At 36.2% G+C, this 135,487-nt stretch overlaps 9 protein-coding genes and 1 pseudogene across 9 annotated transcripts; 5 read left to right on the plus strand and 5 right to left on the minus strand.

The window, feature by feature from the left end:
• The first annotated feature begins 24,584 nt into the window (after positions 1-24,584).
• LOC143625029 (uncharacterized) lies at positions 24,585-25,427 on the plus strand. The gene has a single exon (XM_077095496.1). It carries the CDS (start codon positions 24,585-24,587, stop codon positions 25,425-25,427), a length of 843 nt encoding a protein of 280 aa, XP_076951611.1.
• A 6,141-nt stretch (positions 25,428-31,568) lies between these two features.
• Positions 31,569-34,157, minus strand: LOC143625030 (uncharacterized). The gene is made up of 3 exons (XM_077095497.1): positions 33,160-34,157; positions 31,982-32,243; positions 31,569-31,914 (listed from the first exon to the last, which is right to left on the minus strand). The coding sequence occupies exons 1-3, from the start codon at positions 34,155-34,157 to the stop codon at positions 31,699-31,701; spliced, it is 1,476 nt and encodes a 491-aa protein (XP_076951612.1). The 3' UTR covers positions 31,569-31,698.
• Positions 34,158-49,393: 15,236 nt separating this feature from the next.
• On the minus strand, positions 49,394-50,980 carry LOC143625031 (uncharacterized). The gene is made up of 2 exons (XM_077095498.1): positions 50,536-50,980; positions 49,394-49,956 (listed from the first exon to the last, which is right to left on the minus strand). The coding sequence occupies exons 1-2, from the start codon at positions 50,978-50,980 to the stop codon at positions 49,394-49,396; spliced, it is 1,008 nt and encodes a 335-aa protein (XP_076951613.1).
• A 6,352-nt stretch (positions 50,981-57,332) lies between these two features.
• LOC143625179 (uncharacterized) lies at positions 57,333-58,902 on the plus strand. The gene is made up of 3 exons (XM_077095609.1): positions 57,333-57,410; positions 57,671-57,708; positions 58,574-58,902. Exons 1-3 carry the CDS (start codon positions 57,335-57,337, stop codon positions 58,685-58,687), a joined length of 228 nt encoding a protein of 75 aa, XP_076951724.1. The 5' UTR covers positions 57,333-57,334; the 3' UTR covers positions 58,688-58,902.
• A 2,873-nt stretch (positions 58,903-61,775) lies between these two features.
• LOC143625033 (casein kinase II subunit beta-2) lies at positions 61,776-63,099 on the plus strand. The gene is made up of 4 exons (XM_077095499.1): positions 61,776-62,010; positions 62,088-62,197; positions 62,293-62,458; positions 62,587-63,099. Exons 1-4 carry the CDS (start codon positions 61,776-61,778, stop codon positions 62,715-62,717), a joined length of 642 nt encoding a protein of 213 aa, XP_076951614.1. The 3' UTR covers positions 62,718-63,099.
• Positions 63,100-68,265: 5,166 nt separating this feature from the next.
• Positions 68,266-69,232, minus strand: LOC143624997 (uncharacterized). The gene has a single exon (XM_077095474.1). It carries the CDS (start codon positions 69,230-69,232, stop codon positions 68,294-68,296), a length of 939 nt encoding a protein of 312 aa, XP_076951589.1. The 3' UTR covers positions 68,266-68,293.
• A 2,675-nt stretch (positions 69,233-71,907) lies between these two features.
• LOC143624998 (casein kinase II subunit beta-1-like) lies at positions 71,908-73,121 on the plus strand (the record flags this gene model as incomplete). The annotated part of the gene is made up of 4 exons (XM_077095475.1): positions 71,908-72,136; positions 72,214-72,323; positions 72,421-72,586; positions 72,715-73,121. Coding segments are annotated over 4 exons (636 nt in total), but the record flags the coding sequence as incomplete, so codon positions are not given.
• A 4,673-nt stretch (positions 73,122-77,794) lies between these two features.
• LOC143625034 (uncharacterized) lies at positions 77,795-78,403 on the minus strand (annotated as a pseudogene).
• A 4,335-nt stretch (positions 78,404-82,738) lies between these two features.
• LOC143625110 (transcription factor bHLH91-like) lies at positions 82,739-84,526 on the minus strand. Its single transcript, XM_077095559.1, has 3 exons — positions 83,811-84,526; positions 82,912-83,346; positions 82,739-82,846 (listed from the first exon to the last, which is right to left on the minus strand). Exons 1-3 carry the CDS (start codon positions 84,510-84,512, stop codon positions 82,745-82,747), a joined length of 1,239 nt encoding a protein of 412 aa, XP_076951674.1. The 5' UTR covers positions 84,513-84,526; the 3' UTR covers positions 82,739-82,744.
• A 44,801-nt stretch (positions 84,527-129,327) lies between these two features.
• On the plus strand, positions 129,328-132,543 carry LOC143625111 (chromo domain-containing protein LHP1-like). The gene is made up of 6 exons (XM_077095560.1): positions 129,328-129,489; positions 129,617-129,642; positions 130,419-130,502; positions 131,091-131,630; positions 131,718-131,778; positions 132,399-132,543. The coding sequence occupies exons 1-6, from the start codon at positions 129,328-129,330 to the stop codon at positions 132,447-132,449; spliced, it is 924 nt and encodes a 307-aa protein (XP_076951675.1). The 3' UTR covers positions 132,450-132,543.
• The last annotated feature ends 2,944 nt before the right edge of the window (positions 132,544-135,487 follow it).

Below are 135,487 nucleotides of genomic sequence, written 5' to 3' on the forward strand. Positions count from 1 at the left end.
CCAATGTCCGGTCTCCCCACAACCAAAACAAGGATCATCCTTATGACCCCTCGGTTCCACAACCTTTTGTTTCTTTGCCATAACCGGTGATTTGCCCTTACCCTTAAGATGCACAGGAGGACCCTTTCTTTTTGCTACCTTAGCCTTAGAATTGGGTTGAGATCGATTCTTGGATTTACCTTCATTGATCGCAAACACGGGTAAAACCTTTTTACCCATGCTCTCCTCGGCTGTTTTAAGCATTGAGTGAAGTTCTCCAATGTTTTTGTCCCACCCATTCATGTTATAATTTAACACGAAAGTGTCAAACCTTTTCGACAGGGAGTTAAGGATCAAATCCGTTGCTAACTCTTTTGAGATGGGACAATTGAGCTTGGCGAGGCGATCAATGTAACTTTTCATCTTAAGTACATAAGTTGAAACTGGTTGATTATCATCCATTCTACATGCATGCAAGGCTCGAACCATTTCGAACCTCTCAACCCTCGATTGCTTAAGGAACATTTCCTTAAGTTGAGTAATCATGTCGTACGCATTATGGTTTTCGAAATCCTTTTGGATTTCGGGAACCATAGTCGCCAACATGAGGCATGACACTTGAATGGAATCTTCCGTGTGTTTGACCCAATTCATGTATTCGACCTCACTTCCCTCTTCCGGTTCATTGGGGATAGGTGTTTCCAAAACATGATATAATTTTTCTTGTTTTAGAACAATCCTTAAATTTCGGAACCAATCCGAAAAGTTATTGTGGTTAAGACGGTCTTTAGCGAGAATAGATCGGAGAGATACATTTTGGACGTTAGGGATTATGTTGTCGTCGACGTGTGCGGCCATCTGCAGAATTTTAATTAAGTTCATTTTAGTGTTTTACATATTTTAATTATTAATACCCTTTTATATATACCAAATATAATTAATAATTAAAATCTAGAATCCAACGATAAGCACGACTCCGGTTAGGTGACCTTTTTCCCATTGTCGGTTTATCAAGGTAGTTATTCATAACAATTGCAAACCCTTTTGCAACTTCTAGAGTTTATGGGACCGGTTTGAAATCATATTTCGTGTCGGCATGTTTATCCCATCAACACCTATTAGACCCCATGCTTGGGTGACCCTCTTCACATGGTTCTAATTTAAGTCGTCCTACTTGTATCAACTTGTAATATCAACATACAAACGGTTAGGTGACCTTTTTCCCATTTATATGCCAATATTACCTCAACATATTAATTTACTCTACGCGGTTAGGTGACCTTTTTCCCACTAAGAGCTTACTAATATGTTAAGCGTTATACAAAAGGATGGTGTTTAACTTGTTATCCTTAATTTTAAAAGGGATTTTTAGTTTTAATAATTCTAGTTGTAAAACTTTAAATCATGTTCTAACATGCATTAAGTAACATGATAATTTTGAAACCATTTTCAAAATTCTAATTTATAATAAAACCATTTTATTATGGGCGTGAGACGGCTAGTTAATAAATCCATTTTATTAAACTACGTGTCACGTAATTACCGATAATTATTAGAACCCGTTTTATGCTTTGTTAATTAATTCTATGTGACGAAGTTGATATCCTAATATCTAGCAACCACATAATCAAACAATCAATTAACAAGCATACACAATTATACTAGACACGAGCCACTAAGTTAGACCACACTTGTTAGCCGAAACAAGTGTGTGTCTTAGGTCCGATCCTAAGGGACACATGACACATGGATGTTGTAGCTCCCACTCGATCCCGCATCAAAAAACGTCGAGCATCTTCTTCAACCCCTTTTGTGATCCAATGGGCTTGTAATTTGGACCTTAGCTTCCAATTTTGCAACCTTCTTTAATTTTACAAAACAAATGTCCTAATACATTTTTCTATAAAATAAAGATATTGCAAATAATATATTTATTACATATCCATATGAATAAATAATTACAAAATTGCCCCTAATTAATTATTACAAACCGAAACTTTGAATAATTAATCACAATCACAACAAACATCCATTTGGTCTACGGCTCGGTCTAGTTTTAACAAACATAACCCGTTATGTCTTAGGAACCCGTTCCAAAACCCCTTGACTTTATCGAGCCTAGCCCAACCCATTTTGGGCTTGACCCAATAACTTGATTATGAGCTTCGGCCCACATGTCCAAAACACATGGGCTTCGGCCCAATGAAAGGTCTCATGGGCTTCGGCCCATTCAACCAAAATGGGCTTCGGCCCATTTCACTTTCTCCCCTTTTTTTTTCGGTTAGCCCAATAACCAAAACAAGTGGGCTTCGGCCCAATATCATCCGAATTGGGCTTCGGCCCATTTACTCGGTTTTATATTTATTATTATTATTTTTTTTGAACAAAGCCAAAAAATATAACAAGATTAAATACAAAAAATTTTGCATGTTAATTTTTTGTATAAAATCTTTCAATGGGAAAATATAAAACCGAAAACCCGAAGCTTAGTTTCCCGTATCCCGGCTCTTGATGCCAATTGTTGGGTTTCTATGGATATTTTAAACTTAGTTAACCATTTAACTAGTCACAATTAAGGCGGAAGCGTGATATAAACAAACTAAACATATGTATCCATGTGTATATATATGTATATATATTACAAGTTTATAGGAAATGTGTACATGAACAACCTAATTTATTCATGTTATAAGATTACCAATAATCTATATATTAGAAACCCGAAGCAAGGATCAAATGATACGGGAAAACTAAACTATCAAAAGCTATAAACACTTACATTCTTAACCTTTTAAGAGTGTAGTTGATGTTGAAGAAGATGATGATGTTGATGCTAGACTTTCAAAGGGAAAATCCTCAAACGGAAGATACCCCGAGCCTCCAACACACACCGAACTTTGTTAGGGAGCTTGAACACGAATAATCGAGACCCGAGCCTCTTCCTTATGATCTTGGCCGAAAATCAAAACCAAGAAAGAAAGAAAGAGTTGTTCTTGCTTACTTGAAAGACTTAATTGTTACTTGTTTGAATATATATAATCTCATTAAAAAACAATCAAATCTTTTCATGTCATGTGTTAGGTTTTATTTTGGTCAAGTGAAGATTACTCAACCTCCACTACATCCATGACAAAATATTGACCAAAATTTTGGGGTGTGGGGCCCACCCAAAACCGGCCCCAAAAATATATATATTTATTTTTTTTTATTTTTTTTTTATTTATTTTATACTTTATAAAATATATAAACACCCCATCTTTTATAAACCATTTTATAAAAGAACACATAGTTAAATAATCATTCCAATAATAATTATTTGAATAAATAAATTAACCAATTAATTTATTTAACACTTTCAAGTAAGTATTCAGAAACCCGATTTTCTGAATGTATCGTGTTCTGTATTTGTCTCATAGATCTTATCTTAACAAATACATAATTGGTGTGTGTCTAACTCGTTATTGGGTATGACCCGACTTGGATCAAACACAACTAGCCACATTAACCTAATTATGTGTCTCGGGCATACGGTATTCCAACAGTTTTAACCCGAAATCTGTTCTGACTTGACCCCTTTCGACCCGAACCCGTCCCAACCTGACCCAACCAAAATTAACCTTTTTTGTATCGACCCATTCTAACCTTAACTTTTTCGACCCATGACCCAAATGGTTGAACCCGCCCAACCCGTTTGACGGTCCCTAATGGTAATCACGTAACACATTAAGTTTTTAAAATGAGAAAAGTATAGCAATACCATACTCAAATTAAAGAGAATAAAATACTCGTTTTTATAGTATAATGTTTTTAAAAAATGTTAACGTGTGAAAAAGTTATAAACGTTTAAATGTCGTGGGGGTAGTTAGTTTAAAATAAAAGGTATATATATAACTATTTTATAATTTAACAAAATGTTATTAAAGCTAAAGGAACAAACTTGTAATTATTTTTTAATAAATTAAAATCAATGTATATGATGTTGCTAAAGACAAAAATGTTAAAAGACAAAATTGATCCTAAAATGTTTTAGGGTATGTTTGGCAAAACTAGCTGGAAGCTGGTAGCTGTTAGCTGTAGCTTTTTAGATATATTTAGGTGTTTGACAAAGTAGCTGGAGTTTTTTAGATATATTTAGGTATTTGGCAGAGTAGCTGGAGCTTTTAATAAAATTAATTGGGTGCCAGCGCGGTGCGGCGGAGTGCGCGCGCAACCTGAGATCAACCGCATAATCAGGGTCAGTACGTGATTCACTTGATATTAGTGCACGCATAACCCGAATGCAGACGTGTACTTCGTGCAAAGTCAGCAAGCGTGTAATCGTGGCGAAAATCAAGAAACAAAACTAAAATATACAGTAATTTCAAATAGATAGTTTTTTAAAACAACCTCTTTTGATTTGAAACCCTTTCCGACCCGACACCGTTTTTAATCTGAAACATGTTCTGGCCTGGCCCCTTTTGACCCAAAACCGTACCGACACGAACTAAACTAAATTAAACCCTTTTTATCGACTTGTTCCGACCCTAATTTGGTCTTACACATGACCCGAGCTCTTCTGACTCGACTTGTTGCCAATCGTAACCGGTAAAGAAGTAAATTAAAGAGAATAAAATGCCCTTTTTTATGATGTAATGTGTTTAAAAAAATATTAACGTGTGAAAAAGTTATGGACTTTTAAAGAGTCATGGGGTAGTTAGTTTTAAATAAGGGTAAAATATGTAACTATTATATAAATTAACAAAAGTTGATGAAAGTTCAAGTACCAAAATTGTAAATTGATATAACGTTTAATATATATATATCCCGTGTACATTTTATTTAATATTTAATAGTTTTATTTAGTTTATTAGTAAGAAAGTGGGTACTTTAAGCATGCTTTGAATTTCAGGTTATGGTGCATTAAAGATACATAATGGAAGCTTAATGTTGTAACGCCTCTTATACGTCGTTGTTCAGTGCGCGTATTAAAGTGGTCATACAAAACTATTAATAGAAATTACTTTGAAAACCAAATAAATATGAAAGAAAACATGGAGGGGCTATTATGAAAATGTGAAATTAATTCACTTTCTTAAGGAATATATTCATGGAGGGTTTATTAGCAAAGTCTATGTGATCAGATTGTTAGGCCCGTATTTTAACCGCCTCAAACAATGTATAAATTAATGATTATGTGGGATTCACAAAGGAGAGCCGTGAAGAAAGATATATCGACAGGCAGACGGCAGCAAACCAAAAGTCATAATTTGAGAGGGGAATCGAGCAACACAGAGCAGCCGTAAAGCAAGAAAAGAAAGAAAAGAAAGAGAAAGAAGCAACAATACTTTTGTGTTCGGGTTCAACACCGATTCATCTAAACATCCTTGTTAGTCGGTTTGAATTTAATATTTTTGTCACGAATTTGTTTTTTGAACCTACTTACTTTCTTTTGTTCTTGAGTATGATTGTTGGCTAAACCCTTAGACTGTCTAGGTTATGATGAACCTACTTTGATGTTTTGTTTAGACATGGGATTATTTATTGTTATGGTTTTTTATGATTTAGTAAAGATTTAAATATATTAAATTGATGCATATGGATATTCAGGATTGTTTGATGAGTTTTATTCCATAGCTTTCCTTGATTATTGTTTGTCATATGATAGGTTGCTATTTGATCAATTACTTTGTGTTATTGATTATTTTATGATTGATGTCATGATAAGATCATAGGAATAATATTGTCAAATAAACCTAAGCGTGCTGCTAACCTAAATCTGTAAAGTGCTAGGTTATTGATAAATCTTTATTATTTAATCTTGCTAGATTTAGTTATTCGTAAGAAGTCCGTCTAGGGTTGATTATTTATTATTGTCTATTAAATCAATTAAATATTTTGAATTGCCTTTGATTTATGCGCTGTAAGGTAGGATTTCATTATAAATGAACTAGATCATAATTAATTAGGTGACTGTAAGAAAACTTGATTTTTAATACTGGTGTGCGTTAAAACTTGTTAGAAACCCATAGGTGTCTCTTGAGAAGGGTCAGGGGTCCTGTTCGGGTTTTCTTTTAAGTGTCTATTTTACGATCCCAGTCCATAACTAAATATTTTCCCGGTTAATTCATAACTGAAATTTAGGGGATTCTAGCCTAGGTAGTTTTCTTATCACCATATTATTTAAATCAAACTTTTGCTTTTGTTGAAATTACTTGTTTTCTTAATTAGTTTTTAATTATAGTATTAAATTAGTATTTTAAATAAAACCCCCCTAAACAAATATAATTAATAAGTCGTGTTTTCTAGTCGAGTCTAATTAGTTAATAAACGTAATTTAAAGAGTCTCGTGGGTTCGATATACGGACTTACTTAGCTTTACTAGAGTCGATAGGTTCACTTACCGGTTAGTAGTTTAGTCGAGTTTTAGAGAGTTTAGAGTATTACTTAGTGTTTATTTTTAGTTAATTTAGTTAATAAATATTAAACTACTTTTAGCACATCATAAATTCAATTGTAAAAGTTTGTAGCTTTTTCTCAAACGCTAGTAGTAGTAGCGTTTAGAAAAAGAGTTTTTTCTCCTAATACAAAAGCTTCAAGCCCATTGAACCAAACAAGGCTTTTTGTTAGGTAAGAGTTTTTTCTTAAAAGCTTGAAACTTGAAGCCACTAAAAGCTCATAAAAGCTTCTTGCCAAACACACCCTTAATCTTATAAATTATGATTTGTATTTAAAGCAATAAGTTTGATGCCATTCCCAACTTTCACTATTATTATTTACTCATTTCGTCACTACATTCTATTCTATACTTTATATTTTCCTATAGTATAGTTGTTCAAAATTTATAAAAAACTAGCTATCAAGGTAAGCTATCCGATCCAAGTTCTACCGGATACGTTGAAGAGTTCCTTTATGGCTAGTTGATAGGTTTGGACTCGACCAGTTTGGTGTTTTGCTATAATATCTCTTCAGGTTTCAAGTAACAAAAAAAAAATATTATATAAATCATCCAGGATTTTCTAAATTATTACGATATTGATCATTTTTCCAAACTTATAATGATATAAAAGTTCTTTTTGGTGTGTGTGTGTTGGGTGCGGTGGGGGCTTAAGATGATCAAATGGAAGTCAATACTTGATATTAAATTATTAATTAAATGGGGTTGAATTAGTCAGGTTAATGGAAGTCAATTATTTACATACTTATTAAAATTGGAACGTACCACATGTGTTGGAAGTCCAAGACCGATGATTTCTAATGTGAGCTATTGAAATATCTCTATATCGTGACGTGACCTGAGACAACTACGTGATCAACTCGCGCACAGAAAGATTTATGCCATAACAAAAAAATTGGTAGGGTCCTAAAACTCATTCAAAAATATCCTCACAAAAACTCGCCTGACTATAAGTTAATGAAATATTATTTTTTTTAAAGGCAACTTAATGAAATATTATAACTAGACTCTTTTTGTTGTAGGAATATCGAGAATGGCGTTCTATATAAATATATGCATTTTCCAAAATTTGTGGAGTAAGTTTGTTGCGTTCTATTCATATTACATCCAAAGTTTGTTAAAGATCAAATATCATTACATTTTAGGTTTGTTTTTCTTTATTCATGGTTTATTATTGTGTTTTGTCACGTATGTTAGACAATGGTTACATTAATTGTTTGTTTCTTTTGATGAATTCTTGTGTTTACTTTAGTATTATACTAAATTGCTCTCTAATTAGGGGTGAGCAATTCGCGGTTCCGAACCGCGAGAACCGGGGAACCGGAACCGAATCGCTAGATCCGAACCGTATTACTCTATTTCGAGTCCGGTTCCGGTTCTTAAACTTGGACGAAAACGGATCCTGGTTCGGTTCCGGTTAGAACCGACGGTTTCAATTAAGAACCGCTAGAACTGAGTTAGGTTTGAACTTTGAAGATTACATTTGAAATCCTATTTAGTTAGTTGGCTTTCTTACTTCCATGTACAAGCAACCATCCACGTTCTCACTTTTCCGGTTATATTTAACCCCTTACAATATCATAAACGATAATCATCTTCTACGGCCCTAAATATGTTTTAAAAAATAATTGTTTTCTGAAATATTTTGAGCCATTCTAATCTATTCTCAATCCCCTTATTAAAATATAATATGTTGATATGATAATGCTTTATTTTACGGGATGTCGCTTGTTTCTTTCACCTTCTAATATTTCATATTTAGAATTTTAATTGAAAATCGGTTATGGCAAGAACCGTTTATACAAGAACCGTTTACACAAGAACCGTTTAGCGTGGTTCCGAACTGAACCGGAACCATTAAAATACGGTTCGGTTCTGGTTCTTATATTTAGCATTTAACGGTTCCGGTTCCAGTTCGGTTCTTGCGGTTCCGAACCGTTTCACAGTCCTATCTCTAATCCCTCCTCTAATGATGATTAATCAAAAAAAAACACGTGATTGACCAGGAAAATGATCTTCAAAAGTTAGTTAAGTGGGATTATAATCTATAAACTTAGTTAAGCTGTAGCTACTTTGTTTATCGATAACAAATTAACTGAGATGCTGAAGGAAACGAAAGGAAAGGAAAACATTTTCATTCATTTCCTTTCTTTTTATTTTCCTTTCCTTTCATTCATTTTTCGTTCCTTTCCTTCAATCACATTCCTTCAAAAATGGAAAGAAAGAATTTGCACTACAAAAGTCTCCATTTCCTTTACTTTCTTCCTTTAAATGAAACTTGGGAACACAATGGTTATTCTTTCCTTCCTTAAATGAAACCGGGAACACAAGTCTCCCTTTCTTTCCATATATTTCCTTCCTTAAGTTGAACTCGGGAACAGAGTGTGAGTTTTCTACGGGATGGAATTCCTGAGATAATTTGCTACTCGTGTACTATAGTGCTTACACCGTAACTATTTATGAAATGTTGTCACGTCTCACCGCAACCATTGTGTTGGTTCGACGCCTATATAATGAAATCATATGGTCTAGTTTTTAATCACCGAATTGACACTTTGTATTTCACAAAGAGAACTCCTTTTGTAGAAACTTTTTGCATGACGTGTCATTGATTTTAATCTAAAAGCGTTGCGGTTTAAAAAGTTGTTCATGATACTATTTGAAAACACAAAACATGTATAAATCACTTGTAATCTATTCTATTAGCTTTCAACCATTCAATTATTTCATCTTTAGTAATCTGAGCAAATATGCGAATCATATTCAACTATCTACTTTTTATAGTCTCGTAGCTCACTTTCTATGTACTAACACCAAACTAAAGAACAATACGCAAGACCAAGTTATACATTTAAATTTGTTGTTGCTTGACTATAAAAATATCTCACATCTAAAATGATTATTTTCACATTTTATACATCTATATATACATATATAAAAGTTTATATATGGTATAATAGGACAAACACATAACAATCACCATTGTAATTTCGATCTTCTGTTAGGTTCTTTTCCTTCTTGAATGGAACACATCATGTTAATTAGGAAAATACGTATCAAAAAGGGATTTGAATTTAAGAATGTTGACAAAGTGGTTGATAGGATATTAACTAACATCCTTTCGTTTTTTATGTTGTTGGGTTGACGTGTGGACGATGATCATGTTCGGGCGGCACTGATTCGGAAATAGTAGGTTTCTGATCGGAGTGTTGCAAAGGTTTGTTCGAACCGTTTGGGTCCGCGCAACAGTTTGCTTGTCAATCGGTTTGTTCGAACCATTACTCAATAATTTTTATTTATTTATTATTTTTTTTTATCAATTTGCAAGATGAATATAATACTTTGAACGCCGTTTCAAGCCATACATTATCATTTTTTTTATTGTTAACATTCTTTAATTCCTAATCTATCAATCCAAACACGCCCATTAGTTGCATATTGGTAATTTTTAACCCCAAATTAGAACTAGTCTTCAAGTAATGGTTGATTGGGTCTTTTACTTTATTGTCAATTTGGAGGGTATCTTAGTAAACTTTTGTTAGATTATGGGTACGTTTTATTGACTGAAAAAAGATAAAATAACTCTAATTAGTAAAAAAAGTGGCATTTATTTTCAAAAGAGTTAGAATAGACTTGATCAGCTATTTTAAAAAAGCCAATATAGACTTGATCAGCTATTTTAAAAAATCAATAATAATAATAATAATAAAATACAGACTTGATCAGCTATTTTAAAAAATCAATAATAATAATAATAATAATAATAATAATAATAATAAATACCTCTACAATATTCAATGTTTAATTTCTAGCAAATTACGTCCTCTGTTTGACAAAATAAAAACATGATTTTTTTCATATTAGTTGACAAATTCAATACTTTAGGATACTTTTCATAAAAAAAAAAAAGAAAATCTTTAAAATTTATCCGGACCGTTTCATTGTTTTTGGTTTTAAAAAAAATCCTAATTTAGTGGTTTCATACTTGAAACCCGTCGTTTATTTTTATTGTTTAAAACTTCATTTAGTTTTTGTAACATCCATATTTTTTAGATTAATAAAAAAAAAAAAAATTATTATTACGTGTGTGTCGTTAATTTGATTGTGTATGTAAATGTTTGAATAATATTTGGATTTGGAATTGTGAGTAGGTTATGAGGCCTATAACCCCCTATATAAACCCAACCCCTCCACCTTTCACCATTTTCTTTCCTTTCACAACACACACACTCAAGCACACACACACGTCCTCTCTACAACCCGAATCCAAATCCGAGCTAAAGAAGGATGAATCTAGTGTATAAACGCCATCCAACAACAAGAAACACCATTAGATCCTCGGGTTGTCCAGATCCGAACCAGACCGAGAGCAAAGAGGTGAGTTTTGGGTTAAAAGGTTAAGTTTTGTGGTTGAGTTCGACATGCAAACTGATAGAACGATAGATCGGATTGTAAGATGTAAGAAAAACATAACTTGGTGAGTTATAACCTCATGGGTATGTTATAGGACAAAAAGGTGATGTTCGGACCTCTTGAAACATGGGTATACAAAGTTGGTACAACCCAAAACCCATAAAAAAAGTAGAATCGGGTCCTAAGGAAGAGTCTCGGAGGAAAATGGCCTTAAAATGGTAAAAATGAAGTAAAAATGGGTTTTTTCGCATGAAAAAGGGCTTCGCATCACATGCCATGCGAAATCCAAGAATTTCGCATCGCACGCCATACGAAGCAAAATAAGCATGCGAAGTGAAACAACCCATGCGAAGCAAAATTCCATGCGAAATGGCCATGCGGAATTTCATGCGATTCAATTTTCTGATACGTTTTTGATAAAGGACTCTTAATGAAAATAAAATTTTTCCGAGTCCCGTTAGTTGAGGGTTTCATTAAATTAGATGTAAGAAGTAGTTGTAATGGAAAATTGACACGCGTAATGTATTGTACAGTTAGCCGTGCACAACTAAGGAAGGGCATTACCATTAACGGCGAGAGAAACCGGCGTCAGGTGAGCTCTGGCCCCATTTCTCTCTGAAATGTTTTCGGGGCTGTGTACATACTTGTAAGACTAGTAATAAATACGTGTATGACAAATGCAAATTATTGATGCCAGACTGAAAGAAAGTTGTAAGAATTTGTATGTGCCTAGTTGTTAACTTAACCTGATTGTAAGAGTTAAGAAAGAAAGTGATATAAGAGTTAGGGTGGCAGGCCCTTATAATACCTAGGCAAGAATAGTAAGAGTCTAATGTAAGAGTCAGGGTGACATGCCCTTATAATATGTCACACCCCGCCTTCGGGTCTAGGCGTGTGACTCACAGTTGGTATCACTTTTGTCAATTTATCAAAGTTTGCAGCGGAAAATGTTATTTTAAAATATTTACTTTCATAATATAGGGAATTAAACACCCTTGTATGTTTTACAAAATTACTTATTTAAAAACAAGTTTAATATATATGCTTCATTACAAAATTAGCTGAGCCACTAGCTGCATTCTATGCCTAGTGATCTTCTATCTCCACTGGCATGTTCTTCTCTATACCTTACTCATGGTTACCTGAAAACAGTTTGAAAATACGTCAGCTATATGCTGGTGAATACGCTGACTTAATAAAACATTTTCACAATTCGTAATGACACAACACCAATAGTGTTCAATGACTCCGTGGGTCTCAATCCCATCTCATCGGAACTAACATACGCACAAACCACATAATCGGAATTCACTCGCCCTAGAGACAGTCACTTGCCTCATGGTTAGTATGTCTGTAGTGTGCCCACTACAGTACATATATGTAAGGATCCAGACACATGTGTATTTTAGCCTGAGTGCTTAGTACTACCTTGTATCAAAACGTTTTAGAGGATTTGAACCAACCCTCATGCAAACATTTCCATAACTCTTTTACATATGGATAACAGTCCATAGTTTTAAAGAGTAAATATCTTTTCAAAAATACAGTACATAGACGTATTCACGTCATAAAACATTTCACACTATAAAAAGGTTTGGACGTATTCACCTTTTGTTGATTTCAAGATTTCTCACCAACAGATGTCTGATCTTTATTTCGGACCTATAGTACGAGAATAACGTTCTATAAATAACTAGATCTATGATATAGCTTTAGACCTTAAGTCTATTTGCATAACCTTTACCTTGATATTCATTTCATTTTATAAAACATTTATATACTACGTTTATTTATCATGAAGAAACGTATATATATTTTTCATTTCTTCATCCATAAGATATATCTATATAATATAAAGAATAATATTTTATTCATAATCTTATCTTATGAAAGCTACATTTCACTTATTATTTGATCAAGGTATAGATTATACCCCCGACTAGGGTCTAAGCCATATATAATAAAATAATCGGGCAGAACCCCTACCTTGTATGGCTTATCTATGAAATGCTTAAACTTCACGTGGGTAGCGCTCCTACTTGCACGTACTTCTAGACAACGAGCGTATTGGAAATGACGGGATTTTGGCATGAAAACCAGGTAAAGTGTGGGTGATGTGATGGAGACTTCATCCCCATGGTTGCCTATTTATAGCCTGAATCTATGCATCTTCGCGTATCGCGAAGGTGCACTAGCCTAGGCGAGTCATCACGTAGGCTTGCCTCGTGTCGCTCTAGTCTGCCACGTGTCCTGTGACGTGTCCTGTGTCACACCCCGGCCAGAGGCGGAATGCCAAGGGCGTGGACGAAGTCTCAGATTGAATAAGCCATAACACAGGTTAAGAGTCTAAATGAAATGCATACATAGATAATCAAGTTACATTGTTCAAAAGATACAAATAAAACCACAATAGTCCAACAGATACTAAGTCTAGTACTACGCCTTCAGTCATCTCCTAAGGCCATCTAGAAATCCCTGTTCTTCATCTATTAGCATTACCTGAAAAAAATATGCAAGAAAGCGTCAACTACAAAAATAGTTGAGTGAGAACATAAGTTTGTTGTAAAAGGAAAAGGCTTCATACACAAGCATGTTAGACCAAGTTGTAGGGGTTTATATATAGGGTGTACCAGCGGCTAACCCACCACTCCTACAACTTGTTCTACCATGTTTGGGTATGATCCCGGCTATTAGAAAAATAGTTTGAAAGAGAACAAGCGCACCAAAATAGGTTGTTGGGGTTTATATATAGGGTGTACCAGCGGCTAACCCACCACTCCTACAACATATTTTGCTGTGCTTATTGTTTTATGAGTTTCAAAGTGAGAAGACAGTTCAAGTAAAAGCGTAGTGTATAATACATGGTTCGGTACAGTTCATAATAGTGTGTGAAAAGCGTGTACGTGGATCATTGAGTTACAACGTGTATAAGGCAATACAATAGTTCACAATTCTTGAGATAAATGCACATAACAGATAGACCAAAGAGCAAATAATAACACATAGTACACATAGAGGTCACGCGAGTGTGAGGCGAGACTTACATGGATTCACACAGAATCCAAGGCCGTCGAGTATGCGAGACTTACATGGATGCCGCAGTATCCAAAGCAGTCGAGTGTGCGAGACTTACATGGGTGCCGCAGTACCCAAAGCAGTCGAGATAGTGACCGTGGTTCATAGAGCAACAGTTCATAGAGCATATAGTTCATAGTGCAACGGTTCATAGTACAATGGTTCATAGTGTAACAGTTCATAAAGTGATACAAATTTATAGAGTAAGTAAAGTAATTGTGATGGTGTTTACATTACGTTAAGTTATAAGTGAAAGCGAGTAAAAGCAGAGTAAAACAGTGTATAAAGGTTTGAAGTAAAGTGTTTTGCATATTTCCACCCCGTGGTTTGATAAAGTAAAAACAGTTGAAAAGGGGTTTATGAACTCACCTTGATCTCGGGTTAGGATGGTGCTACAGAAGATCTCCTTAGCCTAGAGTTGGACATACGTATAAGGTTAACAACGTGCTATAAGTCTAAGAAAACGAGTTTACGCGACCTCGAGCAAAAACTGGGTTTTTAAAGATGAAAACAGCTTGGTTCTGGCTTGATTCGATCGAATAAGAATACATTCGATCGAATTAGAATACATTCGATCGAATAGGAACACGTTCGGTCGAATAGGCACACATTCGATCGAATAGACACACATTCGATCGAATCTGAGGCACACTCGATCGAACCAGAAACACATTCGGTCGAACCAGTTTGGGAAAACTCGTTCGGTCGGACATGGAACTTGTTCGATCGAATAGACACTCGTTCGATCGAATACGAAGCTCATTCGATCGAATGAGTTGGAGACCATTCGGTTGCTTTCCTATTCGGTTGACTGGACTGGTTCGATCGACTCCTTCGATCGAATGAACTGGTTCGATCGACTGGTTCGATCGAATGAGTCTGATTCGACTCCTTCAAGCTGGGCGACGGAGAAACCTACGGGTTTTCCAGATTTTCCAGATTTTTGACCCAAAATCGAAGTTTTTGACATGGAAATGCTCGGGATTGAAAGGGATATCGATTCCTAGTACTTTTAAACACAAAAGCTTGCATTTTGACACCAAAACAAGTCGGTTTTTGACCCGAAAACTCAAGTTACGAAAATGGGAGTTTTTGCTCGATTTGAGGCCGAAAATGGTTATGAAAACGGATGATTTTCGAAAGGGACTTACCAAAAACGATTAGGAACAAGATTCCGGGCTCGGATTTGTGATTTGAGGACTTTCTCTCTCTAGCTTCTCTCTCTAGAAATGAGAGAGTTTGGGTGGGTGCAAGTGAAAGAGTTGGGTGAAAATGGTGGAAGTGTCAAGAACTTTCGTTTATATACTACGGGTTTGGTTAGGCGCGGGTTGGCTACCTACGGGTCGAGATTAGCCGAGTCCATAAATTTTGTAAAACGAAACATTTTTCTATAAACTTTTATGAAATAACTTTGAATAAAATATCTGAAATCTTTTAAAATAATGAAAATATCATTTATTTACAAAAGATAGATTTTTGGTCACCGGGTTAAATTTCGGGATGTTACAGTCTCCCCTACTTTAGGAAATTTCGTCCCGAAATTCAAGCACACGGTCCAACTTATGAAATAGATTCTACCAAATCAATACAGGTTATTCGTTTGATGTGCACTTCCAGGGATTCGCAAATTAACGAGGAGGGGGGCTTATATATAGGGGGTACCATCGGCTAACCCACCACTCCCTCATCGTAATTTGAGAATTTCCCTTTCCATGCATAACGTCCAAATGGCCTATATTAACTTTTAAATATTATGAAATTTTGAGCATGAGATAACTTAGTTCGAGATAGAGTAATCAATCCAAGAGAGAAAACAAATTGCGCATAGTGGTTCTAATAGTGAGTTCATAAGCACAAATAGTTCATTCGCGATTCTAGTGATTAGAGCAACTTAGTTCATTCAAACACAAAGCTATGAGCATTCACCCAAGACTTGCTTCGGGCGCATTCATGTACTGCTGAAGGGGTTTATATATAGGGTGTACCAGCGGCTAACCCACCACCCCTTCAACTTTACCCGAATGCTCCTTTCCGCTGATCTTGGACTAGGGCTCACAGTGACACTCCTATCCCCTCACAAGCCCTAAATTCCAATTTTTCGTATTCGATCATATTCAATTCCAGTTGTAGGAGTTTATATATAGGGTGTACCATCGGCTAACCCACCACTCCTACAACTTTCCTTGAATACTCTCTCAACTGCCATTGGGTTCAAGACTTGCGACACACTTTACTACCACAAGTCCCTACCTCCAATACCCGCTTCAGAACTACACACGCCCTGCCGAAGAGGTTTATATATAGGGTGTACCAGCGGCTAACCCACCACCCCTCCGACATTCTTTGAGTAGCCCTTACTCCACGAATATTGGGCTCAGGACTCATAGTACCATGATGGAACATTTGCATACGTACGCACCTGTGACTTAACAATTATATTCCGGACTATAATTGTTATTTCACCTTGCGTCGTCCTTGCAATTGTCACCCCATCGCGTAAGTGCTTAAGGGAAAACTCTACACATAATCACATAATCAGGCAATCACATAAGTAGCAAATGTATAAATGCGTAAATAGTTCAATCGGTCGTGAAACACATTTGTTCGTTGGTCGTTGCGTAAGGGATACAAGAGCATTGCGTTTGTGCGTGGTTCGTGTAATAGTGCTTAGTGTACAAAGTGTAATAGTGATAATAATAGTGGAAAGTGTGTTGATCATAAGTGGTGTTGTCAAGAATTCGAGTTGAACTAGTCGTGCGGGCGTGTAGAGGTTAAAGGCGAGCAGTTCCGGCGAGGGTTAAAGTCGTAAGAAGAGAGTAAGGAGAAAAGGGTTAGAATCGTGACGAAAGGAAAGGAAAAGAACATACCTGGAGCGGCGTCTTGATCTAGCTGGGCTGCGGCGGCTCCGATCCTGTAAACGCGTCCTGTTGCAGGAGGAATCTCGACGGTGATGCGGGGGCAGCGATTTCTGAGGTGATCGGTGGCTCCACACTCGTAACATGCTCTCGCGTTGGGGGCGGCGTTGTTGGCGACGGCAGGTGCAGATCTGCAGGTATTAGCTAGGTGGCCGAGTCGTCCACAATTGGTGCATCTGTAGCATTGGACTCCCTGGGGGTGATGTCGTTGGCACGTGTGGCATTTGGGATGGGCACCGGCGTATCCCGCTCGGGGTCTGTTGGAGGCATCAGGAGCAACTGCGTTCAAGGGAACAGCTTGAGTGGCAGTAGTGGTGGCGGCAAGGACCTTCTGCTTCTTGCGATTCGGCTCGTCAGATAGTTGACCGGCTTTGATTAGGCTTTGGGCCACAAGAGCGGTGAGGTGAACAGCGGCTTGGACCGTCTGGGGATCAGCTGCGATGAGGATAGCGCGCATGCAATCGGGAAGGCCACGGAGGTAAGCTTCAACAGCACGTTCTGCGGGAGTAACCATATGTGGTACCAAAAGGGCGAGCTCGTGGTAACGCTCAGTGTATTCTTGGTAATCAGCTCCTTCCATCTTATGTTCCCAAAACTCGGCTTCAAGCTTCTGCTGCTCGCTACGGGGTACGAACTCTCGAGTGACGACTTCCCTGAATTCGGTCCAGGACAAAGCGTTGGCAGCTTCACGGCCACGAGTTCTGACTTCGTTGTTCCACCAGTTCAGGGCGCGCTTGAGAAACATACTTGCAGCAAAACGGACTTGCAGATTTTCCGGGCAAGCAACGATATCGAACGTAACTTCCATCTTTTCGAACCATTGAAGAAGACCAGCAGCGCCTTCGAATCCTTCGAAGTTCGTCGGTCGGGCACTTTGGAAGGCCTTGTAGTGTCGATCGGTTGCATTAACGTTCGGGTTCGGGTCTTGGTTTGCAGCGGGTTGAACTCCCTCTCGCATGGTCTGAGCGATTTGAGTCACCATTCCAGGAAGAACAGCAGCTATCTGTTGTGCGATAATGTTGGCTAGCTCGGCAGAGTCAGAGTTATCAGCGCGTCGGGGAGGCATTCTGGGAATAGACAAAATGAGAGACAAGTGCAAAGGAGATACATCGAGGATATAGCAATAGAGTAAGGCGATCACAAGATAAGCGAACAATGTGTAGGTGTGATACAAGAGGCGATATAGTGATATGTGGCATCATGCTCGAACATAGATCAGGGTGGAGAGACAAGCGTTAATTAAACAGATAAACAGGTAAGCAAGTAACACGTAAATATTTGGTAAGTAAGCAAGTAGTACGTAAACAGTTAACAAGTATGCGAGTGTGATATGTGCAAGTGATGCATGATACTATCCAGAGTATGGTCCCTAAGTTATAGTCTAGGTCATACCTAATTCTCTATAACCTTGGGCTCTGATACCAATCTGTCACACCCCGGCCAGAGGCGGAATGCCAAGGGCGTGGACGAAGTCTCAGATTGAATAAGCCATAACACAGGTTAAGAGTCTAAATGAAATGCATACATAGATAATCAAGTTACATTGTTCAAAAGATACAAATAAAACCACAATAGTCCAACAGATACTAAGTCTAGTACTACGCCTTCAGTCATCTCCTAAGGCCATCTAGAAATCCCTGTTCTTCATCTATTAGCATTACCTGAAAAAAATATGCAAGAAAGCGTCAACTACAAAAATAGTTGAGTGAGAACATAAGTTTGTTGTAAAAGGAAAAGGCTTCATACACAAGCATGTTAGACCAAGTTGTAGGGGTTTATATATAGGGTGTACCAGCGGCTAACCCACCACTCCTACAACTTGTTCTACCATGTTTGGGTATGATCCCGGCTATTAGAAAAATAGTTTGAAAGAGAACAAGCGCACCAAAATAGGTTGTTGGGGTTTATATATAGGGTGTACCAGCGGCTAACCCACCACTCCTACAACATATTTTGCTGTGCTTATTGTTTTATGAGTTTCAAAGTGAGAAGACAGTTCAAGTAAAAGCGTAGTGTATAATACATGGTTCGGTACAGTTCATAATAGTGTGTGAAAAGCGTGTACGTGGATCATTGAGTTACAACGTGTATAAGGCAATACAATAGTTCACAATTCTTGAGATAAATGCACATAACAGATAGACCAAAGAGCAAATAATAACACATAGTACACATAGAGGTCACGCGAGTGTGAGGCGAGACTTACATGGATTCACACAGAATCCAAGGCCGTCGAGTATGCGAGACTTACATGGATGCCGCAGTATCCAAAGCAGTCGAGTGTGCGAGACTTACATGGGTGCCGCAGTACCCAAAGCAGTCGAGATAGTGACCGTGGTTCATAGAGCAACAGTTCATAGAGCATATAGTTCATAGTGCAACGGTTCATAGTACAATGGTTCATAGTGTAACAGTTCATAAAGTGATACAAATTTATAGAGTAAGTAAAGTAATTGTGATGGTGTTTACATTACGTTAAGTTATAAGTGAAAGCGAGTAAAAGCAGAGTAAAACAGTGTATAAAGGTTTGAAGTAAAGTGTTTTGCATATTTCCACCCCGTGGTTTGATAAAGTAAAAACAGTTGAAAAGGGGTTTATGAACTCACCTTGATCTCGGGTTAGGATGGTGCTACAGAAGATCTCCTTAGCCTAGAGTTGGACATACGTATAAGGTTAACAACGTGCTATAAGTCTAAGAAAACGAGTTTACGCGACCTCGAGCAAAAACTGGGTTTTTAAAGATGAAAACAGCTTGGTTCTGGCTTGATTCGATCGAATAAGAATACATTCGATCGAATTAGAATACATTCGATCGAATAGGAACACGTTCGGTCGAATAGGCACACATTCGATCGAATAGACACACATTCGATCGAATCTGAGGCACACTCGATCGAACCAGAAACACATTCGGTCGAACCAGTTTGGGAAAACTCGTTCGGTCGGACATGGAACTTGTTCGATCGAATAGACACTCGTTCGATCGAATACGAAGCTCATTCGATCGAATGAGTTGGAGACCATTCGGTTGCTTTCCTATTCGGTTGACTGGACTGGTTCGATCGACTCCTTCGATCGAATGAACTGGTTCGATCGACTGGTTCGATCGAATGAGTCTGATTCGACTCCTTCAAGCTGGGCGACGGAGAAACCTACGGGTTTTCCAGATTTTCCAGATTTTTGACCCAAAATCGAAGTTTTTGACATGGAAATGCTCGGGATTGAAAGGGATATCGATTCCTAGTACTTTTAAACACAAAAGCTTGCATTTTGACACCAAAACAAGTCGGTTTTTGACCCGAAAACTCAAGTTACGAAAATGGGAGTTTTTGCTCGATTTGAGGCCGAAAATGGTTATGAAAACGGATGATTTTCGAAAGGGACTTACCAAAAACGATTAGGAACAAGATTCCGGGCTCGGATTTGTGATTTGAGGACTTTCTCTCTCTAGCTTCTCTCTCTAGAAATGAGAGAGTTTGGGTGGGTGCAAGTGAAAGAGTTGGGTGAAAATGGTGGAAGTGTCAAGAACTTTCGTTTATATACTACGGGTTTGGTTAGGCGCGGGTTGGCTACCTACGGGTCGAGATTAGCCGAGTCCATAAATTTTGTAAAACGAAACATTTTTCTATAAACTTTTATGAAATAACTTTGAATAAAATATCTGAAATCTTTTAAAATAATGAAAATATCATTTATTTACAAAAGATAGATTTTTGGTCACCGGGTTAAATTTCGGGATGTTACATCCTGCATCTTCGCGTATCGCGAAATTGTCTTTCTTGTCATCTTCGCGTATCGCAAAGATGCTAAAATTTCATTTTCAGTCCCTGGTCTTTGGTAGTTTGTCACATCTTGATCATAGCTCAAAAATACTAAAGCGGCCCTTATGCAGCTCGCGGCGATGCGAGCGTGCGAAGTGCAAAGTGCGCCATCAAAACGCCACATTTCGCCCATCGCCCCGAGTCCGAGTCCGTGTCCGTGCGCGTCGGGTGCTTTGCACCCTCTGCTAGGACTAGTGAGAGTGGTTGGCCATACAAGAACATTACCATGGATAACTCCTTCCTTATAAAGTGATTTTAATTCTTTCCCACTTTCCATGCGGGATAGAGTTTCCTTACTTATTCTTTTAGCATAAGAATGCTTTTTTTTCTTTATCATACTTTTCCCATTACTTACCTCATGAATATTTTAGTCCTTTAACTTTATAAACTTGTCAAATTTGACCCAAAATTTTATGAGTGTTGGATAATACCTGGGCAAAAATAAAGTGGCCGACTCTATGATATCGGTGCAAGAGGTCGGGTGGCAGACCCTTATAATATCTGTGCAAGAGGTCGGGTGGTAGACCCTTATAATATCTGTGCAAGAATGTAAGAATAGTTGTACGTTTGTAAGAAAGTGTAAGAATAATACAAGTAATGTTTGTTGGTAAATAAAAGAACGTGTAAGAATAATCCTGTAACTTGTTAAACTAGAACTCACTCAGCGTAGCTGACTTTTAGTATGCACGCATGTGATTAGGATGAGACAGATTGCTTAAGGAGAGATACGTGGCAATTGGATGAAGACTGGAATCAAAGACGGAAGATCCACGTGTTGTTATGTTATCATTAAAGACTTAATGTATTTTGTTCAAAACAAGTATTTATGTTTTGTAAGAATGTTTAATATTAAGTATTCCGCGAAAAGTTTTAATCAACTCTGATTTTAGAACTATGTTTATAAGTAAATCCAACACCAAAGTAGGGTTACTGGGAACGGGGCCTTACAGTTTTAGAATAAACAGTTAATACAATTTTTTAGTTATTATTTATATAAACATGATCAAATACATTTTATTCTTAACATGAAAACAATGAGAACCAATTTGCTGTTATTATTAGGTTTATTTTTATAAATGTTTCTTGTTATTTTTTGTTCGTATTTGCTAATTTTCGATTATGAGGCGTTATAAGTATTTGCTTATTTTTATTTTGTTGTTATTATTAGTTTTTTTTTTGCTGATATAAGTATTTGCTGGTATATGCTGTTATTATTTTGTTCTTGATTTTGATTCTTTTGTTGTAATTTTTAGGTTTTTTTCTTTGTTATTATAAATAATTGTTTATGTAGATTGGTATTGTAGTTTGGTATTGTTTCTTACGTTCTCATTTTTTTATAAATTGGTATTATTTTCTACGTTCTCATGTTGAGACTAAAATACACATGAACATTCTCATATATATTATCATTTCTAAAAAAAACTATATAAATTATCGTTTTTAAATTTAAAAGGCCGATCTAAATCGTTAAAACCAAATTATTATGGTAGACTATCTAGATGACCCAAACAACCAGGATGGTGGATTGATTTGTAGCTTTTGAAGACCGTATTTCCTAGCTCATAAATTTTATATTTTATTTTAAATGAATGTAAACAACCTAATTATTCGTTTTGATTATAATAGTATAATATGATTTAAAGATTCTTTTATTTTATTGTTGGAAAACATGTTCCAACATCTCCAAATTTGTCTTTATAAAGTTATACATTAAATGATAATATATATATATATATATATATATATATATATATATAATGAGTGAGAGATGGATAAATTAAGACATATGGTTTTAAGTAAAATACAAAATATAATACATAAGTTATAACTTAACAAAGCATATAGAAAAAGACAATATAGTCTTTTGAATGATAAACATCACGTGCACTTTTAATTCATTAAATATAGTTACAATTTAATCTCTTAATTTCTATCATCTTTTGTAAATTTAAACAATATTTACAACTATGATCCTTAATCTTTTACCTATATACTCTTTTTATTTTCACTTTTAATCCAATTTCCCCTACGAAATTTGAACGATCATAACTTTTTTGTACATTAAATTTTTTTATAAAACATTGCACCATAAAAACGAACATTTTATTATCTTTAATTTGAGTATCGTATTGTTATAATTTTTTCATTTAAAAAAAAACTACATTTTACGTATGGGCATTTGCGGTTTTTTTTATAGTTTTTAAATTAAATCGTGAGCCAAACAAACCGTTAGTAATGGATTTTTTGTCGTCGAAAACCGAAACCACCCCGTTGAAAATTTTAAAGAAAAAAAATCATGAAATCAAACCAATGACCGGTTTGAACGGTTTCACGATTTCAAACCGAACAATAAACACACATAAGTCCGCGTTTTCCGCTACATCGCGCGGGCACCCGCCTAGTGTGTATATATATATATGTATATATATGTATATATATATATATTCTTGTAAAAGGAAGAATATTATTTGTATTGTTATAGTACGTGTAAAATTTGTGTACACCACGCTGTCAGGTTATCGTTTTCCTAACCGATCAATTATTCCTTATACGCCCGTCATGTTACCTTAGTTACATGTTTGACCCATCCAGTTTATATTTACACATTTTGAATATCTGAGTTTCAAAATTGTAGATGTTTACCTGCAAGCTTATTTGTCTTACATTTGGATAAGAGTAAAAGTCTTAATTAGGAAAATGGATATAAAGGTACAAGTTTTAATAAAAAGATTGCAAAATATATATTTGCTTTAGGTGTTTTATATTTTAAGGTATCGAATTAAACCACATTAATGACTTCAACAATCAATGAACAAGACATGTATTATATGAGTCATGTCATCTTTGTGCAGTGAGTTGTGTATCGCTTATGTTCGTCATTCGTCAATCATGTTTGTGGTGATGTTCATAATGATCTATAATATTCCAAAATCCAATGATTTTTCATATCTGAAGCGTTAGAGATGAGCCAACTCTTGTAGCATGTACAAATATTTTTATTTACTATTTAATACTATTCCGAATACATTATAATAAAAAAAACATAATAATTGGACTACATGGGCGTACCAAATATAAGTAAGAGTAAGCGAATTAGAGGGTGAACTTGCAAAAACCCACTACCACGTGACAGTGCTATGAGACAACGTTATGCAATTTTTTTATTCTTTCTTTTTTGGTTTAATCGCCCCCTGTTGCCAATCAACTTTGCCCTTTCACTAGAGGTGGGCAGTTAAACCGGTTAACCGAACGGACCCGAAAATCAAATCGAAACCGAACTGGTTTGCAACCGATTATGTAAAAATTGTTTTGGAACCAATTGAAACCATAGGTTTGAAACCGGTTTGCAATTTTCTCCACCGAAATTGGCATTAATCGAGCAAAAACTGGTCAAAACCTGAACTGAAACCAGTTTAAACCCGAACCAAAACAAATCATAAACTGGTTTTGACTTTTGTTAACCAAATTGAATCGATTTTAACCCAAACCGGTTTTAAGTTTTAAACCGTTTTGTGCACCTCTACCTTCCACTTATAAGTTACAACTCTTCCTTACCATTTTTAGTAAAAGTAGTTTTAAGTACGAGTATAAATAAGTATAATATGAAATGAATAAAATACTAGATATTTAAAATTCAAATTAAAATCACAAGGAGGTAAAATGTAAATTCAACACGACAACACAAACTCACACACACACTAATTTGTATTTGTATAAACAATAACGAAGCGAAGTAATAGACATTCTTCCCATTTGCTAGCGTTTCATCGTTTCTCTTTCTTCCTCACAACCTGAAACACTTGAATTCATCATCAATTTGAATAATTAATTCACAAGCGTTACACCTATTGAATCCAATCCACAAGCTAATTCACAAGCTTCTGTTGAATCCATTGCAAATTATAACATCATATCCATAGACAGATACAGATTTGTATATATCTATAGATGAGGTGTAAGAAGCATTACACCGATCTCGGTAGTACCGTCGGCGTATGCGCGTGTTGTCTCCGTGAACGTCTATTATCTGTTATTGCTGCTCAACAACAATTAGAAGCTCAAGCTCAAGCTCAGGCTCAGATTCAGCCTCGCTCGGTTTCTCCGTACATCCATAGCCGGACATGGAATCAGTCCGATAACATATGCCGTAACGATCGGCCACGTCATCGTCACACCGTCTCCGAACAACTGTTTTATAAAACGCCGGAAATTGAACCGGATTCAACTTCCGGCGTTGAACCGACTAAGAAACGGAGTTTCATTAGGTTTCTATCGTTTCAATATATTTTCAGATCTAGAAACCGGAAAACAGTTGATTCCGTTGACGCCACGTTATCACCGTCGTGGTTCTCGACCGTCGTACGCGGTCGTCGCCGGAGAAAACAGCCGGTTTGTGTTGACAAATCCACGGTAACCACCGGAGGTCCGGTCCGGCGGCCGTACTGCCGAGATCGAGGAATGTCACCGGTGAGAAACTCCGATGCAGCTGACGTGGATGAGGATGTAGATGAATTCGAGTCTGCCGGATCGTGGAAGAACACGCCGCGGCGGACTCCGGCGCGTGGCGGTGGCGGACACCGGAGGAATCTGTCTGGTTTTAAATACTGTTTGAGTCCGTTGGTTCGTGCGAGTCCTAACCGGCAATGGAACCAGAAAGGAATGCAGCCGGACGGTGTTTTATCCGGCGAAATTAGGGTTCCGGTGAAGCCTCATTTATCCGTTACTAAAGCATACTGTGCTAACAGATCCCGAAAAATTGCTGATTTTGGGAGGCCTAATCAGAACCGTTGATTTAGATGACTATTGTCATTGACTCGGTCAAACACTCTAGTTGACTGCGCTTCAAAGTACACGATTTTGCCTTTCATGCTTATATTATATCAATAATTACTTTTGTTTTATATTAATTCTCTTTTTACTTGTAATTATGAAATTCTTATAGTGTATATATATGGTTTAAGTTACAAAGTTGAGCTCATGTTTGGTTACATAAGTTAATTCAAATATGGTAATAAAGTCCTTTTAAGTTTTAACATGTCCTTTTTATTTTAAAGGGTTGAATACTTGAATTTGTAATTACATTAAAATATTATTAAAATTACATTTTAAAAAAGGGACTACTAAGTCAAATCTTATATAAAAATGATTAAAATCTAAATTTACTAAATAAAGAAATAGTTTTGATTCCCGTCAAGGTTTTTAAATAATTTGTTGCTCTTGTCTATCTTGATTTTTATTCTTTTATTACTTCTTTCCTTTTTAACATTAGATTATAACATGTTATACAAGCAACGCACGGGTTTAAGAGTTTCGGATGAGTTAACCGGCGACCGCATTAGAGTTTCTTTGTGAATAATGGGGTATCCAACTTGTTAAGTTAGATAGAAAAGGTATAAAATCATGTTATAAAAGTTTTAACGTGGAAGGTTTTTTTCTTCTTCTGAAAAGCATTAATGTGGACGTTTAATCAAAAAGAGTTGACGACTTTTAAAAATAAAAGATTTGACTTCTTCATTTTGTCGGTTGCTTGGTATGAAAGTCTAGGCAAGATTAATAGTGGAGAGAAAAAAGTGTGATTAATGATTGTATCCCTTTTTGTTATGAGGTCAAGCCAGGCTTTGAGTATTTTAATTTGTTTAAATATTAGTTTTAACAAAATGATTTAAAGACTGGTTATTTTCATGTAACTTTGTTAGTCTCTATTTCACTAGTTGGATATGACACACTTCTTTGTGTGTTTCACGCTTAGACACAGGTTATCTATGCTATTCAGGATTAAAAGAAAACTTTCCAAGTATAAATGTAATGAGTTAGCTAGGCTATGTATTTTCTATCAAGTTGTTAAGGTTGTAACGTTTTAAGTATTCATTAGGTTATGTTTGAGACCCGACTTGCGTAAAGATGACACGACAACTCTCTAGCTGGGACATGAGTATGTGAAGAGGTAGGTCCCAGCAGAGCCCAGTTGGACCCGTAAGACTCACCTTGAACGGGGACGTCTGCGCAACGACCAACTGCTCCCGCAGGACCCACCATGCTCAAAGAACCTTACGCGCAGTACGCCGGCTGTACCCGCAGGGAAAGCCTCCCAATGGTGAAGTACCCCGCCTGTTCCCGCAGTTGCGGATACAAGCCATCAGGGAAGGCTACCCGCACTAACAGCAAGGCTACACGCACAAGGCACTAGCTACTTCAGTAGTCACATGAAGGAATGAGCAAGGCGGGAATTCTCCCACCTAAATGAGCCAGTCCGTATGCTTCTGGAATATCTTTTGTACTATACCTACTAAGGTATGGGCAGAAGACGATTTGACCAGAACAGCCCGTGAACCAATCACAGGGTGACAGCTCACCGACAACAGTACGAGGAGGAGCACCCTCTAGTACTGTTTGTCACTATTAGCCGCTGCCTACTCACCAACCCTTACAATGGGACGTGCGCAGCCTACAGTTGGTGGAACAGTGCGTAGCCGGCAGTAAAGGAACAGTGTACAGCCGACCTTGTTACTGTTGGCCGTAGCCTATCCACCAACCAGCATGGCCTGTGCGTAGTCCACTGTTGGTGGAACAGGAATACTATTCAGCCGGCTGTAACTTCTAGGAAACCTACCTTCGGCTATAAATACTCCAACACCTTGGAATGGTAAGGACATCATCTGATATCTCAATCTTATCTAGCAATCTCTTAATATACACTTATATTCAGAGCAATCTAGTCTGATTCTCACGCCGGAGGGTGGTCACAAGGAGGAACCCCCCCCCCCTTCTCAGTGACGAGCTTACGGTGTCTGTTTTGCAGGTCCCCTGAAGAACAACCTTCTCTGCTGGACCTCATCCTCATGGGAAACATTACTTAACCCCCAGATTATCTATAATCTGCCCGTTGGTTCACTTAGTGTTTCTTCAGTATGTTATTATCGTTTCCCTAATAGGCCAATAATAAAATCTGAAAAACGATTAATGCAACTAGGTGGAGTTTCGGATTTTATAGTTAATTTAATCTACATGTTTGAGTGGATTGAATATATTAATATTGTGATTAAAGTAAAAGCTGATTAATCTTTTACTTTTATTAAGTTTATGACAAATCTTGTTCGGATTGGTCATTCTGAGAACGGTGGGAATTCATTTCACATATTGTTCACACTTTCTATTTTTAAAGCCATTTTCTTCCCTTACTTTTATTTACTTCAAATTTCTCCTTAGTTTACCGATAAAAGGTTAATAATTTGAACTTTACATTGTTACGTGAGTTCGACTAATACAAGTTACAATATGACTACACCATTTTATCGGTAGAATTATCATTATTAACTATTATTAATTTATTACTATTATTATCTACCTATTCTAATAAAGTAAAATAACTGTGGACACGTGTCAGTTTGTGGTTAACCCTCATAACTTTTTTCTCTTCAAACTAATAACTACGTCATAGATCAATAATTATTCACTTTTCTTTTTACACTCTATTTATAACATATTTATAAGATGACTAAATAATTCACTTTCCTTTAAACTCTATTTTATTATATATACTATACATTTTTATAAAAATAAATATTCTTATAAATTTTAAATATATGCTTTAAATCTATTCATTTATTTTTCAGTTAATTTACTAAACTATATATATGTTGAAATGTAATAATATATACCATTCACTTTCATATATAATAAAGTTTATCATAGTCAGTTTTTCGGTTTTTTTATTTTTATCAACGATTGTTTCAGGTTTTTTATGGAACTTAAATTTGATTGTTACGGGTCAAAAGTTGGTAAATAAATTGTGTGGTACAAGTTAACTACATTTGGCTCAAAATTTGTTACGGGCAAAAAAGAGGTAATATAAGTATTTTTAAAAGTTTGAGAATGCAAGTAGAATTATCATCAAATTTGTTACGGGTTCAAAGTTTTGATTTAAAAATGTCAAACAAAATAAACTTAGAATTTTAAACGTGATTTAGGTTTCGAATTTATTTTTAATAACATTTTTTGAAATAATGAAAAGATTCGAGATTTGGCTAATTGACTATATTTTTCCCACAACTATTAAAATTTAAGAAAAGACAGCGAATACTTTCGTCATGCTACCTCCAGACCTATCAATGCTTATATTAAAATTTAAAATCGGTTCGGTTATGTCGGTTATGGTTTGGTTAAACGGTTATGGCGGTTAAGTTGTTCACCCCTAGATATTACTATTAAAAGTCTCTGGATACGGATATGATATTAGGTGATATCTAGTCTAATTACCCAAAATATACATATGTACTTATTCGAATCGTACCCTAAAATATTTGCCTTTCATTTTCTTTTGTCATTGGTTAATAGAGTATTCCACTAATCCATTGATTTTTTTAGTTTTTATATTGCTGATTTCGTTGGGTAATAAAGTTATATAAAACTATAATAGTATAAATTTTACTTGATAATTCTTGCAGGTATTTTTTTTTTACAAATAACGAGCATAGCCGACACCTGATAAGTATTGATTAATCAGGTACTTGCCGGATATGAGACTATCATTACTAATACATGTCTAATACGCGTTCCGCTGTTATCTAACTTATTCAAGATTTTTTTTTATTTTATTTTTGTTATTATTATTTTTTTTGGATGGTTCCATACTTTAAATCTATAAATGTCTAAGTATTAAAAATATGAAAGTAACACAATTCATAAAGAATTATTCCATCTAGCATTTTTATTTTGTTAAGTACTTGCTTTTATCTTAAATTACACGGAAGGTACTCGTAATTTAAACCAAATTTTAATTTTTGTCTATATAGTTTAAGAATTTTATTAGGATTACAAATTTAAGAAAACACAATTATCCTCATGTGAATCACACATTATATAATGTGCAACCCTTTCATAAATGTTTGGACTGAATTCACAATTTAAAAAATTTGGAAACCAAAATTATCAACGTGGTTTATTTTACCTAATAAATATTACCATTGCTTTGTACAATGTTTGAATCATTGACTTTTTATTTCACACCTTAACTATCTTATATCATACCGAAGTAAGAATGACAACAATATACTTAAACCACATGAAGTATTTGTGCAATTTCTCTAATTAAAATGTATAGCAACATAATTTAGCCTTGATTTTTTTATTTTTTATTATTTTTTTTCCTGTTGTTGCATTTCAGTAGTTTATATACAACTAACAACCTTTTGGATTTGATTTCACAATTAAGTATTTTAAAAGAAATAGTGCATTAGAATCCAAATTATATTTAATAATATGACATTAATTAACTATTCATATTATTGTTACTAGTGCAGATAAATTTACTGACGTAAAATTTCTAAAGTTTCAGATTAAAAATAAATAATATCATAAAAATTAATATTATGCTAATTAAAAGACGACACAAAACAATAACCTAATTACTAATATAACTAAAAATTATTTACAAATGAATGTCAACGTATCTTCGTCATCATTAAGATCATCAATGGCAACTTCTAGAAGTATAACTTTCAAAGTATATAAATGTTTTTGGATTCTTAAGTTAAAATAATAAAACATGAAACTTCGCTAAAAACAATAACTACCAGTGTATATATTTAAATATTCGAATAATTAACTTAAATACAGTGCATCTTATCATCGATACCTTTTCAAATCTCCTTTTTTTTACTGAACAATAGCTACCAGTGTATGTATTTACATATTTGAACTAAATACTTTTGTAAATCTGCACCAAAAAAACAAACAAGCTCCCTCCACAACCCGCAGGAAAGCCACCAACAAGACCAAAAAAGAAATTACATGAAAGTAAAAGTAAACCAATTTAACCATCTATGCATTTATATTTCAAATATAGTTTGTTGAATTATCTATTATTCATTAAACTTGTTGAAAAATCCAAGCGATGGGTGGTCTACACAACTATTCAAAAAGTTCGTTTCTTGTTTAAAAGTGTATCCAAAATATTAATGTTTATAAGTTATATCTCAATTCCATTTATATATAAGTTTATATAATATATAATATGGTTCATCTGTCCACAAGAGACCACACTATAATAGTAATTTTAACTTACGTATTATATATTAATTTTGGTTTAAACGAACTGGCTTGTCCGAACTTGAGATTTTTACAAGTTGTGCTCAAAACTTGAATTTCAATTCACGGCCATTTAACGTTGAACTCAAGCCCAAACTGAAAATGACTCAACTTACTCGTTAAGCAGCCCTAGTAGTAGTCATGAACTCTTGAAGTGATCTTGATCCACAATGGGATAGGTGTAATTGGTTATGTGATCATAGATTTCGGAATTTGTTAATGAAGAGCTTTATATTGTGGTTTTCTCAAAAAAATGTTTTTATGGTACACCAAGTCACCAAGAATTAATAAAATGACCAACGTATAGTGCCGCCTTAACTTTATCAGGAAAAGAAAACAGTTGTTTATGGTTAGAACTTAAAATTTAGAGACGGGGGTATCTAAAATGGCAAAACGTAATATGATAAAAGTAAATTGAAGCCATAATAAAATTAAGTATCTTTTAACAATAAGAAGCAAAATAATTATGAAAACTATTCTACTACTGTGTAACGATGAATTTGAGAGTAAGCACTAAACAACTTCCAAGATTTGGAAACGAAAGTTTTGAATACGATGACAAAATAAAATGATAAAAATTTCAGAAGATGATTGATTAGGCTAGTTTACTCTTATACAATAATAAGTTACACTCTAGAAAATGTCTTGGGGCTTTGATTCAAATACTGTATCAAAGTTTTTGGTTGGATTCCAGGTTTAGTTATTTAAAGCTTCACTTCAACTTTGACAAATATATATCTAAACATTAAAATATTTGGATATATTCTAACAATATCTTTAAACTAAGAACCTTGTTTTGTTGTTTCAAAACACATCTAATTACATCTCAACATGAACACATATAATATACATATTACTACACCCCTACCAAAATTCAAGAAATATCAATCAGATTTGGACTTATATTAACATCAGTAGTTGTTATTTGTTAAACTTTACAAGTAAAAACAAAACTCGAAAACTCAATGGGATAAACTCAGACCGATAACCGGGTTGATAGATTATGGAAGTTTTGAACCATTGGGAAAGGAAGCCCGTCACGGTTAGGCACGTGGTACATCTGTTTCTGCACCGCCTTTATGGCGGCTGCTCTGGCGGCATTGGCGGCTCTATTAGCGGCTGCAACAGCCCTGTTAACTCTTTCATCAACTTTGGCTACATCATATGCTTTCTCAGCAGCTCTTCGCGCTTCCTGTTCATTCACATAATCAAATAGCTATTCACAAATTATATTAAAATATATGGAAGATTATAAATACCTGAATTGCATTAAGGACTTTGGAATGGTAAACCGCAACAGGGGATACAGGGTGCATGGCACTTTGTGAGCTTGGTACAATGAGGGCGCCGTTCTGCCAGTGGCCCGATTGGGTCTCTCGATTTCTGAAAGTGTACATACCAAGTCCATGCCTTTTTCCTTCTTGCCATGAACCTTCATATCTATGACCGTTTGCAAATCTATATACTCCAAAACCATGCATCTTGTCTGCAAAATATTCGCCTGCATATGTATCACCATTCCTATAAAACAAAGAATAAGATTTAAATACTTTTATATGAAATACATAATAAGTTAAGGGAATTGGTGACTTAAAAGCTGGAAAAGATTCCGACTTAACTATCATAGACCGTTTTATGACAACTTTATGACAATCTGAAGAGGAGCTGATCCTAGAGTTAGTACTTAGTAGACTCTCAGTTGGACCAGTTGGATAGATGGAAACATTGTAGAAAAGGGCCAAACTTCAAACGAGCATAACCTGGGCCACAAGTGGAGTTACAAAGCCTAAAAGCATCAAACAGAAAGGTCGAGACGAACCGAATCATGTGGCGAACTGACGTCAGACAAATCCATAATGGCAACATCTGAGCCCTGATTTCGTCAATAAAGATATTCCTTGTTTTTTAGCCCTTTCTGAATTCTTTCCTTTCTAGTGTAAAATTTGTACATCACTAATTGCGGTGATTTACACGCCTATTTAAGTCATTAATTTCAACATTTATTTACGGATTTACCAGCTTCTAAATGCGAAAATTTGAAAATACCTACCAAGTTTATAATTCACTGTATGAGGACACCTCATGTAATGGTAAGTATATTCAGTTTTACATCACCCTTTTGTGAGAATTCTTCTTTTCTTGTTTTTCTTGCTTCCGACTCATTTAATAAGTTGATTTTACTAACTCATTTCCTAAGTTTACACTAATTGGCTTGTTGTAACCAAGATCTTCACATGCAATTGGAACAAATTACTACACTAAATGTACCAAGCAAGATTAATATGTTTATCTAACATCTTATCCAAGCATATGCACTTATGATCTACACATCTACTGATCTACACCAATTCACCATCAAGAACAATCACAGCAAACACTAAGGCAACATAACAAAGCAACCAATTCCAAGAACGACGAAACAAAGTAAAAAATTTACCTAAAATGGTAGTGACCAAGACCATGTTTAACGCCCCACTCGAACTCTCCAACATAACGACTCCCATCCTCGCAAGTATGAACTCCACACCCATGACTCTGACCATTCACCCACTCACCCGCATAAACATCACCCGTGTAAAACCTATACACACCAAACCCATGCCTCAAACCTTGCACATACTGCCCCCTATACCGACTACCCCGCGCCCACGTCTCCACACCGTAACCATCATACTTCCCGTCAACCCAATCACCCTCGTACCTCCCACTCATGTAATAATAATACACACCACAACCAGAACACTTCCCCTTGTGAAACTCCCCTTCATACACATCACCATTGTTGTACACTTCCACTGTACTATTAACACTATGATGATGATTATTATTATTCCCTTTTCGCCTTGACCCGATTGACCGAAGCACCGAAAGGTACCGTCTTGACAAAGGGTATGGCGGGTACAACTTAACAGGAAAAGACCTAGCAAGTTTTAGGGAAAACAACCCAACTGAGGGCAATTTGGGAATACCAAGATTTAGTGAAACCAACAGTGCAGTAGAGAAAGCAAAAGCAGATAAGAAATCAAGCATAAAAGATTCACTAGGCTGTGAAACCAAGAAGAAGAAAAACGGTAAAGAGAGTAACACAATTAACCGGAGGTGGGTCCGGCGGCGGCGGACTCGCCAGAGCCGGCGAATGAGGTTAAAGGCGGCGGCTTTCGTGCTGCAAAGCCGCTTAGAGTAATGGGTTTTGGTTGAATTGGAGAAAACGGGTGGTTTTGTAAACGGGTTTGACGTGATTTGGGAGAAAAGAGGTCGTTTGTGGGGTGTTGATTTGGGGGTTTCAGCATCGTCTATTTGAATCAGGGTGAAATTAGGGTTTGGTGGTGACGTCACCTCACTGCGATTATCAATATTAATCGGATTAGGGTTAAAATCGGAAGAGAAACCGGTGCTATCTTTTCCGATCTGGAGGTCTGATTTCTTCTGATGCATTACATACGTGAATTGAAGGTGTGTGTGTGTCTTGAGATTATTATTATTGTTATGATTTGGTTTGCGGAGAAACCAATTTGGAAACCAGAGGCGCCGGCCAAGACTTTTTATGATTTGGTCTTTATTACGGAAATGCCACTGTCTTATCCATTTATCATCTTTTTATTTATTGTTTCTATAAATATAAATATTTTCGTTGGGAATAGACATGTGTTTTAGTTTCTTTTTCAATTAAAGTGTACGGGATTTCCGTTATTTTCAGTTTAATACGGCAATTATTGTTTTAGATCTTTATGAGAAGATTTTTTAAAGTTGATTTTAAATCTTTGTAATTTTAGGTTCTAGGTTATGTTTTGGGATGCGTAAAATCAGTATCGTTACGGTACCAATATTTTCCGAATTATATTTTAAATATCAGTATCCAGTGGCGGAGCCAAAAACTTTTTTTTATGGGTTCGGAATTTTTTTATGCTTGATTTTTTTCCAGTGTCAAAGTTTTCGGGCCCGAATGAGTCGGGTCGGGTCGTCATTCAGTTAGATAAATAAAATTCAATATTACTATTATAACAAATATATATATCGTTAGCATTTTGATACTATACAAAGTCATTAAATAAAAAGATATTGCATATTATAATTGTTCCTTACGTGCTTTCATGTTTTGAAAATATCTTCAATAGCGACTTGAAAAAGAACTTATTCCCGATATAACAAATACAAGCATCATTCACATAATCGTCACCCAAATGATTACGTAAATCCGATGTCACACCCCAACCTAAGGCGGAAATGCAGGGACGTGATCCGATTGCTCACAGCTCGAAGATACTTTCGTAAATATAAATGACAATATCGAATTAATTATTTTGTTCAAATAATACACACAATAATCAAATACAACCAAACAATTCAATTAAACAAATACAACAAGTCTAAATCCTTGTATGTCTTCATTATAATCCTAATTTCTTTCTAAGTGTTCATTCTTTAACTCAGGCAACCTGCATATGCGTAGAAAATGGAGTTTTGTCAACAAACATGTTGAGTGAGTTTACCACCAAGTTTTGACACCAAAATATTGTTAATATGATAAATAAGCAAAACGTAATAAATACGGCAATGAAACCAAACCATAAGCAAGTAAGTTGTCGATTAAACCATTGCCAAGCGAATCGGGCGCCGGTAATCAAACATGAGCAAATAAGAATAAGATCGTTGCCAAGCGAATCGAGCGGTGGTCAATAGAATGAGAACCCTCTCCAAGGGGATATGTCAAGCGAATCAACACAATAACACATAAGCACAAAACAAGTAGATTTTATTAATCACACACACTTACACGTTTGCTATTTTTGATATGTGTGTAAATATAGATATGTATGTATGGTATTATATATGCATATATCCTCAAAACTTTTATGAAAATCGAGTAAAATAGGGGAATGATAAAACTCACCTTAGACGGAAGACAAATGATTAATAAATTTGACAAACGAACTAATGATTTAAGCGAGTCGTCCAATACGTGTCCAACAAGATTAATGATTAGAATCTGAAACTTTGTGATATGAAACTATAAATAAAAACGAACTTAATGCCCCTGGAATCAATCTAAACGGATGAGTAGAACTCTAGTTATGTTGATTTTAATGTTTAAACGAGTCGAGTCTGACCAGAATTCGAACTTCGAGTCGGGAGTCGGGTTTTGGTCAAAACCCTTAAAATTTAATTACGAAAAGAAAAATCTTCTGGACCGAACATTGAATCCGACCAGAAGTATGAGAAAACGAGAAGTCAAAGTTGTTGACGGTTTTACCCTTCATCGGGTTTTAAGCGAATTGACAAGTCAATACCCTTCAATCACCGAAATTGATTGAAGGTTATTGACTAGGGAATATGTATGAACGATTTTACAGTTTACAGCAGGGAATACAACAGGGAATTAGCTTGAAAGTGAAAGGATCAAGAGATATAACGAGTCAAAGATCAACGTATAAGCAAAGTCAAACGTCAAGGCTTGTGTCTTTAACGAATATGCAAAAACCGAAAGGTTTGAGAATGAGCAGAGGTAGGTGACGGCTGGAGGAGATGTAGTAGAGTTAGGTTAAGGTTTACCGCAGGGAATTATGATGTGTTTATATAAGAATAGCTAAAATGAACCAAATATAGGCTTTTTGGCCCATTTAAGCAAGTATATGCGATTTAAGGAAAGAATCTTCGATTTATTCACAAAGATCTGATCTTGGTCAAGGGAAAACGAATTATGAATGGTATTTTAGTTGTATGATGTTTACTTGGACCTTAATTCACTCTAACATGCCTAAAATAAACGATTTTATATCTTAAACGAACTAGAAAACAAACTAAGGCTTAAACGATCTGTGCAGGTACCCCGTTGCTCCGCGCGGCCACCTAGGGTGGTCCCATCGCGCAGCGCCCCGGGCCACAATGGGGAAGTTTCATTTTTGCATTTTTAGTCCATGTAGTTTGATATTTGGTCAATTGTTGAACTTTTTATGTTTTAAATAAGGATTTAGACATTATATAAAGTATGAGGGGTATAAATTGAACATTAGAAACTTAAATATATTATTTTTGTTTAATAATGAAAATCTAAATTATTCCCGGTCGGTTTAAACGTAAACGAAAAATGCGAGATGTTACATCCGACTTCACATGCTTCGCTGAAGAAAAACATTTTTCAAACGATAGACCAACATATATTGGTTGTTGGTGATGGTTGAAACCTTGAGGAGAACGGCGAAGGCGATGAGGCAATAGTCATCTGTTCGATAGAAAGAAGATGATCGGTTGTTGAATCGATGGATGATGTTTTTATTTGTTTATTTATTGTTTTTATTTAGCTATTATGTTTAAGAACAGGGTTGGGTTTGTTGACCTGTTCTATGAGTGTTTTGGGATATATATATATATATATATATATATATATATATATATATATATATATATAGGGAGAGGATCAAGAGAGAACTTCTTCTTAAAAAGAGAGCTAGAGAACTAATAAGGAAATATTTTTAATTTAATTAAAAAAACTATTTTTAAATTTCCGTTTTTGCCATTATTTTTATATTATGTTACCATTTACTCGAAAAATATATAAAAAAAACTCGTTGTAGTGCATATGTGCACTCAACGAGTTTTTTTTTATTACATATGTGCACTAGTGTGTATTTTGATATGTGCAATAATGTTGAATAGCATATATGCAATTTTTTGTATTGTATTAGTTCAATAGTGTTATATTATATATAAAAATACCAAAAAAACAATATAGTGCATATGTGCATTAGTATTGTATTACGTATATGTGATAGTTTGTTTCGAGTACATATATTCAATAGTGTGTATTGTATAATGCAATTATGTTGTATAATGCAATTGTGTTATATTATATGCAATAAAACACTATCGTATATATGCAATACACATTAGTGCACATATGCACTACATCGCTTGTTTTTTTTAGAAACAATATCATCTTATTAGAAGGAGGAAAGAAAAAAAATCACAAAATATTTTTTTTTAAAAAGTTAAAAATAGTTTTTATTAGTTCTCTAGTTCTCTCTTTAAGAGAAGTTATCTCTAGATCTCGCCCCTATATTTATATATATAGGCTAAGTATAAAATGAAAACTCCCTTGAGTTGTGAAAACTCTAGAAACCATTCTCAACCACATGTTTTTAATTAATGTTTAAATCTTGTGGTCCACAATTAAAGTGAATTAAAAATATAAATATAAATATAATTTTTTCTCTCTCCTGACAACATATATAAAAATTAGTAAAAAAATGTTAAAAAATAGCAAAACATTTTTTTTTATGTTACAACATATATTACATGTAACAAAAAAAAAAACTGATATTACATAGGGTTTCCGTAGGTTTTCACAACTTAAGTGGGTTTTTATTTTAACCTTACCCTATATATATATAGGGGCCAAGAGGAGTTCCTAGAGTTCTTAACTAAATATTGGGTTCTTAATTGATACTAACCATATATATATATATATATATATATAGGGGAGGGTTCAAATGAAAACCACTCTCCAACATAAAAACTATAAGAACCACTATTAACCAATCATAAAATTTAGTTTTTTTTTTCTTTTATTTATTTATAAAGGGTAACAAAGTAAATTGTTGCCCCTTAATTTTAGGAATGGTTAAATCTCTCTTCAAATTTAAAAATTAGTCACCAGTTTAATCTGTTAAAGAATATTAATAAATGAAAACTTAATGTAAATAGTATATCAGTAGTAAATGTATTGCAAAGAGATTCTAGAAAGAAAGAAAAAAGAAAGATACTCCATATGTAATAAGTTTCAAAAAGATGATATGTAATAAGTGTCGATCAAGGTTTGTTTTTAGCATTAGAATTTTTTCTTGGAAAAAAAAAGAAATTATTTAATTCCCGTACACAGTTATTAGAATCAATCAAGAACATATATATCATTAAAATCAAATAATTGTTTTTAAACCTTAGTGGTGCACACCTGCTCTATCTCACTACTTTTTTTTTGTTTAATTGGTTGTAAATTTTTTGATTTCGTTGGGTTCATAATTTTAGGATTCTTATTTTAATTTACCGAATAATAAACGATGGAATGATTACATGGTTAGATGAATTAGTAACGCTAATTAAGGAAGTTAATAGTATACATATATGTATACATGTAGGATACGTATGTGTTCGAATGATATATACCTACTAACACGTTTTAATTCTTGGATCATTAAGTATATGAGCAACCTACACATAATACATGTATGTATCCTACTAATATATACCTAAGTTAAAGATTTTTTTCCCTTTTCTTGTATTAATTCTTTAAAAACATATCTAGCAAAATACATACATGTATCCTTGTAAAATACATATATATATCTGAGTTAGATACATATGTGTAACATTAAAACTCCAATATCCTTAATGAATTTTTAGGTCATTTATAATTGTGTAAGATAACAAGTTTATTTAATTTTGGTCCTATGTTGAGAAATAGAAAATGTGATGGAAAAAAGGCTGAGTAAATGTAGGAATTAGTTAATAAAAAGTGGTGATTTCCAAATTCATTTTTTTCCACTTTACCCTTTTCACCTTATTAAAAACATAAAATCTTTTATTTAATTACTAAAATGTCATTTTTAATATCCATCATTGTTAAGTAATATCAATGGTCGTGATGAGTTTTTTTAGTTTTCAAAAAAACATTGGTTCTCAATTGAACCATCCCCTATATATATATAGGGTTAGGTTCAAATAAGAAGTTTGATTTTTCTAAGAAGGCTAGGAAGGAGGGTATTTTAGTCTATACTTTAATCTCAAAACCCACTTAAATTAATTTTAAAAACCCATTTACATAAAACCCAATTACATCTTCACTCATCTCTTACAACCACCACCACTCCACCGCCCCCCGCCACCACAACCGTCACCCACCGCCACCACCTCGCCGGAAAAGTCCGTAAAAACACAAATGAAAAACACAATGAAAATAGCACAATGGAAAAATACAATATGAAAAAAAAAACACAATGATAAAAACACAATAAAAAACACAATTGTATGACACAATGTAAATAACACAATGAAAAAAACACAATGAAAAATACTATTGTATAACACAATTTTGTAAAACACAATTCGGTAAAACACAATTTGTAAAAAACCTACTAATTTTTTTTAATTTTTATATTACAATATGGTACTAATATAAAAGATAAAAAGACACTCGTTATTATGGTGAATTTGTTTTTCAATAAAAACGTCATAAAAAAATTATGGACGTTTTAAAATGATGGGGAAATTTGACATGTGTCTTGCATATGGAGAGAGAAAATCAACAAATGTGTTATTCCTTTTATGCCCTTTACCTTGTGTTCACACTTGATTTCCTTCTAAACTAATCTCAACCCTCCATATTTAAAATCAATGGACAATATTACTTCTTATCCTTATTACAAAAAGTATATTTCATATTATAACCTAACCCTATATATATATATATATATACACATATGGGGTAATAGAGTATTATTGGCCTATAAATAATGTTTGTTAATAATTTTTATATTCTTTTAAAAGCTTTTTATATTTTATAAAAAGAATATTCTTTACTAAAAAAGTATAACTAAACTTTTTTATAATCAATGGGTTTGAATATATACTTTTTTAAAATGATATTGGGTTCCCTCGCCGAAAAAGAATGAATTCGCCAGTTAATTCAACACTATAGGTTATATATAAAACCAAAAAAGAACCGGGTTCGGCCAAACCTGGTGGTGGTCAATCACTAGGTTGGTCAAAAGAACCGACCAGAAATTACGGCTTTTTGAAAACAACTTTTTAACTCATACCAAAAGGCAAAACCGAAAAGCACTTTTATTAATACCCCAATAGCTTATTGGGCCTATTGATTGTTTGAAAACACTTTTTAAAAGCTCAACCAAACAATCTCTTACGATTATCTAGCTATTTTCATTTATTTTGCTAGATTTTCATTTGTTCTATTTGATGTGTCTACAATGATGGACTCGTATTTACAAGCACCCGTGTGATAGTTTTATAAGGTAACTTAACTCCTTTTCTTACAAGATTAATGAGAAATTATACTTTGATGACTCTAATAGAAAATGTAACAGAAAAAACATAAACGACACCATCATACATTATACAAAGGGAAGGAGAATGACCTACTTATGCTTAAAACCCTCCTGCCAAAATATTTGTTTTCTTTGTAATCTTTAACGTATAATATCTATAATTTAACTTTTCATCAGCTTTCTAGATGTTTCCAACTGCATTTACAATCTTAAATCTTTCGTGTTTTTTCCATTCGTCATCTAAAAGAGTCTGGAATATTTCTCTTGCGTTATATAGAAGATGCTTTCATATTCTTGACATAACTTTTAACAATTATGTCTTAAACTGTGCAGTTGTACGTTTAAGATCCTTACAAAAGTACACAAGTTATGTTTAGTTTAAACTTTAAATTACACGATTGAGAATTTCCTAATTTACATAATATTGTGTTTGAAAACATGTACGATTCTCAAGATATCAAATCATCTAAATTGAATACGTGTATCGTTTTTTTTCCCCTTCCTTTGTTAGCTTGAATTTCCCAAAATTACATCACTTAATTTTAAATATTTCAAATTTCAAGGAAAAAATATTTTACTTTATGTTTGTTTTGTAATAAAAATTAATAAAAGTTAAGGTCAATCACTAATTCACTATAGATGGTTGATTTGTTTTTTAGACAACTTATTTAAACGCATGTTAAGTTATGTGTTTCATTGTTTAAAGTTGAAAGCAATAACAAAGTGAAACTACTAATTTTGATATGACGTTTAAAATTATAAATAAAATTACAAATATTGTATACAAAAAAATATTTACAGATTTATGAATTTTCAACAACCTTTTATTTCTATATTGTGTAATGTCATATATTATATCTTATTTCTTTTGAACATAATTTTTATATTTCACATGTGTTATAATTCAAATAAATTTATTTATTCAAATCTGTATTCTGCATGTAACAACCTACTTTTGTAAATTATTGTTTAATTGTGTTGAAAAATAATAAGTTGGGTATGGACTTGGAAATGGGTTAAGGGATGGTTATGGGCCTTAAGGCCCATAGGCTTGGAGTATATGAAATCTATAAACATCTCCAAAGACGGAACACCCTCATTTCCATCACTTTATCTCCATACACACACAAATACACTCTCCTTCAAAACCCGGATCCAAATCCGAGCTAAATGAGGGCAGATTTCGTGTTCAAGCGTCATCAAACAAAGAAACACCTCTAGATCACGTACTAACACATATCCGAACCAAATCGGGACCCGTAAGGTATGCTTTTGATTAAAGGGCAAGTTTTAGACCACGGTTGGTCTTAAGATTTGATGTGAAGGCAAATAGGACCATGTATTGGTAGAAAAACATAAACTTTATGGTAAATGGCTTAACGGGTGCGATATGGGATGAACGAGTAAGTTCGAACCATGTAGTAGACAAAAAGATGAAATGGTCGTGACCCAGGAACTCATTAAAATGGTAAAACTAGTCCTAAAGATGGGCCAAGAAGGAAAATAGCTGAAAGTACGGTAAAATGAAGACAACAACAAAATTCGAATCGCAAGGAACAGAATCGCATCGCATAGAAATGCGATGGGATTCGTTTAAAGAATGCAATGCGATTCATTTGGTATGCGTTGCGATTTCTTGCATCCATGTGATGTGATTGGTTGAGCCATGTAACACCCCGGCTTAAAGCGGAATGCGCCCGGGTGTAACGTACAGATCACTCATAAGCTCGTAACGCTATTAAAATGACAATAATTACATCATTTCATTTCATTATATCACAAATACACAATACAATAACTTTGAATTATGACATGTTTCTAATAACCTAATAGTCCAACTAATCTAGTCTTCAATCCTTAAACTTCAACATGCAGCACGTTTAAAATAATATAGTTTTGTCAACAATAATGTTGGTGAGAATTTATAAAGTTTTGCATGTATATAATACGAAAGTGTAAAATTCACAAGTCAAGATATATAGTCTCAATCATAAAATAAAAGAAAAGTAGATACATGATATTCCCGTTCGCTTGACATAAGTCAAATCTATTAAGGAATCCCTGTTCGCCGAGCTACTTGGAGTATAGAATATGATAATGATGCCGCCATTTATTAACAATGGACGGCGCAGGTACGTCTCGTCGGACTCTCCCACTTTGAGTATGTGTATGAGTCTCCACCATCATAACAATAAACAACTAGCACATAATCACATAATTTACAAGCAATATGATGCGACACAAATACATACAAGACACGCATGTGAATTTTAGTTTGAAACACGAAACAAAGTTTGGAACGTGCTACACCCCAAAACGTGTAAAAATAAAAAGGGGTTATGAAAACTCACATCGAATGCGGAGATAAACTTGTAATAAAAGCCGATAGCACAATAACGAAACAGAAGCAATCGAAAATGTGTTTAAAGAATCCGAAACATTTAAACTCCTGAACTATAAATAAATACGAATATTTAAAGACTAACTAACGGAATTGATGAAAACAATAATTTAGATAAAGGGATTTTAATATATTTGTATTAGCTTTTTATGGAAAATTCATATATGATATTATATTTGAGTTTAACGAAATTTTAGCGATCTTTATTATTTAAGTTATAATTTTAACACTAAATGAGAGTTACGATATTATAATGTACGTTTTAAATGGGGATTATATCTTGAAGACTAATTATGTTAACGAATTAAAAATAACGAACTATTTAATATTTTATTATTATTTCTACTCGTTTCATTTTAATAATACTTTACGTTTTAACGAAATTTTGGGTTATTATTATTTGATTACTATTTTAACGGGAAAATATACAAGACATGATATTCGTAAAACTTGGACTAACGTTTACGATGTAACACCCCGACCGATGGCGGATTATACATCGGGGCGCCACGTATTGTTTCATTACTCGCGACACTATTTGGGTGTCAATATTTAATAAATACATTTTCATTGCGCATGCGCAGAACATGAATCGTAAAGTAACATAAATCATATCATAACTTAAAATATTCAAATAACATAATTTGTCTGGTTACATTTTAATCTAGGTCCAAACAAAAAGAAAACATCCTACGTGTCCTTGAGATTCCCAAAAGCGGCTACAGCAAACCTGAACATGTGTTAAAATAAAACGTCAACACTTGCGTGTCGGTGAGAAATCAAGTTTAATAGATATAAATAGATAATAACAAACACTGCGCGCAAACATGTGCTTAACTGGGGTTTAACATAGGGTGTAATCAGATTGTGATCAAGCCTTAGATCATAGCTCATAGTTCAATCCGTGCTCCCAATTGAGCACAAAAACGATAAATCATACGTGCATGTGTAACAAAACAAGAAAACCGTAAACGATAGGTCTCCCGTGTTCATCTAATGGATCCATGAAAACTTCGGAATAGGCCGTCAAAGCGGTTAATGATTCACACATACAAATAAACAGCCAAGTAAACGTCCATAACACATGGGGTTTTGCGCACATAAATTTCATAAACAAGTTTAAGACTCAAGTTGTACGAACACATGAACATCCCAAAACGTTAAAAATAAAAGGGGATTAAGTACGAGATTACTCACTTGCAAACGGCGCGAAGAAAGATAATGCAAGAATCAACTTTTAAACAAGCACAACTTAACCTATAAATAAGAGGTTACTGGTTTAACGATTGGTTTTATGCCTTGAATATAAGCAGTAAGTATCGATTTTTGTTAGTTAAACAAATTAAGACAGAATATATATATTTATATTTACCGAGATTCTGGGCAGAACAGAAGAGAAGACGGAGGCAAGGAGAGGAGGGAGGATCTTCGGCAGAGAGCAAAGGGAGAAAGGTTTGGGGAGAGTGTTTAAGTGTAGTGTGTGTAGTGTTAAGAAATTAGCTTAATTTATAGGAAAACCCTAGGGAACACAATCCCTTGAAAAGGGGAAAAGATCTCAACAAATCAAGCAAAAGATACTAAAAAGCACAAGAAAACAAAAGCAAAAGATATCAAAAGATATGCCGGCAGCTGCAGGGGATGGGGAAAAGCTGACAGGTTATAGGTCAAAGCATGGGAGGTGTCAGATAAAACACTGTTCAAGACATGCAAAAGAAGATTTCAAAAGATTATGTCAGTCACTTTTTCTGTCAACCAATAGGATTGGTGCGCATGCTGCGCCGAAAGTGGCTTTTCGGACAGATGTCGGAACTGACCTACAGTGCTCAAACAAAAGATAAGATATTTCAAAAGCATACAGGCTGACCTAAACTGAAGAAAAGACTTAAGGTCTAGCGCGAGAAGACTCGAGCGCACGCGCGAGGGCGAAGGCGGACAGAACAAACCTTAGCGCGCCGCGGGAAGAACTACAATCCTTAGCGCGTCGCGGGAAGAACTACAATTCTTAGCGCGCCGCGGGAAGAACTATAATCCTTAGCGCGTCGCGGGAAGAACTACAAATCCTTAGCGCGCCGCGGGAAGAACAACAATCCTTAGCGCGTCGCGGGAAGAACTACAAATCCTTAGCGCGTCGCGGGAAGAACTACCATTCTTAGCGCGCTGTGGGAACAGTTCGCCTCGCGTACTGCAGGAACAGCTGGTCATCACGCAGGCTTCCTTGTAAGGAGTCTGGCGCGTGGAGCTGCGCAGACATCCTTAGGCGGGAAGAACCAAAGGACAAGCAAAGAGTTAAGAGAAAAAGGGGGTTCAGGCTTAAGGGTTAAGCAGAGGGGCGGGACGGCGACAAGAGAGAAAAAGAGGCGGGACGGCGACAAGAGAGAGAAAGAGGCGGGACGGCGACAAGAGAGAGAAAGAGGCGGGACGGCGGGAAGGAAATTATTATTATTAGTAAGTAATATAAAATATATATATATATATATATATATATATAATTTATTTAATGTTAAATTTACAAAGATTAATAAACAAATTTTAAATCATAAAAAGAATTGGATTCGAAAACGGGTACCTGGGTCGGGTCGGATTGGGCAGTTGTCACATACTAGTCAAAATTGAATTCAAAGGTTTTATTGCAATACTCTAATTAATTAAAGTTTACGTTTTATGTTAACGAAGGAATTAAAGTTAGTGGGTTACGAAAATGAAAGTTTGGTTTTTTTTAAGCGGAGAAGTGATGAATCTCAATTTATATTTATTTTATAAAAAAAATTTATTTAGTTTTAAAATAACTTCATTGATTTATTATGATTTTTTAAATAATACAAAAATGGTTTACAAAAATAAAAACAAAATGTGGCCTGACCCGGGTTCGAACCCGGGTCTTCCAGTTAATTAACCAGTTGCTCTAACTTGATGGTGTTTTCGATACTAGAAACGAAAATAAATATATTACATTGAAACTTCTTCTTTCTAAAAAAACCCTAGGTTACCAATTCATAAATTCGTCCAAGGTTTGTCGAAATCGTGATAGGATTAGTCGCTTCAAAACAATGAAAAACCATATAAAATTTACCTGGAAAAGTGATGGTTTGATGATGAACACAAGCTCGCCGGAAAACTAACTTTAATGATTAATTGATGATGACAGAGGATATGTGAGTGTATTATAAGATTGTGAATGAGTTTAGTTCGATGTTAGGACCGTATTTATACATGTGATTGGAGCATAAGCTCGTTAATGGTCATTAACGAGTTTCTCATAAAATCCGGTGGTTCATCGGGGATTATTTCAAGGATTCAAGCCGTTATAACTTAATTAACCTGTTAATTAATGTTTCTAATCAAGGTCTACAGTTGTTATAATATTTATTCGGGTCAAAGGACGAGGATTAAGGCTATTTATTAAGTTCCACCGGAAATCCGGTGTCGCCGACGGCCATCAGCCGGAAAAACGCGAATTGGATGGGGGGAGGGTTGAGGGTTTATTTTAATATTATATTATAATTTAATTCAAATTTACAGTTTAGCCCTTGAAGTTTAAGATTACTTTAAAATCTATATTAAACTATAATTACACAATGATCCTTGAACTTTTGAATGTTTTAAATCTTGTTAAAGATGTATATAATTCGTATTATTTTCGAATTATACCCGATAGCTTGTGAATCGATTTACGTTAAATTTGGTGTTTCAATGATTGTTCGAGGGTATTATAAAACGAAAATTAAGATATATATTTATATATAAATCTATAAACAAATAAGAAAATTTAAACGGGTCGGGTTTTCAGGTTTGAAAAGTAACAAATGTTACAAGCCATGCGATGCGATTGGTTGCATTCATGCGATGTGATTCGTTAAGCCATGCTGTAAGGCCCCCGACCCGGGTGCCCTACTTTCTCGCTGGTTGGATTTACTCATTCACATAATTCGTAAAATCAGAGTTAATTAAAACATTTCGTGGAATTAAAAATCATTCATTCAAACATATCATAAACATCTTGTCTTAAAATAACATAACATAAGTTTGAAACATAAAAACGTAAACGACACGGGTGTCTTCTTCATAGCGATGCCAGTCTTCCTCTTATTGCCATGTGTCCTCATCAAGCAACTTGTCTCATTCTACTTGCCTGCGTGCATACTAAAAGTCAGCTACGCTGAGTGAGTTCTAGTTAATTAACATACAATACATTCACTTGCTTACCAATACGCGTCCGAAGATACGTATTAATACTTACCTGTTCGTCTATCATTTAATCATACACATGTACATACATTTATACATTCATACTTCTTACCGACAACATACCTAGGATACTATAAAGATCCGGTCCTCACTTACCTTGGATATTATAAGGGTCCAGTGCCCTACATACCTCGGAATTTATAAGGATCTGGTGTCCTTCATACCTTGGATCTCCTCATAGTCCAGTCCCTACTTAACTTGGATATTATAAGGGTCCAGTGTCCTACATACCTCGGTTATTATTAGGGCCTGGTGCCCTCTAACATATCATACCATTCTAACTCCATTACATTTCCTTTCTAATTCCTTCAATCATAACTAATATACATTACGTGCACACTAGTTAATCAATCCATAACATTCACATTCATACACAAACATATATCTAATATACACTTACCATTTAAATTAAGTGTATAAATCTAAACACATTGTAGTATGCACACAGCCCCGAAAACATACACATAAAAGGGGCTAGAACTCACCTGGATCCTGTTACGTTCACCGTTTATAGTGATGCCCTTCCTGAGTTGTGCGCGACTAACTGTTTAACATGTATATTCATTAATTAACCATGTACTAACATAATTAATTAAATTTGTATTTATTAATCTAGCGTACTTGATAAGCTAGGCTCGTTTGTTTGGGCTAACAAATCTAACGAAATAACTTTATTTAACGACGGTCTCTATTTCGCGTTCATATCCTCCCATTATTATATATATATATCATCTTTATTAATAATATGTTCATTTCCTTTAATTAAATCTTATATATATATAAATATATTTCTTTGCTCTAACGAATTATTTATCTTAAAAATATATCGGGTTATACGGGGGTGACGAGGTTGATTGGTTTGGTTCATTTTGTTGGATTAACCAGGAATAGCCCAGTTCGCTTCGCTTGGCTTGGACTTTTTTTTTTCGCTTGGATTAACCAGGAATAGCCCAGTTCGCTTCGCTTGGCTTGGACTTTTTTTTTTTCGCTTTACCCAACTTCTCATCGCATGGTCCAACTTCGCATAGCCCATATTCACTAAAATTAATTCGAGCGAGAGCCGGGATTCGAACCCGGATACCTCCGCCCACAGCTCCCTGTCTTAACCACCCCAACATTCCATTAATTTGTGATCCATCTCATTCTTATTATGTTATTTTATGGGTCCATTAGTGATATTATTATAGAACATGACGAAGTGCTGTACATTCATTCTTATTTTTATGCGATTCTAGTTATATTACTATTATATTATTGCTATTTGTTTATTATTATTATTAATATCTCTACTTACGTTGCTACTTGCTACTGTAGCATTACAACAATAATAACAATAGCTGCTGCTGCTGCTACTATTATTATTATTATTATTATTATTATTATTTCCTCATCTCACTCAACCAAGATTTAACTCGTTTATGATAAAGTTCGAACCTTTATTGATTTTAAAGCCCAGTTTTAACTAGATCTAGAGATATTAAACGAGCCGAGCCTAAATCAACAAGCTTTCGCTACGAAGCATACCTTAGACGAACCAGTTTGAATCAGTTTCTCGTATACGGTCGGATCTTGGTGTATTTCTTGCTTACTACGATGCTCTAACACCAACGACTTCTTTCTTTCTTGGATTTGGAGCCAAAATGAAGAGAGTATTTATGTGTGTGTTTTAGAGTATGTTGGTAAAAACGGAAAGGTGTGGAATTATGAGATCTAGAGTTTTAGGAAAGGTTTAAGGGGTACTTATACCCTTACCTCATGGACCTTAGGCCCATTAATTTACTATGTCCATGATTTATTGTTAAGTCCATATCCATTTAAGCCTACATTCTCAAATTTTAATTTATTTACTTATTATACAGAATTTAAATAACAACGTTCATTTAAATATTACTTTATTTATTATTTCTGAAAGTCGAACGTTACAAGTCTCCCCCCCTTAAAAAGGTTTTGTCCCCGAAACCTATCTATTACATAAACAACTGCGGGTAGAACTTACGCATCTCCTCCTCTGGTTCCCACGACGCATCGGATCCCTTGCGATGTTTCCAGATTACCTTAACCAAGGGGATAACCTTTTGACGAAGTTGCTTATCCTTACGGTCAACAATCTCGACTGGCTGCTCGACATAATTTAATTGCTCATCAACTTCTATGTCCATTAATGGTACGAGAGACGTGTCGTCAGCGAGACATTTCCTCAAGTGAGAAACGTGAAAGGTAGAGTGAATCCCTTCCAGTTCTACAGGTAAGTCGAGCTTATACGCCACCTCTCCTACACGAGCGATAATCTCAAACGGTCCAATATACCTTGGACTCAACTTTCCTCCCTTTGTAAAACGAATGGTGCCTTTCCACGGCGAGACCTTAAGCAACACGTTGTCGCCAACGTTAAACACGATCGGTCGTTGTCGTTTATCGGCATAAGACTTTTGATGATCTTGAGCAGCTTTCATCCTTGCCTTGATTTGATCAAACTTCGAGGAGGTTTCATGCACAACTTCTAGACTACCAATCTCCTTATGACCAATCTCTCCCCAGCATACAGGAGTTCTACAACGTCTACCATACAACATTTCGAAATGAGGCATTCCAATGCTAGAATGATAGCTGTTATTGTATGAGAACTCTGCTAGATGAAGATGATCATCACAATTTCCACCAAAATCTAACACGCATGCACGTAGCATATCCTCAAGGGTTTGGATAGTCCGCTCAGACTGCCCATCTGTTTGAGGATGGTACGCCGTGCTAATGTTCAATCTAGTTCCCATTGCTTCATGGAACCTCTTCCAAAATCGGGAAGTGAAACGTGTATCTCTGTCGGATAGAATCGACAAAGGCACTCCATGATTCGCCGCTACTTCTTTAATAAACACATTCGCTAACGTTTCTGACGAGATGGCCTCTCGTATAGGCAGAAAGTGAGCACTCTTAGTCAAACGGTCCACAATCACCCAGATAGTATCATGATTCTTAGCTGTTCGCGGTAGCTTAGTTATGAAATCCATAGTGATGTGTTCCCATTTCCACTCAGGTATTTCTAGAGGCTGTAGCTTCCCATACGGTTTCAGATGTTCTGCTTTGACTTGCAAGAAAGTCACGCAGTTACTGATATAATCAACCACTTCATTCTTCATACCGGGCCACAAATAGTCCTTCTTCAAGTCTTTATACATCTTGTTAGATCCTGGATGAATCGAATATCGAGATTTATGAGCCTCGTCTAGGATTCGACTTCTGAGATTCCCGTGGCGCGGAATCCACATTCGATCGAATCTGATCTTTACGCCTAGCGTATTATCAATCAAATCAGTCTGTTGCCCATAAATCCTTTCTTTCTTCATTAATCCTTCGTCTGCAAGTACTTCCGTCTGAACTTTGCTGATTTCTGTAAAGAGATCTGTGTTAACAATCAGTTTGTAAGACCTTATAGTAGCTAACACTTCCTCATTCTTCCGGCTTAAGGCGTCAGCAACTACATTAGTCCTTCCCGGGTAATATTTGATTTCACAGTCATAGTCTTTGATCAACTCTAGCCACCTTCTCTGTCTCATATTCAATTCCTTCTGCTGAAAGAAGTATTTCAAACTCTTGTGATCCGTATAGATAGTACACTTAGTACCATACAAGTAGTGTCTCCAGATCTTAAGAGCATGTACTACAGCTGCTAACTCTAAGTCATGCGTCGGGTAGGTACATTCGTGAACCTTCAGTTGTCTGGACGCATAAGCTATGACCTTTCCTCGTTGCATCAACACGCAACCTAACCCTTGGTATGAAGCGTCAGCATAAACTTCTAAATCCTCATTACCGTCGGGTAAAACAAGAATCGGAGCTTGCGTGAGCCTTTTCTTTAATTCTTCAAACGCCTCTTCCTGGAATCTACCCCAACTGAACACCACAGTCTTTCAGGCCATACTGGTCAACGGTGCGGATATCTTAGAGAAACCTTGAATGAATCTCCGATAATAACCAGCCAACCCTAAGAAACTGCGTATCTCCGTCGGATTTTGCGGCGTCTTCCAATTCTTTATTGCCTCAATCTTAGCTGGGTCCATAGTAATCCCTTCAGGAGTGATTATGTGACCTAGAAACTGCACTTCACGCAACCAGAACGCGCACTTCGAGAACTTGGCATACAGTTTCTCGTCTTTCAAAACTTCCAATACTTCTCGTAGATGCTTAGTGGGGCGGTACCGGTATAGGGTTTTCGGGTTTGGGGTGGAGTTTGGGTTTGTTGTTGAGGTTGGGGTTGGATAACGGCATAGTTTCGGTAGTTGGTTTTGGGTTTCTTGTTGTTGTTGTTATTGTTGTGACATGAAGAGTTGGAGTAGTTAATGGCTTGGGGTGCGGGTTCAACCTTGGCTTGTGGTGCGGGCTCGGGTTTGGCCTTTTTCGTTTGGTTTCTTGAGGGTTAGGGTACCCGCTTTCACATGATTCTCCAATAGCGCACCGGCTAGAGTAATGGCATCCTCAAGATTCACGGGTTTGCTACTCATGACTGAGTCCCGGATTTGCATAGGTAAACCCCCAATGTATTTGTCAAGCTCACGCTCAGCCGGGGTAACCAAATGAGGGACGAGAATGCTCAACTCGTGGAAACAGAGTGAGTAAGCTGCGTTATCACCACTATCTTGCTTGAGGTTCCAAAATTCCTCCTCAAGCTTTTGAAGTTTGTGTTTGGGACAAAACTTCTTCATCATGAGTGCCTTGAGGCCGGACCATGGAAGAGCCATAGCCGTTTCCGACCCTTGGAGATGCATGACACTACCCCACCATGTTAAAGCGGTTTTTCTAAACATGCTTGAAGCGAAATTTGTCTTTTTCGCTTCGGGGCACTCGCTATATCTAAACACATTCTCCATAGACTCGAACCATTGCAACAAGGTAGTCGCACAGTTCGTACCCCAGAATTCGGTTGGGTTGGCACTAGTAAATTGCTTCTATGGGTAGGATACGGGTTTGGGTTCAACGGGTGCAACAACGGGTGGAGGAGGTTGGGTAGCTTGGATTTGAGTTACAAGTTCGGGAATCACAGCGGCCATTTGCTTGACGATAAAAGCAGCCATACGTCGGTTGGTGCTCTTGCGCGGTCTTAGTGGAGGCATGCTAAAAGATTATAAAGAAATGGAATAAGTTTTAGGTAAAAAGAAATGGATATGAGAGTGTATAAAATAAGAATAAGGTGAAGTTAGATTTTCTTTTTGATTGTAAATCCTAAAGTTAGTGAGGAGTAGATGTTAGTGTTAGATAAAATATAAATCTTTGTATATAAACAACAAACCGGAAACAATCGTAAATGATTTTGAGATTTTGAGGGGTTAAAGCTTAAAAATTTGAGATTTTGAGGTTTATAGAGTCGAAAAAAATCGTACATGAACCACCATGATTTGATATTCCAACTCAAAAAAAAAAATTTATAAAACACAACGTTGGAGTCTAAACATGTGCACGAATCACCGCAACTTTTTCATGTTTTTGACTCAAATAACGATAATAACACCATAAATCGGGATACAACGTCATGTCAAAGCACTAGTCCACGAATCACCGTAGTTCTATTGTTTTGACACCGAAAAATTAGGATGGCGACCAGAACGCTCGCATTCGACTACTTAAAGTATTGACATGTATAACATGGTTTGTGGCCTAGAAAACGAGCACTATAATCCCACCATTCCAGGTAAGTAAATCACCTTCGATTCTTGGAATCTTTTTGTCAAATGGTCGTTTATAATGTCTCGCTTCCTATGAGGGCTACGAACCCGATATAAATGCAACCTTTAAGGGATTATAAACAACGGGATCCAAGTTAATCTTGTAATCCATAAAACACAATGAAAATCTACTTTTTGCGTTTTAAGGTAAGGATACCTTGGAAATACTATGAAAGTGTGTGTATGTGAACATTTGGGATATTGGTGAATTTTAAACAAGTTTATAAGTAATATGCGATATGAACAATCAAAATAGAGTAAACACGTATGAGCACACGTATAGGACCCTAAGCATAACAATACTAGGTCGTTACGTCTAACCACCTATCCTATTGTCATGGCTCTGATACCAATCTGTCACACCCCGACCAAAGGCGGCGGAACATGCCGAGGTGTAACGATTGTCCATAAGCACATGACACTAATTAAAGTGACAGTATTTAAAATGATTTTAGATACTTAGATCTAACAATAAGTATGTTTAAACAATTATTTAACAAAACTAGTAACAAAGTTCGGTTTACGGTTTAGAGCTATTTACGGTTAAACCGAAGCATAGACTCTTAAAAACCCATAACCATGGAACTTGTAAACATGACCAACAAACTAAAATAAGCAAGATTAATATGTATGAACAAGTTATATAGATGTATATATATCAAGGACACGAAGTCCTCCATGAAGCCTTACCTTATGAGGTCCGAAACCTCACCGACCGGAATCGGAGAAGTAACTACCAAAGGTAAACGAGGGGTGTATATTATATTAATGTTGCACAACCATAAACAAGTATTAATAAGGCTACATAAACTAATTAAGATGAAAGACTAAAAACCTTCAAGAACACTTAAGAAGATAACCTTGAATCTTTGATGTTTGAGAGAGTTTTTTTTTTTTTTTTGAGTTGTAGCAAGGGAAAATGAAGAGGAAAGGTGGTGTATATATAGGGTAATGTTGGTGGTCAAATATAGGTGTGAGGCACAAGAGTTTTCATGCAAAATGGATCAAGACAAAAACACAAAACAACAAAAAAAAATAATAAAAATAAATAAATAAATAAATAAAAATAAAAACAAAGGTAGGATGTTTTCAAGACCCAACAAGTGTGAAACAATATTGTAACATAAATCTATCATTTTGATTATAACATAAGCTTCGGTTTACAAGTCGGGTCAGTTTACATAATAAACAAATACAAAAACGAATACAAACAAGACCCAAAATTGACAAATGTCACATTTGGGATATCTGAATAGTTTGTTAACAAAATCTCATTCCTATACTCGTTTTTGGCACAAAATCGTGTATTTTCGGTATGTTTGAGAGAAGTAAGGACCAAGAAATAATCGTATAACTGAAATATATGTACAAAACCGTTTCTTAATGATCAAAAGAGGATCTTTGTGATTATATTCAATGATTTATTCATAAAACTCATATTTACTTGCTTAAAACGAGTAAAAGCCCATAATTAGTTCGGTTTATGCTTTTCCTATATAAACAACACCTAAACATCTGCCACAAACCTTTACATAAACCCTAAATATCATCCCTCAGCCGTCACTTTCATCTACCATCTCATATTCTCTTCGGTTTTTGGTGTTTTGTTGAAGAACCGTTCATAAACCGGTTGACTTTGCAAGTCTAAGGACCTTTGACTCGATATATCTCCTTGTTCGTCACTTTCTGGGTAAGTTGTAAACTGAGTTTTTGTTCATAAGTATTCTCTAGTCGATAACCTTCAATTAATTTCTGATATTGAAGGGTATTGGTTGGTCAATTGCTTTAAACCCCGATAAAGGGGCAAAATAGTTAATCTGTTTGACTTATCGTTTTCTCATACTTCTGGTCGGATTCAACGTTCGGTCCAGAAAACTTTTATTCTCATAATAAAATTTTAAGGGTTCTGACCAAAACCCGACTTCCGACTCGAGGTTCGTATTCTGGTCAAACTCGACTCGTTTAAACAATAAAATTAACATAACTCGAGTTCTACTCATCCGTTTGGATTGATTCTAGCGGCATTAAGTTCGTTTTTACTTATACTTTCATATCGCTAAGTTTCAGGTCCTGTTGATTATCTTTGTTCGGCGCGTTAATCGGAAGACTCTTTATTCTATTCTTAATATCGTATTGACTCGCTTATTATTAAGGTGAGTTTTGTCATTCCCCCGTTTTACTTATTTTCAAACGATTTGGGGGCGTATGCGTACTTATATTATTTCATATTATATATATCTCAACTTTAGCAAACGTTGTATTGTGTGTGAATTGCTGAACATATTTGCTATTTGCTTACTTGGTTATTTTGCGCATTCGGTGAGGTCCACCATATTCTCATATAGTATGATCATACAACCGTCTTGTAAAACCGACGCCCGATTCGCTTGGTAATGGTTCACATGACACTTATTTGCTCATTGGTTTGGTTATATTTACCGCTTTACTTACGTTTTGCTATATTTCATATTATATATATCATTGCAAAACTAATAACTTGCTCACTCAACATTATTGTTGACAAAACTATTATATTTTCTACGCATATGCAGGTTCTCGCTTGAACTAAGGATGAAGTATTGGATTGCTAGATGAGACCATAGGCTTTATTATCAATAACAATTTAATTTAAGTTATTTGGATTATTTCTATTTTTATGAGATATTGTTATGGATTATTTGCCTATTTATGGATATTGTGATTGGAATTTATTAAATAAATTATTAGATATTGTCACCATTATTGTATGATAGTTAACTCGAGCTATGAGCAACCATGCTCACGCCCCGACATTTCCACCTTAGATTGGGGTGTGACAGGTGAGTTTTAGCCCATTTCTCTGTTATGTTTTTCGAGGCTGTGTGCATACTCCTATGTGTTTAGTTAATACTCTTACCTTAAGTGGTAAGTGTATGCTATATGAATGTCTATGAACGATATGGGAAGAGTTAATAGTATGTACGTGGATGGGTATGATTATGTATATAAATATATAACAACAGATAAGTACGCATGTATGGTTATCCGTGAAGAAGGGACCAGACCTTAATAATATCTGAGATATAATGGACCAGACCCTAATAATATCTGAGATGGAAGGGCCAGATGTAATAATATTTGAGATGGAAGGGACCAAACCCTAATAATATCTAGATGGTAGAGATAGTTACGTATGTAGTATGAGAGTATGTATGTATGTATGTATGAAGGAAAGGTAAGCAGGTTACGTATGTAATATGTATCTTTGGATGCGTATACGTAAGTATGTGAATGTATTGTATGTTGCCTGATTAACTAGAACTTATTTAGCGTAGCTGACTTTTAGTATATACGCAGGCAAATAGGTTAAAGCAGCTGGCTTGAGGGATACACATGGCATTGAACTGAAGAAGGTGGCATCTTGAGAAGAATGTTATGATGTTATGTTGGGTTATGTTGTATTTTTAAAAACAAATTTGAATGATGTTAAGACAAGATTTAAAATTTTATTTAATGAATGGTTGATGTTTTATATTAAGCCAAAAGTTTTAATTCACTTTGATATTTGAACCGTGTTTATGAGTAAGTTCAACCAAAGTAGAGCACCCAGGACCGAGGCCTTACACTACATGTTTACCCAACGTAGTTTCAATAATAAAGAGTGAAATTACCTCTATGTGTTTGGCGGTGGCACGTGACATGAGTTAACCGAGCGCGTTACTCAAAATGACTAGAAACGAGTGTAGCATTGAGAGAGCAACAAATAAAGTAAAATAAAAGTTAATAATATTTGAAAGAAGCCTAGCTTATTATGCTTTAAGGACAAAATTATAACTCTCTCCCCCGATGATAAATGTAAATAGATATTTTGGGTTTTGGGATTCCTTATTTTCTCTCTTTATGACTTATCAATAAGTTAATAAGTTACAAACGTGTAACTTATGTAACTTTTCCTCTCATAGTAGTATAAGCAATCTTTAACACCTTATTACTTTTCAAAAAGTTACTAAGATATAAGACGGTAAAAATAAGCAATCCCAAACACCCCCGAAACTCTAAATTCTTTTACAAGAAAAAATCCCTTCTCTTTCTCTTTCTCTTTCTCTTTCTCTTTCTCTTCTCGGTATTTAGCAGCCGACGCACCCACCCACCCACCCTTGGTCGTTAAACCTAGCCCTTGATACCTTAATCGAAGCAAAGCGAAGAGAAGACATGGCAAGAGAAAACAATTGTCTGGCCAAAATAACCGCGGGAGTCGCTATCGGCGGTGCTGTTGGAGGTGCTGTCGGTAATTAAATTTTCTAAACCCTCCCTCACTCCTAATTACTATACTTTTACTTTCAATTCACCAGATTGATTCTGTCCTCAATCATCAAAACCCCTAATTAATTATTTGTCCTGTCATTAAATTCTTCTTTCTTTGTTTGACATTTTTTTAATTATTATGCTTTGTTTTGTTGTCCATTTCTATCAATTGGAGACCTTATAATTGCTTGCATCATATGGCCTGATTTATGTTTCATCTGTGTTGTATGGTATGATACATAGGTGCTGTCTATGGAACTTATGAGGCTGTTCGCTTCAAGGTACCATCTTTCTTTGTTTCTCTATTATTATTATTATAAACTTAATAATAATGGCTTTTACTAGTATCTCTCGAAAGAGGAGACTTATTGAAAAGAAATAAACGCAAACTACAATTTTATAAACCAATGCAGTGTAGTATGGTTTTCTGAAACTTAATCCCCGACTCTCCTAAATTCCGATACTTAAAAACGTTTCGGTAGGGGTATAGTTGTAAATAGCGCTCATAGCACTCGATATAGCGTTAAGCGTAGCATATCATCACCTTCCTGCTAAATTGATATAGCGACGCAGGAAATATCGGTACTGTTTTTTTTTTACATAAATATGGATAGTGATTGAAAAGGGTGCCTTTTTAGCGTTTTTAATTTCAGGATTGAGAAAGATCGTATTTCCATATTTAAAAGGAAACTTCTTTAGATAGGTTGTCGCTATCGTCCGCTATTCACTACGCAGCGTATAGATAGGTTATTGCTATAGTCCGCTATTCGCTATTGACAACTATTTATAAGGGTTGTGCTTTTTTTTCAAACGGGTTGAAAGGGTATATTTAAAAAAGTTGTGTGGGATCAAACAGGCCAAAAGTAGCGCAAAGTATATGTTAATGCGTATAACCTATGAAATTTAGTTTATTTAAAAAGTTAGATTAATATGATAAAGATATTTTCGCAAAATATGTTATAAAGTTAGATGAAAAATATGGTGATGATATATTTGGAAAAAATATTGTCGTCACTCGTATCATCAATGATCTGTTGCCTAACCTGCTCATTATGCCACACCCAATATATCCTTTAAGTTGTTTTGTATTATGCATATACATATACCTATATCTGTATTTGTTTTATAATTGAAATTGAAATGTAGGTTCCTGGACTTATGAAGATCAGATATATTGGGCAAACAACACTTGGCAGTGCTGCAATTTTTGGTCTTTTTCTTGGTGCTGGGAGCTTGATACACTGTGGGAAGTCCTACTAAGAGAGTCGTTTGGATATTTGAAACAATAAAAAGTAAGCGTAGGTGAATTTTAAGTTTTTGTTTGGGATACAGAATGGTGTGGTGCAGTCATTTTATTATTTAATATTTGGTATGTGTTACTCTTTGCTGGCCTGATCTTTTATCATTTAAAACACTCTTTTGCATGATTTTGAATATCCTAGTTAGTAAGTAACAAGGGAAGGGGTTGAGTTATATTTTTCATGTAAAAGGCGTCAAACTTAGCCCGAAGATCATGCAACTGATTTATCTAAAATGAGTTGTAGAGGGTTACTAGCTTTAGAAGCCGTGTAATATACGGGTGTTCTTGTATGAAATGGGTTAAAGGGTATGATTGGAGTTACTGAATAGAAAAATGTAGATGGTTCTTAGTTCTTTTCGTGGGAGTAACTGATCAAGTTGATTTTTTTTTGTTAATGTTGACCTTTTTGCCAAAATTGTATGCATTTTCCATCATTCTGGTTTTCGGCTCCTTGTAGTATGGGGTTCAAATCTATCTGCTTTTTTGCTAGTCATATCAGATTGGCTGGAAAAACCAGAGGTATTGGTGTCACCTTTTTTGGGCTCTTGAACTACTGCAAATTCTAACAAATCATCACATTGTTTCAGATCTTTTACCTGCAAGTATTAACATATAGGCACTTTACAACAGACAAAACATTTTTCAAAATTATTTGTCACCAAGGTAACTGCAGCTCATGTTCATGCCCGAGAAACTGGAAGAAGGTGCCAAGGGAATTTGTAGATGTTGACACCAATTCCATGTTTTTTATTATCAGTCTCGAACTGGAAGAAAGTGCCAAGGAACCTTGTTCTCGCCTGCTCTTTTTACGCGAACCTTGTCTCGCCCTGGTCTTTTTACGCGAACCTTGTTCTCGCCCTGGTCTTTTTACGCGAACCTTGTCTCGCCCTGGTCTTTTTACGCAAACCTTGTTCTCGTCCTGGTCTTTTGACGCCAACTTTGTCTCACCCTGGTCTTTTTATGCGAACCTTGTTCTCGCCGTGGTCTTCGTACACCGTTTGTTGTTTGTGTTCATGTCGCGTTCTTGTGTATCCTGTTTAATTAACCACATTGTTAGCAAGCCAATGTTTCTGCAACATACCACACACAAGAAAGGACCCAAAAATTACTGCAACGGCTTGAGACCTTGTGAACTCAACATCTAGACCTGTACAATACATGCAAGATGAATATGGTGACAAAAGATGAATACATTGACAATCCGCGGCTAACAGAATCCTAACGCCGTTAGTTTCAGGTCGTCGGAAAAACGTTTTTGGCCGGAAAATTCAAATTTGTTGCCGGAAAACACCACTTGAACACCACGGCCAATTGACTCATCGCTAACCAACTACCACCACTTGAGCACCATCAACCGATTCCGACGATGGTTCTAAGGTTTCCGGCGACCTCAATAATTGAGGCTTTTACTAGAAAAAGGCTCCTAAATGTCCGATACGAAGTTACCAAGATGTTTGGGACGGAAATGTCGAGTTTTCTGTAATAAAAATTGAGTTTTTCGGCGACCTGAAAGCAACGACGTTAGGATTCTGTTAGTCGCGGACAGTTAGGAACAAATACTTTAAAAGTTGGAACCATTAGTAGCCAATTTATTAGTTGGGACCAGCAATGACCAAAAGACAATGGTTGGGATCATTAAAAACCAATATACCTATAGAAAATGTTATAATATAACAATGACTAACACATGATTAGTGTTATTTCTTAAGAGCTTTTAGAAATAGTTGTAAGAGAAGTAGAAAAATATCTATATATCTTTGAAAGAGTATATATGATGGTGCATCTCTCCCTTTACATTAGTGTAGTATTTATACTACAAAAGAAGTAGACAAATATTACTATTAAGGAGACAACTAGGTAAGTAAAGTTAATCTTATACTTTGAAAATGCATCCATCCATTTATTGTAGATTTTACAATAATTATTTACAATAGAATAGATATAGATAGAAAAATTTGATGCTGGAAAACACCACACCCACTGCCAATTGACTCACCGTTAACCAACTACCACCACCTGAGCACCATCAACCGATTCTGACCATGGTTCTAGGGTTTCCGGTGACCTGAAACTAACGCGTTAGGATTCTGCTAGTTGGACCGTTAGAAACAAATACTTTAAAAGTCGAGGCTATGAATAACTAATTCATTAGTTACGACTAGCAGTGATAAAAGAGAGAGAATTAAAAACCAATATACTAAGAAAAAAAGAAGAATTTCCTTCCCCCAAAATATCAAGACAGGGAGGAGAGAGAGAGTCTCTCTCTCTCTACATATACACACACCAACCAACCAACCCTAATTTTCGCCATCATCAATTTCCTTTTCAATCCATTCTTCTATTAATTAGGTACAAATTCCTCCTCCATTTAAATTAAATTAGAATAGAAATATACAGGAACCCGATGCCAGGAGGAGATCGGAAACGAATCAATGAAGACAAAACTCTCAGGGGGGTTTTCAATAACAAGGACAGAGACAAAGACAAGCACCTGTCTCTACCTTCTACCTCCACCGCCGGTGCCAAATCCTCCTTCCAACAGGATCATGGTCTGTTATTTCCCCCTATATTTCATTATTATTATTATTATGCTTTAGCCAATGGTTTATTTATGTTGGCACGCCTACAAATGTTAGCTAATCATACGGCCTGTATAATGTCATATGAACCTTTGATATCCTCAAATAACTTTACTTCAACTGACTAATGCTGTGTTGTCTCACAAGTCCCCGTATAATGTAAAACTTTGCTTTTTATGACCTGTATGATATGACAGTGGTGTGGAGTGCATAAATCACATGGGCCGTATAACCTCATACGGCCCGTATGATGTGACAATGACGTGTTGTGTTAGAAGTCATATGGGCTATATGATGTAAACGTTTGCTTTATATGTATAGCGTGACATGTCCGTGGTTTATGAAAGTCATATGCATGATAAATTAATAACCATGGTAGTGCACAGATTTGGGGTGGTGTATGCATAATGACGCATGGTAGTATCATTTGTAAGTTATGATTGGCTTGCAACAAGTATGACCATGACGCATGGTTTGTGTTGCAGAGGAATCTGAAACAGACAGCGAGGAGTCTGATGTTAGTGGTTCTGATGAGGATGACACTTCTTGGATTTCATGGTTTTGCAACTTACGAGGAAATGAATTCTTTTGTGAGGTTGATGATGACTACATTCAAGACGATTTTAATCTGTGTGGATTAAGCAGTCAAGTTCCCTACTTTGATTACGCACTCGATCTTATTCTAGATGTAGAGTCCTCTCATGGTAACCTATATGCACATCGTTATTTTACATTTCTTATTGTGGTCAATTGCTGGTTTGACTTATGTGTATACGAACAGCAGATATGTTTACCGAAGAACAGAATGAACTTGTTGAGTCCGCAGCAGAGATGTTGTATGGTTTGATACACGTTCGTTACATATTAACTACCAAGGGAATATCTGCAATGGTATAATAATTAATAACTGTTTGCCTTTTCCGTTTATCTTGTTTCACGCTTTACAAGTTTGTTATTTATTTGTTTATCTTTATGTTATTTTGTAGTTGGAAAAATACAAAAACTATGACTTTGGACGTTGCCCAAGAGTTTACTGCTCCGGTCAGCCTTGTCTTCCCGTTGGTCAATCAGACATACCGCGATCTAGCACCGTGAAAATATACTGTCCCAAATGTGAGGACATCCACTACCCGCGTTCCAAATACCAAGGCAGTATCCTTACTTTATATATCTATTGTACTTGTTTTATAATATTAATCGTATGCTGATAATCAGTTTTTAGTAATCTTTTCGTGAGCTATAATGCGAGTGTGACTAGTGTTTTCCTTCACTTGCAATAGATATTGATGGTGCTTATTTTGGAACCACTTTCCCTCACTTGTTCTTGATGACTTATGGCCACTTGAAGCCACAAAAAGCATCACAAAGTTATGTCCCGAGAGTGTTCGGTTACAAGCTACATAAGCCATGATCATGGGGTCCATCCGCAAACCATCTTGCTTGACATCTTGGATATGTTATTGCCTCATCTTCATGTCTACATAAACTTCAGGTTAGTTAAAGCGTTAGACATGTCCAAAAAAGGTGGAAACTTGATTATTTGTCAAGTAGTTGATCGTTTTCAACATATGATGTTAGCATAGTAGTTGCAAGTCAACCTTTTTTTTATATACTTTTTTAAGTTTATATGGAAATTCACTTGTAATTTTAGTAGTTAGTTTCTTTGCCTGGCATGTTAACTTTTGGGAGTGTTGTTTAAAGGACATGTTCAATGGCAACTGTGATATTTTGATTATCAAAAAGACATGATATTGCTTTTTGATGTAACGTTTTTGTCATAATTGGTTTATGGTTTTTGATATTGTTGTTTCAATGAAGTAGTGGTCATTTTGCGTATTAAACTTTTAGGGTTCCGGCTTAAAACTGATCTACATAACACGAGATCTCGTTTTGCTCATGCCATCTAGTTAACAGTTATACATCTTTTTTGTGTTGGAAGCCTAAAGATTTTATATGGAAGGCACCTGTGTTATATAAAGTTTATATTTTATGAGAACAGTGTTCCTCTTGACTCATTAAAGTGTGTTTATTCATGTCAAAGGAAATGTCTTGCTGACTGCAAGTATGAATGTATGTTATTGTGAATTTGTGATTGTTAATAGTACTGAAGAAAACATAAGATAGAACTCAGCTTCTTTTATATTATAGATATGGGTGTGAGCGAGCCGAGTGCCTGTGAGTTTATTGGGATTGACTTGTTGAAAGCTGGAATGAAGTTACAGCTTGGATGACTTCTGGGAACTTAATGTTTATCCTTTTGTGGCTCTGGCAAACTTTCTATTCACAACGTCAGCCGTAGTCTAGCTATGTTGGTACTGATATTATTTTTTTACCAAAAGAATTGAATTTTGATTTAGACTCTTTGGTAGGATCGCATTGTGTAGTTTCACACCCTAAATCCCTATAATGGGATTCGTATCTATAGTGCTTTTTTTTCCCGATCTTTAGCAATGAATAGTACATATTGAGAGCGAGTTGCCTATTAAATTAGTGATTTTTTGTGGAGATATGAGCCAAGAACGATGCGTGTCTATAGTGTCTTTTCAAATCTTTAGCAATGGAAATATATTTTGAGAGCGAGTTGCCTATTAAACTAGCGAATCTTTGTGAAGACACGAGCTGATAGTAAGATAAACACATGCCTAAATCTTATCGATTGTTTGCATGACATGTGCCAGGTATGCAAACGCAAGTCTCCTTAGGCTGAGTTGTACTCTTCATGATGACCGGTATACAATAATGGTTCCTTTGACTTGAGATTATGCTAAATTTGGTTCTTTTTGCTGATCACATAAGTTCTACCGACTCATTTCATTGTCTTCGGCTCAACCGATGCCCTATTTTTCAACTGACTATGATTCTATGAAAGATGTTAGTGACTCAAGGCTATACCTTGTGAAATTTGCCAAATGTTCATATGCAATATAGTTTGAAAATAATTATACCGACATATGACCATAGTATAGCATAAATCTATTTCTTGTCATCAACATTTACATACAAGGACTATACTCAAAAGTCTCCCCAAATAATGTTTGTTGATGATGGATCATAATAAACATTAATATTCTTCAAAAATATTACACTCATGGCAATGAGATTTGAATTTTTTTATGTACCCTTGGACCCTCTTTAATGTTGAATTACAAAGAACAATTATTACCTCCTTGAAGACCATCCTCTGATCAGTGAGTAGGGTTAGCAGTTGTTCTACATGTCCAATGAGAAGATCCGCCAACGACATATTTCCTACTCATGCATACCCTTACATGTAAAATAGAAGAAAAAAGGTCATAAGATAAAAATAATGTACAAAGTAGAGATTCGAGCCAATGATGTCCAGTCTATCTCGTCGGAGGTGGGAAGGTTTACTCATGGTGGCGAAGTATAATGATAAAACAGATAATCAAGTTGACCAGGTCAATGATGAAAAGGGAGGGAAAACTGTGACTGATAATGGCACTGATTGTTCAGATGCTATGACATTCTTAATATCATCTTTTCGCTGTTCTAATCTGATTACATAAATTGATAATATTAAGATCCTATCAATTTGGTTGATGGATTAGTGAAGCATAAATTGACAATGTCATGCAATTACTCCTCACTTAAACAAAAGAATCATGACTGTAAGCTCAGAATAGCAGCAAATAGCATATGGTATGAAGCTGCATCCACTCAAACAGTGTAACTGCTGCACCTATAAGGATTGCTGTATCCGTTCAAACACTTGTGTAGAGTTTAAAAGCCATACAGTATTGAGTATTTTCCTCACCTGGTTAAAAACCGATTTTGATAAAGTTTTGAAAGTCAAACCATGTCTTTTTGACCACCAAATTCCAGGTTCATGTGAAACAATGCGGTGTTTCATCAAGTCAAGCCAATGATACACTTTTTTGGGTAATATGTGCAAGACATGGATCAAGGAAGCTGTAAGTAGTTTAACTGGTAGATTTCTCATTGATTAGTTAAGAGTTAAATGATATCAAATGAGCTTCCAGTTAAAAGAAAAGTTTAAAACTTATGGAATTGATTTGAGTTTGGTTGAAGACAATAAAACCGATGGAAATAACCGAGGTTTTGCTTTTTGGAGTTCTCGTCTTGTTTAGATGCTATGGACGCATTTAAGTGTCAGCAAAAGACAGATGTAACACTTGGTGTCGATCGGCCCGTTAAGGTTTCTTTTGCAGATTCTTACATCGACCCTAGTGAGGAGATCATGGCCCGGGTATATTGCGGGGGCCCGTCTTGACTTTAAAGTTGTCTTACCTGGCCTGCTTGTTTGTTTTCACTGCTTTCCTTTTGCTGTTTTGGCTGTCATAATATTGTTTCTTCTGTTTCAACTGAGGATGCCATCCTTTATAAACTTAAAGATATTGACTGTGTTTTGACCAGGTTAAGACTGTTTTTTGTGGACGGGCTGCCCGCTTCTTGGGACAAGGATCGAGTGCGGGGCCTATCCAAGAGATACAGGAAAGTGGAAAAAATTGAACTTGCACGTAACTTTCCTGCAGCCTGAAGAAAAGATTTATGGATTTATCAACTTTGGAACACATGATGCAGCTCTAACATGTGCTAAAAGCATTAATAACGAAGCTCGGAGACAGAGAAAACAAAGTTTTTTTAGCACATTCATTTGTGTTCTTACGTTTAACTTTAACTGAACAAACGACCGCTTAAACGAACGTGTTTTCTTGTTTATGTTTGTTTGTTAAGAAAACGAACAGTTCGTGTTCGTTTGCTAACATTCAACGGTTATGAACATGAATGAACACTTACCAAAAGTAAACGTATTCTCAAGTTAAAGTATAAAATACCATCATCATCAATGACGGATCTAGGAATTTTTTCCAGTGGGTTCAGTGTTCGGGTTGGCTCGACGATTCGGATCGGTTCGACAATTCGGGATGGGTCGGTTAAGGATTGCCACATAACAAACATCCTTATTAGAAACTAAAAAAACACATAACATCTCTTAGTATTTTTAACTACGTATTTCGTCGAACACTTTTACAGGTTAAAATGCTTATTTTTGTTATTAAACCGGTATCGATTATTAATTAAAAAATGGAAAGGGTCATAGTTTATTTTAACAAGTCATATATTGCATATGATGAAATATATTGACTTCAAGTGTAATATGGAATTCAATGATTTAAGTTGCATTACCAGTTAGTTTATAAAGAACAAAAATAACAAAACTGCTGTAGAAAGGATTCGAACCCAGGTAATCATGCGAAGAAGGTAAGGAGTTTACCTTTACATCATAGTACCACTTTGTTTATGGGTTCACTCACAATTTTTACATGGATTCACTGCCATATTTTATATAGCCATTCTACATAAAATCCGAAACTCAATGGGTTCCCGTAAACCCGTAATTGTATATGTAGATCCGCCCTTGATCATCATTACATCCAATAGTTCAAAAGGAACCAAAGATATCCAAATAAAGGTTTTTCAAAGACGAAATTCAAATTGATTCTAAATTATGTTAGTAATAAATATATTTGAACCAATATTTTAATGAATTAATATAAACGAACGGACATAAGCGAAAGCAAAATGAACGAACAAGACGTGTTCATGTTTGTTCGTTTAATTAATGAACAAAAGGTTGTGTTCATGTTCATTTGTTTATTATATGAATAAACATAAACGAACTTCCCGCTGAATGGTTCACTGAACATTCGGTTTGTTTACAGGCTTACCTGTTCGTACTTGTTCTTTTCTCAGCCATATGTATTGTGTTATATATATTAGGTTAAAGTCCAGGCGGGCCAGTTTGTCACGACCGTTTCAGAAAGGCAACGTAAAACCCGTATCACAGTCATGTGGTGATTATCGACCAAGTCCTCCTCCTCTTGGACCTGCTAGGGGCCCACAGGCCCGACCCATACCACGCAGTTTACCTCCACGAGGAGGTTCACTGCCTGTTGTTAATTGTACAATTAGGAGGCCTATTGCGCCCTTTCCACCAAGATTAAGGCCCACAAGGCCCGTGGCTCCTCTACCACGGTCCTATGATAGGAAGCCACCGGGTATGCTTTATTAATCATAGTTAGTTTTTCTCAGTGTAAATTAGCAATAAAGTTTTAATTTTGTATCGCATACAGTTCCTTCACACTCGAAGAATAGTTTAAAACGGGAATGTAGCCGATGCGAGGACCTCCCGCCAAGAAGCTGAGCGGTCGCTGACTATGGCCCAGGTCGGGCTGCCTTAGAACGACAACCATCTAACCGAAATGATTACCATCTGAGTCGTGAGCCCACCTACCTTGATCTTCCTGGAGTATCCTCTCAGCCATCATCAAAGAGAGCTCACACAGATGGTGGCAGTTATTCAACGAGGTATGAAAGACGCCAATGAGTTACTGTGAAACCCTCCCTCGGATTATGGTCTCGTTCCCTGGTCAAAACGTTCATATGCTGCACTTGTAAGTTACCCTGAATAATATTATTGTGTGTATCGTGCCAATCATGTCTGCATTTGGACTATGAAATGGGAAGTGAATCTTCAAAATATGGAGATGCATTTAGTGAGAGGTGTGATCAAGTTTTCAAGTATAAACCATGAACCAGTGGTCAGTTTGGATGGTTTCAAGCTGACCTATGAACATATTATGTGATAATGTTTTTCATCAATTGGCAGACTTGGTTGATCAACTGTAGGAGGATATGGCAGGAGCAGGAGTTCAATGTCTAGTCAGAACTCTCATGGTCGGGGCATGTCAAATGGTGCAGGCTCTTACTTAAAACCATATAACCCTAACACTATCACTGATAGCAAAAAACACTATATGCCCATCAAAACACATCTAATGCAAATTACAACTATATTAAATTAACAAGAATCACAATCACAAGAACCCTGTTCATCAACATATTCCAAAACATTTCACTTACACAAGAAAAACATCAAGGTTCCAACTTTTAACCACTTTCATACCAAATTAACACATCAAAACACAAACTTTAACCTCATGTTCAAGATTCTGGTGCAGCCATTCCCTTAACCTTCTTCTTCCTCTCCAAAACCGTTTCCGACAAGGAATCCCACATCTTCTGCTGCGTTTCAAGAATCATCTCCGTCCGCTTCATCTCAGCTTTCATCCGCATCGACTCCAGCTCCCTCACCATATCCATCTTCATCCTCTCCATCTTCACAAACCCGTCCCCTAATCTCTCTATCGCCGCCACTATTTCACTCATCACATCCCCATTCCCATCACCACCACCATCATTTTCAACTTTCAAATACCCGTTTCTCGACCTGTACCGCCCGCTAATCGGCGGAGGCAAGTCATCGAATGATCTTTTATTATTCGTTTCCCGGCCCGCAACAGCTCCGGAATTAGGAAACTTAATCAGGACACCGTTTCCAGAACCCGAACCCGCACCGACACCAATCGAACCCTGGTAACGTCGATTTACCGGCAAAGCAATCGCTTGTTTGATTCCGTTCGGATACAAACAAAACCCATCATCATTCTCATTCTCATCATCATCATCATCCTCTACCTGATTGGTCCGATCAACCACCCGATCAGAAACCGAAAGCCCTAACTCCATAGAATCCATTAAATGAAAGTGAACCCAAGCCGACGGATTTCGATGTCCCCTAGGGTTAGGGTTTCCAATCCGTTGAATCTCGGATCGATACCGTTTCCTAAGCTTCTCCATCTTATGCCGGCACTGAATGGAGGTTTTCGACGGCTGACCTGACGGCACCGGGCAGCGGTCAGCGACGCCGTCGGCGACTTCTTGCCAGTGATTTGCGCGAAGGTTTCCACGGCAGAGAGAGTACCATTTATCACGGTACGACTCAATTAAAGCAACGGTCTCGTCGTTGGACCAGCAAGGTGGAGGTAGACGTCGGGAAGAGGATGGCTGGCCGGAGATAGAGAACGACGGTGATTGATCCATGGTGGTGAGGAGGCATAATAATAATAATAATAATATTAGGGTTAGGTGAGGGGATGATAAACGTAAGGCGGAGGGCGGCTGACTTGGGGTGAGGTGGCGGGGGAGGCTAACGTGCGCAGTGGGTAAAGACAAGCACCTGTCTTTACCTTCTACCTCAGCCGCCGGTGCCTTCCAACACGATCTTAATAACACCAAAAACCACGCCAAGGATGATGCTTTCTTTCTTTTCTTTTCCCCTAACAAAGCGTTCTCGGGTTTAAAATAAAAGGAAAAGAAATAATAAGATTGAATAGGGAAAGAAATGAAAAGAAATTATATATTTAAAAGACATTCTCAAGTAAAAATAAAAGATAAGAAAAGAAAGTATTAATTACATTATTGAGTTGGATAGAAAAGAAAAAATAGAAAAAAAATTATAACTTTACAACAATGTCCTCATTATTGTGTTAGATAGAAAGGAAAAGATAGGATAAATTAGTAATATTGTCATCACTATAAACTTTCCTTCCGAATCCGGCCATATTTGACTGGAAAGTTTTAGAGGAAAAAAACACTAACTTTTCTTTATATTTTCTTTCTTTTCTTTTAATGAAAAAACTCAAGAATGAAAAAAGAAAAGTTTTCTTATCTTTTCCTTTCCAAACCTTTAAATAAAAAACTCAAGAATGTAGTGTAAATGTTGTTGTTATCATTATTATAAATAATAATAATAGGAACACTAACACTATGTTCCCAAGTCTAATTTAACAAGAGGAGGGGAAGGAAAAGAAAGCAGGAGAGAAAAGAAATGAGATGAAAGGTTTTATTTTGTGTTCCCGAGTTTAATGGGATGGAAAGGAAAACTAAGAAATTTAAATATTTTATGTGTTCCTAAGTTGAGAGAAAAAGAAAAGAAAGTTATAATTTTACTATTATACCCTTTAAATAAAACTAAAATAGAAAACACATGGGATGATATTCGTTGGCTCTTCTCGTTAACAAAATTTGGTCAATCAAATGATACTTTGATCAAATTACAGTATCTCATTTTTGAGCATAACTCAAGTCTAGCAACTTCATAATTTTTCCACAATCAAGTATTTCACATTAACTTCATAACTAGGTAGAACCCGTCGCGTTGCGGCAACGTGAATTCAGTCGGTATCAACTCGATTTGTTACGGCACCCGGCTCTCGAACAAAAAACCAAATCCGTAACCACCCAAAACAATATCGACAACACACGTATAACTTGTATAACTTATTATCAAAGCGACACGAATTCATTCGTTATACGTACCGGTACTAAAAACAAAAAATAAATTACTCAAGTGGGAGAACCAAGTAAATCTCAAGTCCCATAAAAAAAATATTCTCATATATTGGTAATCAGCCAAGAAAATTCAAACCTGCACAGGAAGCTTGTTGAAGAGTATCTGAACAAAAATAAGCCATCCCACCACACATGGATAACAATAAAAGCCCCAAACATATATTCTTTTAGTTTAGAGTTAAAAGGCTAAAGATTTATATGGTTAAACGGGTCGTAAATATTTAAAACTATTAAATGAGTCGGATATGTTTTGTTGGTTTAACTGCTTCTGCACATTTTATACCAAAGCTGCTGTCAATATTAACAGGGTGCAAAATCCGAACTGACACCGAGCTCGGCTCGTTTAACTTACATAGAGTTCGAGCTTGGCTCGTTTCGATCTTTATTTCTAAAGCCTGAGCATGGCTCGTGAGGAGTTGTTTAAGCTCGAGCTCGGCTCGGGCTCAGCTTGTTTACTGTTTATTATTTAATTTTCATATTTGTAACTATTTATATATTTTATTTTGCAGTTGTAATTTTATATATAACACAATATATATATAATTTAGTTTTTTTTTTCATAACTTTTAGAACCTAAAATACATTTTAACATGCTGCACATTCTAAACCACAAGCTGCATCTGCACATTTTATACCAAGCTGCTGCCAATATTACTAGGGATGCAAAATCCGAACCGACACTGAGCTCGACTCGTTTAACTTACATAGAGCTTGAGCTCGGCTCGTTTAACTTACATAGAGCTCGAGCTCGGCTCGTTTAACTTACATAGAGCTCGAGCTTGGCTCTTTTCGATCTTTATTTCTAAAGCCCGAGCTTGGCTCGTGAGGAGTTGTTTAAGCTCGAGCTCGGGCTCGGCTCGTTTACTGTTTATTATTTAATTTTCATTTATTCCTACATTTCATACGGACCTTTGATATGAGCTCACATAACTTTACTTAAACTGACTCATGTGACAATGTTGTGTTGTGTCACAAGTCATACCCCCCCCTTCTTATAATCTAAAACTTTGCTTTTTACGGCCTGTGTGACATGACAGTGGTGTGGTATGATGTAAACATTTGCTTTATACGTATAGCGTGAGATGTCCGTGGTTTATAAAAGTCATATGCATGATAAACATGGTAGTTTGCAGATTTGGGGTGGTTTATGTATTGGATCACCCTACCCCTACCTTTTGGAATGTAGTTTAAGATGGATGTTATGAGCTCATAGTTGGTAATGAAATTAAGGGCTAATGCACAAATACTAATAATGTTGTTTCGTTATGAAATAAAACAATCATCAGTTACGTGTAATTGTTTCAAAGTCGTATCATTTCTAAGTTATGATTGGTTTGCAACATGTATGATCGTGACACGTGGTTTGTGTTGCAGAGGAATCTGAAACAGACAGAGACGAATCTGATGTTAGTGGCTCTGATGAGGATGACACTTGTTGGATTTCATGGTTTTGCAACTTACGAGGAAATGAATTCTTTTGTGAGGTTGATGATGACTACATTCAAGATGATTTTAATCTGTGTGGTCTAAGCAGTCAAGTTCCCTACTTTGATTACGCACTCGATCTTATTCTAGATGTAGAGTCCTCTCATGGTAACCTATATGCACATCGTTATTTTACATTTCTTATTGTGGTCAATTGCTGGTTTGACTTATGTGTATACGAACAGCAGATATGTTTACTGAAGAACAGAATGAACTTGTTGAGTCCACAGCAGAGATGTTGTATGGTTTGATACACGTTTGTTACATATTAACTACCAAGGGAATATCTGCTATGGTAAAAATATTAATAACTGTTTGCCTTTTTCGTTTGTCTTGTTTCATGCTTTACAAGTTCGTTACTTTATATATCTATCTTTTTTGAAATTTTGTAGTTGCAGAAATACAAAAACTATGACTTTGGACCTTGTCCAAGAGTTTACTACTCCGGTCAACCTTGTCTTCCCGTTGGTCAATCGGACATACCGCGCTCAAGTACTGTGAAAATATACTGTCCCAAATGTGAAGACATCTACTACCCGCGTTCCAAATACCAAGGCAGTATCCTTACCTTATATATCTGTTGTGCTTATTTTATAATATTAATCGTGTGCTGATAATCAGTTTTTAATAATCTTTTTGTGAGCTATAATGCGAGTGTGACTAGTGTTTTCCTTCACTTGCAATAGATATTGATGGTGCTTATTTTGGAACCACTTTCCCTCACTTGTTCTTGATGACTTATGGCCACTTGAAGCCACAAAATGCAGCACAAAGTTATGTCCCGAGAGTGTTCAGTTATAAGCTACATAAACCATGATCGTGGGGTCCGTCTGCAAACCACATCTTGGATATGTTATCGCCTCATCTTCATGTCTACATAAACTTCAGGTTAGTTAAAGCTGTAGACATGTCCAAAAAAGGTGGAAACTTGATTATTTGTCAAGTAGATCGTTTTCGGCATATGATGTTAGCATAGTAGTTGCAAGTCAACCTTTTTTTATATACTTTTTTTAAGTTTATATGGAAATTCACTTGTAATTGTAGTAGTTAGTTTCTTTGCCTGGCATGTTAACTTTTGGGAGTGTTGTTTAAAGGACATGTTCAATGGCAACTGTGATATTTTGATTATCAAAAGGACACGATATTGCTTCTTGATGTATCTTTTTTGTCGTAATTTGGTTTATGGTTTTTGATATTGTTGGTTCAACGAAGTAGTGGTCATTTTGCGTATTAAACTTTTAGGGTTCCGGCTTAAAACTGATCTACATAACACGAGATCTCGTTTTGCTCATGCCATCTAGTTAACAGTTATACATCTGTTTTGAGTTGGAAGCCTAAAGATTTTATATGGAAGGCACCTGTGTTATATGAAGTTTATATTTTATATGAGAACGGTGTTCCTCTTGACTCATTAAAGTGTGTTTATTGATGTAAAAGGAAATGTCTTGCTGACTGCAAGTATGAATGCATGTTATTGCGAATTTTTGATTATTAATAGTACTGAAGAAAACGTAAGATAGAACTCAGCTTCTTTTATATTATAGATATGGGTGTGAGCGAGCCGAGTGCCTTGAGTTTATTGGGATTGACTTGTTGAAAGCTGGAATGAAGTTACAGCTTGGATGACTTCTGGGAACTTAATGTTTATCCTTTTGTGGCTCTGGCAAACTAATTCCATTCTCGATCTGTGTTGAACTCTTTCTATTCACAACTTCAGCCGTAGTCTAGTTATGTTGGTACTAGTATTTTTTTTACCAAAAGAATTGAATATTTAGACTCTTTGGTAGGATCGCATTGTGTAGTTTCGCACCCTAAATCTCTATAATGGGATTCGTATCTATTGTGTTTTTTTCGATCTTTAGCAATGAATAGTACATTTTGAGAGCGAGTTGTCTATTAAAGTAGTGATTTTTTGTGAAGATATGAGCCAAGAATGATGCGTGTCTATAGTGTTTTTAAATCTTTAGCAATGGAAATATATTTTGAGAGAGAGTTCCTATTAAACTAGTGAATCTTTGTGAAGACAGGAGCCGATGGTAGGATCAACACATGCCTAAATTTTATCGATTGTTTGCGTGATATGTGTCAGGTATGCAAGCGCAAATCTCCTTGGACTGAGTTGTATTCTTCATGATGACCGGTATACAAATAACGGTTCCTTTGACTTGAGATTATGCTACATTTGGTTCTTTTGCTGATCACATAAGTTCGATCAGACTCATTTCATTGTCTTCGGCTCAACCGATGCCCTATTTTTCAACTGACTATGATTCTATGAAATATGTTAGTGAAGGCTATATCTAGTGAAATCTGCCAAATGTTCATATGCAATTTAGTTAGAAAATGAGAGGATCCCCATGTAAAATTGAAGAAGAAAAGTCATACGATACATATATAAATAATTTATAAAGTACAAACATTTAAAACATGTAAAAGGAGATTTGAGCCAATGATGTTTGGTCCAACTTGTTGGAGGTGGGAAGGTTTACTTACAGATAAAACGGATAATCAAGTTTGAAAATAGGCGATAAACCAAAAGGTTTTAAATGAAGATACATTCAGTATATAGCACGACCGACTAGGTCAATCTGGTAGTATAGTGATAAAACGGATAATCAAGTTTGAAAATTGGCACCCTCTTAAAAATGTAAGAGCACAAGATTTATCATGTGCAACATGCTCTCTGGACAAACTACTTACTGACAATAAAACCCATTATTTTGGGAAAGAATCATAGGGGATATTTGTGGGCCCATACCCTCTTTGTGGTACATCCTCGATATTTCTTAATCTTAATTGACACATTCCCTGATCTTTTAGTAGACGCTTCTTGTTGGTCTTTTGCGATAGCCCATGGTGCTGAATGAGTTCATTTGGGTCGGTAGTTGTAATGAAAGGGTGCCGGGGGGGGGGATGAAATTTCACCGGTTCAGAACACAAAATTTAAACCCGAATTTGGGGAGACTTTGAATGTTGACCAGGGCAATGATGAAAAGGTTGAGGGAAGACCTGTGGCTGATAATGGCACTGATTGTTCAGATGCTATGACATTCTTAATATCATCTTTTCGCTGTTCTAATCTGATTACATAAATTGATAATATTAAGATCCTATCAATTTGGTTGATGGATTAGTGAAACATAAATTGACAATGTCATGCAATTACTCCTCACTTAAACAAAAGAATCATGACTGTAAGCTCAGAATAGCAGCAAATAGCATATGGTATGAAGCTGCATCCACTCAAACAGTGTAACTGCTGCACCTATAAGGATTGCTGTATCCGTTCAAACACTTGTGTAGAGTTTAAAAGCCATACGGTATTTTCCTCACTTGGTTAAAAACCGATTTTGATAAAGTTTGAAAGTCAAACCATGTCTTTTTGACCACCAAATTCCAGGTTCATGTGAAACAATGTGGTGCTTCATCAAGTCAAGCCAATGATACACATTTTTGGGTAATATATGCAAGACATGGATCAAGAAGCTGCTAGTAGTTTAATTGATAGATTTCTCATTGATTAGTTAGAGTTAAATGATATCAAATGTGCTTCCAGTTAAAAGAAAAGTTGAGAACTTATGCAATTGATAATGTGAAGGATTTGAGTTTGGTTGAAGACAATAAAACCGATGGAAATAACCGAGGTTTTGCGTTTTTGGAGTTCTCGTCTTGTTTAGATGCTATAGACGCAATTAAGCGTCTGCAAAAGAGAGATGTAACACTGTTAAGGTTTCTTTTGCAGATTCTTACATTGACCCTGGTGATGATATCATGGCCCGGGTATATTGTGGGGGCCCGTCTTGACTTTAAAGTTGTCTTACCTGGCCTGCTTGTTTGTTTTCACTGCTTTCCTTTTGCTGTTTTGGCTGTCATAATATTGTTTCTTCTGTTTCAACTTTCAACTGAGGATGCCATCCTTTATAAGCTTAAAGATATTGACCGTGTTTTGACCAGGTTAAGACTGGTTTTTGTGGACGGGCTGCCCGCTTCTTGGGCTGAGGATCGAGCACGGGTCTACCCAAGAGATACAGGTAAGTGGAAAAACATTGAACTTGCACATCACTTTCCTGCAGCCTGAAGAAAAGATTTATGGATTTATCAACTTTGAAACCCATGATGCAGCTCTAACATGTGCTAAAAGCATTAATAATGAAGCTCGGAGACTGAGAAAACAAAGTTAGTTTTTTTAGAACATTCATTCGTGTTCTTATGCTTAACTTTAATTGAACAAACGACCGCTTAAACGAACGTGTTTTCTTGTTTATGTTTGTTAGTTAAGAAAACGAACGGTTCGTGTTCGTTTGTTAACATTCAACGGTTTATGAACATGAATGAACACTTACCAAAAGTAAACGTATTCCCAAGTTAAAGTATAAAATACCATGATCATTACATCCAATAGTACAAAATTAACCAACGATCTCCAAATAAAGGTTTTTCAAACGCGAAATTCAAATTGATTCTAAATTATGTTAGTAATAGATATATTAGAACTAATATTCTAATGAATGCATATAAACGAACAAACATAAGTGAACGCAAAATGAACGAACAAGACGTATTCATGTTTGTTCGTTTAATTAAATGAACAAAAATTTGTGTTCATGTTCATTTGTTTATTATATGAACAAACATAAACGAACTTCCCGCCGAATAGTTCACTGAAAATTCGGTTTGTTTACAGGCTTACCTGTTCGTACTCGTTCTTTTCTCGGCCATATGTGTTATGTTATATATATTAGGTTAAAGTCGGGGTCAGTTTGTCAGGCCATTTCAGAAAGGCAACATAAAACCCGTATCACAGTCACGTGGTGATTATCGACCAAATCGTCCTCCTCTTGGACCTGCTAGGGGCCGCAGGCCCGACCTGTACCACGTAGTTACCTCCACGAGGAGGTTCACTGCCTGTTGTTAATCGTATGATTAGGAGGCCTGTTGCGCCCTTGCCACCAAGATCAAAGGCCCACAAGGCCCGCGGCTCCTCTACCACAGTCCTATGATAGGAAGCCACCGGGTATGCTTTATTAATCATAGTTTTTCTCGGTGTAAATTAGCAATAAAGTTTTAATTTTGTATCGCCTACGGTTCCTTCACACACGAAGAATAGTTTAAAACGGGAATATAGCTGATGCGAGGACCTCCCGCCAAGAAGCCAAGCGGTTGGTGACTATGGCCCACTTCAGGCTGCCATAGAACGACAACCGTGTTACTGAGATGATTACCATCTGAGTCATGAGCCCACCTACCCTGATCTTCCTGGAGTATCCTCTCAGCCATCATCAAAGAGAGCTTACACAGATAGTTATTCAACAAGGTATGAAAGAAGCCAATGAGTTACTGTGAAACCCTCCCTCGGATTATGGTCTCGTTCCCTGGTCAAAACGTCCACATGCTGCACTTGTAAGTTACGGTGAATATTATTAGAGTGAGAGGATGTTGGTGGCAATCATGGCTAGTAACAAGAAGAGGTTTAAACACATCTAATGCAAATTACAACTATATTAAATTAACAAGAATCACAATCACAAGAACCCTGTTCATCAACATATTCCAAAATATTTCACTTACACAAGAAAAACATCAAGGTTCCAACTTTTAACCACTATCACACCAAATTAACACATCAAAACACAAACTTTAACCTCATGTTCAAGATTCTGGTGCAACCATTCCCTTAACCTTCTTCTTCCTCCTCTCCAAAACCGTTTCGACAACTAATCCCACATCTTCTGCTGCGTTTCAAGAATCATCTCCGTCAGTTTCATCTCAGCTTTTATTATTCGTTTCCCGTCCCGCAACAGCTCCGGAATTAGGAAACTTAATCAGGACACCGTTTCTAGAACCCGCACCGACACCAATCGAACCCTGGTAACGTTGATTTACCGGCAAAGCAATCGCTTGTTTGATTCCGTTTGGATACAAACAAAACCCATCATCATTCTCATTCTCATCATCATCATCATCCTCTTCTTGATTGGTCCGATCAACCACCCGATCAGAAACCGAAAGCCCTAACTCCATAGAATCCATTAAATGAAAGTGAACCCAAGCCGACGGATTTCGATGTCCCCTAGGGTTAGGGTTTCCTATCCGTTGAATCTCGGATCGATACCGTTTCCTAAGCTTCTCCGTCTTATGCCGGCACTGAATGGAGGTTTTCGACGGCTGACCTGACGGCACCGGGCAGCGGTCAGCGACGTCGTTGGCGACTTCTTGTCACTGGTTGGCACGAAGGTTTCCACGGCAGAGAGAGTACCGTTTATCACGATACGATTGAATTAAAGCAACGGTCTCGTCGTTGGACCAGCAAGGTGTAGATAGACGGCGGGAAGAGGATGGCTGTCCGAAGATAGAGAACGACGGCGATTGATCCATGGTGGTGAGGAGGCATAATAATAATAATATTAGGGTTAGGTGAGGGGATGATATAGGTAAGGTGGAGGTGAAGGCGTACGCGGCTAACTTGGGGTGAGGTGGCGGGAGAGGCTAACGTGTGCCGTGAGTAAAAACAAAATCAAGGAAAACAAAAGAAGTTGGGTTAAGCGGCCACCGACGGTTTTTAATATGATTGGGCCGTTGAGCAGCGGCGCTAGCCGCCTAGTGGTTGGTTCGGGTGTTGGGCGGCGGCCTTTGATGTAGCCAGATTAGAATAATTAGAGATTGATTAAAAACATCTCATTTTATAACAAGTGCATATAAATTATTTTTTTAAGGGCGTAACTTCTTATTTTCCAGATCTCATAACTCGAACTTTTTATATATAGTAATTACTAGTGTTAGGTTTCTATACATGCGCGACTTCACAGAGTACACGCATAATCCGACGATAGTATGTTCGTAATGCGGCATTGGAAGCTTAACTATTGTTAGTAAGCACATCACACAACGACGTTCTGCCTGACACTGTTCTAACCCAAAATCCGTTCTGACTTGACCCCTTTCCACCCGACCCAATCCAAATTAACCTTTTTTGTATTGACCTATTCCAACCTTAATCTTTTAGACCCATGATCCGAACGGCCGAACCTGTCTGACCTGCTTGCTGGTCCTTAATGGTAATCACATAACACGTTAAGTTTTTAAAATAAAAAAGTATTGCAATATCATACACAAATTAAAGAGAATAAAATACTTAATTTTATAGTATAATATTTTTTAAAAATATATACGTGTGAAAAAGTTATAAACATTTAAACGTCATGGGGTAGCTGGTATAAAATATGGGGTATATCTATAACTATTTTATAAATTAATAAAATATGATTAAAGTTAAATTACAAAACTTTTAATTATTTTTGAATAAATTAATATCAACCGTACATGATTTTGCAAAAACCAAAAATTGTCAAAAGACAAAATTACCCCTAAAATGTCTTAATCTTATGCATCATGGTTTGTATTTAAAGCAATAAGTTTGGTGCCTCTAGGGCTGGCATATCGTGTATACCCATACACCATAAGGCACAAACACGATAAGAAACGAACACGAAACATGTATACTTGTATACGACACGAAACCTTATCGTGTACACGTATACCAAACCCAAACACGAACCTGTTAATACCAGGTATACATGACAAGACACGAACTTACCTGAGAATCTGAGAAGCCGTTCGGTGACCGGTGGCGCCGCTACAACTGCGAGGAGGCCGGACTGCTGGAGAGGTGAGTCGGAGAATCGAAGGGTTGCGACTACCGGATATGTGCAGGGAAACTACTAGACTACTGGAGATCTGGAGAGGTAGAATCGAATAAGGGTTTTTGCGCCGTCTACTTGATATTGGACTGGAATGGTGTGCGTCGTGTTCAATTGTCTGGTATAAAAATTTAGTGTTAACTATTTAAGGTATATAACTCATTATTTTATTATATATTTTATTTATAAAAAAAATCTAATTAGGTATTAGCAGGTACTTAACAGGTAAACGACTATTTTACCTGTTTAGACATGAATATTAATAGGTGGATTCGTGTCTACCTGTTTAGTACACAAAACCATTAAGGCCATACCCGATACCTGTTAAAGTCGTATAAATTCATGAAGAAACACAAGATCGAACTGGATAGTCCGAATCTATGTTTACCTTAAGTGTGAGTCTACTGATGGTACGATGACGTCACTATCAAGATATCACCTGCAAAACCGAACACCGTGAGTATCGTCACGGGAAGGACACGATGGGGGTCTTCCCGTAACTACCCTCCGGCGTGAGAATAGGTACGAATACAAGTAATTGCTTAGAGTGTGTGGGAGTGAATGCATACCTCCAGGAGATGACTCAAGTATTTATAGCCGAATGTGGAGGGAAGATGATTGGTGGAGTTGTCACTATCAAGATATTCCCTTTCTACCTGAATGGACACGTGTCGAGCGCTTATAGGATGTGACAGCCTGACCACGTTTGGGGAAGGTTATCATGTGTCAAAGTGTCATCTTTCTATTGGTCGATGTCCCCATCAGGGAATATTGAGGAAATCTTTTAAAAGTAGTTTGTTAGAATTGTTCTTCTATATCACGTGAGGACCTTGCGCGTGTGGGGTCCTTTGTGTGGCTCGCGGGTTCCTTTCGCGGATGCTCAATGGTAGTCCGTGAGTTATGTTGGAGACCCACGAGGCGTGTCTTTTGATCCGCGGGTAGTTTTACTACCCTACATCTATAATTCGTGTCGTGTATTCGTGTATCGTGTCTAAATTGTCGGCCCTATGTACCTCGTAAAAATTTAAAGGTCGTTCACTCGTGCATTATATATACTATATAGCATAGATAATTGTTTTATTCTGGGCATTCATAAAATGAGGCCTATTTAAATTAAATCTTACATAAACGTATATAATTGAAACCGTGCTTTCTATTATAATCTTTAACTTAAGAAAGGAACAAACTGAACTGTTAGCTTTGGTTGAGTATACATATTCTGCACTACTCCTTTAAAACAGTTTTTGTGACTCCTTAGGATGAGCGCCTATGTCTCTCATGGCACAATAGCTAGAATAGTAGTCGATGTCAAAGACAAGCACCCTAATTGGAGCTAGTGTCGAGATTTTTGAGTGTACAATCTCTGTGTCTCCAATATGGTAATAAGTGTTCAATCAAAATTTACAATTGTTCATAATTGCTCTACGTAACCAAGCAACAGTAACCATGTTGCTACCCATTAGCATGAAACGAGTAGTACAAAGTGAACTCATTAGGAACTTCATGCCAGAAAGAACCACCACCATGTACTGTTTTGGTATCATACAACATTAAAAAACCCATCAACGGGAATAGTGATTTTGGCACTAACTTCATTGTAAGGAAGCTCCTACCAGCGTTACTACAAACTAAGCACATCAACATCAAGCTATTGACGCACCGTTAAAAATAAAAGTGTCTCTCAAGCAGATCACAATGAAAGTGGGTTAAGAACTTTTTTAAACATGATTTATCACGTTTTAGCATCCAATTCAACTGAATTCTGTTCATTTAGTCTATCTATTTTGTGATATACACGTTTTGGTAGAACAAAGTAACCAAGAGTCCCATCCATATGTTATTATGTATGTGATGCACTATGAAGTGTTGAATTAACTCATATATTGTTCTATAAATGTTTTCATCATTTTCATATTGTGCGGAGGTTGTAAGATGAGCTAAAGATTCTAAAAAAACACGTACTAAACTGACGTGTATGATATCTATTTTCTTTGTAATTTTCTTCTCTTTGAAAAAGAAAAAAAAGCGATCAGTTTTACAAATAAAATGTAACAAAAGAATTGTCATTTTCATAACACCACCCTAGTGTCCCATTTCAAATGCCATTTTCAATATGCATATATTTCGGTTCTAAACATGTCACAAAATAAAAGGCAAATCTCAAAATATATTATCCAGATAAACATTTGTTATTGTCCAAACTACCCCTGCCTTTATTGTCTCATAAGTAAAAACTAATTAGTCGTAACTTCCTTGTGTTGTTAAATCATAAAACTAAACCAAATTCTCTAAAACCTTGCCTCCGTTGATGCTATCTTGCTCCTGAACTTGAACGACATTTTCGTCACTGAAATAAATATAACCACAAATTAGGGATTAACAAGTTGGAGTTCTTTAACAGATAATTTTAATTGTATTTCAAATAAAAAGAATTATTAATGTTATGAACCATTTAATTAACACATGTATGATATCTGACCTAATACATGTTGCATAAGTAGTTGAAGGAGTTAAACCACACATAATGATAAAAGATGAGAATAACTTGCAAATTTTAATCCTCAACATAAACCCGTGTAAGACGACTGAATATTGAAGATATACCTTTTGTTATTAAGGTTTGGGCACGATACTCTATATAAACAAGTCACATCTTCGAATATTGATTGAGAAAGAGTTCAACGCATTACACTCATATTATAAAGATGTAAGCGTTTGTAATCAAAGATCATATCCTAGTAAGTTTTATAAAAACCATTCTTCGTTTGTGGTTTTATTTATCAACTACTCTCAAATGCTTCCTTTAAACAAATATGTAACACAAGACAGTTTTGGCCGGTTGTACATTATGTAAATAAAGATTGTACGTTCATATTAGTTAAATAGTACGAGACAGTTTTGACCATTGGTACGTGCAATTAAAGGTTGTACGTTTGAATAGTGTGATTTTTTGTTAAATTATAAGGTGGATGATGATAGAGGGGATGTGAATGCTCTTACTAGTGGCCATTATAAATACCTAGTAGCCATTAGCTACCGGGATACTTGCATAGTGTCTATCCACCACCTCAAGCAGCTTATTTGCTATGGCACTTGCATAAACCGATGACCCTTCACAAATCTGCATCAAAATAAACATTCAAAATCATATTTGGAATAATAATACTATGCGATATAAAGTTGTACCTTGGTATTGAACAGGTAACTATAGAAATCACCAATAAGCCCACCAGCAACATGATGAAGATCCAACTGAAGTTCATCAAGAACTTTAGAAACAAGTAACAAACAATTAATTCTCTTTTGTTGAACCAACTTAATATTAACTTCATCGTTAATAATCCGAACATCAACTTCGGTGTTCTTCGATTTCCTTTGAAGCCAAGAACTCCTCAAGGCAGAAGTCGAATTACCATTATACCCTTGTCGATCACCATCACCACCATTCGGCCTTGTGTTAATGCTCTCGACGTCCAATGTGGAGTCATCTTCCTTTTTGTGCTTCTTCATCCTTCCCCGGTTGCATCGTTTCCTTTCCACAAGAATCGTGAGCTCCTCCACTGTTCGTTTGAGCTCGTTTATGTATTCAATTGCATCTCCAACTACTGATGCTCGATCCGCCTTTTATTCATGATCAAACCAAATTTGTAAATTAGAAAAGGGATTGTTTGTAAACGAGCTGAGCCCAAACCAGGGTTGGGTTGGCTCGGCTCGTGGCTCGTTTAATATAAACCCCAAATTTTAAATATATCTATAGTCATATTAGCATATAAAATTATTAATAAAAACAAAAATAATATCTTTAAAAATTTGGAAAAAAACAAAAATAATACCTATAATTTTATAAATTCTCTAATTTATAAATTTTGTTTTATGTGTTTGTTACAAAAGTAACTTTTTGTCTTTTTTTTATGTCATGTACCAAAAGATAAAATAAAATAAAAATTTAAAAAGCTAGCTCAAACTTTTTAGGAGCCGAGCTTCACATTTCAGCGTGTTTGAGTTTGAGATCAAGCGCTGAATCCAACCTGGCTCGACTCTTTACAACGCTAACCGAAACTAACCCGGGTAAAATCTCATCTTACCTTTGTGGGATTTGGGACCAAACTTTTCAAAGCATCAAATTTGCCATTCAATTGTTGTCTTCTATGTTTTTCGGTTGCAAAATGTTTTGTGTCTTTACCATCTCTACCTTTTCCAACTATTCCATTAATATCCCTACCAAATTTCAAAATCCCATCTCCTTCATGATACAATTGATGGTCTCTCTCCACATCCATCTCTCCCAAAATTAACCCGCCACCGGTTAAATTATACCCATTCGGTAGCGAATGAAGCAGCTCTCTAAAAAAAGGTGGCTGTGGAGGAAGGTTCAAGGGTAGTAACGGATCGTACGGCGTTTGATCCATGTTGGTCGGGTTTGAAAACGATATAGATGAGTTTGAGCATCTTGGTAATTGGAACAAGTTAAGGAGATCAGGTGGGGTTGGGTTGGGAGTGATTAAAGACATGTTTGGTAGACAATTGTTGTCGTTTTCGATTTGGATTTGGTTGTGGGCATGAGTGCTCCAGTTGAGATCATGCATGATTTGGTTATGGTGTTCCATTTCCATGTTCATGAGGTGGTAGTCTGTTGATGATTCAATGGAGGTGAAATTTGGTGTTTGATGGAAAGTATGGAGGTGTGCTTGGGATAAATTGGAGTGGTCTTGATGATCGATTAACGATTCGAGATGGTTTGGATCGTAGCATGCGCTTCCTTCGTACATTTCTGGATTCACCAACATGTTGTCTGTTTGGTTTTGGAAATTTTGTTTGAGAAACGAGTAGAATTTGTGAGAGGAGTTAGGAAAGGAAGAATGAATTATTATGAATATGAAGTAGGTTGGGAGTAGTAGGGGAATTGAAGCAAAGAAAAGGGCAAGCAAGGAAGGGAAGTTTGTTACTAGGTGTTTCTAGTGGGTCCCACTTGTTGTCTCTCTCTAACAATATACCAATACTCTCACTACAACTATATATACATATACACATTGTATGTAGAGGCGCGTGTAGTTAGGTTTTGTAGATTCCGTATGATTTGTATAACTTTCTGAATTGTGTAAAGTTTTGTTTTTCAGACTAAAGTATTTTGTATACAACTAAATCAATAATCGGATAAAACAAAAAGGTAATTTTTATACGATGGAAAACTCTTTTCTTTGAAATTCAAAGTGTTTGCTTTTATGTATTATGTATTGAAATCAAACCTAAGAATTCAATTATACATGCATTGAAGTTGGGTGATATTGGTTGTAACATTTGGTAAACAGTTATGGTGTAATCACTGCGTATTCAACAGTAGGAAAGAACCTCTCAAACTTAATTCGGCTCAAAATTATGTTACTATCGAAGTTTTAAGGTTCAATTGGTATACAAGATGCTATTGCATCTCACTTAATATTATGAAGTTCATTTGCTATCGTTGGTCTGAGTTGCTATCGATGGTCAAAGCATGACCCAGCCAGACGTCTTTATTGATTATTAATTTGTATTCATATCTATGTACACTACTTGTTAAGTCATTAAAGATATAGCGTAATTATCATAAATAAGCTACAATTTTAGTTTTCGCAATTTTAATTTATAGTTTTATAGTGTATATATGATATATCTGGTTTAGTTTAATATGTATGCTTTATGCATGTATGTCATTGATATAATCTTATTTTTAGAAATATAAAATAACTTAATAAAATTTGAAAGCTTTGAAAGCTTTTATTAAAAATAAACAAGTTTTAATTAATATTTTGGAGTTTTATAACTTAATCTATATCTATACTATATACAATACATAAGACATGGGCAAATTAAGCCACATACTTTTTAAGTAATTTACAAGTTGTAAAGAATAAGGTACACATTCTATAGCATGTAACATTGGGGTTAACTTGTCCATTATAAAATATATGCATAGAAATAGTTACAAAATTACCTCCTCAACTTTACTCAAATTTTGTAAACTTAAGAAATAGTTACAAATTTGAACCTTCAACTTTACCCATGTATTCATTTTGATTTTAATTTTAACCAACTTCCCACCAACGATTTTTCAACGACTGTAACTTTTTGATACGTTAATATACTTTTTTTAAAATTGCACTATAAAAATGAGCATTTTATTGTCTGTAATTTGAGTATGATATTGCTATAGTTTTTTTCAATTAAAAAAAATTAACACGTTACGTATGGATGTTCACAATTCGATTTAACGGTTTCCAAGTTAAACTATGAGCCAAACCGTTGGTTCGATTTTTTATCATTGAAAACCGAAACTGAACCATTGAAAATTTAAAGTGAATCATTGCTAATGGTTTGGTTTCACGCATTGAGCTTCAATAATAAGTTTGCATTCCTGTCCGGTTGTATATGGCCGATTTTCGGTATAAACCGTAAACCAAACTGTTTGCTATGGTTTTGAACATTCGAAAACCGGCTGACCAAAACTGATGATTGGTTTAAACATTTTCAACGTTTCAAACGAACATTGAACATCCATAATTGTTACATAATTACTAGGCTTTTTTGTATCTCGCCGCATCGCGCGGGCTCCTTTCTATTTAATTATAATAGCAGGGTGCCAATGAAAGATAAACTTATACGGAGTTGATTAGGAATTGGACATACCTATGAAATTTAAACTGCACATCCTTGTATAATCAACAAAGCTTTAGAACTTGTGGTAAAAACGTACGTAATCTCAACACTTTTATCGGATAATTTAGAAAGATTAGCAAACAATTATGCTTTATGTTCTAAATATATAGGTTTACCCAAAACCTATCAACAGAAATTCTTTCGTATGGGTTAGGTTCGATCATGAGTTAGTTTTAAGTATATCTAGGCTTGAAATGTTTGAGAGAAATATTGGTCTAAAATATTAAAATGGGCCTAAAACTTTTGTTAAAAGTATTAATGGATTTTAGCATCAAACTTTTGCCCAAAATAATTAATGAACTTGAGTCATAAATCTAATTACAAACATTCCAAGCAGTTTGTTGTAGTTTGATTTTATAACTTGGTTCGTTTTCGGAGAGGCATAATTGAAACCAGATGATAATTTTCAGTTTCAAGAAAATCAAGACCAACCTGTTGGTTATTTTCTACTCGATTATTTCTGTTATCAGTTTTTTGCTCACCCGTATTAAAAACCCGTTACGAGAGAATTTCAGAGACCTAGCTAGACCATTGGAATAATTTGGGTACTTTGGGTGGTATCCCTAATACCATTAGTAGCCATTATTCTTAAACGTATATCTTTCTCCTAATGATTTTGAGGGTAAAAGTAAATAGTGTGCTTCGTAGAGCTTAATTGATACCATGAGATGTAGATAATAAATTATAATTAGCACAAGGTGAAGATGTTATTTATGTCGTAATTTACAACATGCTAGTTTTGTCTAAAGTTAAAAAAAAAATGTTTCTATTAAATTGACATTATTAAGAATTGGCCTTCCATTAGAAAACAAAGGAGTACTACAAACGGTTAAATTGTCAAGATGGTTACAAACGGAAATTGTTGGAAAACGGTTGTCAGAATTATCTCGTTTGCGCCATATAACTGAGATACTTCCAAGGAATCACGGACGGTCTACTTGACTACTTTACCTATGCATCGCCAACAACTTTTTGTGAGGTAGTATAAAGTGCTGGACTCTGATGGATTACCAGCGGAATAACGACAAACATGTTGCTAATAGATTACTAATAGCTCTATTGAAGTTGTACCCGCAGATTTAAATGTAAGACATCGCTCATAAAAGCTAGAACTGATTCTTAGTTTTTTCAAAATTTCTGAAGAAATGGTTAACGTTACTCCGGTCCCAAAGCCAGTAAGTGACCAAGAAACCCCGGTAACCACAACCCCAGCAACTGGGGGGAACACCGGCGGTTATACAAATTTTACGAACACTACCCAGGTTACCCAAGCCGGGACAAGTGCAGTAAACAATATTTCACTGGGGTTCACTGATGCCCAGTTGGAGAAACGGACGAGGGTCCCTCGCCAAACACTCGATCAAGTAAAGGCGTGGGCCGACGCACGTCAGAAAAAGTTTCAAGCTGAGTTAGATGAACGCTTGCGTTCACTTCAACAGGCTGACGAATTCGGCAGTACTCGCCAACATCTCAACATGAACAGTGAGTGCGAGTACTCGGACGATGAGCGGGAAGAATCCGATACCGACGCAAACCCTCGCCATAAGGCAAAAGGGAAGCGTAAGGAAACGGACTCCTAACCGACAAGGAATTTTGGAGAAACATTTAAACCAACGAACGCGGGGAGAAACCCACGTGATTTCTCCAAAACCTTTAGACCAACTGCTGCAAATGCAGGAAAGTCCAAGTTTGCAAGGGACATTGCGGAAGCAATCGCCCCGAGAAGTGCCAAACAAATGTCCAACATCGGCACTTATGATGGTCTATCCGACCCAGACGACCACTTGAACAGATTCATTGCGGGGGCAACCGTCAGTAACTGGACGGAACCCACGTGGTGTTATATGTTCCAGATGACTCTGGTTGGAGCGGCCAGGGCATGGTTCGATCATTTACCGGTCCACCACATCTATGATTGGGCGGACTTTCAGAACAAGTTCAGCCAACACTTCAGCCAACAGAGGAAATATACTGAAGAACAGTGGACGATCCTCAACTGCGTTAGAGAGGAAGATGAATCTTTACTAGACTTCATCACTCGCTTCAACTTCAAAAAGCTGAGTCTGGGCAACATAAGTGAAGATCTTGTTCGCGCCGCTTTCATCCAGGGCGCCGAATACCCAGAGCTTATCCGCACATTGACGGGTAAGGACGGCATGCCATCCATATGGGATGCCATCATGACGGCGGCCAAGCGCTTTGCCGAGACAGAGAAGCAACTGGGAAGGGATCTTCCCCAGAGTACACACCTCTACACGCAAAGGACTAGAGAAAACAATGTTCGGATCGCCCGGCAGAACAAAAAGAGGAAGCTAGGTATTTGGCAGTCAAGGGTAAACTTTGACACCTCATCCAGCTCTCGCCCTCTTGTTGGCGGAAGGGATAACACACACCCTTTAAGCCGGAAACACCGGTGGACGCCACTCACCAAGAGCGTCACGGAGATATTTGCCACCGAAAAACTACCATGGCCAAAAGCTCCAATGATCCGGCAGCGACCTAATGCGGATCAAAGCAAATCCTGTGACTTCCACGGGACAAAAGGTCATAGTACGGAGGAGTGTACATCCTTGAAGGATATTGTTGAAACATTCGTCAAGGATGGAAGACTTGCACACCTTGTGGCATCAATCAAGAAGGGAGGAAGGAATGATAACCGGTACAGAGGCAACGGACGAAAGCCCGTTGACATCAGCATCAACATGGTTCATGGCAACATCAGAGGAAGAAAAAGGCGAGCGACAGAACCATGCGCGTAGAAGGAAGCTGAGGTGCGCTTCCCGCGAGTGCCAGGAGGACCCAGCAAAGAAGGCCCTATCGTCATCAAAAGCCAGCTGGGGCACTACATCACTTCCCGCACTCTTGCTGACAACGGCGCCTCGTCAACGGTGATGTACAGGCAGTTCTTCGACAAGCTAGATGACGAAGACAAGGAACGCCTGGAAACGATCTATGCCTCGATGGAAGGGTTCGACGGCAGCACAAAGACCCCCTGGGTATCCTATCTTTCCCCGTCACTCTTACGGACGGGAACCACTCACGCACAGAAGACGTGGATTTTGTCGTGATGAGGAAGCCACACCACACATACGACATTCTCTTCGGAAGAGACGGGATGGCAAGATTCAACGCCGTGGTATCTTCAGTCCACGGCATGATGGGATGGCCAACAGCTGAGGGTATAGCGATGATCACCGGCATTCCCCAGGTATGCATCGCATCTGTCCCATCTAAACCCAAACCAAAGATGGCTAAACCAACCATCACCGAACCGGAAAGATGGGCCTTCAACGGCAAATACCCTGACCAGGCCGTTACCATCGGCCCAACAGTTGTTGATCCCACACGCACCTTACTCAAACGCTTACTACAGAAAAACGCTGACATCTTCGCGTGGACACCAGCTGACATGACTGGTGTACCCCGAAGTAAGGCAGAGCATAAGCTCAAGTGCGATCCGGCCGTTACGCCAGTCGTACAAAAGCGCAGAGTAATGGGGCCAGAACAAACTAACGCGTGTAGAACCCAAGTCAAGGAACTCCTTGACGCAGGCATCGTACGCGTTAGCAGATATCAAACATGGGTTGCAAATCCCGTTATGGTACCGAAGAATAACAAACAATGGCGCATGTGCATAGATTTCAAGGACTTGAACAAAGCATGCCCCAAAGATTGTTACCCGTTACCCGAAATTGATCTTAAGGTGGATTCGTTAGTACCGTTTCGCCTTAAATGCTTCTTGGATGCGTATAAGGGGTACCATCAAATCCACATGGCCGTTGATGATCAGGACAAAACCGCTTTTCGGACGCCCGATGGCACATTTTGTTACCAAATGATGCCATTTGGACTTAAGAATGCCGGGTCCACATACCAACGCCTGATGGACAACCAGTTTCATGCCCAAATTGGGAGGAACTTGGAAGTCTACATGGATGATTTGGTCATCAAAAGCCCTGACGCAGAAGCGATGTTGAAAGACATCGAAGAAACTTTCAACACGCTCAGGAAGATAAACATGAAGCTCAACCCGAGCAAGTGTGCCTTTGGAATGGAAGAAGGGAAGTTCTTGGGGGTCATCGTCACTAAAGATGGCTTCAGAGCGAACCCTAAAAAGGTCGAAGCCATTATCAAAATGGAATCACCTACTACCATCAAACAGGCTCAGACACTGAATGGACGACTAGTCGCACTTAATCGCTTTTTGGCAAACCACGCGGATAAGTCGTTTCCTTTCGTGTCAACGTTAAGAAACTGTTTAAAGAAAACGCACTTCTGCTGGACACCAGAAGCGGAAGCAGCTTTTCAGGAGATTCGGTCACGCTTGATCGAACTCCCAACGCTCACAGCACCAAAAGCGGGGGAGGAGTTAATCCTATACCTTTCCGCAACAGATAGAGCAACCGGGGCGGTCCTGCTAGTTGAACGGAAAAGCATCCAGATGCCAATCTATTATGTCAGCCGTATCCTTACAGACGTAGAAACCCGGTACTCTACCCTCGACAAATTAGTCTTAGCACTTATACACGCTTCACGAAGGTTAAGACGATATTTCCAGGGTCACCCAATCACCATTCTCTCCAACTTCAAACTTGCAAACGTTCTACGCAAACCCGAGTTATCGGGACGCCTAGCCAAATGGGCAATTGAGTTGGGGGAATACGCGATAAAGTATAAGCCAAGACCAGCCATAAAAGGCCAGGTTTTGGCCGACTTTATTGCGGAAGTGCCTGCATCGCGGGAAAAAGAGTGCCAGGAAGAGGCTCAACCCTCTCCAGCACAGGACATCAATGATGTCTGGCGACTCTACGCTGATGGAACAGCCAGTAACGAGGGTTCAGGCGCAGGGCTGAAACTAACCAACCCAGCAGGCCAAGAATACACTTACGCTATTCGACTGGATTTTCCAAGTACGAATAACGAAGCCGAGTATGAAGCATTCTTGGCCGGGCTGAGAATTGCGCGTAAGATGGGAGTGAAACACTTGGAAGCCCACGTGGATTCCATGTTAGTAGCCAATCAAATCAACGGGACGTACACGGCCGTGAACGACACAATGGCCCTGTACCTCGCACAAGCAAAAACCTTTATGCGCGATTTTAACGATTGCAAAGTCATACACGTCAAGCGTAGTGAAAACAAATCTGCGGATGCGTTAAGCAAGCTTGCATCATTAGCCTTCACCCACTTGGGAAAGGACATCCGCATTGAACTCCTCGAGGCACCTTCGGTCCCGCACAAGGAAATTTGTGTCATCCAAACCGTCACAGAAACGTGGATGACACCAATAATAAAATACCTTGCGGCAGGTACACTACCAGAGTCAAAAACACAGGCAAGAAAACTACGCTGTAAAGCACTGAATTATCAACTCACCGATGACATCCTTTACAGACGTAACTTTCTTGGCCCACTCTTAAGATGTGTGGACAACCAAGATGCTGACTACCTCATAAGGGAAGTACACGAAGGCATCTGTGGAGTACACGCAGGTCCACGCGCTGTTGTAGCTAAGCTAAACAACGCGGGATACTTTTGGCCGGGGATGCATACAGATGCGCTGGCATACATCAGAAAGTGCAGGTCTTGTCAGCTCTACGCACCCAACACGCATCGCCCGAAGAATGAACTTGTTCCAGTTACCTCTTCATGGCCATTTCAGAAGTGGGCCATCGATGTGACAGGCCCATTTCCTACAGCAGCAGGAAATGTTCAGTTCATAGTGGTAGCCATCGACTACTTCACCAAGTGGATAGAAGCAAAACCCTTAGCCCAAACAACCGCGAAACATATCAAAAAATTTATTTGGGAATTTATTATTTGTCGTTTTGGACTTCCACAGAATTTGGTGAGCGATAAGGGCACCAACTTTGCTAACAAGAAGCTACAAAAGTGGCTGGAAGAACTCCAAATCACCCACACTTTTACCTCAGTGGCGCACCCGCAAGGTAATGGTGAGGTAGAAAGAGCAAATAAGAGCATCGTCGAAGGCATAAAGAAAAGACTCTTGGAACACAGATCCGGCTGGGTGGACGAGCTTCCGCACGTCCTTTGGGCAAACAGAACACTGAAAATGGCCAGTACGGGAGAAACCCCGTTCAGTCTGACTTATGGCACGGAAGCCATGGTCCCGGTCGAAATTGGTTTACCCTCACCAAGGGTCTTGATTCAGCCACAAGACAATGATGCGGAAAGACGGTTAGACCTTATGCTAACCGAGGAACGCAGAGACTTAGCCGCAGTGCGTGAAGAGAACTACAAGCGACAAATGCAAAAGTACTACAACACGCGGGTAAAACTCTGCAACTTCAATGTAGGAGACTACATACTGCGTAACAACTAGGCTTCGAACCAACAACGCCCAGGAAAACTGGCCCCGGTCTGGGAAGGACCATACATTATCAAAGAAGTTCTGGGAAAGGGCGCGTACCGGCTCGAAAGGCTCGATGGCACTCCCATCCCAAGAACATGGAATGGAGCTCAATTACGCAAATGTTACATGTAGATCAATTCCAAACTTGTAAAAAAAAGGCCTAGAGCCACTTCTAATGGAAATGATTCTCCTTTCACAATGTGTTGATAGCCTTACCTTTATACTTATGAACTTCCCACACTGATGTGCCGGTATTCACCGCATAAATATGGGAAGAAGTAAGTCGTTACGTGTGGAAGGCGGCAAAACCCGCATAAACACAAAACGGTAAAATTTTCAAAAGTTTAAGGAAAACCTCCACGCAGGTCAGATATAGGCAAAGTTTTGCCATCCTATTAAGTGCAAGTGACGGTCTTACCCGCACAATCACGAACAAGGAAGCAAAACTTCAACCTATTATCTACCACATTCAAAGGTTAACTTATTCTAAACACTTAGAAAATTTCAAAGGAAAAGATGAGGAAAACTTCCACGCAGGTCAGACATAAGTAAAGTTAAGCCATCCTACTAAGTGTAAGTGACGGTCATACCCGCACAATCATGAAAGAGGAAGCGAAACAAACTTATAATTTGCCACGTTAAAAAGTTAACTTATCTAAGTAATAAAGAAATTGCTAAGTTAAATCAAAACATGCGTAAAATAAACAAGGCAAGTAATTAACACAATCTTTATTCCATCAAAATTCAAATATTACAAAGATTGCTGGGTGCATACCCGCATACAAAAGAAGCTATACAAAAATAAAAATCTACTCTAATGGTGGAAAGGGATCTTCAGGATCAAGCTTCAGGACCACTTCCACTTGGACCCGCACCATCAATAGAACGTGGCAGTTCAAGGAAAGCTTTAAGGATAGCTAGCCCATCATCAGCAGCAGCGACTTCGTTCACCTTCTCCACCACCGGATGCGGGAAGGCGGCATACTGGTTCACTGCTTGGTCATAAACAGCTTCAGTATCCACATCGTACAAAGGGAAGTTGGAAGGCGGGATGCCTTTCTCAACGAACCCTAGACCAAGCAGGAAGCCGGCCTTTTCCCCATCCTCATGAGAAGCGTTGAGGGCCGCGCTCATGGCATCGTCGTATGATGTGTCCGTTAAGACTCGATGCACAACCTACAAGAAAAAATACAAGTATCAAAACCTTTTCTATTTGCAAAAGAAAAGCGTAAAGACATTATGAAGTTAAGCTTACCTGAGACAACGCTTCTCGAAGAAGCCATTCCTTGGCAACCAGAGCCTCTCGGAGGGCGGCTTGAGCTTGGTTACAGGCGCGTTCGGCTTCACTTTTATTGAGGTTGGCAAGCAACACTTCCTTTGCAGCAGCCTCTTCAACGCCCTTTAGCTTCCGCTCAGTGTGGTCAAGCACGCCCCTCTGGTCCAATATCTCTTGGAGCTTCTTGGCGTCTTCCATCGCCAAGGCATCATGAGCCTGTTGGAGCGCCTCTAGTTTGGCTTTAAGTTCCTCATTCTCGAGGCGTAGAGGCTCAGCAACAGCTTCAGCCTTGGTGGCCCTCTCGGTTGCGTTCCGTGCAGTTTCCTTAGCCAGCCGAAGCTGTTCGTTAACAGCTTGGGCAGCCTTGGAACGGGCCTCGAGACGGGCCTGAACTTCAACCTCGAGGGCCTTGAAGGCCTTCTCCTTTTCCGCAGCCACTGCGGTAAGCCTCCTATTCTCCTCCCGGACAGCCCGCGCCTGAGCTACTTCTTGGATGCGAGCTGCTTTTAACTTGTCGTTTTCATGACAAAGCAGCTCGACGCGCGGCTGCATCCGGGCCAGGAGAACCCGAAGCTCATTGGTTAGCCTACCCTCCTGGTAGCTAGCCATGGCTTCCCCCAACGCACCACTGGGAGCTGCGTGACGAGCCCACTCCACGCACTCCATAGGCGTGCGAAGGGTTGTTCCTCGGCGGATGTTCCATCGTGAAACATACACTTCATTGGAATCCGACACTGCAAAAAACAAAAAGCAGTTAGGAAAAGATGATACAAAAAAAAAAAAAAAGAGGCCAAAAGAACCCTACGCACCTGTAGGGTCGACAACAGGCCGATAGCCGCCAAACCCATCACCTGAACCCAAGGGAAATCCGTCCAAGAGGTCAGGCAGATGGGAAAGAGGCAGAGGTTGGCGAGAAGCCCTAAGCATATCTGAGGGATCGGCCGTCGTTGTCGATGACGGAGGAGGCATGGTGAAGGCCGCCGCGGTAGTAGAAACCAACGGAGGTGAACTCACCGTAGGTGAACTCACAACCGTGGTCGCCGTGGCGGAGAAGTCCGCAGAAAAAGTCACCGCCGGCTCAGTGAAAGATTCAGTAAATATGGCACTGACAGCCGGCGGTGATGTCATCACAGTTGGAACAGTTGGCTAACTGGGTGAGCAACTGAACCAACTGAAGCAGGCGCAGCCGCCTGGGTCGTCGCCTCAAGTAGGCTGACCAAGCCTACCGTCATGGGTCCGGAGGTATTCCTCCCCGCTCCACCCTGGAATGCGGTAGGATCCACGCCTGCACAAAGGAGATAAGTATTAATGATAGAAAGCTATGAAGTTAAAAATAAAGGAAGTTTGTACTTACGGGTTTTCTTGAGCCTAAAAGTGCGGACAGGAGGGGACGAACCCGATGGAGCCGGCCTCTTTACGCCGCTCACCGTCGTCATCCTGGGCTCTCCGGAGGTGACAGTCGTCGCAGCCTCCGGAGCAGTGGTCTTATCACCACCAGGGTTCCCCGCCACCTCCTCGCTCTCGGTCTCTGAATCAGACCAAGGCACCGGATCGGCAGTGGAGGCCACCTTTGCCTTCCCCTTCCCGCTGGCAGCCTTCTTCTTCCGCACCAACGGAGGACCATCTGCGGATTCCTCATCAGAACACAAGATTAGAGGAATTCCAGCAGAGGTTTCAGCATTGAGGGGTCGAGGATTGAATAACGCCTTACCTGGCCGCCTGGCGCTCAGGATCTCGTGGCCTGGCGGGTAGACCTCCACGAACCGATCCGCCGTCTGTTCAAGGATGGGCAACTCGTTCTCATCTAGAGCACGAGTACCCATCCGAGCGGGACTATCAGCCTCCCGCGGATACAGGAGTGACTGCAAGTCGTTCCCCTCTGAAATAAAAGAAAAACAGTTAGAAGACAAACCTATATAAACAAAGAAGACAGAGCATACCGTAAGGGACAGAGTTCAAACCGTATTCAAGGACGATCGGGATCTTTTGCGCCTCCGCATCCTTCCACACCCGGCTCATCCCGAGCATCACCATCCCGGACTCCCGCAAAGCGGTAAACCGGAGATTGGACTCGGGAAATCTTTGAGAACCATTCCGCCTCCTGGTAGTTGGAGGCGTGAAGGCTGGGGAGTGCTTGCCCATTATTGAACTTCATGGCAAGGGGGATGGCGCGAGCGGAGATATAAAAGAACTCCCGCTTCCATGAACGAAGACTGCGCTCGGTTGCGCAAATCTTCAAACCCTTGATCCGGGTTATCAGAGTATACCACCCCTGGATGCACCTCCAAGAGTAGAAGGTCATCAGGTGGTCGACGAAGGGCTCAACGCCCAGAATCCGGCACACCCACTCGAAGTGGCGAATCTTCGCGATCGCTATCGGGTGTACCTCGGTCAGGTGTACACCGTGCCTCTCCAGAACACGGTACACAAACTTTGTCAAGGGGAACCTAAGATTCCCATAGACAAAGAATGCGGCATATACCCCGATCTTGCCTCTGGGGGCATCATACACCGTCTGATGAGGTTCAGGAAACTCAGGCTCGAAAGACTCGAGCATGAACTTCCTGACGATGTACTGATATAGATCGACAGGCAGAGCACACTGGCACTCGCCAGCAGTACTCTTGTCATCCTTGTCGGACGTGGATGACGGGTTCTCGGCATACACCCCAGCCTCCTGGGCTGTAGCCTCAAGATCGTGAGCAGAAGACATCTTGCAGGTATGAAAGAAGAGAACGATTTCAAGAGAATGCTCGACTGAAAATGTGAGTATTCGCCGGAAATCGTTTTGAAGATGAAGAGGAAAGTGAAAGTGTGGATTACAAAGGACCCTCTCCCCCTTTATATACTAATCGCAATCAATGCGATGAATTTAATGCGGAAGAGAGAGAAATCGCAGGTGCAATGAAACTATGACACGTGGCAATAAGCAAGCTGGCAACAGCTGTTGAAAGGACGCGTGCCATTAATTTCGTGGCCACGCGCTCGAAAATTCGTGCCCACGCGCCTGAAAAAGCGCCTGGAATGACCATATACTGTCACGTCGCCATAACTTCCTGCACGTCCTGACACAGTCTGAAGAAACCGTCGGACGATATTTCAATAGTTTGGACTGTTCTTATCCTTTCACCAACCCTTCGAATTTCAAAATTTCAAAAAGATTCAAAAGCGGGAAAATACCCCTTACCTTGGCAACCAAGTAACTATAAGACAGGTGCGGGTACAGTGTTAAGGCAAAACCCTTCACATACTTGGCACCCGCAGGGAGTTGACGCCGGGAATACCTTGGAAGTAAAGTAACCGTAAGACGAGTGCGGGTACAGTGTTAAGGCAAAACCCTTCACATACTTAGCGCTTCGCAGGGAATTCAAACCAAGAAGGATCTTCTGGGCCATGCTTGCGGAAACGGGAATAACATCCCCGCATAGCGGGAACGTCGAGAACTATATTGTTTGAAACTCCAAGATGGAATTGGTGGTTTTAACATAATTGATCACTATGTTCAAAACTACCAAAACCCCATGGAGAATCCACACAAGTGGGACTCAACGCTCCTGACTTGCGAGGAGGTTACAGACCTACCCGCTTCATACCCAAAGATCAAGCAGAAAAGTCGGGAATTTCTGCGTGACATTAGGAAAACCGCGGGAAGAATCCCCACGGAAAACCTAAAAACTAAAAACTCTTTTCAAAACCCCTTGCTAAAGTCCAAAAGTTCACCTCACTTATTAATAATTCATGAGAAGAACATTGGACTGGGGGGACTTGAAGAGGTAGGTCCCAGCAGAGCCCAGTTGGACCCGTAAGACTCACCTTGAAGAGGGACGTCTGCGCAACGACCAACTGCTTCCGCATGACCCACCATGCTCAGAGAAGACCTTACGCGCAGTACGCCAGCTGTTCCCGCAGGGAAAGCCTCCCAATGGTGAAGTACCCTGCTTGTTCCCGCAGCTGCGGATACAAGCCATCAGGGAAGGCTACCCGCACTGATAGCAAGGCTACACGCACAAGGCACTAGATACTTCAGTAATGTCACCTGAAGGAATGAGCAAGGCGGGAATACTCCCGCCCAAATGAGCCAGTCCGTATGCTTCTGGAAGATCTTTTGTACTATACCTGCCAAGGTATGGACAGAATAGACGATCTGACCAAAACAGCCCATGAACCAATCACAGGGTGACAGCTCACCGACAACAGTACGAGGAGGAGCACCCTCTAGTACTGTTTGTCACTATTAGCCGCTGCCTACTCACCAACCCTCACTGTGGGACGTGCGTAGCCTACAGTTGGTGGAACAGTGCAAAGCCGGCAGTAAAGGAACAGTATACAGCCGGCCTTGTCACTGTCGGCCGCAACCTATCCACCAACTAGCATGGCTTGTGCGTAGCCCACTGTTGGTAGAACAGGGATACTATTCAGCCGGCTGTACATTCTTGGAAACCTACCTTCGGCTATAAATATTCCAACACCTTGGAATGGTAAGGACATCATATGATATCTCACTATCTCATCTTCTCTAGCAATCTCTTAATATACACTTATATTCAGAGCAATCTAGTATGATTCTCACGCCGGAGGGTGGTCACAAGGAGGAACCCCCCCTTCTCAGTGACGAGCTTACGGTGTCTGTTTTGCAGGTCACCTGAAGAACAACTTTCTTTCCTGGACCTCATCCTCGTGGGAAACATCTATTTAGCCCCCAGATTATCCGTAATCTGCCCGTGGGTCACTTAGGTGATGTTTGTTTTTGCTTCAAACATCTTCAGGAGAGTAATGTCTGCAGGCGCGCAGACAATCAGCTGTGAAGACAGTTTGTTTTTTTAAAAGAATAAGATCTGCAAACAGCTTATAACTTCTTAAAACAAAAGCTATTGAAACATGCTTCAAACGTCTTCATCCTCCACAACCGGTCGTCCAGCCCTTCCAACCCTAGCCACCGCCTCCGTCGCTCCTCCACTCGCCGGCAGCCATCGCCACCGCCTCTGCTCCTCCAGGTACACTCCTTCTCTTCCTCTCTCCCTTGGTTCCGGTCGCCATAACCACCGCCATACCGCCTCCTGCTCTCTCCCTTGGTTCGGTCGCCATACCGCCGCCATAACCACCGTTCGACCACCTCCGTCGACCCCCCACTGCTTCATCATTAAACCGTTCGACCACCTCGTTCTAGTGGTTGTGTTTTGGGCTGATTTGGTCTGCTTATATAAATTGAAAGAGTCGAGAAGTTTTATCGTGATTCATACAATCCGTTCAGTTTCTCTCTCAAACATCAATTTTGTTCATCTTCTGTTAATTTAGGGTTTTGATTCTTGAATCCGTTTGTTTTCCAGTTTTAGTCTTTATGATTGTTGTAATCAGTAGATAGATTCTAGTGTACCAGATGTGCTATAAGTGTGTATTTTATGTTATGTGTTTTTTAAACTTGTTTTTAATATTATAATTTTATGTAACTTGAATGTTAAATAACTTCTATCCAGTGAGATAAGTTTGATAATTTACATATTTTCAGTTTATGCAGACAGTATCAACTTATAAAAACAAACAGTCTTATTTTTTCAGCTTACAGAGCTTCAGACCACATCTTCAGCTGCAGACATAAAAACAGATGAAATCAGCTTACAGACAGTTTATGTCTGCAAAAACAAACAGCACCTTAGTGTTTCTTCACAGCGGAATAACGACAAACATGTTGCTAATAGATTACTAATAGCTCTATTGAAGTTGTACCCGCAGATTTAAATGTAAGACATCGCTCATAAGGATCAAATTGATTAGCAAGGATTTTTAAGAAATAATTCAATTTTATTTCACAAATTTTTATACACCTTTTATATTTGGGTGTTTTTATCATAAAATATCTGAGTTTGGATTCATTTTTCTTTTAGACAAGAGCTTCAACTTATATTTAAATATATGATAGAAAAATATGAAAAATAAATAAATAGCTGGACTTGTTATCATGATCGATTGATTAAAAGTAATTAATGTTTTGAAATATAAAAAACAATGAATATAGGTGGAATCACACAAATTGCAATTATTCCAAAAAGTAGGTTAGTTGGAGAGGTGCAAGTTACAATTGTGTAAGTGTAATTTCATGCAGACTGACCCACCCCAACTACCACCTTCATCAACTTTCAAATTTTTCAACAAAAAAGCTAAATTAGAAATGGAAGAATATGTAAGATCCTTATATAAGTATTTTAAGTCTTTTAGTTAACTATAATCAACAAATATGATACAAACAAATATAATTAATTTTATTTATACCAAATTTGAATAGAAGATGCTAATGAATTTTTATGAATAATCCTTTAATATCCATTACACAATGGCATTTGGTTCTGGTTATAATTAATTATGATCATAATCGTCTGCTGGTTTTTGTGATTCGGTTTGTTTAGAGCTCCAACGAAACAACGGGCGAACTGTTTTTTGAGATTGTCAAAGATTGTGGATGGTGAAATGATGATGAGGATGAAGAATGGATCCTGGATTAGGGTTAAAAGGATATATTTTGAGGATTAAAGATTGTTGTTTCTGACACAAGATCTACTTATCAATAATCATTGCGTTTTAGTTCTTATTCGTTTGCTTGGGATGTTATACATCGGAAGATCAATAGCTACACAGTTTCATTAGACAAGATATCTTACTCAAACTTACTTAATACAACTTGTGTGTTTTAGTTCATAAGTATTTTGGGATTCGGTGTTCCTTTTTATATTTAGTTGTTTAATCATTTAATGGATCAAGTTCATATATAGTGTATGATCACTGTGTTTTAGTTTATGGTCATTGTCTTTGAGTTCTTTAATGTTATGTCATATGTGTATGCGTATTTTCACTTTATGGTGTTTAATTTGGTTCTTAGTTTGTGTATTTTATTTTGCTGTGTGTTTTAGACTTTTAGTTTTTGTTCACTTTTATTTTTTTGCAAATTTATTTGTTTTACCTCCTATAAATCATGGAACAAGTTCATAGTTTATGATCACTATGTTTTAATTTAAGGTATTTTAGTTTATGATGTTTGTACTTGGTTGCTCATCGTGTTAAAGTTCTTTTGTGTTTTGATATTTAAGGGGTGATTCATGAGTGAAAATCAACATATTGTATTTTAGTTCATGATGTGTATGACACGACGAATACGGTGAAGCTATGGACATTTTGCGTACTTTGTTTTCTTTATTTTAATTTGCTTTCATGTTAATATCGCTCTACATTAAATTTAACTCGTATATTTGTATTTGTAGTAACTAATAAAGCAATTTTAAATGGCAAAGTCGTTTATCAAAGTTAGTTGAAAAGGTGGTACAATTAAAATGCTGCTAATAGGCGAACAGAAGCAGATGTAATCAGCTGGAACCTGAATATAAAATTCAAGTCACGAAAAGTTTATGCCTTGATATTATATTCCTACTCCTTTTGCGATTTTTTTCTTTTTATCCTATAAACTCTTTTCCATGGATTATCCAAACAAAAATATAATGCAAAATCATTGATATATGTTATTTCAAATATAATTAATGAAAGAAAAAGTCAATTTTAATAATCTAAACTAAGAATCTTAAATGATGGCGGATAATAATCTGTATTGCTTCATTTAGATCTGAATTAGCCAGATCTGAATAAACCTCTGTTCTATCCAGCAACAACATGAGTCTGAATGATTCAGACCCAATTTTAACTATTCAAATGTCTTTTTGTCCGGAACCAAACAGTCTGAATGAAACAAATGTTTTCATTTGAATGGTTCCACTCAGATGTAAACAAACAGCCCCTAGTTGTTAAGGGTAAATTACGCTTTTGGTCTATGTGATTAGGATTGTTTTAGGGAAAATTCTCAAAATAGCCGATTTTAGAGAGAAAAGTCTTATTTTAGTCATTTTTTCCTCAAAATCTTTTATAATTTGGACTTGCAAGACGCTTTGGGAAAAGATAAAAATAAAGGAGTAGGCCAAATTTCAAAAGAAAGTCAGGTAAAAGACGAGATTTGGGGAAATAATGCTATACAAGTCCAAATTATTTTGTAATCTTGGAGCAAAAGTCCATATTTTTCCAAATTTTTTTTATTCAAAAAACCGTCTTGAGAGACTGTTTTTTTATGTTTCCTACCTTTCCCGTCCATATTTTTAAATTCTTAGAAATTTTTTTTTTTACAATTATACCCTTTAACCACCACCACCTTAAACCACCACCATCACGTCGGCCCCACCCCATTACCACCACCACTCCCACCCCATCATCACCAATCTTCTTTCTTCTACACCCTCCTGTATCTATTTACATTCAATTCCCCCAATTGATCACACCCAATTTCCCATAATAAACAAACACCCCAATTTCTCAATCATTACGTCTTCAACTCCACAAATTACTCCAAGATCTGATAAAAGCTTTCTGGGTTTAACTCCAGTTGCTGTTTAATGAAATGGGTCTTGCTCAATTTTGAATTTTGTTGCCTGTGGGTTTGAGTATGACTACGGGGGGCAGTTTCGGGTTCGGGTCTGGGTCCGGGTCCGGGTCATTGGGGTGTAAAGGTGAAACGGGTGTACCGGATCAGTTTCCGGTTGGGTTGAGGGTTCTTGTTGTGGATGATGATGTTATTTGTTTGAAGATTTTGGAGCAGATGCTTAGAAGATGCTCATATCATGGTTAGGAAATATAATAATACAGTACTTTATCTACGTTTTTTGTCAGATATTATTTTTTAATTACTGATGGTGGTGGTGGTTCAAGTGGGTGATGGTAGTTTAGGGTATAATTATAAAAAATATATTTTTTTAAAAATTTAAAAATATGGACGGGAAATGTAGGAAACATAATAAATAATACAGTCTTTCAAGACGATTTTTTTGAGTAAAAAAATTTTTGAAAAATTTGAACTTTTGCTCTAAGATTACAAATAATTTGGATTTTACCGACATTATTTCCCTAAATCTCGTCTTTTACCTGACTTTCTTTCGAAATCTCGTCTTTATTTTTATCTTTTCCCAATACGTCTTGATAGTCCAAATTATAAAAGATTTTAAGGAAAAAAGACTATTTTGGGACTTCTCTTTCTAAAATGGACTATTTTGAGAATTTTTCAATTGTTTTGACATTTTTGTTTTACAATTTATTAACAGCTCATTGTTTGAGGTTAGAATTCTATAGCACTTTCAGAATCTATTGCTTTACTCATTGATTTAATATGTTAAATAGGAGGACAATTCAGTTATTTTATCCTAAAGACTATTTATATATTTTATGAAAACGATTTAATAGTTGAAAGACTATTTGTGTAATTTATTTGTGCTCGACTCTTTTGTTATTTGCTAAAATTATTATAATATTAAATAATACATAACAATTATTAACATAAAATATAACAATTATTATTATTTATTTACTATATGTAAGCATAATATATAACATTATAATATTAATTAACAATTATCATGGCTTTTATATCAAATTAAAGGAAAGGGGATAAAAGGGGATTTAAAAGAATTTTGAATTGATGAAAAGGCACACGTCTGGATGGGGTTTAACGGAGAAGTAGGCCTGTAAACGAACCAAATGTTCGGTGAACTATTCGTGAACCGTTTGGCGAGAAGTTCGTTTATATTCGTTTATTTAATAAACGAACGAACATGAACAAAAAACTTACGTTCTTTTAATTAAACGAACGAATATGAACACATGCTCCATTCGTTTATTTATGTTAATGAATGTTCGTTTATGTTCATTTATTTATATTCGTTTATGTCTATTTATTTATGTTAATTTATGTATTAATAGAAAATAATTAAATATTATCTAGATAGGTTATCTGCTTAAAGGTTTTATATATATTAATTTGTGTCTAGTTAAGTGTTTTCATTTAAGTTCGTTTATGTTTGTTTGTGTTCATTTACATTTTGTTCATGTATGTTCGTTTATCTTTATTCAGTTATGTTCGTTTAGATTTTAAACAAACGAACACAAATATCCCTTTTTAAATAAACGAACATGAACATAAATATTTGTTCGATTAAGTGTCCGTGCTATTTCAAAGTTAAATGAACGAACACGAACATGCCCATGTTCGTGTTCATTCGATTCATTTACATACTTTCATTATTCACATTGATAAATACATCAGTTTCAATCTCTAGGCTCTGTCGATTTTATTTGTGTTCGTGAACCGTTCGTGAACACATTATTTTCATAACGAACGAACATGAACACATCCTTGTTCGTGTTCGTTCGGTTCATTTGCAGCCCTACGGAGAAGTATGATGCCGTTAATCAATTGGACTGAAACAGTTATAATATGAAACTTTAATGACTCAAGTTATTAAAAGGTTTGTCGTTTAGACCAAAACACTTGAAATTAACAAACCATAGAGACCAAAACATGAGTTCCCTCAATCTAGAATTATAGATATATAGAGTTTTCGACTATAATTAATAAAAAGATAAATTAGATTTTAATAATATAAACTATATTAACCTTGCATGACTTAAGGATAAATATACTCTAGGAGAAAAATAACCCTATCTACCCAACTTTCATTTACATCATCATCATCATCATCATCATCATCGTACTCAGTATATCCCACCAATAGCAATGCTATGGTAGGGTCTGAGGAGGGTAAGATGTAGACAGCCTTACCTCTATCCCATAGGGATAGAGAGGCTGCTTCCGGTGAGACCCCCGGCTCGATGGTAGTTTTGAATCAAGCCTTGGACATAAGACACATAACACTCAATCATCGGGACACCGGCTGATTGGTGCATGTGCCCTTGTCTTTCGGCTATCAACGCCACCACATGATGCCTGATTAACCTTCCGCCACTTTTAACGTTATTTTCACGTGATTAGTAAAATAACGCCAAAATTAGTGCAATTTTACTTTTGCCCACCCAAGGGTTCACACATATATACATTATATGTGCGCACCGCAAGCAGGGCGTTTTCATATAGTTTTCTAATAACTCACAATTCTCTTGGATAAAAATAAATAAATAAATAAATAGAACCACTCACATGTTCATTAGAGGCACGTTAAGTTACTTCTCAAAAAAAAAGTTACTTCTACATTAAATTGAGATTGTTGTTTACAACGCATGTGAAAATTAAGGTTGTCATTATTAAGCAAATAACAAGTACGAATTGTTAATGATCAACAAGTCATAGTTACTTATTAAAGTCCAAAGCTTCTTGATAAAAAAACAAACTTTAAATTTTAATTCAATTTCGAGCGTTAAATAGGTATAATCTTATGTAAGAAACGTAACTCGATCCATATTTACAACAACAAAAAAACAAAACAAAAATTTTTGATCCAAAAGAATATAATCTTTCGAAGAAAAACTCAAGTTCTATATTGGTTACAAAATAAAGAATAAAAAACAATAGAGTTGGTGTTTTAGGAGGAAAAGAATAACTCTATTGGAATTATTAAATTTATTTTAAAGTAAGAGAGTTCCATTTTAAGACAAAATTAACTATACTATGTTATCTAAGGACTAAGATTGTGATATAGAAAATTTTCATAAAACCTTAGATTCATGCATCATCTCATTCTTCTTCATATAATTTAATTTGTAAAACTTCATAACCGTATATATTCTGTAAAGCACACAAAGAGAAAAAACCTAACTTATATCGACCATTGTTCTTTTCCTTTGTTCACATAGGATATATATTTTTTTTACCGGCAAAAACGAACATTCATGAGAAAAAAGACTTAAAATAAAGTTTAGTTGGCTAGTAAAACAAGAGGGCTTTACAAGTTACGAGACTTGATTTTAAACCACACTATCAGGTTGTCAAATAGATCTATAATCTATAGGCTTGTATATTAGACTTGTTAATATTTTAAAGCGTGTTTATAGTATATAGTGTTTTTCTATCATCTATGAGGAGTTCTTATGGTGAGAAGCCTAATGTACTATACGCAATCTATGGACAAAAACATATAGTCTCCCCATCTCTCTTAATTCGTTTGCAACAATGTTAATTTGCGTATTAAATTATCCAATCAATCAATGACTATTCTTATAAGTAATACAACTTGTATATTCACATTTTGCAACCTTTGCTTTTGCTCATCTATTATCAGTTCATGTTCTGCCTCATTGATGCTAAACTGTCGCTATCTAGTCGAAAACAATTAAATCAGTGTCCTAATCACCTTAAGCTAGTCAGGGTAAGTAGGGTGTCGAACCACGAGAAGTATGTGGTCAGTGTGAAGTGAAATTGATTCCTAACATTATGAAGTGAACTATATCAAAGTGCTGATCACACTAGCAAACGATTTGAGTTTTATAATAAACGAACAATTAATTAAGTATTCAATCAATTAAACAAAGCAAATCACACCCGGGAATTCAAGTAAGCAAACTAACATCAAACTCATGCACTTAACAGATAAACTATCTTGTGTCAACTACAAACTGACTAACCGTTTAAAACTTAGGCATCCACGCTCGCTAACACACGGCACTGGTTATCAAACAGTCCCTGCCAGTGTGACTCAACTAAGGGCAAACGTATGCTTTTTCACAATTAACAAGTCAAAACAATCCTACAAGCAATTATTATAGCAACCAACAAACTAATCGTTCTGATCGACAAAAACCTAAACCGACTGAATGTACGGACATACTAAACATCAATGCTCATAGATTAACATCAAGATAATTACAATTAGTTGTTCTAGTACATGAGAAGTAAACTGAAAGATTACAAACTATACATTCCGGGTATGACTCGAAGGGTCTAGCCGCGTCTCGACATCACTCGGTCTTTGATTACGATGTTATGGAACATGTATGAGGCCTTGATATGATTGGGAATGATGGTAGGCTGCTATTCCTCTCCAAAAATGCTCTGGAAAACTGAATGATCGATCTAGGGTCGTCAAAACGAAATATAACATCAAACCCTAACTTTCCCGACTGTGGGGACCGTCGCGTAGCGCGATGGTCATATGACCATACCATCGCGTAGCGCGATGATAGATAACCTCATTTTTGGATTCCCCTCGTTGAGAAACCCACAATTCATATATTATGGGTCCCGTAATTCATTTTCTAGCCAGGATATGCACGTCTTACTTTCTGGTCGCCTTTTGTGAACCAGTCTTTGTTCAGTTTTAGCATCGGCTTTAGGTTTCTTATCCAAGCTCCTCCCGAATCCTTCCAACACTTCCTAAGACTTCAATTTATGCTCCGGTATTCCCGAAATATCATTCCATGCTTGTACAAGTCTCTAATTTAGCATCTTTAACGATCAATGACCTGAAATACAAAAGCACATATGAAGTACCAAAGTTCTAACAATATACTAAACAACACTACATAATTAACACACTAATATATGTACAAAATACCCGAACATCACTTATGTATGGATAACTCGGCCTATCCGAATATACGCTTCTTTTACAAATTTAGGTTTAGCACTTTTTTTTTGTTCCTTTTAAATTTATGGTGTTTCAAAGGGTAATTATCAAAGGACTTTTGACCTAACAACTAGCGTTATCAAGGAGTTGAATAGCAGTGTCTTTTTGAGGGGGTGGATTCAAGTTATGTGGTTGTAAAAATAATGTGTAATTTAGGAATACAGTTAGGAAGCGTGTGAGTTGTTTAAAAAACAGTCAGAATCACGATATAGGTCGAATTGTGTTATTAGCAAGCCACAACGAAGTATATACTTCTACAAAGCACGATAATTGGCCAAAATCGCAAGTGTAGTGCTGACTTTTGACTTATGCAATATAAGTTATACACTTTGCATTTATGAACGTTACTTGAATTTTCTTTTTTTTTATATATGTATCTATAACAAGTGCATGAAATAGTTTTACGTATGATGGGAATAAATAGTTGGAGGTTTCTTTGGTAAAAGTGGGGTTGTCGGAGAGTTTGCAACAATGTAGTGAGGTTTCTAGGCATCAAATTAGATGGTTTCTAGGAGGCAACAAAATCATGTCATCTTTTCTATCATTAAAAAAATGTTCAATTATGTTATTTGTCATGTGATATGATCAAAATTATACTCATCTATGATGTGATATAGTTGTTTAAATCGTATATGTTTTTACTTCTTGTTAAGGTTTTGCTATGTAGCTTGGATGTAGTTAGAAATGCTCTGTTAAACAGAATCAATTAGTGACATACACGTGAGTGGCATGCGACTAATTTTAACGGTTGGATGTAGGGTGTTTATAGAATCAAATTTGGATTGTTCCAAACAAGCTTTTTTTTTATTTTTTTTATTTTTAAGAAAGAGGACTTCGATGTTAGGCCGCCGTACATTTTAATATTAGAGAGTCATTCATTTTGATCAGACTATGTTGTTATAACTGGCCAATGTTGGCTTTCAAAGTTTGGCTTGGGTATTCCCTTGGGAACACCATATCTCCGGGCCCCAGCTGGCGCGCGGCTACCACTTGAGAGTCGTTGTGTTACCACAAGAGCAAATCTTTGCCGTAAAATATGGTGGGATGAAAACCCGAGTGGGGTCGGAATTCGAACTAACAACCTCGCAAGGCCTAACTTAAATCCTTCATTGTCATAATCACCAAAAGTGGCCCAAATATGGATCAAACTTGGGTCTTCACAAAAAAATCCAGTCTCTTACCATTAGGCCACAAGTGAGGGATTATTATTCCAAACGCGTTATCTGAATTAACTTGAAAATTTTAAAATTTAATTTGAATTCGAATAACATTTGCAACCCTAATTCAGATAGCTTTTTTGAATTCGAGTCTAATCGAATAAGCATACTATTTTTGTCCGTGAAGTATGCTCAATTTTATTAATTTCATCCAAAATGTTCCTATATTTTTTTTTGTCATTTTTTTACATCTACCCTTGAAGTTTACAAATTTTTTCGTTTTCATCCAATTGGTGGTTAACTCCATACTCTTTTTAACATTAAATTATTGGCATTTTTGTCAGTATACCTTAAGGCCGGTTGTAAATGGGCTTTAAATCTTAAGTTAAAGCACCACGTCACTGTAACATAGACAGTAAGGTTTTAACTAACATCTCATAGTTGTTTTAACTTTTAAGGCATGCTACCATGTTAAAGCCCCATCATTTTCTTGTTAAAAGGGTGTTACCATTTCTCCCCTTTACCATGGCACATCACATTTACAGTCCTTGTAGAAGCCCCACAGGCCACAACAGCAACAACAAAACCAGTTTTAATGATAAAAATAAAGTAAAAAAAATTAAAGAGTCAAATGGGTCCCACCCGATGTTTAAAAACCTGTTTTTAACTTTTTATCTGGTTAGGCTTAAAATCAATTAAATTAAATAAACACTCGTATTAACAATCTAAATAAATTAACTCTAAATTGTCTCATCCCACCTTCACCGACGACCAACACGTCACCGACTGATGTTGAATCGCACCATAACCATTAGCAATCACTATAACTATATAGAGTACAAAATCACAATCCTCATCTGTATTTATGATTTATGAATTGATGTTTCGTTTATATCTAATTGGCCTAGCTGCAAGCCTGTTGGTGGAAAGCCTCATGTACAATTCTTGAACATTGGTGACGTGTTGGTAAGATATATATCAGATTATGATCCCAAACTTGTGGCCTAGGGATAGGAGGTTTGGGTTCGCCGGTAGAGACTCAAGTTTGATCTTCATTTGTGTCTCTTTTGGTGGATATTGACAATGAAGGATTTGAGTTAGGCCTTGCTAGGTTGTCAGTTCGGATATCGAGCCCACCCAGGTTTTAGTCCACCATGTGTTATGCCAGAAGGAACGAGTTAGGCCTAGTTAGGTTGTCAGTTTGGATCTTGAGCCCACCCGGGTTTTAGTCCACCATGTGTTACGCCAGAGAGTTCTACACTTGTGGCGGCATAACAACTATCAAGTGGCAGTCGGCGATATGATTTCCCGAGGAAACGCCCAAGTCAAACTCTGAAGTTAGCATGGGCCCGATTAAAACAGCATAATCTGGCCATAATGAGACAGTGAGGTTCTCCAAATTGGAGAATGCGGTAACCTAAGCACAAAAAGAAATTCGTCGTTCTCACATGATCCTGATCCTATATATATATAGAAAATGGTTCAAATAAAAATAAGGAGTTTCCTAGGAATGGTAAGAACCAATAGATTTTTTACATGTGGCATTACAAATTATGGATAAAGAACAATTTTAGAAAACTATGTCGGTTTTTGGTAATTTTAAATCTCAACCATTAATTAACATAATTCAATGGCTATGATTTATACCTAGTCTTCCTAGGAAACTATTTGTTTTTAGGATAACTCTCCCATATATATATATACAAAAAAAGCGAAAATTTAAAAAATTTATAAAACAAAAAATTTTAAAAAAGTAAAAAAACCAAAATTCTTGTATTTCATTCCGGTTTCATTAAAAAAACCGAATTTTTTTTTCTTTTTAATTTGTATTATACCTATACATATATGTATACTTTCATTTAATCTCTAGTTACGTAATATACACATATGTACATTATCTTTTACCTTAAATTATACATATGTGTATAGGAAAAAACATGTGTGTTAATATTATACATATATGTATAATAAAAAAACCGATTTTTTTTCTTTTTAATTCGTATTATACCTATACACATATGTATAATTTAATTTAATCTCTAGTTACGTAATGTACACATATGTACATTATTATTTACCTTAAATTATATATATGTGTATAGGAAAAAAACATGTGTGCACATATATGTACATATTATACATATATGTATAATTTAGCTAAACCGATAATTTTTTTTTTACATTTTTTTTAGATACCGGGATGATAAATAAGAACTTCGGTTTTTTTACTTTTTTTATTTTTGTGTTTTTTTTTTGTTTTATGATTTTTTTTTATTTTTGGGTTTTTTTGTGGTCCAAAATGGTTCTGATAGTTCTCAATTTTCAAAAAGTTTTCACATGATCCTGATATTATATATATATATATATATATATATATGGTATGATTTGATAGATTATGGTATAACGTTAATGCAAATCAAATCAGGTAAGTAAAATCTGGTTTACTTTATTGCCGGCAAGACATAACATTGATAGTTATGCAATTATGATATATTAAGTTTTAATTGTTTTGTCTCAAAGTCTAAATCGGTAATGTTGTATGTGAAATTAATGATCAGAAATCATATAGTAGTATCAACAATATATAGCTTTAGGAAAGACAAAACAGATCATTTTATAATGTTTCTGCATAAATAGAATTAAATTATTTAAAACGATTATAAGAAAAAGTTTTATATGTGTCATAAGAGGTTTTTATTATTATTATTATTCTTTTTTTCAAGAATGCTTTCATGTGTCATGTGAATTTAATTAATCATAGTAATAGATGGGCTGAAATACTTTCAAAAAGCGTTTATTTCATAGTAATTTCAAAGAGATTTTCATATACTCTTTCAAAAAGAGAAAAAAAGATGGCGGACTTTTAGCGGGGATAAACGAAATAACATATTTAACAATAAAATCACTTGAATCACTATACTATAAATAGTTGTATCAAAGTAGTTTCTTATAGTTTTGGAACAACAAGATGTTAACAAGTAGTATATATCTTTCTTTTTTTTTGAACGACTAACAAAATTTATATTTATCAAACTAGCAAGACGCTAGAAACACCATTACAACCAGAAACACTAATAGAAAAATAAGCACGCCACCAAAAGAACAAGAAAGACACGAGGATTGAAGTCACAACCCGTTATACAATAAATCGACACCAATCCTTCCATGTGAGACATCTTCTTTTCCACCTATTTTTTATCCAAAGAAATCCCAACACCTTTATTTCCTCCACCAAACTTACAAGATGAATATGACTTCCTTTGTGAACTAGCGCATTCCTCCTTTTCCACAAACTCCAAATCGCAATTAAACACACTGCATGGAAAACTCTTGCTTTATCCTTTGGGAACTTGGAAAACTTATGAAGTTCTAAAATATCCCGAAAGCTAAAAAGGAAGAAGACGGGTGTTTTGCACCATTGCGAAACCAGACTCCACATACATTGTGCAAGGCCGCACGACACAAACACATGTTCAACTGACTCATCTAACTCGCCACAAATTGGGCAAAGCAGCGATCGAACCGGGATATTCCTTTTTGCCAAAGCATCGAAAGTTGGCAACCGGTCTAGGACCGCCCGCCACGCCACAAAACTCACCTTTTTTGGGACCAACTTGTTCCATTCGAAGACATAATTAGGGGCTACATATGAGTTCGCCAGAAATCTATCCTTCACACTCCCAACAGAAAACACACCAGTTGGGTTACAAGCCCAAAAAACAACATCCTGACCCGAACCAATTAAAACCCCTTGACACAATTGAAGTAAATCTTTAAGTTCCTCAGTTTCTGCTATACCAACCGGCTCCCTCGACCACTCCCAACGACCGCATATCCACCCATCTAGCATGAAAAGACGATTTGCCACCAAACATCCTTTGAATTTCTCAAGAGCAAAAAGCTTTGGAAACCGAACCCCAAGTGGCACCGACCCAGGCCCGACCCATGTGTCAAGCCAAAACCAAGTCTTTTCCCCGTTCCTCACTACATGTCGAAAATAACTTCCTAGATCAACTCCTGAATCTTTTAACGCCGAGTCGAGTTTTTTAATACAACTCCACGGACACGGTCTCGGCGGGTAAGGATGACCTAACCTGGATGAGTGATGTAACCCCATATAACTCTCCACCACAATCTTCCTTTTTCATTTTTAAAACGCCACCACCATTTTACCAATAGTGATACGTTTGAATCTCGTAACCAACCAAGTCCAAGGCCACCGTATTCAACCGGGGAAACCACCTTATCCCAGGCAACCCAATTAACTTTGGCTTTCTCTTCCGATCCCCCCCCAAAAAAACACCCTCCTTAATCGTTCAAGTTTATTCACAACGCCTTCCGGTGCTTTGAATAGCGAAAAATAATAAGTCGGTAATGCATTAAGCACCGATTGTAGTACCGTTATACGACCACCGACCAAGAGTTGCTTAGCCTTCCACATTGACAAGCGTTTTTTGAATATCTCCACCACCGGATCCCAAGCTTTGATTCCATTCATGTTTTTACCAACCTGCAAACCAAGATGAATAAATGGTAGTTCACCCACTTTACATCGGAGCACCTCTGCGAAACTATTTTTTTCAACCTCAGACACCTCGGTTCCAAATACTCGTCACTTTGATAAATTAATCCGCAACCCCGATAAAAGATAAAAACATCTTAATATTCTGCACATATTTTGTGCATTCAAAATATTCCATTCCCCAACAAAAACTACATCGTCTACATATAAAAATTGTGATAAGATTGGCCCGTTTGACCCGCACTTCAGCCCATGAAACAACGCTTTAACTAGAGCCTGCTTCATCATGCTTGTGAGAGCTTCCATGGCAATAACGAATAAAACCGGGAACAACGGATCACCTTGTTGTAATCCTCGTGAGCATTGAAACTCACGGGTTGGTGACCCGTTCACCAAAACCGAGGCACGGCTCGACGACAATATGGTCGACGCCCACTTACGCCATCTTTCCGGGAAATTCATTTGTTCCAAAGTCGAGTCCAAAAAGCCCCAATTTAGAGAATCGTACGCTTTCTCAATATCAACTTTGAAAACCATTCCACGTTTCTTCGAATTGTTTAGCCATGATAACACTTCATTAAGAATTAGAGGGCCATCGAGGATACTTTGGTTAGCTATAAAAGCCGATTGCTCTTCAGAAATAAGACCTCCAATTACCTTTTTTAGCCTACCAACCATCACCTTTGAGATCACTTTATTCACACACCCAATTAAGCTAATCGGCCTAAACTCGTTTAGCGAAACCGGATCCTTTGCCTTCGTTATTAAAGCAATAAATGATGACATGCATCCAAAACTGAACGAGTCCAAGTTTATCTAAATAGAAAAAGATTATTTCTTCAAATTTATATTTGGACGGTTTTCCCAACCAATTGATTAAACAAAGGAACAAATCAAAAATACTTTCGTATAATACTTTCTTTACATCTCTTAACATAATGCTCTCTTAAAATTGATAAAATATTTGATTATTTGAAGGAAAAAATTAATAAAAGGAACTAAAATAGATTTTTTATTATTATTATTATTTTTTTTTTGAACAGCCAATTTTTTTACAATCTATGGGTTTGAAGTGACTTGAACACATAGCATACTATTTCATACCTTCACACCTTAACCACCTTAAGTTACTAGAAACTATAAAAGCATGTGTTCAACTAAAACTAAATTATCAAATGGGATAAAACTATAAAAGTAGAATATAGTTATCATCAGTATACGTTAATGAAAAATACAATACAATTTTAAAAACGAGACAGAAAAAATCAGAATATATATAATAGTATTTCTTTAAACATTAATTAAAGTCATATTGTCCCCATACTTCACTTTCTTTAGTTCACCCAAAATAACAGTGCATTAATACTTAATAGTGCATTGTCTCTGGCACTTGTAACAATAATATCATTATTAAATAAAAAATAGTAGTTAAATAATGAATAGCAAGAAAACATGTTGGTAGATGAATATTTTGTATAAGAATACTTACTCAGTATTAAAGTTAGTTTCAAATATAATGTTATAGAAAAGAAGTTAATGCTCTTTGACCTTTGAAAACAGTTTCATAATCAACTGTTTTGGCTGGTAATTAACTTCTTATAATTATAATTAACAATAAAATAACTTTTTGAAGGCTAAAGCACATGAACAAAACCTTAATTAACTATACAAGCTATAATCTCTACACAAAGATGAAAGATGCATCCAACCGATCATTTTATTTCAATTCTACATAATACAATGAAGTACTAACTGAGTGACTGAACAACTTGTATTACATTTTTTCACAGTTAGCAGGTTTAAAAGACACCATATTGTTAACCAAATCAAACCCAACAAATGATTTATTTGAGCCAAGTTCCCCACAATCGCTATGCCCGAAGCGGGTTGAAACGCGAAGCACATAATATGGTTACTAATCGTCACAAAAACATTTTCCCTCGTCAACTCGACATCCGCCCCTTCAAAATGCATCGTGACTTTAGGCATTTTAGTCACTTTATTCGAACGATAACATAAATCAAAAACCTTTTCCGGATCTTTCATAGTCCTAACGTTAATGGCCTCCTTAATAGCCGCCAAAAATTCATTATATAGTTTACCAGGTAAATTTGTTAACGTTGTTCCAGAATCGATGATCATGTTTCCTTTCAACGCTTTTGTGGAATTCGATCCGTCACCAGTATGTAGCCGCTTCTCACCGACACTTATCCCTTCCAATGTAACATGATAAAATGTTGGTGTGATCCCTTGGACAAGTGGAGTGGACACAACACTTGGACCAAAGTCAAAGTCTCCAAAAATCATTTTACTTGTCTTATTTGACAAGCCATTAGTATAAGGGTATGGAATTAAACAATATGAAAATTTAGGTGTGACATAAGAGCGTAATTGTGTCACTAGAGAATACGGACCTTGACCAATCCCAACAATCCCATCCCATGTTGGTTCAAAAATGCCACCATTATAATAACTACAACCAAAAACTATATTCTTGAGGACACGATTACCTAACGTTACGGTTTCTGTTGAAATCGTACCGTTGCTGAAAGACCCGTCAGCATAACCCTCGTAAAAGTGACATGTTTTCCTTGACGAGCAACTAATATCCAACGAGGAAGATAAAGCGGTGCACTCTGTCGAGTTACAACCAACTGGTTGATATGTTGATGAGCTCTTTGGGTCAAAAATTGAACCCGAATGCTTGTAACATTTAAGGCAAGGCTTACATTGCATCCATGATACGTCGCTACCTGTATCGGCAATGGCTAGGACTTTATGTGGTGGATTTCCGAAAGAGATGTTCATGAGAAACTCTCCATGATCGGGGATAACATCGGCTTGGTATCTCGATCCTTTTTGGAATCGTTTAGCGTAGCTAATAGAACGTTTCACCATGTGGCCTATGCGTTGTTCGAACGTCATGGAATGGTCATAAAGCGGGGAATCGATGGAGTCACGATGGAGAAGATTGATAGTTATAGAATCACCGGCGGCGAAAGAGCTGCCGGTGATGTAAAGAATGGTTAGTGTTATTGCTAGAGCAAATGAGGAAAACGCCATTGTGTTTTTCTTAATGGCAAGTTTGTGCTCACTATTAAGTGGTTGCAATCACTATAAATAAGGGAAAGAAGTTTGAGTTTTCTATTTTATTTTGTTGTATTTTTATTTCTTATTTTTTTTTAAACAAAGTAAATATATTTCAGATATTTTATTATTACTCTTAACTTTCACATTCGTTGTAATGTAAAACCATCTACATATTGTAAACGATTGACATATTTTTATCTCAACAGTAATGTTCCCTGTTGTTTTAAACTAACAAAGGTTGTTTAAGCTGGGAGCATAACTATTTTTGGTAAATGAGTACTATATATTAAATTATTATATTTAAAAAAATACAATTTACTAGAATAAATAATTTAAACGCAAAAATTCAAATTAATTAATGTTTGTGCATTTATATCTCTAATAATTAATATTGATAATTTGACTAAAGAAAAATATAATCCTCTCTTCATCTCTTGCATTTAATTAAGATTGTTTTCTTAGTTTGTTGACTTTTGAATTTCCAAAAAGAAGTATTAGATTATGGTAATAAGAAATTTTCATGCAAATCAAATCACCTAATAAAAGCTGGTTCATTTGTGACGGAGATATTAATACGGTACACTATATTATTGTCATTTTAAATTTTTTTCTTTTACAAACTATGAACTTCTTATTGCCATTTTAATTTTTGTTTTCGTAATATTAATTATTTTGTCAAAATGGTCATGGTGTATAAAACAAATATACTAATTAAACAACCAAGGAAATATGATTTTAAATATACAACCACACGTGTAATATGGTTAGAATATATAAAATAAAAGGTTAGTGATTCAATTCCGATAAAAGTTAATATATAACTATTAAAAATATATATAACCATACATAATATATATGGTATTATTGTAATCAACGAATTTATTAAAATTGAAACCAATGATTCTAAAATTTTTATGTGAATTAATTGCATAATGTACACATTGAAATACATTAAACACATTTACGTCATATCATCTTTCTTTCTTTCTTTCTTTCTTTCCTTTTTTTTTTGTTAATAGCTAATTTTTAATTTCCACCTTTTTTGTCTTTGTATTAACATCAATTAGGAGTGAGCAGAAAACCGAATTAACCGAATTGAAACCGAATTAACCGAAAAAATCGTATTGAAAATTAACCGACGGTTAATTTTTTGTTTTTTTTGAAAACCGAAATTTCGGTTTCGATTCGGTTATCCATTTTTAAAAAACCGAAAAAAACCGAACCGATTGATAAAGATTATCAAGATTATGAGGAATGGACTAAACTTTTAAGATAAATAAATAATATGATGAATGAAGATCGAGACTAAATTTTTAATGTTTTTTAGTTTTTAAACTCTATTTAACAACGTTGTATTCTTATAGTTTTACGTATCACGTGCCTATTTTTGTTTTTTGAATTCAATATATATGTGGACTGTGGTACTTTAGCACATTCTTATACAAGCTTAAAATATGCATTTTCATTTTTAAATTTTTTTTTTGCAATGTCAACACATACTTGAAAAAGACCGAAAATAACCGAACCGAAACCGAAAATAACCGAAAACCAAAAGGTTTACGTATTCAAATAACCAATTACTTCGGTTTCGATTTAGATTTCGCCTAATAATCAAGCCAAACCAAACCGTGTTCAGCCCTAACATCAATATCTTTATCACCACACCGGAAGCCAGGGGTGGGCTATGTCATATCATCTTTCAATAAATATTAATAAAAATGGTTATATTGCTTTTGGTTTAACTTCATAAGACTATTTGTTGTTGACTCAACATGAGAGGTTTTAATGTTTCAAATATTGGTGCAAACGAGTCGAGTCGAGTCATGTAACACCCTGGTTAAGCGGAAACGTTCGAATGTGACATGCAGATTGTTCAAAACACATGTGACAGTATTATCATTAATTGGTTTAAACATCATATACACAAGTTCGTAAACAAAAAGTACAAGAAAATATAAATACAACCAAATATTTTGTCCATTTGTTTCAATAACCTAAGTCTAGTGTCTTCTCCAAGTATCATCATCTAATGTTTGTACCTGTAACATATATATAAAATACGGTCAACTAACTCAATAGTTGGTGAGTTCCCACAAGTTTGAATAAATACATAAAAACCTTGCAATTCCATGAAACTTATGATAATTAAACTATTTCGCATGCAATGCCCTTTCCAGTTGGCCATAGCCAACATACTCGGATCGGGGGTCCCTTTTCCACTCATAACAAAATGGTCCTGAGTGCAAAGGGGGGCGTATGATCATACTTATTGAGGTAACCACTTGCTGAGCACATAATCAAGTAAGCACATATAACACACAAGTCCACGATATGAATTGCAGTTTAATAGCTGAGTATAAAATCGATTTGCGTTTAATAGGATATATATGCTACCCCCCAAAAGTAAAAGCGTTAAAAAGGGGGTGTGAGAAACTCACCTCGAATGCGAAGATAAACTTGTAATAAAAGCCGATATCACTTTAACGAAACCGAAGCGATCGAAAATGCGATTAAAGAATCCGAAACGTTTGAAATTCTCGAACTATAAATAAATAAATACGAATATTTAAAGACTAACTAACGGAATTATTTAAAGTTAAAGAGGATAATTTAGTTTAAAGGGATTTGCATTCTTTTTATGAAAATATTATATTTATCTTTAACGGAATTCTAACGATAGTTTTAACTCGAAATGATTATGCTTACGGATTAATAAGTTTAACGAAATAAAAGTTAACTTTTACGGATTGAATTATTTTAATACCATTTAATTAATAACTTATTATTTATAAGAGAACTATATTTACTAAGTCTGAATTTTAAATGGAAAATTTATTCTCGAATAATTATAATTATAATAACGCATTAAAGTTAACGAAATAAAAGTTAAACTAATTTTAACGGTTTAAATTATTTTAATACTATTTGGTTTATCATTTAAACGAGAATTTTAGTCTATACGAAGCACCGGCTTTAACGATCTAACAACTATTTTAGTGAAAAGAAATTGCATACCAACGGGTTTTCACGAAACGAAGACGGAAAGAATTAGTTTTTAGGTGAAAAAGATACATTTAATTTAAAGTTGAACTTATTTAGTTTAAAATGATTTTATTTGATTTAAAAATGTTTTTTAATAATTTAATTTAATTAGTAATAAAAGAAAAGTGTTTTAAAAAAATAAAAGATTAAAAAGTGACCCAACCCGGGTTCGAACCTAGATCTTATAGACCACAGCTAAGTGATTTACCCGCTATACCAAGTTATTTACATAGTTTTAGCATGAAAATAAATAAATATATATATATATAACTAAACACCTAAGTTCATCTTCCTCAAAGAAAAACCCTAGATTTCCATCAGATTAATCCTTTCCATGTTTGCCAAAAAAAATTTAGGGGTTTTAGTAGTCGGCTAAAAATGATTAAAAACTATGTTTGCCAAAAAAAGTTTAGGGGTTTTAGTAGTCGGCTAAAAATAATTAAAAACTATATATATATATATATATATATATATATATATATATATATTACCTGGTATAGTGTCGGGATGATGCTGAACCACCATTCGGCCAGAAATGGAATTAAATAGAGACAGAAGAGTATTTTGGATGTAATAGATTGTTGTTGCGGGTTTAGATGAAGGTTTGGGGGGCTATTTATAGGTTTAATTTGATCGTTTGACGTTTAATAATCGTATTTAAATTTTGGCGAAAAGGCCGGCCGTTTTCCGGCGGTTAAGAGATTATGACGGCATTCAACGACGTTATTACATGTTATTATTGGTTGATTATTGTTTGTCGTTACGTTCTACAAACGTTACATGCTTTAATTGAGTTTTAACGCGAGTTTAAGTGGTTTAAATTGGGTGGCCGGAACTGTGGGCTCGCCGAACGGCGGCCGTCGCCGGAAAAGCGTGGAAGGTGGGGGCTGGGCAGGAGGGTTGGGTGGATATTTATTATTATATTATAATTTAAGTTATTTACACAAACAACCCTTTAAGTTTCATATTATTATTAAAACAGGTTTTAAATATACTTGCTAATTGCACCATGAACTTTAGAAATGTATTAAAAATGTTTTAAATATTAGAAATTAAAAGAAAATTTTCGAATAGAATCCCAAACTTTGAAACATAATAATAAATTATTATATTTGGATTATTTTTGTATTATACCCGATAGTTTGCGAATAGATTAACTTCAATAAACTTTAAACATTGGCGTTTCATTATTTGAACAAAATGAAAAGAAATTGAACGAATAATAATCGTAACTTATCGTGATCTTTAATATTTATATTAAAGATGAATGTATAACAAAACGAGTCGATTTAATGAATGTGAAGCAATAACGAATGTCACATAACCAGACAAAACATAATGATATATATTTATATATATGTAATATTTATAAATAAAAAACCAAAAATTCAAAATGGGTCGAATTTTCGGGTTTGAAAAGTAACGAATGTTACAAGTTGAGCTTGAGCTCGGCTTGTTTAACTTACACAGAGCTCGAGCTCGGCTGGTTTTGAGCTCTATTTTCAAGCTCGAACTTGACTTGTGAGTAGATTTTCAGGCTCGGGCTCAGCTCGTTTAATATTTATCAATTATTTTTATATATGTTTTTCTATTATAATTTTATGTATAAAATAATATATATTATTTAGTTATTTTTATATATTTTTTCATAACATTATATATATTAATTAATACTTATTAAATATATTTTTTTAAAAAATATAAACGGTAGGTTCGTTTAGGCTCATGAGCCGGCTCTAGCTCAATAGTGAAGCTTGGGCTCTGGCTCGCTTATTAAGCAAGCTTACTTTTAGGCTCGAGTTCGGGCTCTACTAAGCTCGACTTGATCGAGCTTTTTAACGAGCTGATCTCGAATAGCTCGGCTCATTTGTACCCCTAGTCCCAAGCATCATACTAGTGCTTTAATCAAGGGGCTGCAATAAGAGGGGCTTTAAACTTAAAACACATATAGGGGCGTCATTGAGAGAATGTGGGGCCAACTGTCACTCTATCTTTCACACACACACACATACATGTATATATATGTGTGTGTGTGAGTGTGTGTATATGGTAAAGACGGCTTTAAACCACAACGGAGTTTTAAAACCCCTTCATAACACATAGTCTAAGTACTCATAATGAAATGGGTGGTGTAAGGGAGGTTTTCTTAAAACATTATTCTTTCTGGGATGGTCTAGATTCAAGTCTTAAGAGTAGAAATTTGTTAAAAATACCTTCAAAGTATAAATGTTTATTTGTTGTTAAATTTGTTTGAAATATACAATGTTGAGACTATATTAGTAATACGCCATTTTTAGATTAACAAATTTGTTTTTAAACATGTGGCATTCCTATAATACAACTTATATGACTTAGATAAAAAAAAATTTAGGTTTTTAAACATGTTACATTGACACATTCATATAATTTATACCTTACAAATGAAAATAAGACAGGAAAATTGCTTTTTTTATTAGGAATCGAGCCAACTCGCCAAGCCACGTATAGCGTGTCTACCCCGAATTAGATTTCCCCACTTTCCCGATTACGCCTTTTATGTAATTTTGTAAATCCACATTTTAATTTGAAATATTCGTCTTTGCAATTGTAGCCCAGGCATCTGGAAATATGGAATATCGCTTTTCTTCATAATCGGCCAACATGATATTGGAGTCCAATGTATTACCTTTACCACTTTACCCCAAATCCCATTATCCTTATTCCATAAACGCCCACACCATTTTAAAACCGTATTGTTATTCATATACTCTAAAAGGTATAACGTATGAGTCGAATTACACACACTAACCAAAATAACTAAAAGAGTTATTTGCAGTTTGCGTCCCTGTGGTTTACAGGCATGAGCCACTTTTTCCCTCCCCTGTAAGTTGAGCATGTGGAGACCCTATGGTTGTTGGGCAGGTTCAGTTTGTGTCTTTGTGTCACCTCTATGTTTAAAAAATGACCGAAATGGCGTTTATTTTCGTTTGTATATACAATTTGCGTCCATGTGTCTAACTCCCTCAAAATCATCAATTACTCACCATCAACAATGTTCGATATCTCAAATTCCGATCATAGTTTGCAAAATCAAGTCAATCGGTGATTTCGAAAGACAATTAACACTAATTACTATGTAGACACTAAATTTGCATAAGCATTATTATTTCTTTGTCACTTTCAATGAACAACTCGAAATTAAAACACGAATGCATCGCATCATATAAAAATGTAATAAACTTTTGCAAATCACTCAACAGATCCTTAACAAATATTAATAAACTATTACAAACACACACAAATTCCGATCATAGTTTGTAAAATCTAAGTCAATCGGTGATTTCAAAAGATAAGTAACAACAATTACTATGTAGACACTAAATTTGCATAAGCATTATTACTGTATATATAAAGAGTAACTTTGGTGTCGCAAGTGGTCTATTGGGGTACTTGACGGCACCGTAATGGTTGATATTTTTTTTTTGGTTTTTTCTTTTTTAATTTTTTACTTCAGTTACTATAATAAACGTAGTGAAAACCAACCAAACGCCAATTTTTTTGCTTTAGTTCCTTTATCATAACAAACCTGAAAGAAACTGATCAAGTTCGCACAGACTCGCGGCTTTATTTAAAGCCCATAACCGACAACGCTCGGGTTTTACCAATGCGCAAAGTTTAACGACCGACACCCCCTCCAAAAAAATAATTAAAAAAAGTGGTCGTTGGTCCATCTCAATTTTTATATTTTTTTCGTTTTTAGTTATGGTATCGTAACGTAAGTAATCAAAACCGACTAAATACGTGCCAAGTTACCGCCTCAATGTTCGGAACCGACGACGTTTGGGTTTTACCATCGCTTGGGTTTGCCAACAAAATAAAAATCGTCATTAATATTTTATTTTCTTATATGTTAATGTTTTTATATGTTAATTTGACAGATTAATTTTGTTACAACCCCGACTTAGGGCCTAGGTGCGACACCCGTTAGTTGGTATCTGTTTTGAAAATATATCAGAGTTGCGGGTTATTAGCGGAAGTCTTTAAAATATAATATTAATTTATAAAATGCTAGGCCAGAATACCCGTTTTAATAATTTAAATACCAGCCATTAAAATATAATTCTTTAAAATATTTTGAATAAAATAACTGAGCCATCAGATCACCTCTAATGACTATGTCTCCAATCTTCTATCAGTCTTGCCTGTCAGTTCTATCCTTTACAGTTTTCCTGAAATGTGGGGGGAAAATACGTCAGCACAAAGCTGGTGAATCGTTGACTCAATAAAACAGTTTATAACAGTCGTTAAATACAAACATAGTTTTCTGTTTCACAAATTCAGCAGGAATGCCTGTCCATTCCCGGGATTTGTACCACTGCCCTACACACACAATTCAAAGGTTCCCCGAGTACATAGCCCCTGTTCGGATATAGCCTTCCCCTAGGCTATGTGACCCTGTTGGAGAACCGGTTATGACTGACTTGGTTTTGTATGCCAATTATCAATTATGTTTGGATCCAGACATATGTGTATTCGGTCTGAGTTGCTTTTTATTATCTATTTTGTATTATAACGATTTTAGAGATACGTAATCTCATGCAAACATTTATCAGACTCTTTGCAATAAACAATCTGTTTACTACAAGAGTAAAATCAGTTAAGAAGGTTTAACGTATTCACCTGGTGTTGTTAGTTCAGTGACGTTTGAAAACCTTTCATATCAGTATTGTCACACCCCGACCAAAGGCGGCAGAACATGCCGAGGTGTAACGATTGTCCATAAGCACATGACACTAATTAAAGTGATAATATTTAATAAACTCATTTCATTTCACAACATCGAAAATGTCACATAACAATTATCCATAAAATAACCATAAACAAGATATCACAAAATATGGCAAATTGATATTGTTCATTTTTACTAATATCCTAAGGTCTTTGATGTCGTTTTCTTCACAATCATAAATCAACCAAGATGCAAACCTGCAACATTTCATAAAATAAAGTTTGTCAACACAAAGGTCGGTGAGCAATTCATAAGTTTGATCAAATTAGTATATAATAAAGACAGCTACAAAACTTGCATACGAAACGAAAAATAAAAGTGGTAATTTGGATAAATAGATATCGCTAAACACATTAGCGACACCTAGCTATAAGGGGATGCCAAATAGTCTAGGATTTTATAGTTATCGTTAATTGCATTACGTTAACGACACCTTGCTATAAGGGGATGCCAAATAGTCTAGGATTTTATAGTTCCACCAACCAAAAGCGATAAACACATAGGCATATAAGCATAGAACACCAAATCGAGCAATTATTTAGGTAAAGTATACAACCACGTTTGTGGTTTAAGATTCAAATATAAAGCATTTTGTTGAATAAGTATGAAATGTCACCCCCAAAATAAAAGATGGAAAATGGGGTATGAAGTACTCACCTTCAAGTGGTAAACTTGAAAGATGATAATTTGGAGATTTGTCGGAACGACGAGTTTAACGCACAATGCCTAAAAAGAAAAGAAATCTTGAATTTAGAAAGGTTGTCTTGAAGGTCTTTAAACAAAATAAATGTTGAGAAATGTAAATAATTAAAGTTCAAGGTTTAAAATGTGACTATTTAAGAATTTATAATAATAACCCTTTAAAAATGTAAGTTTGCTCGAAACCGGGTTAAAGTATCTAACCTTAATATTTACTCAACCTATGTTAAGTAATAAGGTGGGTAAAATGCAAGAATGCAAATCCTTTTGGAATAAAGATACTAAAACGGGTTTTTGTATCGAGTGTTCGGGTTGTCGGTTCGGGTCTTGATAATTGGTCAAACCCAAAGTCAACTTTCCAAAATATTGAATGTTATGAGATAACTCAATAAAATTTAATAAGACTTAACCAAGTATGTAGTTCCATTGTTTTAGAACTAACAACGCACGTTAAGCGAGTGTTCGGTTTTGTCGGTCCAAACTTTGTTATGAGATCAAGTTGGATCCAACATTTCCAAGTACTTAAGAAAATATTTAAAAATCAATTTGTAACTATTTTTAAAGAAATATACAAGTTTTGATGGCTAAAAATACACACTTGTGTGTCTTAAGCGAGCAAGAATCGGTTTGGTTCGGTTTCCATCTCACAACAAGTTCATAAATGGTTTCCACATGTCCAAACACTAAAGAACTTGTATAATAATGTACAAATAAAAAAATACCAAAAGTTAACAATAAAGTCTTTAAACAAAAGTTCGGTTTTCGGTTCGGATCGTGTTTCGGGTTAAGACCGAGGTAAGATTCTACAAAACCATAACCATAGAATTTGTAAAAATGATTTTAGAAACTTAGATCTAACACTAAGTATGTTTAAACAAACAAAACTAGTAACAAAGTTCGGTTTACGGTTTAGAGCTATTTACGGTTAAACCGAAGCACAGACTTTTAAAAACCCATAACCATGGAACTTGTAAACATGACCAACAAACTAAAATAAGCAAGATAAATATGTATGAATAAGTTATATAGATGTATATATATCAAGGACACGAAGTCCTCCATGAAGCCTTGCCTTATGGGGTCCGAAACCTCACCGACCGGAATCGGAGAAGTAACTACCAAAGGTAAACAAGGGGTGTATATTATATATATGTTGCACAACCATAAACAAGTATTAATAAGGCTACATTAACTAATTAAGATGAAAGACCAAAATCCTTCAAGAACACTTAAGAAGATAACCTTGAATCTTTGATGTTTGAGAGAGTTTTTTTTTTTTTGGAGTTGTAGCAAGGGAAAATGAATAGGAAAGGTGGTGTGTATATAGGGTAATGTTGGTGGTCAAATATGGGTGTGAGACATAAGAGTTTTCATGCAAAATGGATCAAGACAAAAACACAAAACAACAAAAAAAAATAAATAAATAAATAAATAATAATAAATAAAAATAGGATGTTTTCAAGACCCAACAAGTGTGAAACAATATTGTAACATAAATCCATCATTTTGATTATAACATAAGCTTCGGTTTACAAATCGGGTCGGTTTACATAATAAACAAATACAAAAAAGAATATAAACAAGACCCGAAATTGACGAATGTCACAAGTATGCTGTTAACCTATATTTGTAATAGGTTTGCATAAATATATTTTTGATTAATCAGCAGACCTTAGGTCTGATCAGCAGACTTTAAGTCTGATTCAGTTCAGCAGACTCTTGGTCTGATCAGCAGACTTTAAGTTTGATTTAACTCGGCAGACCTTAAGTCTGGTTTTGCATAGCTTTAACCTTGACAAATCATTTGTTTGTATAAAACATTTGGACTTTTAGTCATTTTGTTTATTTTATCAGTTATATGTCAAGTTTTTTCTTCAGGAAGAAACATCTATACCAGGTTTCTTCTTCAAGTAGAAACATTACTTTAACTATAACATTTGTGAATGAATAGTATATTTCTTAATTATTAAGAAATACTATTTAACCATACCCTTTGCATGTAAATCATTACATTTCTTAATAATGAAGAAATAATATTTAACTATAACCTTTGCTTATGAAAAATTATATTATTTTTAACAGTTGATCAAGGTTCAGGCTATACCCCCGACTATGGTCTAAGCTATTATAATAATAATAAAAATAAAATAATAACTTAATCAGAACCCCTACCTCGTACGGGTATTTGGAGTTAATTGCCTATGACTGATTGAGCAGCACTTCTTCTCTACTTCACGTTCTATAGCTTAAACCGTCAGAACTTCGGAGCTTGGCACGTTCCACGAGATCGGCACGTAAACTGAGACTAGTGTGTGCTTTGTGGTGTGAAATGAAATGTCATGAGCCTCCCCTTTTTTATAGCCGAGTTTTGGTACCATCGCGTAGCGCGATGGTCCCGTCACCTAGGGCATCGCATAGCGCGATGTCAGGGGAATGACGCGTGGCTACTGACTCAGCCCTAGCGTCTGCCACGTGTCTCCCCATCTCGACACGTGTTGATGCGTCATCATAGACCATCGCGTAGCGCGATGGTCTTGTTCTTGGGCTCATCACGTAGCGCGATGGGTTCCTGGAATCAGATTTTTTTATTTTTATTTTTAGTCCCTCGTCTTTGATAACTTGTCACTTCTTGGTCATACTTCTATTTTCCAAAAATAAAAGCGGCCTTTATGTGACTTGCGGCGATGCAAGCGTGCGAAGTGCAAAGTGCACCATAAAACCGTTTACTGCCACCATAATAGTTGACTGCAAATTCTACACCTTTCTTTCGTATTTTCTCAATCCTACACCTATCTCGTTGCACTCTTGCTTCCCCACCTTTCTGTGTGTTGAATTGTTGAGAGTTTATATTGATGAGTGCTTGTATTTTAATAATAACAATGGTGACTAACTGGTATCGTGTCTTTATCAAAGGCCTTTGCTTCATTATGAAGACTTCTTTCGTATGTTTATTATTAAAATAATGAAGAATAAGACAACCCATATTATAACTTCTTAAATGCATATAATATTTGAATAACTATAGTTTGTGGTGAAAGGACTTGTATAAATGTGAAAATGGATCTTTCAAAACCCACATTGGTTCATAACAAGAAATGGACTATTCCTTTCATTTATTATATTGATGTGAAGTAAGGAATCATAGTAACATTTTATAGCATAATAGTGTGATTTGAGATTTTTTTTTATTTTGGATAAATTCTAGATCCCTTATCTTTCAAAGTTGACATTTTAACCCAAAATAAATATGGGATTTTCCGAGATGTTACAAATTTTTTGGGTTTTAATGCTCAAAATTTACCAATAGTGTGTATATCGTGACGAACGCAGCCAATACTGACCGAATTCGTGTCGACTCATCGTTGCAACACTCAGGTTTACTAACGCCCGTGTTTCAATACTAGGGTTTTGCCAACTGCCCCGGCACAACGCGCCCACGCCGTGTTGAAAAACCAGTTATTTCTATGTCACTTTCAATGAACAACTTGAAATTAAAACACGAATGCATCGCATCATATAGAAATGCAATTAATTTTTGCAAATCACTCAACAGATCCTTAACAAATATTAATAAACTATTACAAACAAACAAATCAATCAACATTCTAAATAGAGAGCAAATAATTTGCAAAATTACACACGGAAAACATTAACGATGATTGGCGCGGCAGTGATCAACTAAAATGTATTGGTTCCGCGAAGGCCGATAACCTTAGTAGCAAGAAAGACAATGACACAATGGTTGTTGGTGGTTTAGAAACGACAATGGTGATGGCTATATGTCTAGATCGACAAATTGATTATGGTTTTGATGGGTTCTGACGACCCGTGATTTTCTGACAAAGATTATCGATGAGACCAGAAAGTCCGATATCCCCTGGTATGCTGCATATTCGTTATATCCAAAGTTTAATTGGTGTTTGGTCAGCAATACATGTTTTCTGATGGCACTAGGTTAGTATTCTAATAATAACTAGCGGCAAATATGTGGTGTTTCCATCGCATATGGTGGTGAGGCGGGGGAGGTAAGCGGCAAATGGTGATTAAGACGAACGGGAGAACCGGCCCAAAATTGTTGTCAACGAGGGAATTAGGGTGACAATCCGCTGGAAAACGCCCAAAATCTTCACCCCTCACTTGATTTTTTGACATGCACCATGTTCTCATTCGCTTACAATCATTTAACTGTTGAAAAATAATACTAAAATGAAAATAAATAATTTTGTAAACAATAATAAAACATTTTTCAAATTGAAATTTAATAATCTAAAATTTGTCAATGATAATCGATGTAACCGATAACAAGTTAGATTTTACATTGATTGACAATGTCAATCCAGTTGGAACGTAACACTTTCGTGAGGAGGCTCTGATAAATAGTTGATATATATATTTATATCTTAATTAAAATATTATTATTATTGGATTAGCAAAACATAAGAAAATGCTAGTATAATTTATTTCCTTGCCCTGCAATAAACCCAAACCCCAAAAGACAATTCGAGAGCTGACTGTAAATTGAAACAAACCCTTAATTTCAATTTCAATGAAGACCGGAAGTAGACGCAAAACCACAACCTCCGATCTCCCACCGCCGTCTAAAGAGATCCCCCAAAATGAAGGTTATGAGCAGGAGGATGGTAAATCTCCCAAGCTTGCTGAGGGTTTTTACGTGATTGAGGTTGTACGGAGAAAAAGGATTCGGAAGGTGCTATATTATTATTACTACTCTTCTTTCTTTCTTCGTCTTCTTTTACTCTACTTGTTTTTTTAATTATTATTATGTTTCATTTAATGCTGACTTGGTGGTTATTGTTGCTTGCTTGTGACAAAAGGGGGTAAAGCAGTATCTCGTCAAATGGTGAGTTTCATTCCTAGCCAATATTACTTGTGATTTCTATGATATTATTATTATTATTCATGAACATAGTGTAATTTTGAGGCTTGTAAAGGGTTAGGGTTTTGTATTGTATTGTATTGTATTGTATTGTATTGTATTGTATTGGTACACTATCCTCCTCAAAAGGTTGCGCGCCACATCAAACGGCCGGGGAAACACAGGTCATATGTACGGACTGAATGACCGGTGGTCATGTGACTCGTTTCTTTGTTGCTCAAAGACTTAATACAGGCACTGTTCGTATGGATCTGTCCATGGTCGTATTAGGCGTTTCTTTGTCGGTCAGAGAAATAAACAATCAAATGGGCCATACGAATGGCTTTATACGGGCTTTGTTAGTGGTACGAGCCATTATACGGCCTGTTTAACGCCTTTGCGCTCTATCATCTCAAATGACCATTAACACGGCCTGTTTGACAACTTTTTGCCCTACAATACGGTCTGTATGGCCATACAACCTTTTAATCTAAAAAACAAAGAGAAAGCTACAAAAATGTCAGTGATTTTATGTATTGGAGTTAGTTTGTGATATTAAGGTTCAAACCGTTTTGCTAAATATATGTTTAAAGTTATGGAATTAGACTTCTAGAACTAAACATTGATGGTAATAGAGTCAATTTTGTATCAAATTAGCTTGCGAGTTTGAAATTGGTTTCTGCTCCTAAAAGTAGTCTAAGCATTACAACAATATAAAAATGAATCAGTTGATTAAAATATGTGTTTATGTTTTAATAAAGGCGCGGGTGGCCAGAATCAGCTAACACTTGGGAAACTGCCGAGAGTTTCGCGTCATGTCCTGATGTCATTGAAGAATTTGAAAGGTATTCCTCCTATTATTTTGCATTTCTTTTTTGTAATTTGTTTATATAAAGGCCATTCATGTTTATAAGCACCATAGTTAAACCTCTACCTGCGATTTTTCATTTCTGTTAACAAAATTTACATGTTTGACTATAATTATTTGCCCAAAGTAGGGGTGTGCGTAGGTCAGTTTTGGGCTCAAACCGGTCCAAAAACGGAAAATTCGGTTTTTGAGTTGCCGTTTTGGTTTGGGTTCTGTTCTGTTTGGTCTTGGTTTATCGTTTGGCTTGAAGCCTTGAAGTTTTTGGGCTGGATAAAGATTTGCCCAATATATAGAAATGATTTTTGGGCCGAAACTGACTGAAAAGTTTGTTTATTATGAAAACATAGAACCAAACCATCGATTTTGTTAGCGTTTGATGGTTCCAATTCGGTTTTATCTGTTTTAATTACATGCAAAGCTGAAACCGAACGCAAAGTTTTGTTTTTACGAAACATAAAACTATACCGTCAGTTTTTGTTTGGGTTTGTTATTTTGTTTTTTTATTTACCGATCAGTTTTCAGTTTCATGACTGTTGACACTTTCCCCTTTTTGTGAAACATGAAGCATGAGTGCCGGGAAACGCAAACGCAAACATTCAGTGGGTCCCACGTCACAATCAAAAAAGAAACAGCAGCAAGATGCTTCTGTTGTTGATGTCCACAACTCAAAGGTGACTGAAAACAATGTTGGGCCCACTAGCAATAATGGGCCCTCTAATCAATCAAACGGGTCAGATGGAAAACTTGGGGAAACTAAACCTACATCTTCCATGAATCAAGAAACCACAACCGAGTTTGGCATACATATTGAAGAAGACCCGGCTGAACAACCTGCAAAAGAACTCAAATCAGTTGATGAACCCAAGGTTCTTCGGGCCAGTCCACGAACTGGAGCTAAACGAAGGAAGTCGTGTGCGGTTAAACGGTTTAAGAAAGAATCGAACAAGAAAACAACTGCTGTTAATGATGTAATTGCGGAAGACGATACTAAGAGCGAAACTCCTCAACGTGTGTCAGTTGTTACAAAGATTATTAAGCCGGTTAATTATTCGGTCTCTGTGCTTAATGACACGGAGGAAGTGTGGGTGTCGTTTTTGGTCATGAGGTTTGTGATCATTCTTCTCTCTTTCCATTGTTTATTCATTAATAATTTCAATTCTGTTTCATGGTATTATTATTTTTTTATAAACAGGTCAGATGGTGAAGAGATCGTTGTTGATAACAAATACCTCAAGGAAAACAATCCACTTATGGTAAATACTCACTTTCCCTCTTGAAAACAAAGCATGTTTATTGCATAAACATATAATTTTTTTTTTTTCAAAATAGTGTTGGGAAAAGTATTTACCTGGTGGTGTTGGAAACTATTTACCAAATACGTGTTGTTCCTTTATTTTTTTTTCTTCAATCAATTCATTACAGTTTTTCATTTATTTTTTAACCATTCATTATAATTATTTCTTTTTTTCATCAACCATTATGGTTTATAAATATTATTATTATTTTGATTATAATATATCAACCAAAAAAGTAGAGATTATTCAGTCTGAAAGTAGATTATTGTTACATTCTAATATTTTGAATTAAATTTTTTTTTAAATTCACTTATATTTATATACCTGAATTTTTGAATCGTTGAATTTAATTGAAAGATAGAAAACAGTATAATGATTTCGTTAAAAATATGAATAATAGATTGAAACGATACCACTTTGGTCAATAAAAGTATTTTTGAAAGAATTTCCAATACAATGTTTTAAAAGTTGGTTGCCAAAAATAGTATTTGGAAAAAACTATGCTACTTAGAAATAAGAAACAAGGAACAATATGACATAATAGTGTTGATTTATTTTATGTTTATTGATAATGGCAGTTGATCAACTTTTACGAGCAACATCTTCGGTATAACAGCCCATCTGAATGAGCGAGTAGAGGTGCGATCTGGATATACCTCCTTTATCTATTTTTAATTTATTTGAAATCATCCTTTTGTAGCCAGGGAGCTTCTAACACGCAGAATAGACTAATGTGTGCATTCAATAGTGAAAGCATTTTATGTCTTCACTAGGTCTGGATGAATGCTGTTATGGACTGGTAAATATATCTTAGTTTCCACGGACATTACTCGTATGATGCGTAGTGTTGATTTATAACATATTACATTTTGACTTATGAGCTTGTTCGTATGCGCGTATGCTCATTTAATTTGCTGTTGTGTTTAGTTTATTAATCTTTTTGTGTTTTCGGTTGAGTATGTGCAAATTTCTAAAAGAAAAACTTTGACTAAGGTGGTGTTTGTTTTTGCTTAAAACATCTGCAGGAGGCTTATGTCTGCGAGCGCGTAGACATAAGCTTCTGAAGACTGTTTTTTTTAAATAACATCTGCAAACTGCTTTTATATTCTTAAAAAAAAAGCTATTGTTTAACTTCTTTTCACATCTTCACGTCTTCACATCTTCACGTTTTCACACTTCTTAACATCCTACCAACACCCAATGTCCAACACCACCGCCCCCACCGTCCGCCACCACCACCACCCCCACCGTCCGCCACCACACCGTCCATTACCGCCACCACCCACCGTCCGCCACAACCACCCACCACTACCACCACCATCCACCACCACCGTCCACCACCACCACCCACTCGTCGTCGGCCACAACCATCGTCCGCCACCACCACCCACCACCACCACCTACCATCTGCTGCCAACACCGCCACAACCATCGTCCACTACTACCACCCACCGTCCGCCACCAACGCTGTCCACCACCATCACCGTCCATCACCACCACCACCCACCGTCCGCCACCACCACCGTCCACCGCCCACTACCAACTATTTTACTATTCTACAGACGTTAAATGACTTCTATCTACTGTGATATGTATGATAGACAACTAATTTTCAGCTTATGCAGACGACACTCAGTTTATAAAACAAACAGTATTATATTTTCAGATTGCAGACATTCAGACCACATCTTCAGTTGTAGACATGCAATCAGATGAAATTAGATTACAGACAGTTTTTGTCTTAAAAACAAACAGCACCTAAATGTGAGTGGTAGTTGATTTTCTTTGATATTTACACAAAGCTATTTACAAATTATCAGATAATTTGAATACTTATGGAATTCCGTACTATTTGACCAATATGTTGAGATTTATGTCCACATATTGTGGTCATTTTCTTTAAGGAACCTCAATTAAAATATATTATGAAAAAAAATATTAAAAACCATTTTTTGTTTATGAACCTTCACTTTCTAGCAAGAACACGAATCAAGAAATATATGTTTACATTTGATTATTGATTATAAATGATGGATGTGTAATCTAACACTTTCAAGATCATAAATCCATCTTCAATTTGTAAATCAATATTTTCAACTAGCTATATAAACAAACAATATGGGTGCTGTGGGTTCAACAAATCTACTTATTCTAATAAAGTAAAATAAATGTGAACAAATGTCATGTTTTGGTTAATTCTTATATTTTTTTCCTTCCAAAACTAATATACCATAATATATGTAATAAATTAATAATTATTCACTTTTCTTTTACACTATATTTATATAATATCTATATATTTTTATAAATATAAATATTAACATATTATTTTACTATATATTTCAAAATACTTTGTAAATTCCAAAAATAAAAAACAAATCATGTTTCTCAAATGAAAATTGTTTCGGGTTTTTTGTGGAAGTTAAATTTGATTTTATGGGTCAAAAGTTGGTAAATAGATTGTTTGGTACAAGTTAACTACATTTAGTTCAAAATTTGTTACGAGTCAAATATGAAAATTTTGAGTATTTTTAAAAGTTTGATAAATGCAAAATAGATTTATCGTCAAATTTGTTATGGGTTCAAAGTGTTGACTTTAAAATGTCAAAAGTATGAAAGTTAAAATTTTAAACATGATTCATGTTCTTTATTTTTATGGGCATTTTTTGAAATAATCAAAAGGTTCGGAATTTGACAAATTGACTATTTTTCCCTCAACTATTAAAATTTAAGAAAAGATTGCGAACACTTTCGACATGCCATCTCCATGCTTATCAATGCTTCTAACTTTTATCAAATTTGAAATATTTATGTCAACATTAATTTTTCCTTCAATTGTGATCAGAACGTTGTATGGGAATCACGTTTTGACAAAACTGTGCTCAAATGAAACAAAATATTCACAAAATTGAATGGGTTAACATGTTATTTTTTATGTTGTCATTGTGACAAAGTCGAGAAGCCCTCTAAAACTTATCAAAATCTTTTTTATGGTGTCGCTCAGAAAAACATAGTTCTTGAAGAACATCCATTACTACAATTTAATGTCCTGCTTAATTTCTTTGACGGGTGGTAAATTGATAAATATATCAATAAAGGTAACGCCTCTTTTGTATTTAGGCTGAATGGTTAAAATTACTATCGTATTAGAAGTCTTACTTTCGAATTGGTTCATAACCAAAACCTTTTCAGTTATACATATATGACACCAAGAATGAATTTTTCAATAGAAAGAAGCATTCTCGGGTACGACTTTTTGTACAGACATTTTTTTATTAAGTTCATTTTAAAAAATCATTTTGTGATATAAATACAAGCATGTTGAATACATTTTTTTTCATATACGCTATGTAATTATTTGTTTTACTTATAATTTTATAATTGGAATTATCCCGTGTACGACACGGGCTCTAAAACTAGTTATATATATATAAACAATTGCAATCTTGTTTGTTTAGACAAGACATAATCAGGAAAAATGGACAGGTCTAGTTGGGTTACAGATCGAAAGTTTTTGGTAAAACTGAGTGCTAGGCTAAGACGAGTATAGAAAAATACAAGTGTATTCAATAAATGAGCGAGCATATGCCTGACTTTCGCTTGTCAGGCTTACCTCCTCGAGCCTACACGAGCTATTATTTATAATAAGTACCACACGAGCTACATG

Source organism: Bidens hawaiensis, unplaced genomic scaffold, assembly GCF_021521415.1.
Source record: "Bidens hawaiensis isolate Kalapana, Puna unplaced genomic scaffold, B.hawaiensis_p1.1 tig00004020_1, whole genome shotgun sequence".
NCBI lineage: Eukaryota > Viridiplantae > Streptophyta > Magnoliopsida > Asterales > Asteraceae > Bidens > Bidens hawaiensis.

Coding starts and splice junctions, on each gene's coding strand:
- LOC143625111 (XM_077095560.1), top strand. CDS start 129,328: ATGAAGACCGGAAGTAGACGCAAAACCACAACCTCCGATCTCCCACCG. Junction 129,490..129,616: donor GGAGAAAAAGGATTCGGAAG/GTGCTATATTAT, acceptor TTGTGACAAAAG/GGGGTAAAGCAGTATCTCGT. Junction 131,779..132,398: donor AGGAAAACAATCCACTTATG/GTAAATACTCAC, acceptor TGATAATGGCAG/TTGATCAACTTTTACGAGCA.
- LOC143625031 (XM_077095498.1), bottom strand. CDS start 50,980: ATGAGACAGAGAAGGTGGCTAGAGTTGATCAAAGACTATGACTGTGAA. Junction 49,957..50,535: donor TGAAGTGGTTGATTATATCA/GTAACTGCGTGA, acceptor TATGCTGGGGAG/AGATTGGTCATAAGGAGATT.
- LOC143625110 (XM_077095559.1), bottom strand. CDS start 84,512: ATGTTGGTGAATCCAGAAATGTACGAAGGAAGCGCATGCTACGATCCA. Junction 83,347..83,810: donor TGGTCCCAAATCCCACAAAG/GTAAGATGAGAT, acceptor CATGAATAAAAG/GCGGATCGAGCATCAGTAGT. Junction 82,847..82,911: donor GTTACCTGTTCAATACCAAG/GTACAACTTTAT, acceptor ATTTTGATGCAG/ATTTGTGAAGGGTCATCGGT.
- LOC143625029 (XM_077095496.1), top strand. CDS start 24,585: ATGAGGTGTAAGAAGCATTACACCGATCTCGGTAGTACCGTCGGCGTA.
- LOC143625033 (XM_077095499.1), top strand. CDS start 61,776: ATGGTTTGTGTTGCAGAGGAATCTGAAACAGACAGCGAGGAGTCTGAT. Junction 62,011..62,087: donor AGATGTAGAGTCCTCTCATG/GTAACCTATATG, acceptor GTATACGAACAG/CAGATATGTTTACCGAAGAA. Junction 62,459..62,586: donor GCGTTCCAAATACCAAGGCA/GTATCCTTACTT, acceptor CACTTGCAATAG/ATATTGATGGTGCTTATTTT.
- LOC143625030 (XM_077095497.1), bottom strand. CDS start 34,157: ATGCATCAGAAGAAATCAGACCTCCAGATCGGAAAAGATAGCACCGGT. Junction 32,244..33,159: donor CTTGGTCACTACCATTTTAG/GTAAATTTTTTA, acceptor TTTGTTTTATAG/GAATGGTGATACATATGCAG. Junction 31,915..31,981: donor AAGTCCTTAATGCAATTCAG/GTATTTATAATC, acceptor GTGAATGAACAG/GAAGCGCGAAGAGCTGCTGA.
- LOC143624997 (XM_077095474.1), bottom strand. CDS start 69,232: ATGGATCAATCACCGTCGTTCTCTATCTCCGGCCAGCCATCCTCTTCC.
- LOC143625179 (XM_077095609.1), top strand. CDS start 57,335: ATGGCAAGAGAAAACAATTGTCTGGCCAAAATAACCGCGGGAGTCGCT. Junction 57,411..57,670: donor TGCTGTTGGAGGTGCTGTCG/GTAATTAAATTT, acceptor TATGATACATAG/GTGCTGTCTATGGAACTTAT. Junction 57,709..58,573: donor ATGAGGCTGTTCGCTTCAAG/GTACCATCTTTC, acceptor ATTGAAATGTAG/GTTCCTGGACTTATGAAGAT.